This window comes from Brassica napus, chromosome A9 (assembly GCF_020379485.1).
Source record: "Brassica napus cultivar Da-Ae chromosome A9, Da-Ae, whole genome shotgun sequence".
Taxonomy (NCBI): domain Eukaryota; kingdom Viridiplantae; phylum Streptophyta; class Magnoliopsida; order Brassicales; family Brassicaceae; genus Brassica; species Brassica napus.
Window position 1 is genome coordinate 32306832 of NC_063442.1, and position 110015 is coordinate 32416846.

The 110015-nt window shown below is 34.7% G+C and overlaps 14 protein-coding genes, 2 long non-coding RNA genes and 3 pseudogenes across 17 annotated transcripts; 15 read left to right on the top strand and 4 right to left on the bottom strand.

Moving 5' to 3' along the window:
* Positions 1-1137: 1137 nt before the first annotated feature.
* Positions 1138-2792, bottom strand: LOC106390861. Its single transcript, XM_013831401.3, has one exon. The coding sequence runs from the start codon at positions 2529-2531 to the stop codon at positions 1326-1328; it is 1206 nt and encodes a 401-aa protein (XP_013686855.2). The 5' UTR covers positions 2532-2792; the 3' UTR covers positions 1138-1325.
* A 10716-nt stretch (positions 2793-13508) lies between these two features.
* Positions 13509-14327, top strand: LOC125578407. The gene is made up of 2 exons (XM_048741016.1): positions 13509-13986; positions 14070-14327. Exons 1-2 carry the CDS (start codon positions 13560-13562, stop codon positions 14153-14155), a joined length of 513 nt encoding a protein of 170 aa, XP_048596973.1. The 5' UTR covers positions 13509-13559; the 3' UTR covers positions 14156-14327.
* A 946-nt stretch (positions 14328-15273) lies between these two features.
* Positions 15274-22613, bottom strand: LOC111208072. The gene is made up of 8 exons (XM_048741015.1): positions 22373-22613; positions 18519-22264; positions 18242-18432; positions 18044-18158; positions 17282-17477; positions 16964-17182; positions 16237-16889; positions 15274-16154 (listed from the first exon to the last, which is right to left on the bottom strand). The coding sequence occupies exons 2-8, from the start codon at positions 22230-22232 to the stop codon at positions 15582-15584; spliced, it is 5661 nt and encodes a 1886-aa protein (XP_048596972.1). The 5' UTR covers positions 22233-22264; positions 22373-22613; the 3' UTR covers positions 15274-15581.
* Positions 22614-26527: 3914 nt separating this feature from the next.
* LOC125578175 lies at positions 26528-26887 on the bottom strand. The gene has a single exon (XM_048740513.1). It carries the CDS (start codon positions 26885-26887, stop codon positions 26528-26530), a length of 360 nt encoding a protein of 119 aa, XP_048596470.1.
* A 543-nt stretch (positions 26888-27430) lies between these two features.
* Positions 27431-28582, top strand: LOC111203305 (putative F-box protein At1g57580). Its single transcript, XM_048741017.1, has one exon. It carries the CDS (start codon positions 27452-27454, stop codon positions 28166-28168), a length of 717 nt encoding a protein of 238 aa, XP_048596974.1. The 5' UTR covers positions 27431-27451; the 3' UTR covers positions 28169-28582.
* Positions 28583-40595: 12013 nt separating this feature from the next.
* Positions 40596-44857, top strand: LOC111209577 (putative F-box protein At1g57580). The gene has a single exon (XM_022709556.2). The coding sequence runs from the start codon at positions 42177-42179 to the stop codon at positions 43311-43313; it is 1137 nt and encodes a 378-aa protein (XP_022565277.2). The 5' UTR covers positions 40596-42176; the 3' UTR covers positions 43314-44857.
* LOC125578176 lies at positions 44122-45212 on the top strand (annotated as a pseudogene).
* A 2565-nt stretch (positions 45213-47777) lies between these two features.
* LOC106444548 lies at positions 47778-49465 on the bottom strand. The gene is made up of 3 exons (XR_007316507.1): positions 48196-49465; positions 48065-48106; positions 47778-47983 (listed from the first exon to the last, which is right to left on the bottom strand). It is a non-coding gene; the product is annotated as an uncharacterized LOC106444548 (long non-coding RNA).
* Positions 49466-50213: 748 nt separating this feature from the next.
* LOC111209578 lies at positions 50214-53490 on the top strand (annotated as a pseudogene).
* Positions 53491-53681: 191 nt separating this feature from the next.
* Positions 53682-56472, top strand: LOC106378812 (protein JINGUBANG). The gene has a single exon (XM_013818879.3). It carries the CDS (start codon positions 53941-53943, stop codon positions 55327-55329), a length of 1389 nt encoding a protein of 462 aa, XP_013674333.3. The 5' UTR covers positions 53682-53940; the 3' UTR covers positions 55330-56472.
* A 2295-nt stretch (positions 56473-58767) lies between these two features.
* On the top strand, positions 58768-60365 carry LOC125578408. Its single transcript, XR_007316508.1, has 2 exons — positions 58768-59424; positions 60020-60365. It is a non-coding gene; the product is annotated as an uncharacterized LOC125578408 (long non-coding RNA).
* Positions 60366-62775: 2410 nt separating this feature from the next.
* LOC111209580 (major pollen allergen Ole e 10-like) lies at positions 62776-63675 on the top strand. 2 transcript variants are annotated; one of them, XM_022709564.2, is made up of 2 exons: positions 62776-62866; positions 63149-63675. In XM_022709564.2, exon 2 carries the CDS (start codon positions 63151-63153, stop codon positions 63508-63510), a length of 360 nt encoding a protein of 119 aa, XP_022565285.2. In that variant the 5' UTR covers positions 62776-62866; positions 63149-63150; the 3' UTR covers positions 63511-63675. The 2 variants fall into 2 exon arrangements, with proteins under 2 accessions (XP_022565285.2, XP_022565288.2); XM_022709567.2 differs by having other exon boundaries at positions 62788-62866; positions 63115-63675.
* A 1820-nt stretch (positions 63676-65495) lies between these two features.
* Positions 65496-68376, top strand: LOC106426017 (annotated as a pseudogene).
* Positions 68377-71220: 2844 nt separating this feature from the next.
* Positions 71221-72402, top strand: LOC106426026 (dof zinc finger protein DOF3.4-like). The gene has a single exon (XM_048741018.1). It carries the CDS (start codon positions 71418-71420, stop codon positions 72084-72086), a length of 669 nt encoding a protein of 222 aa, XP_048596975.1. The 5' UTR covers positions 71221-71417; the 3' UTR covers positions 72087-72402.
* A 3545-nt stretch (positions 72403-75947) lies between these two features.
* Positions 75948-77317, top strand: LOC106426035 (RPW8-like protein 3). The gene is made up of 2 exons (XM_013866751.3): positions 75948-76649; positions 76757-77317. The coding sequence occupies exons 1-2, from the start codon at positions 76354-76356 to the stop codon at positions 77097-77099; spliced, it is 639 nt and encodes a 212-aa protein (XP_013722205.1). The 5' UTR covers positions 75948-76353; the 3' UTR covers positions 77100-77317.
* Positions 77318-90740: 13423 nt separating this feature from the next.
* Positions 90741-93333, top strand: LOC125578409 (RPW8-like protein 3). The gene has a single exon (XM_048741019.1). The coding sequence runs from the start codon at positions 91352-91354 to the stop codon at positions 91751-91753; it is 402 nt and encodes a 133-aa protein (XP_048596976.1). The 5' UTR covers positions 90741-91351; the 3' UTR covers positions 91754-93333.
* Positions 90998-91303, top strand: LOC125578177 (RPW8-like protein 3). The gene has a single exon (XM_048740514.1). The coding sequence runs from the start codon at positions 90998-91000 to the stop codon at positions 91301-91303; it is 306 nt and encodes a 101-aa protein (XP_048596471.1).
* A 3782-nt stretch (positions 93334-97115) lies between the features above and the next one.
* On the top strand, positions 97116-100623 carry LOC125578410 (RPW8-like protein 3). The gene is made up of 2 exons (XM_048741020.1): positions 97116-99941; positions 100049-100623. Exons 1-2 carry the CDS (start codon positions 99646-99648, stop codon positions 100398-100400), a joined length of 648 nt encoding a protein of 215 aa, XP_048596977.1. The 5' UTR covers positions 97116-99645; the 3' UTR covers positions 100401-100623.
* Positions 100624-102300: 1677 nt separating this feature from the next.
* LOC106379937 (RPW8-like protein 3) lies at positions 102301-103502 on the top strand. The gene is made up of 2 exons (XM_013819783.3): positions 102301-102830; positions 102936-103502. The coding sequence occupies exons 1-2, from the start codon at positions 102535-102537 to the stop codon at positions 103285-103287; spliced, it is 648 nt and encodes a 215-aa protein (XP_013675237.2). The 5' UTR covers positions 102301-102534; the 3' UTR covers positions 103288-103502.
* Positions 103503-110015: the final 6513 nt, after the last annotated feature.

A 110015-nucleotide genomic window follows, 5' to 3' on the forward strand; every position in this document is an offset into this window, starting at 1 on the left:
AAAATAATGATTGCAGCAACAGTCCTTTTACTGGTAAAGGTTGGTTAGGATCACTGATCACAACGTACGTAAGCAAAGCATTTTAATTTCTCAGTGTACCTAGCTGTAGACTGTCTGATACATCTCATCTAACCTTTAATTATTTTTTCGATTATTATGTGTTTGGTATATTACACACTTTTTTATTTTGGCTTGAGTTCCTTAATAATATCCCCAATAATTTTTGTTTGGTAAAAATATCTCCAATAATTTTTTTCTTTTGAAAAAAGCTTACTATTAAATACTAGAAACATACAAAATAATTAAAGGGGATATTATTTACCAAACAAAAATTATTGGAAATATTTTTACCAAACAATATTATAACAATATTATTGTTCTCTATAACACGATCGTTTTACCAAAAATTATTGAACAAATAATAAGTATTGAACAATAATATCCCCAGACTCAAATAATGTTGGTATATTACACATTATTTTGTTCAATATTATTGTTCTCTATAACACGATCGTTTGTTTTTCTTTTCTTTTTCATTTTCTCATATAACCAAAAATAATTCAAAATTCAAGTGCAAAAACTTGAAACCAAATCCTCGAACTTCAAAGTGACAAAAATAATAATAATGGTACGTTGTATTTATCGTTCAGGGCTGAGTAATCATTTCATAGTTTTGGTTACGTCGTTCGATATCGTACAAGGGTAGTAGGGTTGTAAAAGACAGCGTTGCGTTAAGAAAACGACGTCGGCCGCTGCCTTTGCCTTTGTTCGCGGGACCCTATAACGTTATTTTGCATTTTTATTTGTGGAAAGTCGTCTCACGTGCGCGTTGGTGCTTCTTTTTAAAGATTTTAGAGATATTCCACAAATGAACCTCACCTAAAAAGAATTGATCTAAAAGCACCCCGCATAAGAAATTATCCATTTTTAGCCCCTACTTCCAAAGAAAATTGAAAATTAATTTGAGAATCCCTGTATTTTTAGGCTTCGAATGTTACGAACCGCCCCGCCCCGCACTAACAAAAATCTCTACATATACTATTATCTATTCGTTTTTATAACTGTGAAAACCGCACCGCAGTTAAACCGCTTGTCCCGCACCGCTCAAACCGCAGTTACCATTCGGAGCAGCTTTAATGTACAAATTCCAGATTTATTTATTACTATTCAGCGTATTTTGAGAACCATGATTTTTTTCTTTTTGCCTACTAACAAAATATAGGGTGGGGGGTAAAAGATTACAAATATCTAAAACCTTTTGAAAACTTTATAATCTATTACGGTATTTTTGATCTAAGAAAAATAAATTTCGACGGGGAGTATTATCATGACCGAGAAACCGAGTCGGCAAGTTTCCCGATTCTTTTAACGACTTCAGGAGACAGTTTCTTCACCGGTTTCCTCTCTTTCTCCAGTCGAAAATCAAAACCCAGTGCGTCCGACACTTCCTCGGAGCTCCATCCAGCTTTACGGAGCGATTCCGAGAACCGACCCGCTTTCAGAAGCAAAGCATCTAAAACCGCTTGATTATCTAAAATTACCATCTCATCCTCGAAGAAACCAGATGCCGACACGTGGACGATATCATCTACGTCGGATTCGCTCCACCCGCCTCCTCTTAAAACCGACCCGATCCGGTTCACGTACTCGTCCACCCATTTCGGCGTCTCGGATCTCGGTAAGTCTAAGTATCTCTCCGGCGATGAAGAGTGTGACGACGACATCGAAGAAGCCGAGTTTCTCCGGCGACGATCCACCGCCGCGTCACTCCAAAACTCCACCCATCTCGGTGTACCCGACCCGTGAACACGACCCGAATCTAAGCTCATTCTAGAGAAGTTCGACGAGGACGAGGACACGGCGGATATCTCGCTCACAGAACGCTGCTTAGTGAGAACAACCGGAGACAAACCAGATCCTCTGAAGACAGACTCACGCTCGAAGAAATCGGATAGATCCGACCCGCAACAGAAAATTCGGGTCTCGTCGATGTAGAAAACCGGGTTACCCGCTAAAGACGGTTTACAAGGAATAAAGCAGTGATCGAAGATGGGAATCATCAAAGGAGCTCTCTTGAGAGCGTTTCTCGCGACCCGTAAGGCCTTTTCCGGCTCAGACGGTCTCGGGCCCCAAGATTTGCTCCAGAGAGTGTTTCTCGCGATCTGAAAGGACACCGCGGCGACTGGAAGATCGATCATCGCTCGGAGGTGGAGACGGGCTCCGGGAGAACGCCAGTCTGGAAAACCAGCGCCGACGGGTAAGCCGGCGGCGAGAACGGCGCGGAGATCCGGCGGGAAGGAGAATGAGAACTCGGCTTCGGCTCTGGCGAACTCTGCGTCGGTTAGACCCGGTTGGACTTGGATCCTTGAAGTGTGTAAATGTGAGATTACTTGGTGGGCGAGAGATGAGAAAGATACGAGACTGTTCCTGACCCTTGGAGTCGTTGGTGCGGAGGCCCGAGCTGAGAGACGACGGAGGCCCGCCGCGTGTGATGGCCGGAGACCGGTCATTCTCCGATCAACGTCGACCATTTTTGTTTTTTTTCTTTGGAAAAAGGAAGTGAGAGTTATGGCAAAATGAGTAAGCTTTATGAGTTATGGGGTTTCAGATATGTCTGAAGGCAAACTGAAAAAAGATGATAGACGATAAAGAAAGAGAGAGAGAGAGGCTTCGTTGATCAAAGTAAGGAGCTTCGTGTATTTATAGCAAGTTTTATTGGTGGGTCCTACGAGTTGTCCTTTCTAGGAGTATTTATTTTTGGTTTGATTTAGTATTTTACGAAAAATATTAAAAATAATTCGAATCTCTAATGACTTCATCGACTAGTTCATTTGATGATTAAAATCTTCAAAAAAGAATTTCTTCGTTGAGATTCTTTAATTATCTAAATCAGCATCAGATACCTTTCTGATCGGTTTACACTTTTGTTGAGTTCTCTTTCACGGCTCTGATTTTCTTGGAAACACGTAGGACCCATGCGTAAATTATGGAAATAAACACCAAATTATAACATTAATCACACAGTATTTACTATATTTAGAATCTGTTCATAAATATTTACTTGTTTTCGAATAATCAACTGTTTTGAATCTTTTTTAAGAATAAATGTCAAGTGAACTGAATTGACATATGCTTAAAACGTCTTAGATAATTTTTTAATTTCTTTTAAAAAATCTATATAATACTAACTGATAGGCTAGAATTGACAACCAAAATTAAATATGGTGAAATTTTTGACATGGAAGTTTTAAATTATGCTATATTTACACTGGTAATACATCATAATGCTGCATTTATGGAGAAAATGCTATCAACTAATCTTAGAACCGAATAAGTTAAACCGTAGTATGTCAGGCTCCGAATGGTAACAGCGAATTGAGCGGTACGGAACAAGCGATTTGACTGCGGTACGGTTCTGACAGTTATAAAAATGTATAGATATATGGTATATGTAGAGATTTTTATTACTGTTGAATGCGGTGCGGTGCAGAACTAATGTTACTATTCGGAGCCTTAATATGAAATCTATTTATATATTAGGTATTATATAATAAATTATAAACTATTCGAGATTAGTTAGATCAACTTTTTTGTTTTTGTTATGGATCATTGGTTTTGTTAAGTATTGTCTGAACTTTAAGGAGTGTTTGAATTTTACAAAATTTTATTCGGTTCAAACCAAAAATGACAATCAGTCCGGTTTATAATCGATCTCGATGGGTTTGATTAGAGGTGTGTTTCGGATTTAGAAGCATGGATAACAAAGGTTGAAAAGTGATTAGACGTAAGCCAATATCATACCCACTCCGCCACGCTGCATCAAATCATGCTCCTCACTACATCAGGGACACCATCGATATTAATCACTATTAAGTTTTGATTTGGATTTATCCACATAATCATAATCTTTGCAGTGGACTTAACAGTAAACAGTTTGGGAAAAAGTAGCATATTAATCCCGTACCATATGAATCATACAAACACCATACCAATATAGTATCATTTATAATGAAGTAGACTAAAGTGTTCTGTTTCTTTCTATATTTTTCTATTTAAAAGTCCAAGAAAGAAACCAGTACACATGCAGCTTAAGCATGAATTGTAGTTGTAAAGTTGAGAGTCCACCGCTTGTATTTTTATATTTTTTGCTAGAACTTTTTACTTATCTACCTATAGAGTTGTGGTTCAATTTAATGCGATGTTGAATCAATAACCGCTGAGGCATAATCTTTGGGTGGTAAGCAATAAAAACGGTCACGCGACTCTAGGCCACACTACTCGGGAGTCTCACATGCCGACACCAATATGGCATGGATTCTTTACAAATGGTTCGTGTGGTGTATCACAAAAGCATAATTTTAAATGATAAAGTCTTTTTTTATAACGAGAAAATAAATTTTAAAATGATGTGTCTTTTTTTTTATAACGAGGAAATAAATTTTAAAATGATAGTCTTTAAAATGATAGTCTTTAAGTAGTACAATTTTCAATAGGTTTATTTAAAAAAGCAAAACTTAGATTTACCTCCTAAGATAAACCTTTAAATTCATTTCACTTCTAATAACCAATCATAATGTTACATAGCCTAATGAATAAAAAAATATTAAATATTTTTAAAAACACAAAATAACTAAAAAATAATAATAACACTATTTTAACGACGCTAATATCACCAACTAAACCATAAATCTAAACCGTAACCATAAATCAAAACTTTATATCCTAAACTCAAACTTTATACCCTAAAACCCAAATCTAAACTCCAAATCCGAACCCTATACCCTAAATTTAAACTTTATACTCTAAAACCTAAACCCTACACCTTAAACTTAAACTCTATACCCTAAACCCAAACTCTAAATTCTAGATTCTAAATTCTAAACTCTAAATTCTAGACACTAAATCCTAAACCTAAACCTTAGACTATGAACTCAAACTATAGACACTAAACCCAAACTCTAAACTTTAAATCATGAATCCAAACTGTAGATTATAAATCTAAAACTTAAATCCTAACTTTAAACTCTAAAAGAATAATATCAATATTAATCCAAACATTTAAAGTATAAGATTTGGATTTAAGATTTACGGTTTAGATTTAGGGTCTAGGATTTGAGTTTGGGGTCTAGAATTTGAGTTTAGGATTTAGAATTTGGATTTAGAGTCTAGGGTTAAGGTTTTAAGGTTTAGGGTTTGATTAAAGTACGGTTTGGATTTAGGGTCTAGGTTTGGATTTTAGAGTATAAGGTTTGGGTATAGAGTTTTTGTTTAGGGTTACAGTTTGGATTTAGGGTTTAGTTAGCGGTGTTAACATTGTTAAAATTGACGTTACATTTTTTACGTTTTTTTAATTTTTAAAATATTTTTTATTTCTTAATCTACGTGATAATATGATTGGTTATTAGAGAAATTTGAATCTAAATGTTCACCTAAGTTTTTTTTTCTTATTTGAATAAGAACAAAACTTAGGTGAACATTTTTTTTTTTTGACCAAAAAAAAAAATGTTCACCTAAGTTTTGTTCTTATTTAAATGCGTGGACATAATTTAAAATTACATCATGTATAAACACAGTAGTTTGTTTTTCCATTTTCTAACGTCATCGAAGCTGCCTAGTATTAAAAGCATTAATTTTCAAATAAACGGTCACTTTGTCAGCTTAACCACATGTTAGGTATCGGGGAAAACAAATTCACATGTTAGGTATTGTTTTTTTTTTGTTTTTTTTAAACTAGCTATGTTTTGAGTCTTAGATTTTTTTTTTTATGCGTTTTTTTCGAAATATAGTAAAATTACCATGGCTAGTGTTAAAAAAAAAAAGAAAGTAAAATTACCATGGCTTATTTGTTAAATTTAATATGTTAACGGGTCAACGGCATAGACTTCTACACAACGTACGTGACTGGCGCTTAAATAATGGAAAATTAAAGGAGTTTATTATGCTATTTAAAGATATTAACTTGTAAATTACATTTGTTTTGATGTTCACACTCGCAAAAAATCAGATGATACAAAATCTTAATAACAATTAAGCTACTTCAGGCCGATCAAGAAAGAAACTTTAATTATACTCACCTTGTTTGTAGTCCCATTTGAACAATAAAATAGCATACAACCAACACCACTTGCTTTGATAATTATCAGTGCATCTACACAAATCATACTTCCTAATTAACATATACAGTATTATAACCGTTGGTGAAAAGACGTAATGATTCTTTCAAGTGTGCACGTATTTACCAACTATACGATATTTCAAAGTCAGCAAATTTTGCTCCTTCATTAGGCAAAAAAAAATAAAATAAAATTCGCTCCTTCACTCAGCAAATTCAGTAACTGTAAAATATCAGTATATATTTTCCTCAAGATGATTTTCATTGGATTATTTTCTACCATTTCCGTATAGTGCTACCAACATCTAAAAAATTAAAAGATAAGAGCTCAAGCTAACAAGCTAAGTAACTTGTACACCATCCACTTGCACTATCTACTCTATTAAAATAGAATCCTATTTTTATCTATTGTAAAAAAGTTGTTAGACCAATTCACTAGAAACTTAATATATTATTTGATATTTTAAAAAATGAAAAGGATATTATTCTCCTACATCGTAGATATTATAAATGTGATCTTAACAATAGTTTGTTAAATAATATATATTTAAATAGTAAATACATTTATTTGAATGAAAAATATATCTGGTTTACATAATCTTAGATATATATATATATATATATATATATATATATATATATATATATATATTGTATACATATCTACATAATATTTTGAGATCCCAGTGTTTTGTTTGAAACATAAAATATTGTTATAAGAATATAAGAATAGTAGAACATATGAAATTTTTAAAAATAGACTATAAAAACTATATAGTGATGAATGTTTAAATTATTGTAACAAAAATTAAAAAAAAATCACCTATATTTTAGTTATATTATATATAATATAACTTTTTAAAATAAATTCAGTTACATTACTATTAGTTTAAATTTTGTAATAAAAATGAAAATAATATCCGCGCTTCCGCGCGGGTTAGAATCTAGTTTCAGTTATAATTGTGTCCGACCCGTTTCAAAAATTGTAGCTATTTATCTATTTTTATTATTTGTCAACGTTTGGTGGCGTCATACCATTCACGTATATGATCCTTCTAAAGTATTAAAATCTACAAATTCATTGAAACATTGTTAGGATTATCCTATTTACCGCTGAATCGCCAAGTTTTTGTTTTCATTTCCCATTCGTTTATTTGACGAAATCCACAAACCACAACCTTATTGGTTATCATAGTGATAGACTGATAGTAGTTGATCATCAACATATAATAACGAAAATATACCCGGCAATATGTATTTCAACCTTAGATCTCGTGGTCATTAAAAATTGGACCAGAAAAGAAGGTAGATCAGATCTAAGAGTAATATAACTTACTAGAGATTTTGGTATTATCATCGATGACAAAGGCAATATATTACATTTTATTTATTAATTTGACCATCTTTCGTTTATACATGAACTATATTATATAACGATGTGAAAGGTTGGACTTAGGTATGGGTAATAGTTAATGAAATGTTCTCATAAGGTGAAGAGTGTTCGTTGTCTGGGTGTGAAGCTTTTGGAACATTGACAAGTTAGATGTTTAATTGTAGCTGAAGCTGTGCGACATTTTGTAGGGCCCGTTTGTCCCAACCACATAATCTAACATCTCCTAATGATTTTGAAAGAGATATAAGGGAGGTGCCATTTTTTTGCAACTAGTTCATTGATTGTTTTATGAATATGTATGTGGTTGTGGATGATTGACTGAATTCATAACTCATAAGAGCCAGTTAGAAATATAGTATAATTTTTAACATTCCAGATCCAGTTTCATCCATTTTTTGTTTTCTTTTGCAGATGAATATATGGTTAAATATTTTATATCAATATACTTTTGATTGGTTATTATCCTTTCATATATAACATTTCTTCTGAAGACTTTTAGTTGTTTGTTTTCCTCTATCTATATAATTGATTTACTGTTGACAAAAAAATATAATTGATTTACTATGTAGAAGAGAAGCCTAGCTATATTTTATTGTTACTGGCATAATTGAAATGAGGCATAAGTATATCTGTTATTTTGCATGACAAATGAATTACAAATAATAAGGTTACTATTATAAATCAAGTTTTTATCAAACCTCTTATTTTGCATGCCAAATTATAAGGTCAAACATCTTCGACTATACGTGATGTTCCTTATATCGTTGACATATATGTCGAAGAAATTTATGGCAATATCCTTGAATTTCAAGTGTCGTTACAAACTGTCATTGTCGTTAGACAATATTGGTCTGTTTTGTGTGGCTTCGACTCTATCGACCGTTGATATGTCCCCACGCGATCACAACTTTCGATCAGTCAATTTGGTCCAACAAATTTGGTTTGGTTCAATGTCTTCGTACGAATTATGAATAATGTCAAATCTCTTGTTGTGATGGGTTGGTTTTCGTAATTGATTTTTTGTTGGTTGATGTTAGATGAGATAGATGATATGACGCCCCCTTAACTGATTCCAAAAGGACCCAATAATATCTATTAATGAAATAATAATTACATATTGTATATGGATAATATTAAATCTGTTAGCATTAGTAAAAGAAAATGACCAAACGTAATTATAACTAAATTTTCGAGATTGGTCGGACGACTGAGTCATTGTAGTTGTTTTTGTTGTGAACATTATATCTTATGTGGATCAAAAGAGAATGACTTGATCACTAACGAGCGAACTCTTCAGGCTTTCGAAAGCCGATTTTGTTGTAGCCTCTATAGAATTTTGAATATGAATCTCAATCAAACTTAATAAGAATTACCCTCTTATTAATTTTTCAATGCTTTAGAAAACCACTCAAAACTAAAGCTATCAAACTTCATAGAATTCATAAGTTATACCACACTTTGGTATCTCTTTATATATTGAAATATAAATCCTAAACACATTATCTAATGCTTAGATAACTCTTAAACATTATAGTATTTCCTAATCCATAACTCGGTAGGAATATCTTAGTCCAACAGCCTCTTTGAAGGAGATGTATGTGGTATCCATGAAGCACATTGCTCAATAACATGTACTTGTTCTTTTAAGTTTTATGTTTCTGTGTCAATTGGTGGGAAGGTGAATGTGGTCTTGACATAGTAGTAGGGTCTTGATAGCTTATGAATGAATAAACGGAACTTTTGAATGTTCGCACTTTATTTTAACACAAAAAATTTCATTCATAAACTTAACCAATTACAAAGATAAGCGCAACATCCAAAGCTCGATCTGCAGTCCTAATAGAAATTATTAATACAAGGCCATAGAGAGATATAGATATACACTTGTACAAGTTTGATAACAAACATAAGGAGTTTTTAAAGATACCACATACGAGTAAACTAAATGGGGAGATTACACCATCCTTCAAAGTCTTCAACTATAGAAATAGTCACCATATATCGTGATGTTGAATTCTCCAAATCTCGATTCTCATTGTGATGAGTCTTGTTGTACATTATGGTCCCAAAGGAACCATTACACAAAGCATCAAACAATAAGGAAAGCAACAATGTACTTTTGGTTTGAAGCCGAAAGAAGAGTACCTCACAAAAGAGAGATTTTGATGGAAATTTTCACTCCTACAAAAAGGAAGAAGATGGAAAAGGATCTTTCATGGCCATGACTTTTTTGGAAAGTAAAACGACTAAGAGATTACAATCTTCAAGCTTTGGTAGACTCCAAACTATAAAAGAAGTGGTTTGATGCTTGCACTTGTCGAAGCTGAATGTTAATGATAAACTTTACTTGAAAATTTTGTATTACCTCCAAAGATTGTGCCAAAGAAAAAGACTTTTGCTTATGAGTCTAACATTTGGAGATGTCTCGCATCATGTCGCCATGTTAAGCGTGGAACCCCACAAACACATGTCGGCCGATCAGTTCTTGATAGTTGATAGCACGATCTCAGAAAGTATTGTTGCCGGATACCTATGCCAGTGATATGTAAACATGAAAGTATCAAAACCAACAAACCAGAGCTTTTCACCTTTACACGGACAGAGAAATGAGTTTGCCGATAGATTCCGAATAAGCAAGCATTGAGTTTATGCAGAAACTTCCAACTCTAGCATTACCATGGTGGAGCCAGAGAGATTTGACAGAGCCAACGTCGAGCCACTGTCAGTGAAGTCTAACAAGCTTAGAAAGACTAAGCATTCATATGTATGTGCAGCTACGAGGGTGTTCTTGGTGAGATCCCAGACCGTTGAAGCTCAAACATATTGTATGCAGTGAACAAGAAGGGCCGTATGGCTGGAGAGGCAGGTCGGAAAAGAGATATAGTCTTCACCAGAGAAGAAGAGATGACCAGTAAGGTAAAAAATTGTCTAGATGGAGGACGAGAGAGAGCATCCTGATTCCATATCTAATCGCTGAAATAGAAGTGGAGCCCCACAAACATCATGAATCATATCTACAATTGAAAGCAGAACAACTGAGTAAGGCATAGAAGTACGACGAATGGGGACCAAGCAGAGCATTTAAGCATTTAAGTGCTACATATGATTACTTGTTTTTTTTATGCCATTTGCAACCTATATTTCTACTATTTGTTTCTATATGGTGATAACCATACCCTGAAAAATATGGTTCACTTTGTAAGTTTTTGGTTTATTCTTATTTTGCAGTTTACGATAAACTGCCAATATTACTTTGTTTCTAAATGAAAAAGAGAGATTCTGATAGATGACACATAAACCAACAATACAATTTATTTTGTAAATTTGTGTTGTTGTGGCTGTTTCGTCACAATTCACAATTTTTCTTGTTAAACAACATTTTAAATTATAAACTAGAACCACATGATTTTTTTTTTTGAAAATACTATTCTGTTTTTTCATAGTAATCGAAACCTATAATATTAAATAGAATATTTATATTTAAACTGGTAGAAACTTTATAGCTTGATTTGCTACCACTTTTCTTTAAACCAGTCACGCTTTGTTGTTGTTTTTTTTTTTGAAAAAAAAAACGATTTGTTGTTGTTTATTAATTTATATATCCATAGACTAATAAGCACTCGTGTGGTCTCGATATCTCATATCTATTCTTTATAGATCGATTCTTGGTTAGTTTATAGCCTATAGGAAGGCTATAAAGACTACCATTGTAGAAGCAAGCGTGCGTGCGTGCGGTGGCAAGGAATAAAGTGATCTTCTCATTGTTTTCTTTTTTTTTTTCTGTCAATATATTTTTAATATTAAAAGATACGGACCAAGCCCAAAAAAATTACAAAACAAGCCCAAAAGAAAAACCAGACTCAAACTCGATAACCAATTGGGCCCATAATCCTCCGGCCCAACTTGATAAACCCTAATCTCATAACAGGATAGAGAGCAGCCGCCTCACATATCCAACTTTTTCGATGCGAGGACACGTGTTGCCATCCTCGACGACGAGGGGACACGTGTCACAAAGACGTCTCATCTCCACCACATCTCATCCTCGCCGGAGATCCAGCCTTCGGATCTCTCGACCAAAACGGAGCTCCGCAGCTCCGCCAAACTTCACCGCAAACATCTTTGGGCCTCTAATACCGGAAAGAATCAATCGCCATGGCGAGATCTCATTGTTTTCTTTATTAGTTTGGAATTTTGATTCACTTTTAGAAACTTTTTTAATGTTGGAATGTGGTTTTGCCAAACTGATATTGCAAGTTCACGTTTTTCTTTAATTCTCTGTATACAGATTAAATCATTTATGCCATGTTTGTATAATCCTATCGTAGTATATGGCCGTAAACTTTTGGAGAGCTCGTTGTTGCCAAGACTAGTCTTTGAATTTTTTTTATTACTAACACAAGATTCTAGATATGACATTGTGTTATGCCTCCACTCGTTATCTGACTTTCATAAACTCTTTCTCAATTTATGAGTAGTTTCGTCCGCGAGAAAATAAAAAGAATCTTGAGAGGTGTATGACTTATATAGAGTACCTCAGTGCTCTTTTATCACATTATTGGCAGTTTTTATCTTCTTTCTACATCAGTCGGATCGGATCTTAATGCTGGAATAGTGTCTTTTTTTTTGTTGTAAGATAAATCAAAAGATCACTTGTTTGACATCTTAGGCAAGATACCTCACAGTCACAGCACATCTCCTCTCAAATCATAACTTTGGCAAGATCACTTTCTTCTGGTCCCTTTGACATTTCATGTGACAAAATATCATATCTAATGAGAAAGAATGAACGTCGTTACAAACATATCTATAAGCCAAATACGGTTCTCAGAATTAGAGGGAAACCCATAACCATAATTAAGGACTATATTTCCTTCATTACCACAACCATCCTCACTTTTCGAGACTTACCCAACAATGGTTTCGAGTTCAAAGTTTCAAGTAAACCAAAGTTTTCTAACATTTGGTCAAACTTCAGTTATATATTGTAGTTCTTTTATTTCCTTAGAATTTTTTTTTTCACTGATCAATAAATTTTACATTTTAGAGAAAGTTAATTGGTATTAGTTTAGCAATAATAATAATAAGTAAAGTAATATTGGTCAATAAAACTAATTCGTTACATATAAAAACATACATCAATAATATATTTATAATTTTCAGAGCATGCCCTATCCAATGCGGCTCATCAAACTCTTAACGGGTAAAGAAAGAACTCCCCACACCACCCCCACAATGAGTTTCACATAACTATAACTGGCTATGAACATAACGAGTCTGTTAAGTTTGGTTCACTGTCTATATTGGACCTTTTTCGTTTCAACAACTTATTCTGCTCCCGTTACTGTATTTACTTCAAGGACTAAAGTTTTATACTTTTATTTAAGCACCGTTAGATCGTCTATTAACTAATTTATACGGCACATTTGATTTAAGACATTAATGAATTACACGTTGTGAGATTCCTACTGTATTTTCAATTTTCAACATTTAAGCTGGATCTTGCGGATTCAAAGGTTGGAGGTTCTCTTATCAAAGATTGAAGCCAAGCAGCCCAAGATAGCTTGAATGAAATAAACCCATGGAGGCAAGATAGCTTCATCCATCGTTTAGTTACTGGGCCATAAGAGAAATCCTAAACTAAATAAATTCTCCTCAGTTGGTACTTGGTATTAAAACAATATTATTTTCCTTCGAAAGGACGTTATATAATGATGTTATTATTTAAGGTCGTTTATTGAAAAAGAACCAAGTAGTATTTCAAATACATTAAAGTAAAATACACTACAAAGATTTTCGATAAGACTTTTCAGTCGTGGAATGTCTTTATTCTATAATTAAAAAGTAGAATATCCAAATTTTGTAAGTATATATTATCCAAATGACAACTTGTTTTACGCTTTAATAATTCCAGGTAAAATCACACATATTATATTATAATAAAAATACAGTAAGAGCCAGGCCATCATGACTTGGGCCGGCCCAACTTCTCTGAGTCGGCAACACTCTCACTCCTTTATAACTAATCCTCAACTAACTTTTCTCTCTCACCATATGACTTTCCACTTATTTACCAAAAAACCAACCATTGAGCCTGACACTCGCCGTCCGCCGCCGCACACCCCCTCGTCGGGGGCAGTGCGTCGCCTCCACGTCCCACCGTCTACTTCTCTCTCCAAGCAACACTCATGGTCGCCTGATCTCATCCGCGAGGAAGCTTGGTCAAAGCGCCGAGACACCTCCCGCAACCGCCGCCGCGGAAAGAGCTTGACGGACGACGATCTTGACGAACTCAAAGCCAGTATCGAACTCGGGTTCGGGTTCGGATCCCCTGAAGTCACCGATCCGAGACTGTCCAACACGCTTCCCGCTTTGGAACTCTACTACGCCGTTCAAAAGAGCTACAACGACGCCGTTTCTAACAAGTCGTCGTCTTCGCTCTCCGACGGCGATACCAGCCCCTCCACGTTATACAGAACCAGTATGTATAAACCTATATATATATATATATATACACAACAGAGAATTTGTCGTTTAGTTGTACTAATAAGATTATTTGACTAGGCGATGATCCGCAGACGGTGAAGACGAAGCTGAAGCAGTGGGCGAGAGTGGTGGCGTGCACCGTTAACCAATCCCCACCGAGATGAAAACTAACGGCGTTAATACTTAACGGCTGTTTGAAACGGCCAAACAGACGTGGAGCCCATGCATCATTTGTAATATTACACATACTGTAGTAAATTACCAATTTATTTTGGACCCAACCTGTCTGTATATTACATTATTGCTCATTATACAATGACTTGATTGATTGCTTCATGTTCTGTTAGTATGTCTTATATGATTTTATATAGACACCCATTATACAATTTGCGAAAGTATATTCTTTGATTTTGTTGTGTTGACTTTTTGCAGTATAACTTTTTCTGAATAGCAAATGCATTATGCATGCTCGAATCCTACTAATAAATGAAATGAAAATTAGTCAAAAGGCATGAAGTGATGCAATTTACGAGTTTGAAAATTATAGAAAAGTGTGTGTATGGAAACGATCTTATGTGCTGAGCAAATGGTATCATAGCAAAAGACTGTTTTAAGTGAACTGTTTTCCTTCGAACATTTTTCAAAATTTTCAAATCAGTATATTATATTTGAGCTTTGGTATCAATTCAAAATCACCTCAGCAGGAGCATTGGTAAACAAGGTGACTTGGATCATCTATTTCTCACATAAGACATCTGATACAACATACAAATTCTTTAGTACCATATTTACTTTATAAGTTCTGAGCATGCATAATGCGTTTGCTATTCAGAAAAAGTTATACTACAAAAAGTTAATGCATTTGCTATTCAGAAAAAGTTCTAAATAAATGTTTTTCAAATAACTAATCATCGAATCGTGCTTACAACTTGTACAAGTCGACTTCAGATTGAACAGTATTAAAATTTATACATGTGAACATCAAGTTTTGGTTCTGTGTAAAAAATCTCTTCGGATTAAAAGTTTCTCATGTGTTAATGACTCTGAGTTGCTGAGTCTCCTTTAAAACCTAGCGTACCTTCCACTGAGACATTCGAACCTGTGTATGATTCACTTCAGAGTTAACATAGTCTGATATTGTGATATTGCAGGCTTAACAAATTTGAATTGGCATTTCGGCTTTATAAAAAGCTTGTAGTGAATGTAAAGTCACATTTTAAGTCAAAATCACTCTGGTAAATAGTCTTCAATTTAATACATTCAGTCAAACAAACAAAAGACATTATAAAAATAAAAAAGAGTTTACTGATTTGTAAAAATAATACAAGACAATGTTGACAAGAGATATATTATGGGGAAAACATTGGAACTATGAATAAGGTATTTCACCCAAAACATAAATTCAAAACTAATGATACCAAAGTTCCATATAGTGAAACCCCAAACGAGTAAATAAGACAAATCTATTTTTATCCAATGAGAAAATACAAAAAGAAGGATATCTCCTTATGAAGCCAACGCTGCTTATGTTATTTGACTTGTGTTCATATAATCTTAAACGGACACATGGATAATGATAATGACCACGAATCATATTGAAGGCGAAGCTGTTGTGGTGGAAGAGGCAGAGGCAGATGCGTTGTTGCTGTTACTACTAGTCTGCTTAGCCACATAAATCTGCTTCACCTTTGTGTTGTTGTTATGGTAGCCTCTCTCTCTAGTTACGGCCTGGTTTCTCCCATGGAAGCCCGATCTCCTGTTATGCTGGTGTTGATGTTGATTGTGGTGGCTGGACCCACCAACATGCTGAGACTGGGTGTTCTTCTCCTGGGAGGACTGTTGTTGTTGTTGTGGTTGTGGTGGCGGCTTGAAGGCAGGATTAGCTGGATTTTGAGTGTTGGGATCGGACAAGGTGGTGATGGGTTTTGGTTGTGAAGCGGTGGAACCGTAAGAGTTTGAGGAGTCCGCAGCATCTGCCACCGTGGGTGTTTGGATGTTTGGATATCTGTTGGAGGGAGGAGGAAGCATGTTGTTGTTGTTGTTAAACTGAGATGGTGAGCCATCTACTGCTTCCTGCTGATTCTGGATTTGCATTGCTGGAGGACCTGGAAATGGCATATAAGGCCACCGTGCTCGAACAGGCATCTCCTGAGAAGAAGAAGACTAACCACACAAATAAAAAACAAATAAGATTTCACTACTTAAGCATTGCTGAGATGGCTAAGAGAGAGATTGGATCAAGTACCTGGAAAGGGGATGGTTCAAACATGGCAAGAGGAGAAGGCATAGCAAGGTGTTGAAGAGAAGCAGGGACAACGTTACACTGCATGGGAGACACAGTTGGATTGTTCACATCACCATCTCCTCCAGCCTGAGAAGAAGACACCATAGGGTTGTGCTTCCAATCCGGTTGTTTCCCAGACGGGATGTAAGTTGTGCCCATGAAACTCAACCCTCCAAACTGTCCAACAGGTGCAAAGTGGTTATAAACAAACATGTGAGGAGGCCCCTGAACACCAGGAGGCATAGCACCAGGTGGTGTTAGGAAAGGACCAGTGAAACCGGCAGGAGCGTAGAAAGAATCTACTCCAGAATGACCCTGCTGCTGCTGCCACGTCGTAGGTGGACCGGAAGGACCTTTCTGGGACTGTGGTTGGTTTGCTCCCGAGTCATGGTGTGGGCCAAAGGCATAGATAGGTCCTCTCAACATGGGGTTCATATCATAGAAAGGGAAATGAGGAGGGGCTTGAGGAAAGTGAGTGATCATTTGGTTTGAGTTGTGTGGACTTGGCACTGGTGGCCACAGAGAGATTGGGGTCTCCACTGAAAGATCTGCTGGGAGAGAAACAGTGAGAGACTCTTCAGCTTTTGATAGACTAGGCTGCGCCACAGCAGTGCCTGCCAATGCGTAAGAGATTATGTCAGACAACAAATAACCATTTGGGAAAATGCACAAAGACAGTAAATATTACCACTTGTTCCTCCATAAATTTTGGTTTCAGTAGGTAATACAGAAGCAGTGTTCCCACTGGTTTCATCACTAGTTATGGCTGCAACGGCAATGGCTGACGCAGCAGCTTCTGCTTCACAAATCTCCATGCCAGAGGATGATGGGGTTCTATCCTTTTCAAAGTATAAAGAAGTATTGTTCTCACCACAAGGAGGAATAACAGAAGAAGATGTAACTGCCCCTGATAACAGAAGCAAAAGAGAAGCATATCATTATTTACATGTAAAGAAGAGCCATTCAAAAGGTGACAACCAGGGGTGTCTCTAAACCATCAGCTCACCAAATTGGATTTTGCCTTCTGCAAGCAATGAGTTTACTGGGCTTGGAAAAGTATTGTTCTTCGACGGCGCGACAGAGGAGGTTGATTTAGGATTTGGCTCGCTAATTCGGTTGACACCATTCTCAACAGAAACACATGAAAGAAGAGATGCAGGTTTCATGGCTTCATCAAGCTGACTCTGGGTTAGGGCCATTACCTACATACCAAAACAAAACACAAAATTTATTTGCATATATGCATGGAAATGGAACAGTCATTTGAGAAACTAAACTACATTATTAACAGGTACTGGTCCTTATAATTTCTCTGAGTCTATAGCTAAAATAAATAAAATTAGCAGAAGTTTATGATTATGGTGAAAATATGAAAATTCATCCATTTCCTTTTCAAGGGAGTAGTAGAGAAAGATCTGTTTTATGCTTCCGTGAATTAACTTAGTTAAAAATTATGCTAACTAAGGTACTTTGCGGAAGCATAAAACAGATATTCTCTGTTAAGCTAATGCGTTGCTCAAAAAAAAAAGTTAAGCTTATGCAAGATAACATTCTGACTTAGCTGCGTACATGCTAAATCAAAAAAACCTTTTAAGAGAGTGAAGCAGCTCACACAACTAAATACAGGACTAGCCTCGATTCACAAATCAGATTAATCAATACCAATTACTATATTATTTAAAAACATGGTCATCAAAACCATCAAAAACCCAGATACCGTTTTCTCAATCAACAATTCAGCACCCATCGAACAAAGTATGTAACTCACCGGCTGATCAGTGAGTTGGTTGCTCCAAGTCCCCACAGACGTTTGAACACTTTCCAGAACATTATTTTTGTTGCTGAATACAAAACTTGACGCTGGATTCTGATCAGGGATATCTCTGTGAACACAAACGCATTTGATCAGTGATATCTCTGTGAACACAAAACACGATCATACATTTGATCAAATAGAGGAAAGTACCTGCTGCTCCCAGTTTTTTCATCACCATGAGAATCTGTTTTAGGAGAAGGTGTGCCAATTGGGGCTAACAGCTGTCTGTTGGAGACAGGATTAATCTGCTTAGTGTTTACAACCCTGCCACCTGGTGGACTTCTGTAGGACCTGGCTGCAGCAGTACTGTTCTGCACAGTTGACCGAGGTTTCCTGGATGCCTGCAATAAAATAATTTCGATTTTATTGAGAATTACCTCAGACTAGAATAACAGCTTACAAGTACAGTTTTGGATTGCAACCGAACCTTTGAGGCCTGGGACTTTTCCTTGATTTCTTTCTCTCTCTGTTCACGACGATCATTAAGCATTTGTCTTTTTGATCTCACCTCAATAAAATCATCATCATTATCATCACTAGGACCCTCAACTTTCTGAACAGAATTCGAACCAGACACTGAGCTGTCTGAGGAATATTTCTGGGACTTGGACACGACATACTTTCTACTCCCACTTCTGTTGGAATTTTGAGACTTTCCATTGCCATTTCGATTCTCCTCAGAAGGCCAGTTCGATTCCCGAACCCTAAACTCAACCCTTTGACGTTGATATCTTCTATAACCACCAGACTCCCCCCGAGAAGCCTCACCAGCGCCGCCAGAATTTCTACTAACTACTTGGCCTCCTCCTGATTGTCTATCAGTAAAATTTGATCTTCCATGATTCATCTTTCTCGAGGCTGGTTCGGACTTACCAGAGAACTCTCCTTGCTTATGAGGTGGTGCCACAGCAGCCTCAACGCTCGCTGGAGAGATATTGGCATTCTTTAGTTTGTCCCCATCAGAAACATCCACTGGTCTCCTGAGAACACTGATCTGATGGTTTGAGGCAGGCGCTGCTGCATTTCTACCTTGACCAAGCTGGCCAGTGGCCATGGATCCAGGATTTTGAGGTGGTGGTGGTGGTGGAAGTACCCCTTGGGTTATTAGGGATGTATATCCTACCTGACCAAACTGAATGAATGGTGACTGAGGCTGTTGGATATGAGTAAGCGAGGAGCCGTACTGAGGATCAAGAGGAAGAGGCATTTGGATGGAACCAATCTGTATGGCAGGGTAAGGAGAAGGTATCAGTGATGGACCAGAAAACAATCCGAACTGAAACTGAACACGCTCCTCCATCTGCGCTGAAGCAGAAGGTACATTTGACTGGTGCAGACCAATGCTGTAAGGCGGTGCCACAAGATGAGTAGAAACTGTTGGGTAACTCGCTGAGTTGGTTTCAGTACCCTGAAAGCTCGTAGACGCATTATCAGAAACTTCAGCAGGTTTGGCGGTTTGTTCATCACAGCTAGAAGGTCTTTCACCGTCTAAGAAACTGTCTTTCTGTTGACATTTTTCTAAGTCATCGCTGGGTATCTCAACCTCCACTCCTTCGTTGAAGCCCAAGACTAGGTTAGAGTCTTTCTCCTGGAGATGCAACTCTTCCAGCTCTTGGGTGAGATCAATGTTCTCATCAACACCGTGTACTTTATCCTCCTCCTGGTACCCATCTTCATCTTCGTCGTACTCTTCTTGCTCCTGCAACCGTTCGTTGTTGTCAAGAGCCCACTCTTCGTTATCCCAACAAGACACAGGACACGCAGCATTCATCAAACTATCCTTCCCAGCATCTAGTAAACCACCACCACCGTCTCCCTTTCTAGAAGATACCAACACAGACGAGTTCCCCGATTCGTCCAAATCATCATGAGAGATATGAACGAGGGAGTCAGGCGTGCTGGTGATGGAAAGCGAAGACTGAGAGTCGCATCTTCCAGTCAGCTTGCTATCAAAGCGATGATCATCCATACCAGTCCCCGACATGACATGATGATGGTCTTGAAGATCCCCAATATAGCTGGCGAGAACGGAACTCGAGGGGCCAGGATGATGCTCAGCCTCGCTTCTGAAGGGAAGCTTCTGCCTAGACTCCTGCGGAGGAGGAGGGAGCACACGTGGCTGCCTGACTGAATACTTTGGTCTTCCAAAAGGGTAGTAATCATCCTCCTCATGATTCGGATACAGCTTCTCAGGATAAGAAGGGTATGCACCACCGCGGCGTCCACGGCTCTGGCTTTGTCCCCACCCGGGGTTATTACCATACTGCTGCTCTGGCTCTGGTTGTTCCATCCCGTAGTTTCTACCGTAGGATCTTCCGTCACCAGGAGTTCTCCAGCTCTGATCAACTGAATGCTCGGGGAATCCAGGTTTGAAGTAGGAGTTGGCATTACCGATGTATCCAGCTGTCCCAAAGAACTCCTTGGGGAAACCTTCACCTACATCTCTCTGCGGAACATTCTCAATAAACCTCGAGTTGCCACCACTCTCCACATCTTCCTTTCTCCAAAAGGGCTTGTGCCTATCCTGGAACCCAAAGGAGCCGTCTCTAGAAGCCGATGAAGTAGTGATCCTATCAACCATCCTTTCACTATCTTCCCAATCAACATCTGAAGACTCTTTCTCTTTAACAACGTCCTCTGAAGAGTTGTTGTTGCTGCATCCTTTGGCGGCTTCGGCTTGTCTCCTTGAGATCTTCTCTTCCAACTCGAGAAGCTTCTGCTTAGCAGCCTGCTTCCTCCTCTCTTCCTCCAAGATCAGCTTATGCTTCTCCTCTTCTTTCGACTTCCTCAGCTCCTCCGCTCTCCTCGCGGCTTCTAGCCTCTCCTGCTCGTTTCTAACGGCAGCTTCTCTGGCTTCCTCTTCTAACCTGCTCTGCTGCTCGTCTTGCTCCCGAGCCAGCCGCAGCCTCTCTTCTTCTTCAGTTCTAACTAGCTCGATCACCCTCTCCTGCTCCTCGATGATCCTCCTGCGCTCCTCCTCCTGCATCTTCTGAACTCGCTCAAGCTCAGCCTCGAATGATTCTCGGACAGGGTCGTGGAACTCTGTCTGCTTTAAAGCCTCTTTCTTCTTCTTAGCAACACCAAGGACCGGGAACGGATCATGTACATCGAATCCAGAGTCGCCGAAATGATCTTCCACATGAGGTTTGTCGTTCTTGAATAAGGGACGTTTGTCTCTATTCTGATGATCAATTCCATTATTATTACTCCATGGCTGCCTTCCTCCTCCATGAGCCTCTCTAGCGCCAGAGCTATTCCAAACATTATCTCTTTGTCCTGACAAGACGTAGTTACCTTTCTTAAGACCTTCTCTGCCTCTACTATTCGGCCTTGCCCCATAAATACCTCTACTGTTATTATTATTATTATTACTATTATTTGCAACTTCGTTTTGGAGAGGTGAGGAGACTCTCCAAGCATTGGCCTCCCTTACTACTACTGGTTCATTCTTCGAATATCCATAATCTCTATCTCTGAAGCCGTGACTAGTGTCACGCTCATCATCAGCCCAATCAGACCGTGGGGACATACGAACAATAGGCAATGGCCCTGGAAGAAGGTAATCCTTTTTCTTAACCCCATCTGAGAAACTAGGTCTCTCGCTCAACTCTTCATTACCCAAGAACCGGTTCTGAGGTCTCACATCTATCACAACTCTGTTCTCTTTGGGAAACTCTTCTCGCTTCTGTTTCTGATTCTGATTATGATTCAGACCATCTTTATGTTTCTGCGTCTCAGACACTGAAGAAGCTGAAGGTAGAGAGGCCTTGAGAGATGGAAAATCTTCACCCCTCAAGGTCGAAACTTTCTCTACAGACCGTATCAACGGTTCTTCGACACGTTCACCAGCAGGCTTGCTCCATCCCATCCCGGAGGAAGCTGGTCTAGCTCCACTCCCGGAGACTCCTCCTCCGGAGAGAAAGCCGGAACCGGATGAATCGACGCGCTCATGCTCCTTACGGAGTGAAGGAAGGTTCAAGGGAGGTGGAACAGAGAGCTTCTGCCCAGCATTTTGCGAGCTTCTCGGCCGAGAAAGAACCACCATACTTCCTCCTCCACCGCCGCCGCCGCCTCTGCCATAAGAAGGCTTGTATCCACCGTGATTGGTGGCCATATCCCGCTTCCGCCGATCACTGAACATCGCTCATAAAATCTGATTCTATCGCCTCAGATCTACAACAACAAACACAAATCGAAGAATCAAGAGAGAAACAGACAAGAATCAAGTTTATTTATCAGATTCGATTTCGAGAGAGAGGATTGAAGGAGGGAAGAACAAACCAGATCGATCATGCGATTCGATTTAATCGCTGGGCTTCGTTGCGAATAGATCAGAATTTGAGGCGAAGTTGTGATTCGCAGGCGACAGGGGTAGGTTTTTTTGGGGAGGTGAAAAGAAGAGACCCCCTCACGTTTATGTTTTTTGTTGACACACTGCTTGTTGTTTTTTCTACTTCCCAACCGGAACACGTTCTCTTTCTCTTTTAACTCTTTGTCCGAACGAATCTTAGCTCTAAGTCAAAAGCATCCACGTATCTACTAAGGGTCTGACTGGTTCAAACGCAGCGGTTGCGGTTGCGGTTGCGGGAGTTTGTGGATGCGGGCGGTTGCGGTTTCTAGCGGTTTTAAGAGATTTGTACGACTGGTACTGCGGTTAAAAATTGGTGCGTTTGCGGGTGACTTATGACTGGTTAACTACCAAATGCGGTAACAGTCAAATAATAAATTAACAATATTTATATTTAATATAATTATAAAAATATCAAAAATCATAAAATTATAATAAATATAAAATTTATATTTAGAAAGTTATAATTTTAATTTTTGAAAATTTATTGAAATTGTTTTTATTATAAAATTTTATAATATTAATTAAAATAAAATAGATATATTTTAATATTTTCATAATTTCAATTTTAAATTTTTTATTAAATATTTTTTCTTTGTATATATATTGTTTTAAAAAAAAAGAAAAAAATTTTACCCTCCCGCAACCGCCCGCAACCGCAAACGCTAGCTGGAGCCAGCTTTTGAATTTATGAGATTCGGAGCGGTTTGAAGCGGTTTAAGGCGATTTGAGTGATTGTTGCAAACCGCCGACAACCGCTACCGACCGCAAAAGCTGCGTTTGCGGGTGGTAGCGGGAAAACCAATCGCCACCTAAAATACTAGAGGGGAAAGCATACCATCTTACACTCCAGAGCAAAATAAGAATCAAATCATCATATTTTTGTTTTATAATCAATATTAAATTTTAAGAATTTTGATTCTATTTTTATAGCTAATTATATAATGTATTTATTTTAAAGTTTTAAGTTTCGTTAGTTGATTAATTTATTTGTAGAAGTCAGTGTCATTTGTGTTGATCTTAGTTAAAAGTGTATCTAATTAAAACTGAAAAGTTATTTATATTTTGTTTCAACTTGCTTATAAGTGTTATATTAGTTTTGCAGTGTTTATATGTTAAAATATAATATTTTATGATATATTCCCTTTTATTATATAATGTAAATATTATTGTTTTGTAAATTGTGTATATTGTTTCCAAGTGTTGATTTGTTTGTAGCTGCTTAACTAATCAGCATTATATTTTTGAAACTCCAATTATTAGTTAGAAGGTTGATAAATTAATGGGTTTCAGAAATTGAATCGGTTTACTCCATTCAGTTCGGGTAAAAATCCCTTGACTAAATATTAATATATTCAACAAATTGGAGGCCAAAAAAAAACTCAATGAAAGTGAAAATATTATTTGATCAAAGTTTCTCCTCCCGTCACCAATTTTGTAGAGATCTTGAAACAATATAGTTGCATCTCTGCTGAGTTGCATTTGATCGATTTTTAAGTGTTACGATTGCTATAAGATCTTCATTATCTTCTATTGATTTTAAAGTGGAGAAAGTTGTATGTATATATGTTCATGCCATTGTTATTTGTTTTGTTTTTTCTTTAATAAGTTCATGACATTGCTAGAGATCTGTTATCAAGTTGAGAACGAGGAGGTGGTTTGTTTTTGTCATCTTGGGTTATCTTTAAGATATACATTAAGAGTTAAGACTGGTGATTTGGTATATGTATCTTCATATTTGTAAACTTGATCCAGTGTTCTTTCTCACTTATGGGAAACATATTTTGAAGAGCATTAAAGAGACTGGTGTAAGTTTACAACAAAAAAAAATTAAAGAGACTGGTGTAGCGATGTTTCAACTGGATTATGTGGACTGTGGACATCAAAGGCAGGTTAGTAACTAGAACATTTCCTTTATCTGATTTAACATTATACTAGATGATAACCCGCGCATATGCGCGGAGTGAGTTTTTATAATAATGTTTGTTTATTAAATGGTTTTAACATTTTGCAACACTACAATCTTTATCGATTACAAAATAACGAATACAAATATTGGTCTCTTAAATATTTCATCATTGTTGAAAAGTTAACGTTTTACATCTCATTTTAATTATTTTTAAAATTTTATATGCACAAAAAAAATTAAGTTTTGCGTCTGACACAAATCACCAAAACCAATATGCAACATCGATTGTATAGTGACGAAAGGGGATTATGTTTTCTGTTCTCGATTTGTTTGCTATTGACTCTCCATAAGTGAGTTTATTTTCTACCTCTATAAAATTGTGTTTTCATTTTCGTCTTTGTTTCATTGATGTGAGTTAAGGTTCTTTTTTCAACTTCTTTTATGAATTCAGTGTCAATTTTAAAAAAATGGACATCTGTAAAAATTAGTTTCACTCTAGATACATATCTAAGAATCAAAATTTTGAAAAAATCACCGACAAACTATATTAGTAAATTAGTGTTCATATGTAATATATCAAGCTGTTATAGAATATATAAATACAAACTTGAAATATAAATGTCTGTCTAGTATATATTCACAAGTTCGGGCTAAAAATCATCTAATTTTAGAACAACAAAACAAATTACTTATTTCACCAGTTTGGGTCATATTTGAATCCAAACAGGTAATATTCAAACTCGAATGGATATTCGAAGATAACCAAACGTAAGTATACTTAACCCTATATTTCTAGTTTACTTCTCTCATTTTATTCAAAATATTTATATTAATGATGCTTATTGCTCAAAATTAGATAATATACATATAATTATGGACAAAATTATTTGGTACTCACTTAAATATATATATCAAACTCTTGTTTCTTACTTTAACAAAAGTTGCATCTAAAATTTCAAAACAACAACTAAATTAGTGTCTTTCTATTTTTAAAGTTTTATCTCCAAACCTATTAATAGTTTAATTTTTAAAAAATTAGAAAACCAGTTAAAATATATTTTAAATACAAAAAAACTTAGACAATGAATCTTTTATTTATTTTTTCTTCAAAATTTAAATATCCGAACCCCGCTCAAAATATCCAAACCCGAACATAAAATACCCGAACTCGGCTCGAAGTGTAGAAATATCCGAACGGATTTTATACCTACGATATATGATCATCATTTGTATCTTACTTTAACAAAAAAAAGTTAAACCATTGATCACAAAATTTTCAATTTGGGACATTTACCATTTTTAGTAATTTATAGTCGTTTTTAAAAATTCAAAATATAACATATTAAAAAATCTGATTTTTTTATTATATGCTTAATGAGATTGTTTAATTTCTTTTAATAGTATAAAATTAAACAAAAAAAGATAGAAGTTAGAAAAATTGTTATCAAATATGTATTATTCATCATCATTAATTGTCATATATATGTTAAGGAAATAAAAAATATTCTTTTGTACACTACTAATTAATTTGATAGTCAGTTTAAGGAAAAACATAGTATATGTTTATATGAACCAACTTATTTTTCTAACAATTCTAAGAATTATTTTCGTGATGACACGTGGCTACAAAAATATGTTGTAATGCTCCCGGATTAATATATAGGGGATTTTGCTATCGTGATTTCATTAATATCACAAAGAGATTATAATCTCCTTGTAGAAACTTGAAAGCAAATTATTACATAAACATAAATATGCACTATATATTCAAGATGATAAAGTAAAGAGTAAATATAACGATGCTTTCACTAAAACCTTATTCCACAGATTGTTTAATCCACTATTTTATTTCTACGTGATCAATCTTGTGTGGAAGTTGTGTGTGACTATCTTTTCTATATTGAAACTCAAATTTGCACATGACATTACAAAATTATAATGTTCTCGTGGATAACTGTAAATAGTAAACAATTTGATATCATATCAACGTTATAAAAAATAGTGGACTTGTGTATCCCCTCCAAATAAAAATTAATAATCTGTCATGTGATTAAAATCAAACATGATAATCTCTGAAATATAAAACAAAACAAAATACATGTGCAAATTTAGTTACAGATTTGTTAAAAACACTTTTCAGAATATAAACACTAATCTTTGAAATCTTTCGTTGGTCTCGTCACCATCTTCCCACGCAGAACCCTTTTGTGAATCCCTTCAAGTGAACCAAAACGGATCTCGACTCAGACCGGATTTTAGGGTTGCCGTTGGTGGCAAGGAACTGAAGAGCGCGCAAGGCGTTTGTTTTGGTGATAACTCGAGGAGTCAAAGTCAAGCTTCCCATCATTCTCAGAACTTGGACGCATCTTATTGCTTCGGGAGAGACGGTGTGGTGTCCTTTGTCGCTTGCCACATGAGCAGCTCGTGTGGCTATGCCGATGAGTGTTTCAAAGTCTTTGCTTCTCACGGTTCTTGTTTTTCTGTTTTGTCTCTTGACATCTTTTGTAAGTTGAGGAGGTAGATCATCGGAGAAATCCATCCGTTTTGAGAGAAAAGGAAACAAGAGATCGATAGAGCTAATGAGGAGAGTGCTGTGTGAGTAAGAGGAGACTTCGGTTCATTATATTGACGAAAAATTCAATATTATTGGGAGAAAAAGGAAATAACGAGAAATAGGTTTACTATTTTCCCTTTTTTCCTCTTGAACCAAAACCAAAACCAAAACCAATTTCCTTTTCTTCACGCATATATGCTTCTTGTTTCTTTCCACATAATAAGTAGAGTTATATTCTAGGGTGAACCTGTACCAATAGGAATTAATTTATTTCTTATTCACTATTTTTTTTTAAAAGAAACAAAATATTGTTAATTTATATCATGATTTTAAAAGAAAAAGTAAAAATAAATTAAAAAAGCTCGAGAACAATGATAAATATTGTCGAATTTCCCCATGAATTGAGCTCGAGAACGCTCTTTGCCTCCGGAGATAGTAGCCTGACTTTGGTATCAGCCAATGAGAAAGTCAATTTACGTTTATGCTCTCAAGAATATTCTCAGTGATCCCAAGTGGGTCCTCGTGAAGCAGATCCGAGTGACTCATATAATGGGAACAGACTATGAAAGTAGGCATAAGTTTGAGATCTACGGTGGAAACTCATGGAGACGTCCGAAAACGACGCTTACTTGTCTCTCAAGTTTTCCACTGAAAACACCTGTTTACTTGGACGGGTCTCTTCACTGGCTGAGAAACGACGGAAGCATCGTGTCTTTCAATCTCGAAACAGAGCATGCACGACTTATTCCCATCAGTTTTCCTCGGGGATTGAGTTTAAAAACGCTAATCACCTTAGGTAATAATGGACTAACTTTGATATCGGCAACGGAGGAATACATTTATGTTTATTCCCTTGAGAACATTCTCCGTGATCCTAAGTGGGTTTTTGTGAAGAAAATCCAAAACATAATGATGGACAAAAAGAAGCTTAGTTATTGGAACGTAGAGGCTTACGAAGGCAAGTGTTTAGTGTTGAGGGAGGATAGGGCGAAGGAAGAAGAACCACTTCTTTGCGACCATGTGGTTCATGTGTACGACTTGAGTACTAACACGTGGGTAGTCATGGGTTCGATTCCAGGGTGGTGTAGTGTAAATCACGATTTTTTTCAGTTCACACCGTCGACTTCGTATGTAGTGGGACTTGATGAGATTTTGCCTTGGGATGGCGGACGCATCTCCTCTCTAAGCACTATTATGGCACTGATTGATGGAAGCTCATCAGAAAATGTGGAAAAACAACTTAGGAAACGATCAGACAGGACATAGTTTTTTTTTTCTGAGCAAAGTGCTAACAAGAAAAGAAGAGTGGTGTGAACAAATCCGTATCATTTGAGGAACATGTTGCGTCTTAATTTGGCTAATGGATACTATTTTATGCTTTCTACTGTTATGATTGTGTGCTTGTTTAAAAATTGAAAGTATATATCAATCAGTTTGCTTAGAATCACTCAAACAACCAAAACCTTCAACATTACAATAGCCAACGGTTGTTCAAATTTCCCAACATATAAAATGGTTCAAATCGTGTTTTAGTTGTAATAGCCGGTAAACCGGACTGATGTAAACGATATAATAAAAGCGAAGTTAAGGAAATAGACGAATATAGAAAACGAATACGAGAACGATAAGAAACCGTATTCGCAACGAGACATGGAGGCGAGATATGATCTCTTTCCTTAACTCAAAATATTCGCTCCGTTAGTGAGACGGGACTGTACGAATATAGAGTCCCAGGATACAACCATGGCAGACGACTCACGCCTCACCCGTGATCGCCCTATCGAACAAAAAATCTACGAAACACTCTCGCAATAATAGACTTACGCAGAGGGAATTTTGCTGTTGGATTTCGATTCAGAAAAGGTTGAAGAAAATGAGAAGAGGAGAGTCTGTATTTAAAGAGAAGACTAGGAGCGGTTTTTCGAAACTGTTGCGAACGTTTTTCCGAAAATCTCGCAAAGATCTCGGAGTGGAACGTTGAGCAGCTTTCTCCGCAAGTTTCTCTCTTGTTGACTCGTTCTGATCCATTTCGAACAGATAAACTTCGTGTTGTTTTTAAACGAACTACATGTCGTTTATACACAAATGTCATGCTGTTTTTTAGAAATAAAATGGCAAAGCGTTGAGCTTAACTTGGTCCAAAAAGAATAATTCTTATCGGGCCAAGGGCCCTCCACCCAAGCCCAAGCCCAAGCCCAAGCCCAAGCCCAAGCCCAAGCCCAAGCCCAAGCCCAAGCCCACGCCCACGCCGAGCCGGACGGCGGCGGCGGCGCGCGCGTGGGGAACGCTCTCTTCCTCTGAGCTGTTTAATCCAAGGAGAGTGTGATACCATATATATACATCACAACTTCTCAAGTTTTAATCGATGTGGGACTCTCTTATTTCCTTTCATTAATGCCAACATGGCTTTTTACAAAGAGCTCGTAAGCCCATTTCCTTTTCACATTTGCCTTTTATTATTTGCGCTAATAAGCTTAATAATTAGGCCCAACAATCCCCCACATGAATAGAAATGACTCTAAACATATGCAGACTAGATGCAGACTCGATAGACTCTAAAAAACTATACTTATTCTAATCCTGACTAGACAGACTTATCGAGAGTGTTTGCAAAAAATTCACTGTGTTTGAGTTGGTGGCATTTTTAAGCCTTGAACCACTCATAGTTAATATCTGTCGGGTTTACTTTACCAGAAGGTGAACATGATGTCTTGAACCAACCGGTGTTTTATGTAGACCGAGACAACAGGCATAACGCAGCTTCATTTTCTCGTAGAACTTAGTTCTCTATTGTGTTCATTGTGGCCCTGAACTATTCCTGGTTTTCATGAGTGAACTTAGAGAATATAGCCTTGCATTTATTCTCCTAGAAACGGCCCCATTTCACACTCATTAAGTGATTGACCATGAAAAGTATTGAGTAATACTCCGCTTAGAAGTTATGGAATCATTAAAAGCTTATGTTATCCTTCACACATTCGTTAGCACTTTTATCATCTTAGGAGCTGGGAAGAGACTACTTTGTCTCAAGTGCTTTGGTTAGATTCTGTTTGATTTTGTTTTCCCTTTAAACCTACGTCTTGGGATCTCCAGTCATGATAGGTAGGGTTGCAGTCAAGCATCCTCATTCGTTATAGGCTTTAAACCCATTCCTTTTGATGATTTAGCAACAACATCTCGTGGCAAACCTTTAGTAAATGGATCCGCTAGGTTGTCAGCCGATTTGATGTAGTCTATTGTGATTACACCAGTTGAGATAAGTTGTCTAATGGTTTTATGTCGTCTTCTGATGTGACGAGATTTACCATTGTAGAGATTATTCTGAGCCCGAGCTATTGCTGATTGACTATCACGCCGACGTAGGCGTCACGCCCACGCCCACGCCCACGCCGAGCCGGCCGGACGGCGGCGGCGGCGCGCGTGAGAAGCTCTCTCTTCCTCTGAGCCGTTTAATCCAAGGAGAGTGTGATACCATATATATACATCACAACTTCTCAAGTTTTAATCGATGTGGGACTCTCTTATTTCTTTTCATTAATACCAACATGGCTTTTTACAAAGAGCTTGTAAGCCCATTTCCTTTTCACATTTGCCTTTCATTATTTGAGCTAATAAGCTTAATAATTAGGCCCAACATTAGTAATGTATGTTTCTTATGCTAGTCTTCACAGTGTATGATGATTCATTTCATCAAATTGAGTTGAAATTATAATGGGGAGGTTACAAATCAAATAGATTACAATGATGCAACCTTTTGCTATCACTGTTCTTTTTTGTTCTTTTTTTTTCCAAATATCTTGTTAGGAAAAGAATGCTACCACTGAAATGAGACCTGTAAAGTTCTCCCAGCAAACTATCAGCACATTGGTTACCAGACTGATTGATGTACGATAACCTAATGGACTTGAACATCTTTTCCCAACATTTAATCGTGTATATGCAGTGGTGTAACTTCAGATTGTACATTTTATCGTCTAGGACTCTATTGATGACAAAGAGCAACATGCATCGGTACTGGTCTAATTTTGAGTATCTCAAGTGCAAATTATAATTATTTTATCATGCTTCCAGTAATTAGTTGAATGTTAATTTTTGTAAAACATCAAGCCGCTTACAAGTAAACAGATGGCACACTGCACATGCTTGACAGTATCTCAAGAGCCTTGCATTGGGGTTGATCCAATTTATTTAAGACCATGAGATATATATTTGATAAACTTAAATAGAATAATGGGTTTATATAAAAAAATCTATGGAGGGTTCTCCTGAGATAAAAGGGTTGTAATTTTGAATAAACTATATATAGAACACACAACCATCCTTAAATTCTTGATAGGCACCTTCATCTCCAATTTTTTTTTGTTTCTTCTTGGTTTCTTGAAGCCTAATTTGTTCTGTATATCTTGAAATGCCTTGAAACTAGCAAAGACACCAACCGCCAGAAATTTACAAACTAATAAAAACAAGAAGAAACTGATCTAGATCCTGACCTTTACGACATAACATACGTCGATTTATCTCCCTCTGAAGGCTTCTCTTCTCCTTTGTCTAAATCACCGTGGTCCGTACAAGTCGATCGCAACGTCATAGAACCTAAGAACAACTCTGTAACGACCCAATTTCCAGCCCAGTCACTTCGGCCCGTCAGAGCCCGTTAGTGTTGCAGAAAGCCCTTGGTGAGTCCAATATATAAACCATTATTGCCATTATTTTATTCCCCAGAAACCCTAAACATTGTAACTCTACAGAGATTGAGCCGTCACTCACATCTGAGATCGTACCGCCGCCACCACCACGTCCAGAGCCGAGATCGACCAGTCCACCGCCGATCCCAGCCGAAGGTAACCGGAAATCGCCCTTTCCGATTTGTTTTTTAAACGGCCGTTCATTCAATCGATCATAACTCACTAACCGTTTGGAATCTCGTGATTTCAAGACAACCATCGTGATCGTGACGTCGAGACGAGTCCGGACAAGGAAGATCAACCGGAGAGTGGCTCAGACGCGCCGCCTTTGTCCCGCGACGTTCCGCGCGTGTAGCTCACGCGCCACCGCCGTCCGTCACACCCGCCGCTTCCCGTCGCCGCCGTTGATTCCGGTAAGCCGCCGTCCCTTTTCAGCCGCCGGTGACTCGGCCGTTGACTCGGTCGTGACTCGGTAAATCGGCCGAGTCGACTCAGCGAGTCAACACAGATCCGGTCAACCGGTTAGGTTAATTGATTTTGGTTTGGTTTAGGCTAACCGGTTATTTAATAAATCGATTTCTGATTTAAATTAATTGAATTGGTTAAGTTAAACCGGCGGTTAAAATTGATTTAAATTCGGCTATGGAAAACCGATTTGGTCTAATTGAAATCGATTTTGGTTTGGATAAACCGATTGGTTCAATTCGATTTCAATTTGGTCAAGGGTTGACCGGCTTGGGTCAGAGTTGACCGGGTTGACCTTTGACCAGCGGGCTGACTTTTAGACCAGATCGCCGGTTATCCGTTTTTAACCGTTCGAAGGGCGTTCTGACTTGATTTTTCGCCCCGATTTCAGATTTGGAGTCTGTTTGAGCAGTTGGAGTTCATAGCTACTACTTTTCCATATTGCTAAGGTGAGGGTCTTTTCCCGAGCTTCTCTTACACGGCTTAGGACCTCGAATAAGTATAATTTATTTCTAATGTGTTCCGTCTGTGTGAAATCGAGTCTGTCATTGCTTGTTTAGTTTTTAGGTTCTTTGCTTAAACCGGAACTAGGGTTGTTAGATGGTTCAACAGTGCTTGTTCATTTATAATTGATAATATATATGTATATAGTATATTGAGGTGATTTGGGTGTTAGCCGACCATGGAGACGTAATTCTGTGTGTCGGCTGGAGACCAGTACTTTGGGTGTGGTGTATGCTGCGGCACAGCTTAGTCGACCTGTTGTGCCAAGGCTTCAGAGGTCGATAAATCGTCTACGGGCGTGTGTTACCGAGCACATATTCGGTGGTGTTTTTGGCCTGTTAGTGGGCAGCGAGTGTGCACCTCGCTAGGACCATTGTTTGATATCTGGGTACTTTAGGTACCGTGTTTGCAACATGTTAGGATTAAATTATATTTATTCGGAGTGCTCTGTCCGGGTCCATGGACTTCGGGTTTAGTATCCCCATACCTCACTGGGTAACTCACATGTTACTCACCCCTCATTTGCTCCCATGCAGGTGAGACTGACGAGTATATGATATTTGGATGGATTGGTGCTACTGGGCTTTATTTTGGATTTTTATTTGGGCTTAGGGTGAGTGGAGTCGTGTATATGGGTTATTATGCTATGAGATATTGTTGGTGGCACGCTGTTCTCCAGATAGGAGGTGACGGGTGTCACAATTTGGTATCAGAGCGGGGTTCCGTCCCGGCCTCGACCCGGGATGGCGATTAGGGGATTCGGTTTTCTGCGTTTTCTTTTTAAAGTATAAAATACTTTTTATATATATATATAATAAAAAAAAAGTTTGCGAAGTTCTTTCAGCACCATTCGATCCAGTAATTACTAACTCAATTGTCTCTTTCTATGACGATGAGTAAAATCATCGTCATTCATCCTTCGGCTAACAGGGTTCTACACAGATGTTCAGCAGCAGATGTGTGATGTCTCAGTTCGTCAGTTGTCTCAGGAGTGATATCAGTTCCTTCGGTCATGATTCTGAGATTATCCAGGAGTGGATATGTGACGTTTCTGCTTCCACCCTCTTTCAAGCAATCGTTCCACGAGTTTTTGTTACTGGAGATTATGTGGTGTGACGTAAGAGCCATCGGTTGGCATGTGTTGTTTTTGTGTACGAGTATGTTGACTATTTTGGAGGTATGTTCAGTTTGTAAACTCGTGGGGATCGCTTTTGGATTGGGAGTGTGGCAACTTGTGTTGTATTGATATTGGAGTTACGCTTGGTTTTGTTGTTAGTTTTTAGCATTGTTGATCGTTTGAGAGATGTGTCAGTCAAACAACTGGCATGGGACGTGGGAGGTATTTATATTTATCGCAGTGTACCAGCTATGCTCGGAGGACTGATTTGTTCGGAGACTATTCAGTGATGGAGCTACGTTTTTACGATGTCATCCATGGGATGGTTTGGCTACCACGACATCGAGTAAAGTTGGATTGCCTGAGGACAAGAGTTGATATTGCTGGAGCAGATTAGAATTTTTATTGCATATATGCTGCATGCTGAGTAGTTATTGGATATAAGAGCATATAGATTTTCATCGAACATTTTGATAGTTAAAATGATGGACAACATGAGTTGCAGGATCTTCCAGTCATTGCAGATTATGAGGATGTAATTGTGGTCTTTGGAATGACCACCACCAGACACATGAGACGTTCTTACGATTGAGTTGGAACCAAGAACATCATTGGTTTCACGAGTTCTATACCAATTAGCAGCAGTAGAGATGACCGAGCTGAAAGAGCATAAGGAAGATTCATCAGACATAAGTTTTATCAGACCAAGTACTTCACCGTGGGAAGCATCATTATTTTTGTAAAGAAGAAAGTTGGATGTTTCAGTCTTTGTATCGACTACACGGACTTGAACATGGTATCCGCGTATTGATGAGTTGTTGGATTACCTACAAGAGGTTCATGGTTCTTGAAGATCGACTTGGCATCACGACACCACCAGATTGCGATAGATGACGAGGATGTGCGGAAGACAGCCTTCCGTATTATGGACATTATGAGTTTATGATGATGTCATTTGGGTCGACGAACACACCCATAGCATTTAGGAAACCTATCAATGACGTTTTTGTGAACACTTGGATAACTGCGTGATTGTATTCATCGATGACACCTTGATTTATTCTCAGAGTAGAGAGGAGCATGCTGAGCATTTATGGATTAGGTTAGGTAAGCTTGGAGAGAAGAAATTGTTTGCTAGCTGAGTGAGTTTAGTTTCTAGCAAAGAAAAAAAAGGGATTTTTGGGTCATGTGGTTTCAGAAGCAGGAGTTGCTGTCGATTAAAAAAATAAAATAAAATAAAAACTACTACAATTCCAGAGTGGCTGACACTTAAAAGATACAAAGATATGAAGTTTTTCTATCATTGGCTCACTATAAAAAAGATTGTAGCTACATTGTGTTGTGTTATCAGACATGTCGGATGGACAGTCAGAGAGGACTATTCAGACTTTGGAAGATATGCTTAGGGCTTGTGTTTTGGATTGGGAAGGAAACTGGGGAAAGTATCTACCTCTAGCGGAGTTTGCATACAACAACAGTTATCACTCGAGTATTGAAATGGCACCATATGAGGCACTTTATGGTAGACCTTGTCGTACACCACTTTGCTGGACAGAAGTGGGGGAGAGACGAGATTTAGAACCTGCAATGGTTCAGGAGACAGTAGAACAGGTGGAGATGCTCAAGACACGGCTTAAGGAAGCTCATGACCGACAGAAGAGTTATGCAGATAAGCGCCGTAAGGATTTAGAATTTCAGGTGGGCGACCTGGTATATCTAAAAATGAGAACATTTCAAGGAGGATCTAAGACTCGAAAGCTAAAGAAGCTTAAACCGAGATTCATGGGCCCGTATCCTATTTTGGAGCGGATAGGAGCAGTTGCTTACAGATTGGGACTATCAGCAGAGTTATCAGACTTTCATGATGTGTTTCATGTGTCAGTTTTGAGAAAAGTCGTGAGAGAACCAGAGCTCATTCTGCAACAACCACCAAGTGACCTTGGTAAAAATTTATCTGCACTTTGTCAGCCAGTACAGATTTTGGATCGGCAAGTGAAAGCGGTTCAGGGCATGATGACTAGTTTTGTCAGAGTTCGTTGGGAGAGAGATGGGATCCATGAGGAGACATGGGAGACCGAGACTCAGATGAGGATTGATTACCCAAGACTTTTTGAGGATGGTATTGGACAGTTGGTTCAGGAGCCGAATTCGGGGTCGAATTCTTTACTAGTGGGGGAGAATTGTAACGACCCAATTTCTAGCCCAGTCACTTCGGCCCGTCAGAGCCCGTTAGTGTTGCAGAAAGCCCTTGGTGAGTCCAATATATAAACCATTATTGCCATTATTTTATTCCCCAGAAACCCTAAACATTGTAACTCTACAGAGATTGAGCCGTCACTCACATCTGAGATCGTACCGCCGCCACCACCACGTCCAGAGCCGAGATCGACCAGTCCACCGCCGATCCCAGCCGAAGGTAACCGGAAATCGCCCTTTCCGATTTGTTTTTTAAACGGCCGTTCATTCAATCGATCATAACTCACTAACCGTTTGGAATCTCGTGATTTCAAGACAACCATCGTGATCATGACGTCGAGACGAGTCCGGACAAGGAAGATCAACCGGAGAGTGGCTCAGACGCGCCGTCACGCGCCGCCTTTGTCCCGCGACGTTCCGCGCGTGTAACTCACGCGCCACCGCCGTCCGTCACACCCGCCGCTTCCCGTCGCCGCCGTTGATTCCGGTAAGCCGCCGTCCCTTTTCAGCCGCCGGTGACTCGGCCGTTGACTCGGTCGTGACTCGGTAAATCGGCCGAGTCGACTCAGCGAGTCAACACAGATCCGGTCAACCGGTTAGGTTAATTGATTTTGGTTTGGTTTAGGCTAACCGGTTATTTAATAAATCGATTTCTGATTTAAATTAATTGAATTGGTTAAGTTAAACCGGCGGTTAAAATTGATTTAAATTCGGCTATGGAAAACCGATTTGGTCTAATTGAAATCGATTTTGGTTTGGATAAACCGATTGGTTCAATTCGATTTCAATTTGGTCAAGGGTTGACCGGCTTGGGTCAGAGTTGACCGGGTTGACCTTTGACCAGCGGGTTGACTTTTAGACCAGATCGCCGGTTATCCGTTTTTAACCGTTCGAAGGGCGTTCTGACTTGATTTTTCGCCCCGATTTCAGATTTGGAGTCTGTTTGAGCAGTTGGAGTTCATAGCTACTACTTTTCCATATTGCTAAGGTGAGGGTCTTTTCCCGAGCTTCTCTTACACGGCTTAGGACCTCGAATAAGTATAATTTATTTCTAATGTGTTCCGTCTGTGTGAAATCGAGTCTGTCATTGCTTGTTTAGTTTTTAGGTTCTTTGCTTAAACCGGAACTTGGGTTGTTAGATGGTTCAACAGTGCTTGTTCATTTATAATTGATAATATATATGTATATAGTATATTGAGGTGATTTGGGTGTTAGCCGACCATGGAGACGTAATTCTGTGTGTCGGCTGGAGACCAGTACTTTGGGTGTGGTGTATGCTGCGGCACAGCTTAGTCGACCTGTTGTGCCAAGGCTTCAGAGGTCGATAAATCGTCTACGGGCGTGTGTTACCGAGTACATATTCGGTGGTGTTTTTGGCATGTTAGTGGGCAGCGAGTGTGCACCTCGCTAGGACCATTGTTTGATCTCTGGGTACTTTAGGTACCGTGTTTGCAACATGTTAGGATTAAATTATATTTATTCGGAGTGCTCTGTCCGGGTCCATGGACTTCGGGTTTAGTATCCCCATACCTCACTGGGTAACTCACCTGTTACTCACCCCTCATTTGCTCCCATGCAGGTGAGACTGACGAGTATATGATATTTGGATGGATTGGTGCTACTGGGCTTTATTTTGGATTTTTATTTGGGCTTAGGGTGAGTGGAGTCGTGTATATGGGTTATTATGCTATGAGATATTGTTGGTGGCACGCTGTTCTCCAGATAGGAGGTGACGGGTGTCACAAACTCTCCCAACATTCTCATGGGATATTCTTTAGCTACCTCAGGGGATTTACTCTTTACAGGATCAGACTCCAAGAACATTAGGGTTTGGAAGATCCGTGTTTGGAAAATCTTGTCTAAAGACTCGAGCAGCAGAAAATCTTGTCTAAAGACTAAAGCGGTTTGGTTAAAGCTATGGTTCTTGCAGCAGACAAGATATTCACCGGACATCGAGACGGGAAGATCCGTGTTTGGAAAATCTTGTCTAAAGACTCGAGCGTTTTCCGTCTGGTATATTATTATCCAATTCAATGGCTTTTTTGGTAGAACCTAAAGGTAAGTCAGTTTCCAGTCCCCAAACCGAATAAATCCGCTAATATACCCAACGTCTCTACTGAAATTATGATGAGAGGCTATTCATCCCGGAACTAGAAACTAAACATTGATCTGCCATGTGGTTGACCCCAAAAGAAATTAATAAAATGTGAATATGTGATGTGGTCACGTGGGTCAAATCAGCCATGATAAACTCTGAAATACACAACAAACCCAAATCCATGTACAAATTTATAGTTACAGATTTTTCAGTCAAACAAAAAAAAATAGTTATAGATTTGTTAAATCTTCAATTATTTGCAAGAATGCCAGGCAAGTGAACCAAAACGGATCTCGACTCAGACAGGATTTTAGGGTTACCATTGGTGGAAAGGAACTGAAGAGCAAGCAAGGCCTTTATTTTGATGATAAACCGAGGAGTCAAAGTCAGGCTTCGCATCGTATTGCTTCAGGAGTGACGGTGTGGTACTCTTTTGTGGCTTGCCACATGAGCAGCTCGTGTGGCTATGCGAATGAGTGTCTCAAAGTCTTTGCTTCTTACAGTTCTTGTTTTTCTGTTTTGTCTCTTGACATCTTTTGTAAGTTGAAGGGGAAGATCATCGGATAAAGCCATTGCTTTTGAGAGAAAAGGAAACAAGAGATAGGTAGAGGCTGAGGAAGAGAGTGCTGTGTGAGTAAGAGGAGACTTCGGTTCATTATATTGACGAAAATTTTCAATATTATTGGGAGAAAAAAGGTTTACTATATTCCTTTTCTTCACGCATATATGCTTCTTATTTCTTTCTCAAAGATACATGTGTTTCTTTTTTTTTGGTAAAAATGTAAAGATTATTATTACCAATTTTTCAGTTTTTGACAAAAGTACAGTGACAACAAGAAGCGGAGAAAATAAAATAAAAATCTAAACAACGACTCGATCATGACAATACAGTGACAGACACAACAAGCAGAAGCCGCTCTTCGGAGGTCTCAACTAATCCGTACCAACGCTTGCCGCAAAAGGAAGAACCACGGTTAAAACGAGAGTCGAAACCCGGTAATTTTAGCCTCTCCGATGATCCGCTCTTTATGATGGTTCGACTAAGAACAGCTCGAGATAGACATCATAAGCATACACCAACACAAAACAGAAAACTACTGAAGAGGCCAGTACGCCCGCATTAACAAGACCAAACATTTATTCGGACGCAACACTTCCAAGGAGCCATGCGCCAAGAAACTGCACAAAACAGGGCGATAAGCAGCCGCAGCTCCACACTTTGCACTTCGGGCCACCACACGAGCCGGAAGAACACATCCACAAGAGCTAAGAGCGCCCGCGAGCTTGGCTCAAGTGCTGGGATGACGAGTTCAAGCACATGGAAAACACGAGACGCATCCTAACTGAATGACCCAGCGGTTAAGAGAATCTCGACATGGACAGTCTCTGAGAACCAGAGAAGCTGACCGACTCGAACGGAATCAGAAGTAAACGATGAAGAATAGCCGTTGAAAGGACACCGGAGGAGACTCGAAGAGTTCCTTTACGAGCGCAAAGGGGAACGCCAAGACCAGAGGGGGACAAGCAAGCAGCCCGTGAAGAGGTTCCGAACCCAAGCCATAGACGACTTCTTGTCGGAGACCCAATCGTCGGGGCACGCACCAAGATGAAGACCACCGGAGATGACACACGACGAATCTGAATAGTCTTACAAACACGCCGATGGAGAAGACCCACACCACACCTACTGAGCGTTGGACAACCTGAACCGCCCTACGACGAGACACCACGCGTAGGGAAAGCTCACGCGCCGCCGAACATCTCCACAGGGACAACGAGAAGAGACGGGAGACAGGTAGACGAGCAGATCCCGAGTGGAGAAGCCACCCCTCCAGAGCACGCGCTACGAATCATTGGGATTTGTTGTAGATCTAAGAATGAAAATCGACCACCAACAGATCCCAACCCCAAAATCCGACCCTTACCACCAGCCACCGCTACACCTACCTCGCATCTTCACCAGGAAATCAAGACGGCCGTCGGCTTCAGCCTAGGTTCCTCCACCGACGAAGCTCGAGACCCAGGGACATACACATATCGGAGGCAGCCAGAGGAAGTCATAAGAGCAAAAGAGAAAAGGGTGATAAGGGGAGAGGAGCCCTCCGGCAACGTCAAACGGACAGCCGTGCCGGAGGCAAACTGAGGTTACGACTTCTTTGAGAGCAAGGGTTAGAGAGATAAGGTTAGAGAGATCGAGCGGAGAAAATGATTTAAAATACAAACAGTTAAGAGAATTCAGGGATACATACTAAGACTATAGGAGAATATACCCGAGGATATCTAATCTAATAACAGAATACTAGACTCTGACTCACGCACCAGCGCGGTTATAAATTTTTGGTTTTTGGTTATTTATCTACCAAATGATGTATTTATAATATTTGATGTATTATATTCACCAAGTAAATAATTTTTTGGCATCTTAAACCATTTATTTATGACGAATATTCTATATCATATAAAAAATATAACAAACATACGTAATTAGAGAATTGTAAACAATATATAAAAATAATGGTTATTAATGTAAAATATGAAGAAATATTATATTATGACTTAGTATGACAGAAAAGATTATAAATTAGTTATACATGTTTAAAGAAAATACAATGATTTTTAAACTTCTATGAAAAATTTAACATATAAAAAAGGGCGATGAATTAGTCATGAAATTGTAAATAATTTCATAATTTTATTAATAATAAATTATTTATAGTCTTTGTTTTTCGTCAAGATAATTATTAAATGTCCATAACATTAATATGTTAAAAGACCATATTATGAAAGCCCATGTTGTAACCGTTTTTTTCCGGGAAGTGTAACAAAAAAAATTACATTTAACTCTTCAATTTGTTTAAGTTCTTTGTCGGTAAAAGATTTAAAAAATCTTTCTATATTTTTCAATGTTCAATTTCAAGATTATTATGCGAAAATCATACACAAATATAAGCAATTGGTTGGAATCTCTCCCTGTTCGAAACTACGCTAGGCGTTAGTCGGGGGTAACTCCGGACCTAGCGAGTTACCGAAAAATCGGGGATTAAACGAGATATACGCGGGGAGTAATTTTAATTATTATTTTAAATTTTAAATACATATATCTATATATATATATGAAGTTAGGGAAAGATACAAGTAAAAGTAAAGTAGCCCCGTGGTAAATAGGCAGGCGTTAGTGTATTTGCACCTGGGATCGAAGCCCATAAGGTGCTTTTTGGATATTTTTGTGCGTTTTTTAAGTGAATGGCATAATTGTAATAAAGTCATCTTCTTCCTTGCGTTTTATTTAGGTTTTCTGCAAAAATATTTCCGCCGCCTTCAACAAAGATTTGTCAAAAACCACAAATTTTATAAGCTTTTCTTGTTGTTTATGCATCAAACTCATAGATCTACCTTCCAGCATGCGATTTAAACACCTAAAACTTCAAAAAGAATGAACTTTTTGATCAATCCGATTTCTTGGCCGATGATGGTGAAATCGCCACGGTGGATCTCCGACGAGCGTATCGGCGCCGCGTAATCGGGCTCCGCGGACGCGTTTTCGAACAGAGGAATCTATATATCCTTATATTCTTATTTTAAATTTATTGTTTCCTATTCTGCAAGCAAATCAATTACCGAATTAATAGATCAATTAGTTGTAATCAAATCTATTCTTATAATTAGTATAATTATGGTTACAGTTTCTATATTTAATAAGTATATTAAATATACGATATTGAAGATATTATGTTTTGATTAATAGAAGATATTATATTTTGAGTTTGTATTTATTGATTTGTTTTTTTATAAAGCTTAAAAAATCAATAGGATGATTAGTTGGTTGATACATCCTATAAAAAAAAAGAAAAACTATAAGTGGTTTGAATATGTACGATGGATCGATGCATGATGTTTATCATCTAATACTTTCCACAAGGACTAAGAAATTAACAAATTCATGTACTAATCGCTTATACTCGAACGCGCACCAAGCGGTAACCGCATGTCGTAGCGTTCACTAAAATTTCCTTTTTGTTATAAATTTTATTTATCAATAAAACAAATATCAAATCTTTCTTTTTAATTACAAGAGATATTTTTACCCAAAAAAAAAAGAGATATTGCAAAATCAATTTCCTTGTTGGGATTTGCTTTGGTCCTATATAAATGCAAACACGGTTAGCAACTTAAAAAGATCATAACACAACCCTAATTAATTATCCTGTAATGGACGGCTTACCTGGACATCTCCTAAACGAGGTTCTCTTCAAGACAGATCTCAGAGCTCTGGCTATGTTGTGTTGCACAAATATATCACTCCAGTCCCATATACACGACCCTTCTTTTGTATCTGAATACCGTTCTCAGATCAGATCCAGTTTGCTTTATATCTCCTCTTATGGCTCAACTTATCTATGCTGCCACCACCCTCACGGCGGTTCTAGGTCACTCACAATCATAGATGCATGTCATATTTTGGGATATTGCTCAGGCCTTCTTCTACTTTTCATTAATGATCGTCTATGCGTGACCAACCCCCTTACCAAGAAGTTTCGGTTCTTGACTTCGTTTGATCCTTGTCCTCGAAGATTTGTTTGTCAAGACAGTAGAAACCAACTAGGGCTCGCGGTTAATCAGATTGATCGAACCACACAGAATTTCAAAGTTGTGTTCATATTCGAGTTGGCAAAAACCGATGTAACTAGGTATGGTTTCGATATTCACGCTAAAGACTCATGGACATGTTCAAAAACGACAATTACTTGCCACACAAGCAATCCTGATGACCGTATGAAGAACCCTGTTTACATGAACGGGTCTCTTCACTGGCTAAGAAACGACGGAAGCATCATAGCTTTCAACCCCGAAACAGAGCAAGCACGGCTGATCCAGGCTGACTTCCCCCGGGGATTGACTTCGAGAGCGCTCTTTGCACCCGGAGTTAATAGCTTGACTTTGGTATCAGCCAATGAGGAAGTCATTTACTTTTATGCACTCAAGAACATTCTCAGTGATCCCAAGTGGGTCCTCGAGAAGCAGATCCAGAACGGAGTGATTGACAAAAATGTAGTTACTTGGTACGTAGAAGCTTACAACGGAAAGTGTGTAGTGTTACGAACTTGTTATGATGGAGTAGTTCATGTGTACGACTTGAGTGCTAGCAAGTGGGCAGTCATGGGTTCGGTTCCAATTTGGTACGATGCAAATCTAAATTTTTTTCTGTTCACACCTTCACCTTATTCTGTGGTAGGACTTGATGATATATTGGCTCGTGGTGATAGACGCATCTCCTCTCTAAGATCGATTATTACACTGGTTGATAGAAGCTCACCAGAAAATCAACTTAAAGAAAATGTCGGTTGAAGAGAAGAAGAAGAGGTGAAATTACATCTGGGAATGTTATTTGAATGAGCAAAATACCAACAACAAAAGAAGAGTGGTGTAGACACATTCGTATTTTGTGAGGAACATGCGTCTTTTGGTGATTTGGTTAATGGAACATGGTACTGTTTTATGTTTTCTTCTCTCTTTTCTTTCACTATATATGTGATTTTGTTTTGTGTAGTTGTTTAAAATTTGAAAGTTTTTATTTCACTAGTTTTTGAATCATTCAACCAACCAAAAACTCCAGCATAATGATAGCCGACGGTTGTTCAATTTTTCAACACATAAAGTGGTCTAAATGGTATTTTCATAATCTGTGTTTCTCTTGCCATGGCAATGTATAATTCTTTTTAACATTAATAAACTGTGATCTGCCATTTGGTTGATCCCACAAATATAATTATAATCTGTCATGTAATTCAAATCAAACATGATAAACTCTGAATAGACAACAAAACAAAACATACATGTGCAAAAATAGTTGAAACATTTTTCGGAAATAAACTCTAATCTTTGATATCTTTCGTTCATCGTCTTCCAAGCAGTTCCATCTCTTCAATGATTTGCAGGAATACCCTTCAAGTGAACCATGTTGATAACCAGAGGAGTCAAAGTCAAGCTTCATCATTCTGAGAATTTGGACGCATCGAATTGCTTTGGGATAGACGGTGTAGTGTCGTTTGTTGCTTGCCACATGTGCAGTTCGTGTGGGTATGCGAATGAGTGTTTCAAATTCTTTGCTTCTAACAGTTCTTGTTTTTCTGTTTTGTCTCTTGACATCTTTTGAATGTTGAGTTTCAAAGTCATCCACATGATCGATATGGGAAGAACATATAAGTTTGAAATCAACGGTGGAAACTCATGGAGACGTTTGGAAACGACGCTTACGCTTACGTGCCACTCAAGTCTAATGAAACCCCCTGTTTACTTAGACGGGTCTCTTCTCTTCACTGGCTGAGAAAGGACGGTTGTGGCTTTCAATCTCAAGACGGAGCAAGCACGACTTATCCCGGTCAAATTCCCCCTGGAACTGAGTTCAAAAACGCTCTTTGCTGCTGGCGATAATAGCATAACTTTGATATCGGCAACGGAGAAAGTCGTTTACTTTTATGCCCTTACGAATATCCTCAGTGATCGTCGACCCAAGTGGATCCTCCTGAAGCAAATCCACAACGGAGTGATGGACAAAAAGAAGCTTTATTATTGGAACGTTCTGACTTACAACGGCAAGTGTTTAGTGTTGAGTGTGTGTAGTAGAGATTACAACCAGTACAGGTCCTGAGGTTTACAAGGTCCCGTACGAAATTAAAAAAATTAATATTTTTTTTGGTTAAAACAATTACATTTTTCTAAAAGAATTAGGGCAAATTTTATTTTGACTTTAATATATGTATTTTATGTTAATTTAATTGACTTACTTATGTAAAATTTATTAATTTGACATGTTCTGATATTTTCTAACTAAATGTGAAAAATATATAGTTTTATAAGTATAGAATTCAACTAAAAAAATTTGACCTGAAAATGAGGCCCCATCCCAATGTTTCATGGGTGTGTGCTCAAGCCCGTCACTGATTACAACCGACTGGTTAATGTGTACCACTTGAGTGCTAACAAGTGGGTAGCCATGGGTTTGGTTCCGGGATGGTGCGATGCAAATCAGGATTTTTTTTTTAGTTTACACGGTCTGTGTCTTCTGTAGTGAGACTTGATCAGATATTGGCTTGTGGTAATCGACGCATCTCCTCTCTAAGCTCGATTATAGCACTGATTGATGGAAGCTCATCAGAAGAAGTTGAAAATCAACTTAAGAAAAGATCGGCTGAACACAACTTTTTGTATGAGCAAAGTACCAACAGGAAAAAAAGACTGGTTTAAACAAATTCGTTCCAGAGTGAGCAACATGTTGTGTTTTTTTGGTGATTTGATTAATGAACATGGTACTGTTTAATGTTCTACTCTCTCTTTTTAGCAATGTTATAATGTTTGGTAATAAAATTTAAAACTTATCATTACTCAGTTTGCTTAAAATCACTCAAACAAAAACTTCAACATAAAATAGCAAACACATGTTCAACTTTTCAATATGTAAAAAGTAGTCCAAAACATCTTTTCATAATATATGTTTCTTATGCTAGTTATAATTTCTTTTATTACATTGACTTAAAAGGATGGGGAAGATAAAAATCAAGAAGATTTTTTTTTCTTTTTTTCCAGTTATGTTGTTAGAACAGAATGGAACATACACCACTAAATAGTGATTGTAAAGTTCTCCTAGCCAAAATATCAGCACAATATTGGTTACCAGACCGATTGATATCTACAAGAACCTAAGGGCAACATTATCGCGGGTTGATAGGCCCGTCCCTTACTGATATATGGTCCAAAAATAAATCAAAATCCAATATAAACTGAGAAAACGGGCCTTAACTAAGGGGCATTTGGGCTGGTCCGTAAGGCGACGTGGAGGAAGGTGATTGGACGATGATATCGAAGTCGCGAAACACATTTCTCTTCGCCTCTCGTCTGTTTCATTTTCTCTTCGCCTCTCGTCTGTTTCATTTTTACGTTGTAATTTGTTTCCACTTTGTAATTTTCTTTTCATATCTTATCAATATAAATGTTTAATGTTTGTTTCAACTCTTATCTTTTATGTGTTATTATTAATTTTAAAAAAAAAATACCTAAGAGACTTCTAAAAGTCCCTCCAATAATCTTATTTTTTTAATCCTTAACCAATGCCCCTTAAGCTAACTATATTAATATAATAACCTAAGGACTTAAATTTTGTCCTAGGGATAATGTTGCCCTAAGGGAGAACATATTTTTCCAACACTCGATCATGTATATGAAGTGGTAGAACTTGATCAGAGTGTATATTTTATCGTTACTCCATTCAACATAACAATAACCAACGCATTGTTCAATTTTTCAACATATAAAAGTGGTCCAAATCGTATTTTTCATAATGCGTTTCTTCTGCTAGCTATAAGAATGTATAATTATTCCTTTTATTAGTTTAAATTAATGTGAAATTACGTTACTTGGGTTGAAACTCATTCATCCGTTATATTATTGAGCATCTTTTTTTTTGAACAATGTGCATCTTTCTATTTAATTCACATCTCTACGAGAAAGCTTTTCACATAGGCATTCTATGAGTAAGAGCACTACTCACTAGAAGTAGAGCATCATTAGAACAACATCAACGCATGAATTCTTATAAGGAGGTTACTAACACCAAAATATTATTAGTTTAAAATATTATAAGTGAATTATTAAATTTTAATTAAAATTAAATAGTTAAACTAATTAAATTCTGCCACGTGGAGAAATGAGTTCTTATAAGTATGCTGCAAACACTTATTAATTAAGATTTTATGGGTATTTTCTCTCCTAATTTTAATTTTGTATTTTTCTTATTTTTCTAAATCATTAGATATTCATTACAACTCCCCGTTGGAGAAGAAGACCTTAGAGTATTTCCAATTCATCTCTATTTTTATCTCTCTTTTTTTGAACAATCTTTATTTTTACTTCTATAATAGCATTTAGAGGTTAAATCACTCCAAAATCTTTATTTTTGTCTCTAAAATATAAATTGTTATTTTTCTCTATTTATAGAGGAAGAAATAACATTCTTCTATATTTTGTTTTATATTTGTAGATCTTTATTTTTAAAGTAACATATTGGAACAAAACTCATCTCTATGATAAAGTTCTTTTATTTTATAGGTAAAAATAAGAAAATACATTGAAGATTGTCTGTGGTTAGGTACCCTCTTAAATCTTTCATCATTATATTTGTTACTATTTAGTTGTAGATTTTTAAAAATAAATGACAACAGCAAAAATGAACTAATAATACAGTGACACATTTAAAATAAGTCTTCAATTTTGTCAAAAGTCTATTTCTTCAAGGATCGTCTCTCTTTATCCTCTACATTTTCTCTTTTTCATTATTGTAATTGTTAGAAACTTGTTGAGAATTCCATGCCGCGGATGTTCTAAGAGCATCATTAGGACATCTGCAACGGCAATCTCTTGAGACGTTTCTGAACTAACAAAAATTAATTAAAAAAGGAAAGTGAAGAAAGAAAACGTACAGGTGGAGGCAAGAGACAAGAAACGATTCTTTAAGACCATACTCTTTCTGACATTTGAGAGATTACGTTAAATACTTGTCATGTATTCAGTGGTTTAGTTGGTTTTTTATACTTTCTAATTCAATTATTATTTTCTTTATTTTTCTAAGAAACTTTGATAGTCTTTAGCCAAGAGCATGATTATCCCTATAACCCCATAAGGGTTTCTTGATCACTTTTTTAGTATTAAATGTGGGTTAAGAATTTAGTTAAGAAACAACTAATTTTTTGTCCTCCATTCATAGTTTCTTAACTTAAGGGTTTTTAAAAAAAAAAAGAGTGTGTGATGACTAAAAAGAGAGAGAAAATGGATGACTTTAGTTTAGTGAATAAACATAAATATAACAGAACAACAACAACAAGAAGACACAACATAAACATAACAGAACATTAACTCCATTACAGAATCAATAGATAGAACAACCTAAACAGAGCTTACTTGCTTGCAACAACCGGAGGAACCACCCAAGTGTTTGCCCGGAAGCCATAAGGAAGGTTGCCAAACTGAAACAGAACAACAAATTATTATACTATGAAGCCTCCTTAATAACATAACACAACACAAGCAGAAATGGCTTTACGTACTTTATTATGCTCAATGAAAGCTTTCATAAGAGCGTCATAAGCCTGCAGACACAATCACAACCACACCAGAGATCACAAAACAGAACTGAAAAGATAAAAAGGTGAAACCTTTATCAACAACTGTAACTTACAGCATCAAAAGGCCTGCTTATATAGCTCAACTAAAGAATGACAAAGAAGCTGCTGTTTCTCAGCTGGGTAAGAAACTGTTCTTGATGCAACAACCGTGATAGGCTTCCCACTTGAAACTTTGATCTGCAAAATGGTATATCAAATCAGTCCTAAGTTTTTCTCGGAAGCAAACAACTAAGAAAGAGTCCTTACATCGATTTGAAAGAGATCATCTAATCCTTTATCTTCAATTGATGGACGAACAAACCTTCTGATATCTGCAAGATTCAAGAAACGTTAATCAGTACGCGAGATTAGACTCAGAACGCGACGAGGTAGCGAGAAGGAAACTCACATTGGATCGGAGGAGTAAGGTGGGAGAAGGAGAAGAATTCGTAAAACTGTCCGAGACGAGTCGGTGGGCACATGTTGATTCGCCCTTGTCTCCGCCTTCTGCAACCTGAGAAGCCTCACATCCGCCGCCACGGCCGTTGCCCACGACGAGTTTCTTCTCTGATTCCTTGAGCTTAGGGCTGAGAACGGAATCTGAATCGCCGGCTTCCTTATGTCCAGATTCCTTGGGAGACAAGCGAGACACCGGTGGTTTCGACGAACCGTTTCATCAGATCAGACGGAGAGAACCCTAACCTGAGTTCCCGGCGGCGGAGCTGACAGGACCTTCGACGGAAGGGTGTTGTTGATCCGGCTCGACTGAACCTCGCTGTAGATAGTAGACGGAGAAGACAAGAGAGGAGGAAAGAAAGAAAAGAAAGAGAAAAGAAAAAAAGAAAAAAAAATATCAAATTTCATAGTTGCTGACACGTGGTTTAAGGATCCTTGTTATTATCGGTCTCCAAAATCATGTATTAAGGATCGCTTATTAGCTTTTTATTTAGTTTTGATTTAAATAAATGACTTATTTTGTTTAAAACCCTTCTTTAGAAACTGCAATAATCATGCTCTAAAGATGCTCTTAGTGGTCAATTTCTCAATACTGAGTCTCTCATATAATTATATTAATAATTTGGTTGAATAATTAAATTTATAATGTAAAATAAAAGCATGTGAATTAGAAGAAGACACATGGCTCCATAGTTTCTTTAGAACAATAGAAAGTACCTTCATTTAGAGACGATTCTTTCTATCTAACGTCATTTTCTCTTACTGTTTAATTGTTCTATACTTTTTCTAGCTAGAGACTCTTCTATAGAAGCACCGATGCGGGTGCTCTAAGGGCCTGACTGGTTTAACCGCAGCGGTTGCGGTTGCGGTTGCGGGAGTTTGCGGATGCGGGTGGTTGCGGTTTCTAGCGGTTTTAAGAGATTTGTACGACTGGTTATGCGGTTAGAAATTTGTGCGTTTGCGGGATACTTATGACTGGTTAACTACCAAATGCAGCAGCAGTTAAATAATAAATTAACAATATTTACATTTTATACAATTATAAAAATATCAAAAATAATAATATTATAATAAATATAAAATTTATATTTAGAAAGTTATAGTTTAAATTTTTTAAAAATATAGAAAATATTTTTATTTTAAAGTTTTATAATATTAATTAAAATTTAATTGATATATTTTAGCATTTTTATAATTTCAGTTTAATTTTTTTATTGAATTTTTTTATTTTTGTATTTATATTGTTTTGGAAAAAAAATAATTTTTTTTATCCTCCCGCAAACGCCCGCAACCGCAAACGCTAGCTGGAACCAGCTTTTGAATTTATGAGGTTCAGAGCGATTTGGAGCGATTTGGAGCGGTTTAGAGCGGTTTGAGCGATTGTTGCAAAACGCCAGCAACCGCTACCAACCGCAAAAGCTGCGTTTGCGGGTGGTAGCGGGAAAACCAGTCATACCCTAAGTGTAATTCTCTAAAAATATCTTATTGATAAATAATAATTAAAAATTAAATGAATATCTCAGGATGTGAACTTTAACTCAATAGTATTTCATTTTTTCTAAATACTTATTTAGTTTTTAATTATTATTTATCGCTAAACTGTTTTTTTTTAACTTTACTTAAATTCTATGGATGGACATGCTTTAATATCTCAAAAGTAAATACATTAGTTAAACATTAGGCAAAGAATTGATGGAATTTTTGACGGACAATAAGAACTGACGAAAAATTAATATTATTCTACTAAAATATTCATCTGAAAATCATAATTTTCCATGGATGATATAAATTAGTTTTGCAAATGATTTTTCTTGTCTTCACAACTAACTCATTCGTAGAATAGACTGTTTGAAATGATCGTCTCCTGCCTTTCATGAACATTCAAGAATATTAAGAGGAAGCATGGAGGTTTAAAACAATACACAACCAGAAGCAAATCAACAAGCCACTAGCACAAATATGACACTGGTTGTTAGATACCAAAGAATATTATTCTTGGTATCTAACAATGGTAATAAGATATACGATATCAGAACAATCTTAATTAGGATTGATCATCTTACCAAAACTTGTAAGATACAAAGTAGTTGAGTATGTCCTCTATCAACAACCACCTAATCAAATCATCGTGATGGTATATGAGTATGAGTCTGAGAAAAAGCAACTACAATCATAAACAGATAACTACATCACTCGGATTCAAAGGAACATAATGGCAATCTTAACATCGGAGAATATATTTAGAACTTTTTTTGAAGAAAATATAAAGAAAACCAGTGGAGAATATGTTACTTTATTTTCTAAGAAAGTCAAATTTGGAGAAAAAAAAGTTCAACATTAGAAATGCTCTAAATAAATTTATGGTCAGATCAAATCTATCAAAATTTAATTAAATCTGTCAAAATTAAGTAAATTGGTGGTCAAAGAATCTAACAAAACCCAATTATCTCTATCAAAACTAAATAAATCAGTGGTCAAAGAAAAATAAACCTAGAAATCTTGTATAAGCCTGTAAAAATTAAGTAAGTATGTGGCCGAAGAAACTAAATATAACAAATTTCTATTAAATCTATGGAAGTTAAATAAATTTGGTCAAAGTGAAAATTTTCTTACAAAAATCTATTGAGCTTATAATTAATTAAGTATATAAATAATTAAATAAATATGTTACCAAAGAGAAATAAATTTATTTTTATGGATATATAAAACATGTACTAAATAAGTTTGTCTGAAGGCAAAATAATTATTATTTTTATTTTTTCCTGCTCAGTTGAAAAATATAGTAATGACATTTTCATAAGTACTGTTTTTGATAATAAATGACTTAAATGAAAATAAGTATGAAATTTAAACTAGTTTTAAAACAAAATTAGAGTTAAATTTATAAATAAGAGTCAAATTAACTTTTTCTTTTTTAATAAACAGACTATTAGATCTTTTCCTTTTTATACTTAAATTATAAATTTGCAAATCAAATTTCTTCTTGGAATTTGCGTAGGTACTATATATAAATACAAACACAAACACTCAAAAACCAAAAAAAACGAACACACCTAGCATAATATAACAAAACGCCAATTAATTTCTCCGATAATGGACAGCTTGCCTGGCCATCTCTTCAACAAGGTTCTTTTCAAGACTGATCTCAGAGCGCTGGCTATGTTGTGTTGCGCAAATACATCACTCCAATCGCATATACAAAACCCTTCTTTTGTATCTGAAATCCAGTTTGCTTCATATCTCCACTTATGGCTCACCTTACCTAGTCTACCACCACCCACACGGCGGTTCTAGGTCACATAAAAACAAAAACAGCTTAATGGAGTGTCATATTTTTGGATGCTGCTCAGGCCTTCTTCTTCTTTTCATTGATGATCGTCTATGCGTGACAAATCCCATTAGGAAGAAGTTTCGATTCTTGACTCGTCGGGACAAGAGAAAGCAGCTAGGGCTCGCGGTTAATCAGCTTGATCGAACCACACAGAATTTCAAAGTTGTGTACATATTCGAGATGGCAAAAACCGATGAAACGATGTATGGTTTCGAGATTAATGCCGGAGACTCATGGACATGTTCAAAAACGACACTTACTTGCCACACAAGCAATCTTGATGACCGTATGAAGAACCCTGTTTACTTGGAGGGTTTCTTCACTGACTAAGAAATGACGGAAGCATCATATCTTTCAACCCCGAAACAGAGAAAGCACGGCTGATCAAGATTGACTTCCCACAGGGATTGACTTCGAGAACCCTCTTTGCACCCGGAGTTAATAGCTTGACTTTGGTATCAGCCAATGAGGAAGTCATTTACTTTTATGCACTCAAGAACATTCTCAGTGATTCCAAGTGGGTCCTCGAGAAGCAGATCCAGAACGGAGTGATTGACAAAAATATAGTTAGCTGGTACGTAGAAGCTTATAACGGCAAGTGTTTAGTGTTACGAACTTGGTATGATGGAGTAGTTCATGTGTACGACTTGAGTGGGTAGTCATGGGTTCGGTTCCAACGTGGTGCGATGCAAATCGAGATTTTTTTCTATTCACGCCGTCGTCGTTTTCTGTGGTAGGACTTGATGAGATATTGGCTTGTGGTGACTCTCTAAGATTGATTATGGGACTTGTTGATGGAAGCTCATCAGAAAAAGGTGGAGAAGCAACTTGTTGATGGAAGCTCGTCAGAAGAGATGAGATTACTTTTGAGGATGTTATTTGTATGAGCAAAATACCAACAACAAACGAAGAGTGTAGTGGACACATTCGTATTAAGCGAGGAACATGCATGTGTCTTTTGGTTGATGAACATGGCTGTTTTATGTTTTCTTCTCTCTTTTTTCATTAACCGAATTATGTTTGTGTGCTTGTTTAAATTGAAAGCTGAATGACTGAAAATCTCAAAAAGTTTTACAAAAATAATTAACTAATATAAATTGATATAATCTACTTACTTATCATCAATTGATTTTATATTGAGTTAAAATTTCACTAATTCTAATTAAATTTCACTTAGTATAGAATCAATGAATGAAAATCTTATATTGGTAATTGAAAAACAATTAACTAATATATACAGAAATAATGTCATTCCACTTATTACCATTTAGTTTTAGATTAGAAATCTATTATAAATCCGAATTTAATATTAATAAGGTGCTCATAGTCACCAAAACAATGAAAAAACTTAACTAAAAATAATTTTTAACAATATTCTTCTAACTATAAAACTATCAATATTATTTAACTATATACATTAATAGGAAAATAAACTAAAAATGACATGTCTTAATCAATATTCTTCTAACTATAAAACTATCAATATTATTTAACTATATACATTAATAGGAAAATAAACTAAAAATGCCATGTCTTAATCAACAGTTTAGGTGGTTTATATTCTGGGCTGACCCCAACCAAAAAACTTCAACATAACAATACACAACAGTTGTTCAAATTTTCAACATATAAAAGTTGTCCTAATGTGTTTTCATAATGAATGCTTCTTATGCTAGTTAGTTATAACAGTGTATAAAATTCCTTTGATTAGTTTTATTAAAATGATAATGGAGAATATAAAAATCAAGAAGATCGCAATGATGATGCAATTCCTTTTGCTATGAGATATATTTAACAAATTTAGATAGAAGATAGATATATAAACTATTCTTCTTATTCTTCTTCTCTTCCTGACAACAATTATTTGTATTCATCTCTAAAAAAAATCTATGGAGGGTTCTTCCGATTTAAACGGTTGTGATTTTGTATGAACTATATATAGAACACACAACTATCCATAAATTCAAGATAGGCACCATCATCTCCAATCTTTTGTTTCTTCTTTCTTCAAGCCTGATAATTTGTTCTTGAAATGCCTTCAAGCAAAGACCCCAACAGCCAGAAATTTACAAAACTAAAGAAAGTAGAAACTGATCCAGACCCCGACCTTTACGACATAACATACGTCGATGTAACTCCCTCTGAAAGCTGCTCTTCTCCATTGGCCAAATCACCATGGTCCGTACAAGTCGATCCCAACCTCATAGAACCGCCACGTTCTTCTGCGTCAAAATCCACGGCGTCGCACGCCAAAGAACCAAAGAAATATTCTCCCAACATTCTCATGGGATCCCTGGTCCGCGAAGAAGGCCATATCTATTCTTTAGCCACCTCTGGCGATTTACTCTTCACAGGATCCGACTCCAAGAACATTAGGGTTTGGAAAAACCACATCGAGTTCTCCACGTTCAAATCCAACAGCGGGTTGGTTAAAGCTATTGTTCTTGCAGCGGACAAGATATTCACCGGACATCAAGACGGGAAGATCCGCGTTTGGAAAGTCTCGTCTAAAGACTCGAGCGTGTTCCGTCGCGTTGGCACCATGCCGCTTATCCGAGACTACATCAAAAACTCCATAGCCTCTTCCTCTTACTTAGGTTTCATGAGACGGAACCGAACCAGCACAAGCGCGCAAGGGTTCCGACATCTTGACGCCATCTCGTGTCTAGCGTTGAGCGAAGACAGGAGGCTGTTGTACTCGGGGTCGTGGGATAAAACGTTTAAAGTGTGGAGAGTCTCTGACCTGAGATGCTTGGAGTCGGTGAACGCGCATGATGACGCGGTGAACGCGGTCGTGGCCGGTTTTGACGGTTTGGTTTTCTCCGGTTCAGCGGATGGTTCGGTTAAGGTGTGGAGGAGAGAGGACCAAGCCAAGGAGACGAGACATTTCTTCTCCGAGACGTTATTGAAACAAGACTGCGCAGTGACGGCGATAGCGGTTGATCAGAGCGGGATGTTAATTTACTGCGGTTCATCTGACGGAACCGTTAACTTTTGGGAACGGGATACTAATATGAAAAACGGCGGCGTTTTGAAAGGGCATAAACTCGCCGTTCTTTGTCTCTTCGCGGCGGGGAATTTGTTGTTCAGTGGTTCTGCTGATCTCGGGATTCGCGTTTGGAGGAGACCTGAACGCGGTGGTGGTGGCGGCGGCAGAGGTGGAGAGCACGCGTGTGTTTCGGTTTTGACAGGACATGCAGGTCCGGTGAAGTGTTTGGCGGTGGAGAGAGATCAAGAGTCTGTTTCGGGTGAGAGACGGTGGATTGTGTACAGTGGGAGTTTAGATAGGTCGGTGAAGATGTGGCGTGTTTCGGAGAATTCTCCGCCGTTGGAATTTATGACAGATTCGTCTGGTGGTTCTTCTAGGTTAACGGTGGCTCCTAGCTTCTCGGCTCAAGGGAGAATTAGCCACAATAAATAGTTATATAATTTTGTACGCAAGCGAAAAAACACTAACTTATTTAAATGTTTATTATGTAAAAGAGATTGATCCAAGAAAAAAAAAGATTGATCCAAACAGTTTATAAGACCATGATCAACGAAAGTATACGGTTTCATAATTTTTAACTAAAAAAAATATTTCATAAATAAAAGATATAAAAAACGCATTTTAATAGAAAAATGCCAAATCATGATCTAAGAATCTCAAATAGATCTCTTTCATTAATCATGTTCTAACACTGTTCTATAATATGTTTTATAAGGTCATATATTCGGCGGATATACTCTGTTCAGACAAAAAATTACTGAAATTATAATATTCAGTTAACTATACGGTTATTCTCAATTTTAAATCAACTTTGGTTTAGCTCAGACAAATTAAAAAGATGACAGAGAAACTCTTTTTTATATAGGTCTTCGAGTATGATTAATTGGGATTCTTAAAGTGGATTCTTAGCGAAATATAAGATACCGTCTCTAAATTTTTAACTAAAAAAAGCTAAAACTAATTCTTAGTTTTTTTAATTAAAAGTTAAAAGACGCTTTCTTATATTCCGCTAAGAACCCTACCTTAAAAACGCCCTCCCCCCCCCCTTTCTATTAATCATTATCTTTTACCCACGATCTTGATAGGTCTTTAACCACTAAAATAATCTGAAACGACGAAAAAGAGGAAGAGAAATAGAAAGTCTGTCTCTCGTTAGAAACTCATATACAAACTTAATATTCAATGATTCAATTTTTTTTTTGAAGATTGTCGTGAGAAACTTATTTAAAGGCTCTAAAACGGTGCGGGACAAACGGGTTGGATATTGCAGTATGGTTTAACTGTGGTTTGTATAAGAAAAACACATACCGCGGAACAACTACGGATCGTCTCAAATAAATGGTTCAAAACGAAGTATGAATGGTGATATATAAAATGAATAGTATAACTGCGGGATATATTTATATTTTCAAACTAAAAATTTAGTGGTACTAATATAATTTTTAAAAATATATTTTATATATTTGAAATGTAAAATTTATCATGCTATTGCGAAATTTTATATCTAATATCTTGTTTTATTTTTAAAATTATAATTGTGTTAGATGTTGTTTAAGCAAAACTAAATAAATTATAATTTTTATTATATTTTTATAGTAAAAATAATTTTTTATAATATTATACACTTTTTTCTTCTTTTTCTGTTCAGCAATAGTATACAACTTCGAATGGCCTCGGATGTTAGTTGCGGAATGAATAGAACGCACGGCGGTAGAGAATATGTGTTACTATTCACTTGTGTTTTTATTAATTTTATAAATAAAATAAATAATAAGAGAGTAGTGCGGGACAGAGTGCGGAAAATTTTTTGTCTCCAACCACACCCATGTTTAACAAGAGATAAATATGGTGTGGTTCAAAGTGAATACTGGTTTTGAAAATATAAATACTTCCCTGAGTTGCACTACTCATTATACTTGTCACTATTCATACTTTGTTTAGAACCATTTATTTTGGACGATCCGCAGTTGTTCCGCAGTATGCGTTTCTCTTATACAAACCGCAGTTAAGCAGTACCGCACTATCCAATCCGTTTGTCTCATACCGCTCAAACCGCTGTTACCATTTGAAGCCTACACTTCTAACCACACCATATTCATCTCTTGTTAAACACAGGTGTGGTTGAAGACCAAAACTTTCCCACACTCTGTCCCGCACTACTCTTTTATTATTTATTTATTTATAAAACTAATAGAAACACAAGTGAATGGTAAAACACATTCTCTATCATCGTGTGTTCTTCTCATCCCGCAACTAACATTCGAGGCCAAAGTCTCTAACTAGTAATGATGCTCATTTTGATGTAGTCATGGTTCGTATTTAACCGGAATTTTGTAAAATATATACTTGTTGGCACGATTTTGACTTAAATCAATCACTGTGTTCTTGCATTTCTCACGTTCGAATTTTTTTCTTCCATATACATATTTTTTTATCTTTTTTTATTTTTAACATCATTTCATTAGTTGGGCAACTATTGGGTATAAATCATAAAGCTCAATGGGGAAAACAAGTTATAAGAACATCTATGTTGATAGATTTCAAGATAACCACTTAGGGCCTGTCCAATGGTTGCTATCAAATTTTTAAAATTTTCCTGATGTAAATTAAAATTAGTTTGAATTTTATTCCAATGGTTCCATCCTTTTTCCCACAAAATAGAACATTTCAAGTATATTCTATTATTAATAGTTGTTATTAATTCTAATAATGCTATGTATTTTAAAAACTTATAAATTTCACTCATTATAATTTATATTTCATCAAAATATTTATTTTGTACATATTTAGTTTCTAAAAGAATAGACATTGATTTATATGAACATGTAATTGTATTAATGAAAATATTATTAATTTTAATAAAGTAAATAAATATGTAATCTTTAAATATAAAATAAAATTATATAAAATTTTAAGGGCAACCTATAAATAAAAAGTTCAATAGTAAAAATGAGGTTGTGAATAGTATTCTTTCAAATTTGAAGAGAAACTATTCATATTCTGATTTTTTTGTTTTCTCAAAATGATGTATTATTGGAGAAATTCACAACAACGTTTTATTTGAAAAAATCTCAAAAATGGTGAGACTCATATATCATGTATTTTCTAATGATTTCTTAAAAAAAAAATTAATATTTAAATATTGAAAAACTCATTTAGAGAAACTATCTTAATAGATTTCTAAGGGATAAAACAAATTAAAATATTAAAAGTGAAGAAAGAAAAAAGAGGTAAGTCTGTCCTAGTAGAGATTTTAATTTTCGTTAAGATATTGGTTTTACTTTTCAATTTACTACTTGGTAATGTTTATTTATAAAATGAATTGTCAATTTACTTTTCTTTTCTATTCAATAACACTTTTACTAATTTTCTTCACGAAGATCATGTACTTCGATTGCATAGTAATAGAAGTGTTGTTATAATTAAAAAAAAACACTTTTAAGCTATTAAAGTATATATCTGAAAAACGTTTTTTTTTTAAACTAGTATCTGAGAAACTTAAGTGAGTTTGTATAAGCTAAATGATGCTCTAAGGTCTTTCCTTTGCAGCACGATCCGTGCAACTGATCCATTGCCATTCCTTAAAATATCGATTTAGAAATTATTTGGTTTTCTACATCACATAAGATAAAACATTTGTATGAAATGTATGAAAGTATTATCAGTTAAATAAAGCAAAAAGTATATAATAGACTGCATCAAACGCTTTTAGAAGAAAATCAACATGGAACTATGGAAGTTTTAGTCAAAGAATATTAAATATACGCTTACGGTATTTTTGACGAGTATGTGTAAATTTTCCTATGTTTAGAACTTATCTCGATATAAACAATTTGTCTTTATAAGTTCTCAAAAAAAAAAAAAAACCTGGCTTTATATGGACCATTGAAATACGCATACATTGTTCTAAAAATTTTATATTTGAGATAACATGATTTTTATGTTAAAAATAGAGAGGTAACATAATTTCTAAATATTATTGAATATTGAGAAAATTGCCAAAACGGAACAAAAATTTAGCACTGTTGTCCCTTTGGTATAAAATCACCATTAAATTGTCCCTATGGTATAATATTTTTCATAATCCCAAAATTAACCCTGAGTTAATAAAATTAAACACAATTTAAAAATTAAAATGAATTTTAAAAAGTTTAATAAAAAATAAACAAACGTTTTAGAAAGGCAAAATAAATTAAAATAAAAATAAAAGAAAAAGGTTCAAAAACCAGTAACCTAACTGTTTGTTTCTCTGCCTCTCTCTCTCTCTATCTAGACGAACAAGAAGGAGATTCTGTGTCTTCTCCAGTGAAATCAACGACGAGTCTACCAACCGATGAAATCGAACTTTCCACCGTGGGTTTGATCGAATCTCTCCCCTTCGTCTTACTCCACTTCTCTCGCTCCACGAACAAGAAAGCGATTTCAGAGCTTCTCTAGATGATTGGTGAAATAGACTCTCTCTTCCGGCGGAAGCCCTTCATCTTGTTCTCTCCGCCTCTCTCTTTATCCGACATCGCTAGCCGTGAGGTAAAGTTAAAACTTTCTTCTTCCTATTTCTCTTTCGTTATTTGAGTCGGGCCTGCTGCTTATCTCGCATCTGGTTTTAGCAACCAGTCCTTTAGTTATCGGCTTATTGCAGACAACATAGTTTTTAGTATTTTGTGTACTTGAAGCTTGAACTAAGTACTGTCCTTTAATGGATTATTGGTTTGGCTATGGTATTTCTTTCAGTTTATTCAAGTTTCTGCACGTTTTGTGAAGAAGTGATGTTGATTCCTAATTATTTTTGTTTGTGCTCTTTGTTTAATATGTTGTTCTTTTTTTCTTCACGTAGTAATATCGCAATATTTTAAAGATGATGTCTGCATAAATTATACAGTATATAGGTGTTAGAAAACATAGGATACTGGGTACGTATGGCTTTGATTATGCTTGTACTAAATATTGAATGGAAGAAACTCATTATTTTGGTTTCTCAAAACGTGAAAATTTTCTCTTGATCTCAGTTACACACATAACACTGGAAAAATAGAAGCTTATCTCGTACAATCAAGTGCTTCCCTCATAACCTTTTAATGTTTTATGCCAAAGGAATTGAGTTGGTTCTTGTTATGGTTAGCAGGGAGATGATTTTTGAACAGATGCTTTGTCTTTGGAAGTGATGTGGGCTGATCAAGATGCTATTAGAGCTGGAGTTGGGAAGTAGCCGTGGAGAAGAATCAGGCAGCTAGCACTTCCCACGGATGATCTGTTGCTCTGTACGATCGCGGCGTTGGTATAGGAAACTGATCATACAAAAATACAGTAGTATGAAGAATATTGCGGAAGAGAATAATAGCATGGCTGGTCAGCTTGATGTCTGGACGCTTCTTGATGATGCGCATCACTTTGTCGTGAGACTGTTTTTTTTCCCACAATTGTATTATGGATAATATAAGTTCAATTGTAGCTATTCCATTTCTCGCTTCCACATTTTAGCACCAACGAAAAAGGCTCTTTTATTTGATCATCAAAGTTGAAAACATCTCAATCAACACCTAAAAAGAAACTAGCAAACACATTGATTATTGGTAGAACAAGAGTTTGTGATTTAAAAAAAAAAACTATGAAAAAAACATGGTTTAATGAAGACAAAAAGTTAGAATCGATGTTTTGATATTTTTAACAAGGTAAATCGAGTTTCTCATGTTTTAGGGAGTTAGAATATTTTCTTAACTGAAATTTCCATAATTTTCGCCAAAATCAGATTTTCTTATCCGTAGAAGGCGCTCTCTACAAGCGTAGAACCAAGACAAAAAACTCATAAGAGATTCTACTTTATATAGCCGTTTGAGTAGTTTTTAGATTTCGCATTCCTACTATTAATTACAGAATACCTTGTAAAAGTAGAAATTGCATTCAACAAAAAAGTAGCTAACTTTACAATTAGTAGAATTCGCATTTTACATATTTAGAGGTTTAAGAAAAAGTAGATTGTTCATTCTAAAAAAAGTAGATGTACTTGTTTAATCTGGAATTCAATTTCTACTATCCCATTTTCCGTAGAAGTCGAAATCTACTTTAGTAGAACGTAATTTAATATTTTAATTTATCAAGTTTTTCAACAAAAAAAATATACCAAATTGTGAATATGGATGTTTTATCAATTGTTTCTATTTTTTATAATTTTTTTGATTCATAAAACTATTTATTTCATTAAGTTTAAGAAATGAAAAGGGTAAAAAGGACAAAAAATGGACAAAAATGGATTTATACCATAGGGACAACCATACTATTTTTTTGTTCCGTTTTAGCAATTTTCCCTTGAATATTTCGCTATATGAAATGCAAAGTACAAACAATGATGATGTATTCTTACAAGTATATATTTTCTAAACCTTTTAATTTTGGGAATTTACCGCATTTCTTAATTATACCATATTTGACATGGATATTTAATCATTCATCAGCATGGGGTAATGTTGATAGAATGGTCGCATATATTGGTTTCAACGAGAAGGAAAGGTCTATATACACCAACAATATTTCTTAAATCAAAATTATTTGCAGAAGCATTGTCAAGTGCATTTTGGAGTTTCATACAAGAGATGATAGCCATAAAAAGTATGTCAAAGAGGGACATAACAGATTTCATCTGTTAGCCTACAAGACTTTCTTATGGAAAGCATGGTTACTCTCTACTCTTTCATCGAAATTATTTCCAACTTCCTGTATTTGGATCAATGGTTGTATTGAATTGTGTTTGTATCTTGTAAAATGCTTATGATATCAATATATTATTATTTTGTTGAAAAACAAAACTGTGGGATACCCAATTCCCCTATAATACAATGTTATAGGCTGAATCAATGTGGAAAGCATGTATTTAAAGACTGAAGCACATATTATATCATCTCAAGGTATGTACTTGGACATGCAAGAAACATATAGTTTGGAAATTAAATAATAAAACCCCTTTTGTAAAATACCCATTTATGATATAATTGAGTTAACTATAAATGTTAAAATATAATTGCTACATAGGTTAATAAATTTTATGTTAATAAAAATAGTTTAGTTTCAATTTATATCTGATTACATTTTGACATTAATATGTTATAGTTAAGCATAGTACTATTATAATTTTAACGTAGATATTCATTTAGTTCTGTTTATAATCATACAATAGGTTTAAGCCTGTTAAGAAAGTTAAATTTATAATTTTCAGAATAAGTTTTAATGGATCATGATTAAAATGAATTGAATTAGTAGTTACATAAGCTTAGGTCTAAAAACTAAAAAAATAATATGCCACTAATAAAAACTAAATTTCTTTCGAGAAGTATGGACATTTTAGGTCAATTGAGTTTTTCATTAAAATAAAAAAAATAAGAATGATGGTGTTTTAATAGTGCAGATTTTGGAACTAAATAGTGCAGATTTTGGAACTAACTTTACAAGCATAACCGGATGAGTAAAACTAAGTGTGTGCTAGAGTTTTCACAAGCCTAATGGATTGGGTAAAAATCTAATCTGACGTGAAGTGAAGTAAATATTATATTTTATATGGAGAAAAGTCACCATATTTTGCAAGTCCATAAGCCTAAATAAAATGAAAGAGTTGTCTTTAAACAAGGAAAAATCATTAAGATTAATTTACGACTAAATTTAATCTATTTGGTAACAAATAGTTTAAGCTAAGAAAACTTAATGACTAAGTTATCTTAGTGGTTAAGATAAATTAATTTGGTGACACATGGTAAAGCTAAGTACACTTGGTTAATTAACCAAAGTAAACTTAGTGACAAATGGCTAAAGCTTATTAAACTTTTTGACAAATGTCCAAGTTACTTTATAAGTAGCTTTCAGCTTTGTGAAATTTTCATATATATATATATATACATATTTTATTTTCTATTAAAGATATAACAATCTATACTCATACATAATAATCTTACAAAAGTTTCATCAATACCTCAAGTTTTTTAAAGTAAGTCTCAAAAATATAGTGTGAATAATAAGTTCAGATGTTCGGTTTTTGGTGTAACAAAACAATTTCATGTGGTTTTTTCCTGAAACTCAAAAATCATACGAAAACCTTCTCACCTACGGACGATTTATTAAATTAAGAAAATAATCAAATATTGACTCCATGTGTTCGTCTATTTTCTTATTTTTTTCAAAAATGCTACCGCATAATACTTTTTCATCCCATTTTGTTTTTTGATTTCATTCAAGATTCTCGCGTCTAACATATATCATCTACAAGCAGACATGGTGGCAACAACAATGTCTTTATCATTGACAGTGCTCTTCTTCTTCCTCCTCATATCAACAGTATCCATGGCCCAAAGAAATGTATGGTGTGTGGCGAATTCTGATGCGACAGCTGAACAACTACAAGATACTATAGATTGGTGTTGCAGCGACTCAGGAGGTTTTCGCGATTGTACACCGATCCAACCAGGTGGAGTCTGCTACGAACCAAACACTCTCAGAGATCATGCGTCGTTTGTGATGAACTTGTATTACCAGAACGAAGGTTCCACCAAGGCGCAATGCGATTTCAGTGGTACTGGCACTGAAGTTCATGACGACCCAAGCCATGGCCCGTGTATTTATGTGCATTATTAACAACATATATATATATGTATGTATGCCGTGTCATGCTTACTATTTCGGGAGTTCAAGCTAATATTCTGATGATATGATATTTTACTAGTTGATGTCCCGCACCTTGTGCGGATTATTATATCTATACATCTAACAATTTTTAATTCTAAAATTTATTTTTATAAAGTAATAATAATTAAATTAGATATAAATTTTAAATTATTATAAATTATAAAATTTTAATCATATTGGTAATCAATGTATTAAATTGTATTATTTTGTTTCATATTTTTATTTATGTGATGTAGATTTTGGATCAAAATCTTTTTTATAGTAATAACTAAATTAAGAAATTTTGTATGTGAAATTAACACATATTGTATTTGGACTGAAAACCAAATCATGTGGTACTAAAAGGATTATAAAAAATCACAAATATAAAACAGTAACAAATAGAAATAGTTTAGGATCGTTCAATCTGGTAAAACCAAACCATTAAAAATCAAACCAAACCGAAATAGTGAAGATAGTTTAGATTAGGAAGTACCGAGGATGTTATTTTAAAAAACAGCAGTATATGAATATTGATCAGTATATTAAGGGATCAAACCAAATAAACAAAAGAAAATGATTAATTTGGATATATCAGTATACTTATAAATAAATTTTATAATAATCTGTATTTGATCAATATTTTCAGTAAACATCAGAGAAATTGACTATAATATTAGTCATTAAAATTATAAAATAAAAAAAAAGTAATGATGATATTATCGGTAGATATTGTTAATATATCTTTATTAATTCCTAAATATCATAAAAATTATATATTAAAATATATTAAAAAAAAATATTAGTATATATATATTGGTAACATAGGTTACTGTTTATTAATTATTTTAAATATCATGATAAATATATAGATATAAAAATAAAAAAATAAATAATAATATTAATTAAACAGATGATTTATCCTAAAATTATGGAAAAGATGAAAAATAAGAAAATTAACTAGAAACTGATTAATTTATATATATTAGTATACTAATATATAAATGTTATAATAATCTGTATTTGATCAATATATTTAATAAAAATCAGAGAAATTAGCAATAATATTTGTCACTTAAATTATAAAATGAGAGAAAAGTAATGATGATATTATCAGTATATATTATTAATAGCTATTTATTAATTAAATTTCCTAAATATCATGTTTATCATATATTAAAATATATTTTTAAAAAATATTAGTATATATATATATATATCGGTAAAATAGGTTCATGTTTATCATGATTTTAAATATCATGATAAATATATAGATATCAAAAAAAATATTAATTAAACTAATAATTTATACTAAAATCATGGAAAAGATGATAAGTAAGCAAATTAACTAAAATCATGGAGAAGATGACAAATAAGCCAAATCACTTCATAAATAATATTATAGATTTTATTTAAATTAATATATAAAATATAGTTTTATAAATGTCAAAATTATTTAATAAAATTATAATTAACATAAAAGTAAAATATATTATGTATTATTTTCATGAGGAGATACAACTGTATGTTATACCAAAACAATATTCTTAAACTGAATTTTTGTGATATTGAAGTTGCTTATTACTAATATGTAGTTATAATGGGAAATAGCTCGTGACCCAACCACAAAGTTTTGTGTCCTAACTCTCTCTGTTTTTGTAGTGCTAACATCGGAAACATGTTAACCATGAAAAGAGCTTTTTGTTTGTTAAACAACGTAATCCAGTTTAAAATCGAACAAATGAGGTTGCTTTCCATAGCTTCTTAACCAGTCAAAAGAGTTTATATGAGTTATGAGTTTATATTTATATAAACACTAATTTGTCAAAGAACACCCGTAACACAATCAATATTAGAAACCAGTTCATGACAATGAACAAAGCTATTTATTTCGTCCCTTTCTTCATATTTTCCTTGGATCAAGATCTTCATGAATAGCCTACGCAGCAGACTAAAACGGCTTAGCTGCATCATTCATTTTTGGTGATTCGCTAGTGGATGCGGGAAATAACAATTACTTGCAAACGTTGTCTATAGTCAATAGTCCTCCTAATGGCATCAATTTCAAACCACCCCGTGGGAATCCAACCGGCCGATTTACTAACGGCCGTACCATAGCTGACATCGTTGGTAATTTAGTTAAAACATTCATACAATATAAAGGGTAATTCTCTCAAATATTCATTTTAAGTTTTTGTCACAAAAATAGCATTCAAGAAAAAATGACCAAAATAGTCCATTTTTATTTTGAAAATTTTAATATTTATTTTTTATTTTAAAAAAATTAAAATTTAATTTTTAATGACAAAAACTTAAATATGTCTATTTTAGGAAATTTCTCAAATATAAATCAATATCGATTTTATTGTAATGGTTATGCTAATGTTTAGTTTTAATCTATCTTGTTGTCTACAAGAGAAAAGCTAGGGCAGCCAAATTATGCAGTTCCATATCTAGTACAAATGCAAATGGTGAAGCACTAGTAAAATGGTGGCAATTACGCATCTGGTGGTGGCGGAATTTTCAATCCTGCTGGAAGTGTATTTGTTAGTGTTTTGTGCTTTCCTGCACATTTTATGTGACGTATATTTCGTATAGCATTCGTTTGGTCGGCTTAAAAGGTTCACGTTAAAAAAAAAATTAAAATATTTTTTTATAGATTTGTTAAATAGTTGTTTTTACCTTAATTGCTTGATCATGTACCCAAATGTGCATTAGACTGTTTTATATAATTAACGTTTCAAAATGACGATTGTATAGGTGAATCGGCTAGGAATGGATGTACAAGTTGATTACTTTAACAATACAAGAAAGCAGTTCGATAAACTTTTAGGTGAAGAAAAGGCCAGAGATCACATCAAAAATTAATCAATATTCTCCCTAGTTATTGGCTCAAATAATTTTCTCATAGACTATCTAGTCCCATTTGTTGCGGTACAAGCAAGATTAACACAAACTCCTGAAATTTTTGTTGAGGACATGTTAGTCATCTCCGTGACCAACTCAAGGTATGCTGGAAAAATTATGAACACTATGTTCTACTGATCGCTGTTAATTAAAATAGTTTTGTGGGATGAAACGTTAGAGATTATATGGTCGTAAATTTGTGGTGGGTAATGTGGCTCGAATCGGGTGTTTACCGTACCAAAGATCAACCAATCACCTTAAGGATAAGCAGTGTGTTGATTTGACAAACAAGCTGACTCTCCAGTACAATGCTCGTCTCAAAGATCTCTTGCTGGTGGAATTGAAAGATAAGTCTAAAAGACGCACACTTCGTTTACGCCAGCGTCTATTATGGACCTCATTGTCAACTACAAAAAATATGGTAAAGAATATATAATATCGGCCCATTGGTTTTAAAAAACATCTAATGAGCACTTACATGTTTGGGTTTATATTAGGGTCATGAATTTTAGCCTGTGAGTAGGTTGAGCTTTGACTAGGGAATTTTAGTTTAAAAGTTTTTACACTGTGGAAGCACCGTAGCCTATTGGTTAAGGTTTAAAGGCTTTTACACCCAGGTCTGGGGTTCGAATCCCAGACTATGCAATTTATTGCAGATTACAGGAAATCCAGGTTTCAAGTCCCGGAGAGAGCGGTTTATTAAAACAATTATGCAGACTACAGAGGAAAGGCTTGCAAGGGATCTTCAACATGGTGCAAGTAAATCTGGCCAGACGTGGATCTTCATAGGACGGCTCAGGTGATGCAGTTAGGCGTAGGTCTTCATAAGGCAGGTAGTATTGTCGGTTGTCGAATCGTCTATGTAATCTTTCCTATATCATAATTGTAAGATCGTAATAAATCAGCGTTAAAAAAAAAAAAAGTTTTTACACTAGTAAGGAAAATGTTCTCGAAAAAATTGTGATTTTGTGCGAGTTTCATTGATCAATGTGAAAATGATGTATAGGGTTTAGGACGGCGAGAGAGGCGTGCTGTGGGACGGAAGGGAGATTGGCGGGGATATTGCCATGTGGACCAACGTCGTGTCTTTGCAAGGACCGGTCAAAGCTTGTAGTTTTGGGACCCGTACCAGCCTCGTGAAGCTGTTAAATCACTGGTGACACTCCAAATTCGTCTCCCTTTAATCTCATCCACCTTCGTAACCTTTGAGAAAAAAAAAAAATTAATGTAATTTTTTTTCCAACATCGTGATATTCATCTTTCTTTTTGTTCCTTTTTGGTTATATATTTATGGGGTTATATTACATTTAATATTACAATACATTTGTTCATGTTTTGCTGTTTAATTTTTAAGCCGTTTTTCAAATAAAAATGTTTTGCTGTTTTTAAAACAAATAGCTATTGTAGATATGGAGTATAACTCATGTGGTTTAGTTTAATTTTTTTTTTTAGTTTAATTTTATGTACCAATATCTGCTATGATGGACACTACTATTACACTTGTCGAAATGATATATTTGAACTTTAGCCCTTGCGTATAGCGGATGTAATCTTGTTCCAGTTTTTAATAATGAATCTATATTGAGTAACTCTGAGTTTCTATGTAATCTTGTCTAAATGATAAATCTGTGTTTCTTTCTTTTTTTTCAGTCAAGAAAAAAAAAGAAACTCCGATTATTAAAGAAAGAAAGAACAAAGGGAATAGTCAATTGTAGACGTGTTTATAGTTTGGTAACTGGGGTAAAAAAACAGTGGGTGGGCTGTCAAGCGATCGTAGATAAAACTAAATTTCGATGCACATACGAAAAATATTAAAACATACTCAGATCAAAGGTTGTTGAGAATCGGAATCAGAAAACAGAGAGGAACATGGAGGAAAAAGACAAGAAGAAGAGAGATGGAATAAGGGAGAGTGTGTCAGAAGTATGATCTGAAAGGACCGGTCCGAACCAGGATACGGACAACGAAAGGACGGCTGCAATAAAAATAAGACACATCGTCTGCCCATATGGCACACCACACCACAACACACAAACCACACCTCTCTGCTCTCTCTTCTCTCTTCTCTCTTCTCTCTCTCTTCATTGTTTAGGGTGTGAAAGCGACTAGAGAGAGAGAGAAATAAGTCGTTGATTTGGATGGTGGTTCATGTGTGGGTCATATCATCTTCCTCCGGCTGCGCGTGCTTATCCACCCCTTTCGACCCGACCCGACCCGACAGCTTCACTCTTGTCTCTTTGACCGTTTTCTTTTGACGTTTTTCTATACGTATTTCTGTAAGATTGTTTTGTAACTCTATTTCCCTTTTATATACACATACACGGACCAGACCAGTATTAAAACTTTACTTTAAAGAAAACGTCGGATTTGTCAGTTGTCTTTATCACATTTTATGTTTTGTAGGGTATTTTTTGACGTTAACCTGCAAAGTTCGTTATTTTCATGGAAAGTTACAAATAATTAACGAGTATTATGATGATAATAATTTAATAGAGAAGGAAAAAAGAAGATGAGAAGTGGACGAGAAATGCGGAGAGAGACAGAATGATGGGAAGGGTTGGGACAAGGCGTGAAGATTTATCATCACACATTTTCCTCTGATTGCGGTCTCCCGAATCCGATTCCTTCTATAATATTTTATTTATGTTATTTTGTGGTTGGCATATAAATGGTGAAAATCTTATTTACCTATATACTCAATTCAATTTGAGTGATAGGCTTTTTAATTTAGAAGAAAATGCAATACTAATTTGTCACACTTCCAAGAGATATTTGTCGTAGTCTTGTTTTCTTTAGAAAAGGTTATGTTTGTTTACGCACCATGTATTAACTTTAGATCTCATACTCATGTCTTCTGCATAGATTTGGTCACGATGTAGGAGGATTTTAATGTGGTCCTCTTGAACAATCAAACCCCAATACAAAACGGTTAGTCGAGTAACATAGATTCTGATTCGCTGTCAAATCAAGAAACAATTTTTTTTTTTTGTAAACTAAGAAACATCATAAGTTTACAGCGTGATTTACATTAAACAATTTTAAACCAAAAACTGTTTCAAAATTTATATAATTGATAATTTTGTTAGACTTATGATACGACATTACTGAAAAAACACTAAAGCAGGGTCCACTGCCATTGCCTATGTTGATTGGAAATCCCGCAAACGTTTGTGATAAACTTCGAATAAATAAGCGAGTTTCACCTGTCTAATTAATTCGAATAACAGTTTTAGTAAAAAAAAAGTTCAATAAAGAATAATCTCCATATAAACAAACAAAATGTTTTGGGTACATGACTACTACAATATTGTTTTTTCGTAGACAGCGAACAATGAAACAGGATCAAACTTTTGGACTTTAATCTCGAAAGCTGCGTGATACAACAAAAAATAATAATTTAATTCGTCTTATATTAAAGTATACAATAAATCCAGTTAGCCATTTTTCAAGTTAAAATCCAACGAAAATTATAGAAAACGTGTCACTTGTTTCCAACTTTCTGGAACATGAATTCAGCTCTTTTTATATTGTCGAATAAATAACATTAGTGAAGATGACATTCGCTTATATGTTTCAAACGTTTACCGAAATTGTTACTATTTGTAATACGGAAAAATCAAATATCGAAAAATTAGATTGCTTGGTGTATTATTATTTTTCTAATAATCGAGAGCATAATACAAATTGTAGAATAATTACTGAGAACTGGCCGTACATTGATAAGCTCAATAGTCTTCCTACCTATGTGTTGCCTACTGCGACCTAACACCACCTCTCTCTATGCATTATCTCCGTATCATTGTTTTCTCTTGTTTTTATTCCACATGCATTTGTTTTTCACAAGAGGTAAATTGTGTCATTATTATTTAGTTTTCTGTTGATTTTAAAACTTGAAAACATAAAGGCAGCGCCATGAATCCGTGGCTAAACATTCGCATTATTAGACAAACAAGTACAATAATTGTTTCTCTCTGTGTGTTAAAAATGATTTATAAGATTGGTAAGAACATCTACAATCCCCACTTTATTTTTTACTCTAAAATTGACTAAAAATGAGTATAAAATAAAAGATATTCTAATTATACTTTGTTTTTTACTTCACAATAAAATTTACTCTATAAATAGAATTATTCATTTTTTGTTTATTTATTATTTCATATGGAGTAAGAGATGAAATAGGGTTAGAGTATTTAATTTATTTTTGGAAAAAAAAAAAATATTACATTGGAAATACTGTAAGAAATAAGAATACTATAAAAAATAAAATATTATATTAAAATATATCATAGAACGAGAACTGTGAATGAATAATGATCACTTCGTTGAATATAAAACTAATCTGATTTCATATACTGCAACCTCAGATATGTCAATGAAAACGTTTAGTGTGCCACACTATTCACTTAATCAATACTACTGTTCCCAATAGTCAAATATTGCGACGATATTTTCATGGCGGCAGTTTAGGTGCAATGTTTTCGTACGTGTTTTCGAATTTACCTTAAAAAGTTTTATAACTAAACTGTAACTCAAATGTTAAACTAAGCTATTAAATTTCAAAACCTCTAGTAAGCTAATACTATCACTAGAAACATTTTAAGGTTTTAGAAATTAGAATGTAAAGATGTGAGATTTTTTGTTTTTTTATTTATGTCATTGTTTGAAAGAAGAGCCACCTATGTAATGAAGTGAGCCGACTCCTAGTGAGGAAACAGAGCCATCACTGTTCATAACAATCAATAGCCGACTCAACTATTCCAAGAAAACCCCATAAAAAGACAAATTTTAAAGACAAGAGAGAGAGAGAGAGAGAGAGCGTGGCCTCAAATCAACCCAACACCCTCTGTCAAAAAAAGCCCGACTTTCTTCTCCATACCCCATTCTCTATCTGCGCATGTTTCCTCCATATAAAGTTCCAACCTTTGAGCCCAAAACACACAAACAAGAAAAGCTTCTTCCTTCCACACACCATGATGATGTCTGACTCCGGCGAACCACGACAGACAGCGATGAGACCTCACGGCGTGATAACAGGGCTTCCTCCGACCGCCAACGAGCAGCAAGAGCAGCTCCCTTGTCCTCGCTGCAACTCCACCAACACTAAGTTCTGTTACTACAACAACTACAACTTCTCTCAGCCTCGTCACTTCTGCAAATCCTGTCGCCGTTACTGGACTCACGGCGGAACTCTCCGCGACATTCCCGTCGGCGGCGGTACTCGCAAATCCGCGAAACGCTCCCGCACTTGCTCCTCCTCCTCCTCCGGAACCAGAACCACCAGCGTTCCGTTGCCAGCGACACCTGTTCTCTTCCCTCACTCGTCGACCTCTAACGGCGTCAGCCACACCGTAACGGCTCCGCTCGAGAACGACGGAAAGGGAAACGCTTTGTCTCTCTCCGGCAACTTCACCTCTCTGCTGAACCAGAACAACGCCGGGTCGAGTTTTGATGACGTCAGCTTCGCACTCGGAAGAGCGGTGTGGCCGTTTCCGACCGTGGGGGATTCCGCGACGACCAATGTCCCAGGGGTTGCGGTGCCGTACACGTGGCAGTTCGAGGGTTTAGAGAGCAGCAACGCCGGTGAGTACTTTGCGTGGCCGGATCTCTCCATCACAACACCTGGGAACTCCCTCAAATGAAGAGAAAGTCTTTTTCATAAAGCTTCCGTCTTTACCAGAGGGTTTCCATTTTCTATTGGCTTTGTCAGTCTTCTAGTGTGTCTGGTCTTTTTAGAATTTGTGTCATGAAACTAGAAAAGCGAGAAAGTTTGTGGCTTTTTTTTTAAGGATCTTTTACCTTGTTACTTTCTACCCTGTTATTACAGTTCTTGCACATGTGGTTTAGAATTAAAATGAGGTTAGAACAAGTCTTGTTCTAATCATATAAGGATTAGGTCTTGTTTCACGAATGACCACGATCTGAACAATATATTACTAATATATTACTTCTGGACTAGACTGGTCTCCAAGGGAGAACTTGTGTGTTGTTCACTTGGGAGAATTTGTTTTATAGTGTCTGTTGGATCAAGACTCAGGATCTGCTCAGCAGAGTATAGTCCCATCTATAATCTGGTTACTGTGGAGGCATGTGACATATAAAGCGTTAGCAGTTAAAGCAAATATTCTACACCGGATAATCAATGTAGATCCCATGTCGACTTTGTGTGGAAACTATTTGGAATATGCTGCTGCTCTACAAGATTTTCATATCTTTTAGTTTCCTTGAAGGACAAGTTTCGAACTGTTTTTTTTTTCAGTGCATCACAACAGTAATGGATCAATCTTAATAGACTTCTACCAATCTGGCTACTGTGGTCTCTGGAGGCTATAAATAATCGAAAATGACTTATTTTTTTCAGAGCAAACAGATCAGTGAGGAGAAATTATTCGGACAACTATCAGAAGAGGTTCATGAATAGCTAAGAATTTGTATTGGCGATCAAGCTTAACGTGTCACAGCGACTAGTAATCATATACGCCAAGTTAGATGGCAACGACTACAAACCGGATGGTTAATCCTTGCTGAGGTTAATCATTTTGTCTTATGTTACTAGCATATCTACTTGAGTGCAAATTATTTGTTATTTTTGTTTCTGTGAGATCAGCCATTTTAGCTTGTACTCTAGTCTTTCAGTGGATTCTCTAGTTTTCTAATCACCTAACGCATTTCCTAAACAAATACTACATGATATAGGTTTGATTCCTACTTAACGTAGTCTGTGATTCTTTGGACGCTATTTGTCGAATTTCCATCTCAAAGAAATGTATATGCTTCTTCTTCTTCTTCTTCTTCTTCAAAGAGAAGAAAGACTTCACTCAGAGACTTGGAGACAAAAAACTGGAAGCTAAGTTCCCAAGCTTGTGAAGATGCTAAAGATTGTCTTCATTGCATAATTCAGTTGTTAAGCTACATCTGAAGAAACTTTTTCCATACAAGTATACAACCCATAAGCTCTTCTACGATGGTTAGTCTAACTGTACTACTATAAAACTCAGCAACATATATAATCACATCACTGAACTTCTCTTATATTGAATAATAAACGTCTAGGATCAAGCCCCTCAACAGACCAATCAGAAAATACTCATGAAAATGTGGCTCGGCAAACTTCGCAATTCATAGTCGCCTGATCAAAATAAATTTAGTGATCTTCCGACCGTTGTTGAAGCTTGAAGACACTTGAACACTTCAAAACTTAGGATTGATTGATTTCCAAGTATTATCCCTCTTAATCTATATGGGCCTTAAAGCCCACATAGTAACCCCAACAAGAATGTTCACACATACTATTTGTTTTTAAAGCGCGGGTATGAATTTTCGATTTTTGGTTATTTATTTAACTAAATAATGTATTTGTAATATTTGATGTATTATATTCACCAACTAAATATTTTTTTGGCATACGCAAATATAGGCAATTAGTTGGAATCTCTATATCTTTATATTCTTACAAATTTTAAATTTATTGTTTCTCTTCTGCAAGCAAATAAATTACCAAAGCAATAAATCAGTTGGTTGGAATCAAATCTATTCTTATAACTAGTTTAATTATGGTTACAATTTTTTTATTTAATAGGTACATTAAAGATACGACATTGAAGATATTCTGTTTTGATTAATAAAAGATATTAGATTTTGAGTTTGTATTTATTGATTTGTTTTTTTATAAAGCTTAGAAAATCAATAGGATGATTGGTTGGTTGATACATCCTATAAAGAAAACGAAAACTATAAGTGGTTTGAATATTATACATTGATAGATGCATGATGTAAGTTGACTATATATTACTTGAGCATGCTCATTTCAAACTAAAGTATAGTTAAGTTATATGCATTTGTTATATTGTAGGTATAATATGTCAAGTGATTCACGTTTTCGTAAAAATAAAATTCAAGTTCATTATTGGACTGTACTCGTCCGTAATAAGCTACGTTAAATCTGATGTATTTTTAGGTTCATTTAATGACATTAAGTTTAAATTTGATTAAGGAAAACTCATTAATTTAACTGGAAAAGACAAACATTAAAATATGTAGATTTATTTAATGACATTAAGTTTATACTTGAATAAGAAAAATACATTAATCTAACTGAAAAAGACAAGCATTAAAATAGAAAATTCAATTTAATTCTTAGTGGCATAGAAATGTAATTAACTTTAAAAACTAAAGGTATTTTATAATGGGTACTTCTTTTTTAATAATAGAGATACGTGCATTACGAACGCGTAAACAATATAAAATGATGTAGATAGTAGGATACATGTGTATAGCTGCTAACAAGAGAAGAATCAAAGAGTTAAAACGCGAACAATGCTTAGGTTCACCCCTATCGTGAATGTTTAGATTTATCCCACCTTTAATAACCAATCAAATTGTCATGTAAGATTAGTTAAAAAGGCAAGAAAATTAAAAAAATAGCTGCAAAAAATAATAAGATTAAACCGTCCGCAAAACTCTAAAAAACCTAAAATTTAAAACTATAAATCTTAAATCATAAACTCTAAATCCAAAACTCTAAACCATAAACCCTAAATCCTAAAATTTAAACCCCAAATCCTAAATCCAAAACTCCAAACCATAAACCCTAAATCCTGATCTCCAAGCCCTAAATCTTAAACCCTAAACCCAAAACTCTAAATTATAAATCCTAAACTCTAAATTCTAAACCCTGAACCTAAAACTCTAAACCCCATAATCCTATACTCCAAATCCTAACTCTAAACCATAAATTCTAATTCTCTAAACCATAAACCCTAAACCTATCACTTGTTTAGGGTTCTAGGGCTTAAAGTTTTAGGTTTAGGGTTTAGGATTTTAGGGTTCTGGGGTTTAGAATTTTAGATTTTGGGTTTAGGATTTAGAGTTTAGGGTTTATGATTTAGATTTTTGGGTTTAGGTTTAGATTTCAGGATTTAGGGTTTATGGTTTATAGTTTTGGGTTAGGGTTTAAATTTTAAGACTTAGAGTTTATAGTTTAGAGTTTTGGATTTAGGGTTTATGATTTTAAACTTTAGGTTTTTAAGAGTTTTGCAGACGGGTTTAATCTTATTATTTTTTGCAGCAATTTCTTTTAATTTTCTTGCCTTTTTTAACTAATCATACATGGTAATTTAGTTTGTTATGAAAAGTGGAGTGAATTTAAGCATTCACCATATGGGTGAATGCTTAAAACGCAGCTTCATTGAGATGGATGGTCATTGGTCGATGCGGATATTCAAGTCAATCAATCAATGGGCTGATATCAAAAAACTCATGACCAATGTATCCGAAATGGACTCTTAACTTGACTAAATCATGCCAATCAACATATGTTTTCAAAAAAACATAATGTTCTTGTTTCAAGAAGAATCGTAGCATATCAAAAAGTACTGATCGAAATATAGTGAAAAACGACAAGCAAATAAAATGAATGATCAAATGTAATTCAATGAAAAAGATTTAATTTAAAATGTAGATTTGAAATGGATCATGTACACAAATAACTTGTAAATTTCCTCTTTTCTTTCCTCAAATCCAATGTCATCTAATTCGTATAATTTGTGGCAATAGGGATTAACCAAAGAGAATGGGAACTAATTTTTAAAGTACTAGCCCTTTGTATGTTTGTTAGTGCAGGTCAACTAGTTATTCTATATACAAATTCAATCATTGAGATTGATTCTCTTCCCTTCTGCCGAGTTAAATGATCACAACTTGCATGTAGATCCAATTAACTCCTTTCACCTAGAAAAGAAGGAGTCTCGACCAAGTACTAAGTCTAAGTCAATGTTGTGACTTATCCTCATATACTTCTTCTTCCATCACAACTCATTTTATCTATAAAAGAAAAGTCTTCTATTGTTCTATGTACATACATTCACCTCAAGAACTAGTTCTTCTCTCCTCCTCATCATTCACAAGAAAATGCCGATTGGTGAGGTTCTTGTAGGGGCTGCTCTTGGAATTACACTCCAAGTGCTTCATGAAGCCATCATAAAAGCAAAACATAGATCTTTAACCACAAAATGTATCTTGGACCGCCTCGATGCTACAATCTCCAGGATCACTCCGTTGGTGGTTCATGTCGATAAGATCAGCAAAGGGGTAGAAGATTCTCAGAGGAAAGTCATTGAAGACCTCAAGCGTCTTCTTGAAAAGGCTGTTTTTCTTGTTGAGGCTTATGCAGAACTCAGACGCAGAAACCTACTCAAGAAGTTTAGGTATGTATAGTTTATATAGTACATGAAATGCTTGAAAAGTCTTTGGGATTCTTAAAATGTTTTTGTTTTGTTTATATAATATATATGTGTGTGTTGTTGATATCTAGGTACAAGAGTAGAATCAAAGAGTTGGAAGCTTCTTTAAGATGGATGGTAGAGGTGGATGTTCAAGTCAACCAATGGTTGGATATCAAACAACTCCTGGCCAAGATGTCTGAAATGAACACTAAACTCGAGAGGATCACGTGCCCACCAACTGATTGTAATTGTTTCAAGAGAAATGATAGCACATCACCAGTGATATCACAAAGTAGTAATCAAAATATACTCGAAGCAACAGACGGATCGTCAGAGGAAGACGAAGAAGAAAGCCCAAGGATTGATATCCACCTTCGATGGAGTTCAAGAAAAGGAGCTAAAGATCGTGAGATCCGATTCATGGTCAAGTGAGATCTTAAGGAACAAGTAAAATGAATGCTCAAATGTGAAATGTGATTATCTTTTTTTTTTCTTGTTGTTGTTGTGTGGAATGGAAATGGAATCAAATACACAAATAATGTGTAGAAATGTAGAGTTCATTTTTTTTCTCAATTCTAAATGTCAATTGTATTACAAAATTTACCAATAAGGAATTTTATAAAAGAAGGACGTGAGAGGGATCTTATATATATAATACACACATTCATATATGTGAATCAAAAAATACAAGATGTGAAAGGAGATAAGAAAAAACTCCAGTGTGGTGTCTGAACAGTACGGACAAAACAGAGTTTGTCCTCCTTAGCTCTCAAAGAGCATAACCTATTTCTCCGCTACTATCAACATCAACTCAGATTCAGCAAGAAACCATAAAGGCTACGAACAGCTTTAAAGACAAAAGTATTCTTGCCTTTCACTTTTGTCCTAAAACTCCACAACAAAATTCTGTAGTGGAGAGGAAACACCGACACATTTTAAAGTTGCTAGGGTTCTCATGCTTCATTTTCATATACCTTCAGTCTACTGGGATGAATGCATCATGTCAGCTGTGTTTCTTATTAACCGCTTACCTTCACATGTTCTTGAGAACAAATCTCCCTTTCAAATTCTTATGAACAAAATACCCGATTATCATTCTCTTAGAAGTTTTGGTTGTCTTTGTTACAAGAGTGCATCTCTTAAGGGTAGAACTAAGTTTGATCCTAGGGAAAAAGCTTGCATATTTTTAGGATATCGAATAGGTTACAAGGGTTATATATTACTTGATCTTGAAACTAATAGCATTTCCACTTCTCAGCATGTCATATTTCGTGAAACAATACTTTTGCTGGTTCTTCTCTTTATGATACATCAAAAGCGTCCGTTCCTCGTCTTGCACTCCCTGATGACAGTGTACATTCTGTACCATCATCTTCCGGTGAAATGTCGGCCCCTGCCCCTTCACCATCTGATGTAAGCTTGCCTTCTGCAACTACATCTCGTTTAAAGAAAAGACCATGCCTGTTCATTCTGTTCATTCTCTTTATCCTTTTTATCTAATTACTTTCCTATGATAAACTCTCTTCTTCTTATTTTTCCTTTATCAACTCTTCTATCTGTATGACCGCACCTTCCACTTTCAATGAGGCGAAGAAGCCCAAAGAATGGTGTAAAGCTGTGGATGACGAGTTTGAGTCTTTACTTTGATACTTGGTCAATTTGTTCTCTCCCTAAAGGCAAGAAGACCATTGAAAGTAGATGGCTTTTAAACTCAAACTGAATGCAGATATATCAGTTGAGCGTCCTAAAGGTCGTTTAGTGGCCAAAAGGTATATACAGCAAGAAGGAGTAGATTTTGTTGATACATTCTCTCCGGTTGCCAAGATGGTAATTGTCAAAATGCTGCTTGCCTTTGTTGCTAAGAAAAAATGGTTTCTTCATCAGTTAGACGTTTCTAACGCCTTTCTTAATGGCGATATGTCTAAAGATATATATATATATATTCCTCCGGGTTATGCATAAATAAAGGGGGTCAATCTTCCACATAATGCAGTCTTAAAACTCAAAAAGTCTATCTACGGACTTAAACAAGCATCTCGTCAGTGGTTCTTAAAATTTTCTTCAACTCTTCTACGTATGGGTTTTGAAAAGATCAACGGTGATCATACTCTATTCTGGTCTCATTCAGCTGACAAGTTCCTCATGGTTCTGGTAACGTAGACGACATTCTCATTGCCAACAATTCAGAGAATTTTGTTTCTTTGTTGATCATTCAACGTTCTTCTTGTTTCAGCTCCGGGATATTGGAAACCAAGATACCTTGGAATTGAAATTGCTGGCTCTACTTCTGGGATTTCTATATGTCAACACAAGTATACACTTGACATTTTTACTGATGCTGGATTGCTTGATTGTCGTCATTCATCTGTTCAAATGGATCTCAACGTCAAGCTTTCCTCCAAAGATGGTGAAGCTTATAGACATTTGATTGGGAAATTGCTATATCTTACCATTACGCGTCCATACATATGCTTTGCTGTTCATAAACTGTGTCAATATTCCTCAGCTCCACGAATTCCTCATATTAAAGCTGCACACAAGGTTATTTATTATCTCAAAGGAACCATAGGACAAGCTCTCTTTTACCCTGTTGATGATGATTTTCAGGTCAAGGCATTATGTGATTCAGATTGGTCACACTGTCCAGATTCTCGACGTTCTATCTCATGGTTTTGCATCTTCAATGGAAACTCTTTGGTTTCATGGAAATCAAATAAACAAGTTTTCGTTTCTCAGTCATCCACTGAGGCTGAATACAGATCTATGGCCTTCACTACTAAAGAAGTTATATGGCTTTCTCGAATGGTGAATGATTTGCAGATTTCTTCTCCAACGGTCCGGTTCTTTATTGTGACAGTACCGCTGCCCTTCATATTGTCAAGAACCCTGTTTTCACGAGAGAACCAAATATATAGAGAGGGATTGCCACTCCATTCGAAAGAAGATTGTAGCTGGTCATATCAAAACACTTCATGTGAGATCAGAGAATCAGCTTGCGGATTCGTTCACTAAACCGCTCTATTCTACTCTTTTCCATAAGTTCATGTCCATGATGGATTTTCGTAATCTTCTAAAGCTATTTTGAAGGGGACTATTAGGTGTTATAATCCCCTATATATTAAAGGTGAAGGATTACAACATTTGAGGTAATAATATATAGAGAAATTAGGAAGCATACCAAAGAACTTATGCATTATTAGCTATCTACCAAACTCTACTATTTTGACACTGTTGGCTTTTTTCTTGGACTCTGATGCCTTTGTGTAGATGTAAACAGCTCAACGATTGCTTTTGACGATTATCTTACAAAAGATTTGATGAAATCTTATTCTCTGCATTCATATCTTTTTTAACAAATCATATGTATTCATATCTCTTACTTGTTCTTACATCTAAATAATTTCTTCTCTTTTCTATTACTCCAAATTTTCGAATTTCAAAAATTTTCTTTCCATGTTTTCTCTCACATACTCCAACTTGTATTTAAGAAGTTAGATGCTGTCAAAAAAAAGTAATGTTTTCTTTTTTCAGTTTTATATTGCGATTTTTAGATTTTGATGAAGATTTCACTATGCCACTTGAAGAAAATGAATTGAACAATGGTAGAGAGAACCAAAATTAGTTTATGTGATTTGGTGTTGGTTTATTTTCGTTATTGACAATTTATTACAATGATCTTTAACTTCTAGTTTATTTTGAATTTGAAGTTTAGTTTATTATTTACATTAGACATTTAAATATTTATTATTTTTATATCTTGATTTTTTCAGATGTCATAACTCTTACTTTGTTACATAAAATTTTAAATAGTATAAACAAATTTTTTTTATATTTTGTATGTCAAATGAAAATAAAAATATAAAAACTAAAGTTAAGTGTTTTCTAAATACTTTTTAAACATAAATATATACATATCCAAACTATTATTTTATGCTTTAAAAAACATTTAGAAAATTAAACTTTAGTTTTTATGTATTTATTTTCATAGATAATATATTATTATATAAAAATAATAATTCATTTTTTAACCCGCGGTTCACCCACAGTCGACATGGACGAATCTACGTAGCTTGGAAAGGGGGCAGCTGCCCCCACTAAAAATTACAAAAATATTTATTTGCATTATAACAAACATATATCTTGCACCTTAACTGGCTAAATTTCATTCTTTGCCTCCAATAAACCCGTGTTCCAAGCACACCTACCCCTTTTAGACTGTTTTTTTTTTAAATTGTTTCCTTCGTTTACTTTTCTGATTTACTTTTTTTGTTTTTGTTTTATCCATGTATTACATTTCCTTTTTCTCCTCGGTTCTTTTTCTTTGAGTCTTTTTTGGGTTATCAGATCTGTTTATTCATTAAAATTTCTTTCTAACAAATAGTATCAGTATTTTATTTTAATTTGTTAGTGGATTCATTCTTTTTCTTCTTTAACTTAAAAAAAAAGTCATTTAGCCGTATGATTTAGTTTAATTTTTCTTCTATATGTTATTTTTTTCAAAAGATATAAAACATATTTATGTAAAGTATTAAAAAAAAAAATTTGCCCCCACTTAAAATATTTTCTAGATCCGCCACTGGCGGTCGACCCAATGACCCAACGACCCGGTAAGTCGTTCGGTTCAGTGTCCGGGTCGGGTTTAAAAACATTGCGTATAAGTGAAAATCTTGTTTATTAAGTATGTAAATATTTTATTAGCGGTATAACAATCAGAAATTACCAACAAATCCAATTTTAATCTGAGGTAACTCATTTTCTAAAGATGTAAATATTATATTAGCTGTCTAATAATTTGACATGTATTAAAGGTGAAGCCCCCCACCACTGGTGAACCTATCCGCCGTCTCCATTGAGGCTCCCTGCCTCTGCATCTCCGGTGAAGCCCTCCACCACTGCGTCTCCATCTGATATAAATGATATATATATACAGTACCTTTATGTTACGCAACAATCTTGTTATTCTCTGGTTTGACATATAAACAAAGATCTTGTTTATTTACCGTATAAATATTATGTTAAAGATATAACAACTTGACATTACCAACAAATTTTTTTTAATCTCAAGTAACTCATTTTTAAAGATGCATGTACCTAAACATTATTCATATTTTCATTTCATGTCATTAGCTATGAATTTGATTATTATGATATCAAAGAATGTGATATACATTCAAGCAAGTTGTATCTCAAATAACTTATTGTTAACTGTATAAATATTATGTTAATTGTCTAACAAATTGACACTACCAACAAATCAGTTTTTATTTTATTACTCAGTCTTAACTTATTTTTAATTACCAAATAGGCCAATCATACATATAGCTGGCTAAAGATATAATTATGCAGTGTATATTTTTATCAATACGACCATATCATAATTTGGATGGTTACAAAAGAGTATACACTCGTGTACATCAAAAATCCATAACCATGCTATTTGATGTTTAACTATAGCTAACTATAACCAGTGCCAGTCCGGAGTTTCTGGACGCCTTAAGCGCATTACAAAAATGATGCTCTTTAATAAAAAAAAATTTTATTTACATTTTTCTAAACTAAACAAAAACCAAAATTATTCTTTGTACGATGCTGAAATTTCGTTAAAAACCTAATAGATTGATCTATCATATTGATAAAATAGTAATTTTAAAAGTGTTTCTTTATTTTACAAGTTACCAGAATCCAGAGAGAATATCTTTGGTTCATACTACATCAATTTGTTTCTTATCTAGTAAATTTCATAGGCTTTAAAAAAAAAATTCATATCTGTTCGTAGGTTTACAAAAGAGAAAAAGACTAGGATAGCACCAAACCTATTTATTGTTCCCAAAATAGCACTCAAGGCTCAAAGTCACAAAAATAGGTTTCATTAAAGAGGTAAATATACACTTATACCCATTGGGTTAATTAATCCAAACCTTAGGATTTAGAGTTAAAGGGTAGGGTTTTGGAATTAGGGTTTAAAATTTTATAAAAAATAAATACTAAAATAAAAAATAAAAAATAAAAATTTTAAAAACAGTTTCAAAAAGTATTTTTAAATTATAAAAAGAAAATTTGAAAATAAAATAAAAAAAATTCGAAAAAAAAATTTTCAAATTTTTTTTTTTTCAAAATTTCGAATCTGAAAACACATAATCTGAAACTATAAAAAAATTTATTTTTTTTCATTTTCTTTTTATTTTTATTTTATTTTATTTATTTTTATTTATTTTTGTTTGTTTATTTAATTTTAAACCAAGCGTATTAGAGATATTTTACCCTTTAATGAATGTCATTTTTGTGACTTTCTCCTTCTAGTGTCATTTTTGAGACATAAACTTCAAAAAGTGCTATTATTGACAATTGCCCTTTACAAAATACAGACAAAATAATTGGGAGGAAAAAAAGATAAATTAAAGAGGAAACATGAAGTATGTAGTAAACGACACTGGCTAAAAAAGGAAACTATCATTGAAACATACAACGTACACTAAAATTTTCACTAAATGAATCAGATTCTTTCATTTATTGTAAGAAAAGAAAGGAAAATAAAAAGATAAACTCAAGTTCGAACCTGCGTCCTTGAAATATAAGTAGAAAATTTCAAACCACCCGACCTAAGATAACTGACTGGCATTATTTGGCGCCCCTAGATATTATACATATTTTGGCGCCTAAAGCCATAGCTTTATGGGCTTTAGTCCATGGCCGGCCCTGACTATAACTTTACATGGCTAATAAATTTGACTTTAATATTTTTTTGATCTTTGCTCACCAAATGATTAAGTAGCCATCTAATATGCAATTGCACACGTGCCCAAATATATATATACAGGCTATGATATAGTTCTGTAGTCTATATATTTATCTTTAAACCATAACTAGATTTTGACCCGCGCAGGCGCGCGGGTGTATATTTTGAAAAATATGTTGATATTTGTTTTTCATGTAATTATTAGGATTTGGAAAAATGAATCCGAGGAACATAACCGATACCGATCCAAAGATATAGTACCAAACCCAAACATAAATTGATTAAATATTCTAATTATTCAAAATTTTGTTATTTAGAGAACCGAATCTGATCCGAACCGAAGTATTTGGGTATCCGAATTTATCTAAAAATAGATTTATATACTTACATATATTAATTATTTTTAGATTTAACGTATATAAAACATCAAAAATGATACTTTTAAATTGGTTTAAATACTTGAAAATATATATAGATAGTCAAAGTAAATATCTGAAATAGTTAAAGTATACTCAAATCACCAAAAATACTTAAAATAATTATTGATTTCGTATCCAAAATTTTAAATCAAGCCAATTGATATGTTAAGCTTAAGTATTATGACATATGTTATTCAAATTTATACGTAATATATTATTTTATTTATACATTTTGAGAAATTTAAAATATATAATGATTTAAGACTTTAAAAATAATTTAAATTAGTTATCCAAACCCAAACCAAACCCGCAAAGATCCAAATCGAACTCAAACCAAAATTTAGAAACATTCTAATAAGGCTGAAATCTTTGACCCCGAAAACCCAAAATACAAACCGATCAGAACTAAACCCGTATGGGTATCCAAAAGCCCATCCCTAGTCATTATTATATATTGTATTTTATCATCATATAATTAATCGTATTTTATATGTACCATCATATAAGTAATCATATAATTAATAGTATTTTATACATACCATCATATAAATAATTACATATATTATATTTTTAAAACTTAATATGAAATATGAAAACCATAATTTGAGTTGGTATTTCAAATTGGGCTTTGTATTATATTTTTCTTATATATATTGACAATATTTTTTTATAATGGTTATTGAAAAATAGTTTAGTAAAAATCCATTTTTGAATATATGTATATTTTTGAATCAATTTTTGATATAAATCAAATTTGAATTATTATTTTGATTTGAAATATGTATATAAAGTTTAAATTTTGTTTTATGGTTAGTTTAGAAAAAAAATTTTTAGGGAATTAGATTGACCCATTTTGGTATATTTTAAAAGTGGCCTAAATAACTTTCAATTTTTTAAAAAAAAACATAAGCCCATTACTTTTTTTCTTAATACTACTATCCTTGTTTTCAAACAAAAATATTTTTTTTTAAAAGACTGCAATCCATGTTTCCAAACACTCCAAATTTTTAAAAGTCCTATTCAAGTCTCCAAACACTCCAATTTTGTACTTGAGTTTTAATAAGATAGATATAGCTTGTCTGGCTAAAAATGATTGTACACTTGCGTACTTTTTTTCTATTAGAACAACTAGGTCCTTGTCCGCGCTACGCGCGGATAGTATTTTAATTTTTTTTTTATATTTTTATACTATTATGTCAATTGTTTAGTTTTATAAAATGTTATGTTTTTACTGTAAATTTGGAATTAAAAATCTAATTTTTCCTTACTGTAAAGTAAGTTAATTTTTTTGAATCTTACCACAACACATTATACATGAAGAGAATATAGTTGGTCTTTATATTCTTATTTGCTGTAATATTGAAAATTTTGATGATTTGTTTAAATGGTTTTTTTTTAATTATATATTTTAAGATTGATTTTTCGTGACTACATTCTATAATTGTCTAAAAAAAATTGTTTGTCCCATATAGACATCCACATAAATATGAACTTCTTATAAATTTGTTCATTGGAATATTTAGTTTCACTTTCAACTTTATTCTCTTTTTTGGCACCCTCATGCTAACTTGTGGGGCTAGCCAACTTGGTGCAAAAGGGTTTACAAAAGCTGATCGAGATGCGCGTGATCGGACACCTTTTGCTAGGCTATTCGTACAGAATTTTAAAGATCTAAGAATATAAGCAATAGAAAGTTCAGAAAATTATTTAGATACAGCATGTATTTCGTCTAGCTCCGAGTCCAAAGCAGGCCAGTCTTCCTCCTTTTGAATGAGTATAACCAGTTGTTCACAGTTGATTGAAAGACCATCTCTTTGTGTCCAAACTTCAGTATCACTTGCATTGCCCATAGCAAACCTTCAGCTTCCGCTTGCAGTGGTGATTTGGTGCGTGTATATTGGCCCTTGCTCAAAACAGCATTGGAAAGTCACCATCCATTAACACAAAGCCAAGTTCATATATATCTCTTTCATTTTATTCAGGATGTCTAGCAAGAGCGTTTCTTTGCGGAGGAACAGTTGTGTCCGTTACTTCAACTCCCATATCAATCTCCATAATCTCGTCTATACGTTGAGATATCCTTCAACAATCTACTTCAATTTTATTCGCTAATGGAAAATACATAATTCCTACGACACTATTAATTATTGTTTTTTTTTGTAACACCGATACGACAAACTTATGTTTGATTTAACAAAACTCTTACTTTAATTTTGTATTAAAGAATCAATCATATTTCATATTATCCATAATTTTAGTAAATTTGATTATTTGTCATGTTTTTATTAGGTTTTAGCTAAGTCATTGATTTATTATTTATTTTTAGCTAAGTCACTAATTTATTAATTAAAAAAATACTCTTAATTAATATTATATATATATTAAAAAATAAATTTTATTTTAGTAATATTAAATTTCTATTTTATATTAAAATTTAGTTAGTTTTTCTTATTTTTCATATTTTATTAGGTTTTAGACTTTTAGATAGGTTATTGATTTATTATTAATTTCTAAGTGATTCGCTAATGTGTTAATTAAAACAATACCCTTAATGAATTTTATATATAATTAAAAAAGAATTTTATTTTAATCATATAAAATTTATATGTTATATTAATATTAAATAATTGATTCTAAAATAATATAATAAAATTATCAAAAATTGAAAAATAAGATAATTTTTATATATATTTTGTTGCTATCTGAAAACAATATTTTTATTATAAAAGTTAAGAAGATACAAAAAATTATAGTTAAATATTATTCAAGAAAAAAACATTTATATAAAGATATTTTCTAAACTATTTCTAAGATATGAGTGTTTTAAAAAATTTAACACAGGATGTTTAGAACACGGGATTATGCTTATGAGAGAGTGGCTCGGGAATAGGCTTCGAAATGGGTCGAATGGGCTCCGAAAATAGCTTATTTTTTTTTAACTCAAACTCAAGTCCGGATGACATGGCATCTTGATTGGTTCACAATATTTTGCCTATGTGGCAAGGCTTAGAAAGTAGGGATTTAGTCCCTTTTATATAGTAGGATAACGAGCGTAAAAGAAGTTAAAATAACTTATTGGCGTAATAAAAACTGAAACAAGAGTAAAGAAGTTTTCCATTCATATTATCTAGCTAACTGTGACATCCAGCGCTAACTAACATGCAATCGTATACATGTACAATGTCAATATCTCACACTCAGTCTAGAGTTTCTTTAGTACCAAAATTGTCCAATATACTTATAGCTGGCTAAGATATTGTTCTGTAGTGTATATTTGAAATCAATACGACCATATCATAATTTGGATAGCTAAAAAAGATTATACACATGCGTAGCTTAGTTCCATAATCATGCCACTTGATTACTAAACTATAACTAACTACAAATTTACATGGCTAATAAATTTGTCTTTAATACTTCTTTATCGTTGCTCAGCAAACGTGTAAGTAGCCAGCTAATAAAAAAAACATACAATGTTAATATCTCACCCTCAGCCTTGGGTTATTCCTAATCACAACATAGTCCAAATATAAAAATACCTGGCTAATATATGCTCTCTCGAGTGTAGTATAATTGCAGCACCATCGTATTATTATTTGGATAGCTAATAAACATTATGCACATGTGTAAATTACTTCCATAACTTTGCCACTTGGTCCACTTGGGCTAGGTGATTAGGTAGGTTCTTCCTGCAACATCGAAGTGAACATAAGCGGAAGGAGACAACAAAGGCAGTGAAGTGGGAGATATGAAAATGTGCTTCCTTTCTAGAGAACTTTGAGTCTTGTTCATAGTAAAGCTTGTATTTTTTTTTCTCGCCGGAAAGCCGTACGATCTGCATCGTCGGAGACGTTCGCCGATTCGTACATCTTCACTAGTCGACGATTAAATCTCTGGCTCCGGCAATCAACGAAGCGGATAATTTTCGGTCAAGACACTGGTCTTTCCTTTTGGAAAATGCACTGTACATCTTCGTACAGAGGAAAATATAAGAGAATCTATACTAAATCTTTACAAAATATCGGCAAAATAAAATTCTCTCTCCCCAGCTATTAGGTGTACTTCCCTATAGCCTATAAGGTTTATCCACAACTTGAGGTCAATTTCGTCTTTACATTTCAGCCATAATGCCAATGAAACCATAAGTTTTACTGTTCTTGGTATTAACCTAATATCATAAATTTCCTTGGTTTTTAAGCAAATTATCCATAATATATATCACCACAATAAATCTTAGAATCCTTAGAAAATATGTTGATATATAATAAAGTTTTTATTAAACTAACCATAAATCTATCTGTATTATTAAAAAAAAAAGGGTACATATTTAGACTTATCCTTAAACTTGCAAAATATTTACAACCCAATACCACTGAGAATAAAATAAATCTATTATTAAGCAATGCTTGTCTTTTTTCGAAGCATTAAATAATTTCCTAAAATAATTATAATTACAAAAGATTACATTAACAAATGATGTGCGTATAATATAACTTTCGCACCAAACTAATTCACGTACCATATCGACACCGTAACATTGCTTATAATATGAATCCCATGCTTAGCTTATTTAACCTGCATGAACATCAAATTATATAAGCTTTATAAGTAATTAAACTCATAGAAAAAGAAAAACTAACAACCATTCTTCATACCAGTTGAACAATTTCAATTCAAACTTTATTTCACGGTGTCCTTAGCTTATTTGTAACCAACTTAATTATTATATTCCACTGGACTATTATATTCAATCCTTAGCTTATTTATACAAATTCCATATGTTCAAATAACTAATAATCATTATTATTGATTAAAATCTAATATTTTGAATTGAAAATCTTTTTTCCCCGCCCCAACAATCTTCTACTTAGGCTTTGGAGAAAATCAATTAGATATCCCCTTCAATTTTGGAACAAATAAGATATATATGAAATTTAAAGGGTAGCTACTAAACAATAAATGCAATATTCAAACTTTCAACGATACAGTCGTAGACTTACTATTTTGTTGGTTTCATAATAACACACAGTAAATAGAATATTCCACATATTAATGCAATTGTGACATGCCTTACACGGGTGGTTAAGATATTTCCTCAGCTCTAGAGTTTTGTATCTCCATTATATATTGTTCCTCAGCTCTAAGGAAATTTTATCATACATTATCATAAAATTTTGATTCATAAGAAAATAAAAATATATTTATGCGGATATCCGGATCATATTCTAAAAATATAGATGATACAATATATTGATGGTTTACAAGATAAAATAAAATTACTCAATATAAACTATAAAATTAGTCTGTTCAGAAATGTTAAAATAAACAAGTATTAAAACGGATAAATTTTAAAATATATATTATCACCTATACAAATAATATTTATTTATACAGAAATAAAAGCACACATCTGTGCGGGTGCCCAAGTCAAGCTCTAGTTCATTATTAATGTTCTTCATTCTTACCTTAAATAAAAGTTACAAAATTGCTTAATATGGCAAAAATATAAATGAAAATTAATAATTTTGAATAAGAAATATTTGATAAAAATTAGTAGAACATCTATCATATTTGTTTAATTTTAAATTAATAAAATAAATTAAAACAACCAAATTAACCATATAATATAATTTCAGATTTTTCTGCATATATTTTGATTTTTTTTAAAGACTATAAATTGCTAAAATTGTTAAAGTCTCACATTCAAATTTTGTGTTACATGATTTAAATTTTTATTATTATGATAAGATACAAATGATTACAAAATCATATAAGTAGGAAGTATCGTTTAATAAACATTAAGATTAAAGTATGTATATATTAATTTTGTTTAAATTAAACAATAAGCCATATAAAATACATAAATATTTTAATTTCAAAATCTGCTTTGAACCACAAAAAGTTATGATAAAAGCTTTGAACAAATATAGACAACTTAATATTAAATTTTAAACTTTGCATTGAATTTTTTAAAAAGTTATAAATTACTAAAACTATTAATCCCACAATAAAAAATTTGTTATCAATGATTTAAAATTTTGTTATAAGAATATAGAAATGATCAAAAAACCATATGATTAGAAATCATCACTTAATATATATTAATATTAAAAATACACTATATACACATTAATATCATTTAAATTTAATTATATACCATATAAAATAGAAAAGGTAATTGTTTAGATTAATAAAAAAAATTGGGTGTTCACACCAATTTAATTATATACGTAAAAGTTACTGATTTCTTAAGTAATTAATATATATTAGTTATTTCATAATATGTAAAAAACATATAGTCCATAAAAATTATATATATATATATATATATATAAATGAAATATTCATTTCTGCGCAAGGCGCGGATCCAAAACCTAATACTTATATGTAATACTTGTAAATGGGTAGTTAGATCACCCAATTTGGTTTAAAGAATCAATATGAATTTATATTGTTGATGACAAAAAAAAGAGTAGTTAATTAAACACTTATATATATAGTGAACATTGTACACACATTATCTTTAATGAAGATATTTTCATTTTACTCTCTATGCTAATAAATTCCCTTTTCTTTCGTCAAATCCAATGTAATCTAATTTGTATAATATGTGGCAATAGGGATTAAACAAAGAGAACTACAATGAAACCTCTATAAATGAATAATGTTAGGATTACACCAAAACTATATTTTTTTTATTAATTTATAGAGATATTAATTTATCGATATACTAATTGAACCAAAAACTCAATTTGAGACTATAAAATTATATTATTTTATAGAGATTTTTAGTGTATATTAATTTATAGATTATTAATTTAAAAAGGTTATACTGTAGTGTGGTTTTGAATAAATTTTCTAAACTATAAGCTTTTTGTATGTTTGTTTGTGGAAGTCTAAGAACATACTCTACATACAAAGTCAATCATTAATATTGATTATCTTCTCTTCTGCAGAATTAAGTGATCACAACTTACATATAGATCCAATTAACTCCTTTCACATAGTAACGAAAAATCTTGACCAATACCAAGTCAAAGTCAATGTTGTCTCTTATCCTTATATACATCTTCCAACACAACTCATTTTATCAATAAAAGCATAGTCTTCCATTGTTCTATGTACATACATTCACCTCAGGAGCTAGTTCTTTTCTCCTTAATATTCTCAAGAAAATGCCTATTGGTGAAGTTATTGTAGGGGCTGCACTTGAAATTACTCTGCAAGTGCTTCATGAAGCTATCAGAAAAGCAAAAGATAGATCTTCAACCAAAAAATGTATCTTGGACCGCCTCGATGCTACAATCTCCAGGATCACTCCGTTGGTGGTTCATGTCGATAAGATCAGCAAAAGAGTAGAAGATTCTGAGAGGAAAGTCATTGAAGAACTCAAGCGTCTTCTTGAAAAGGCTGTTTCTCTTGTTGAGGCTTATGCAGAACTCAGACGCAGAAACCTACACAAGAAGCATAGGTTTGTATAGTTTATATAATACATGAAATACTTGAAAAAGTCTTTGTGATTTCCTAAAATGTTTTTATTTGGTTTACATAATATTTATGTGTTGTTGATATATAGGTGCAAGAGTAGAATCAAAGAGTTAGAAGCTTCATTAAGATGGATGGTAGATGTGGATGTTCAAGTCAACCAATGGCTAGATATCAAAAAACTCGTGGCTAAGATGTCTGAAATGAACACAAAACTCGACAAGATCACGTGCCAACCAACTGATGGTAGTTGTTTCAAGAGCAATGATAGCACATCAACAGTGTTTTCACAAAGTAGTAGTAGTCTCGAAGCAACAGACGGATCTTTAGAGGAAGATGAAGAAGAAAGCCCAAGTAATGGATCCGAACCAAGGATCGATATCCACCTGCGATGGAGTTCAAGAAAAGGAAGAAAAGATCGTGAGATCCGATTCATGGCCAAGTGATTGCTTAAGCAACAAGTAAAATGACTGCTCAGTTGTGAAATATGATGATTATCTTTTTTTTTTGTGGTTGTGTGGTATGGAAATGGAATCATGTACACAAATAAAAATGTAGTTTACCAAAAAGAATGTGTAGAAATGTAGAATTCCTTTTTTTCTCAAATCTAAATGTCAAGTACAAAATACCAATATAAAGAATTTTACAAATGAAGGATGTGAGCAGAATCTTATATATACAATACACATATATATGTATGTGAATCAAAAAATACAAGATGTGAAAGGAGATAAGAAAAAACTCCAATGTGGTGTCTGAACAGTACGGACAAACTCTATCTCTCAAAGAGCATAATCTATTTCTCCGTTACTATCAACATCAATCTCAGATTCAGCAAGAAACCATAAAGGCTACGAACAACTTTAAAACAAAGGTATTCTTGCCCTAAAACCTAACAACAAAATTCTGTAGTGGAGAGGAAACACCAACACATTTTAAAGTCGCTAGGGCTCTCATGTTTCATTCTCATATACCTTTAGTCTTGATCTGATCTTGAAACTAATAGCATTTCTACTTCTCGATATGTCATATTTCATGAAACAATATTTTATTTTGCTGGTTCCTCTCTTAATGATACATCAAAAGTTTTATTTCCTAGACTTGCATGCCCTGATGACAGTGTACCTTATGTACCATCATTTTCCGGTGAATTCTTCGGCCCCTGCCCCTTCACCATCTGATGTAGGCTTGCCTTCTGCAACTACATCTCGTTTACAGAAAAGACCATATCTGTGCAATTCTGTTAATTCTCTTTATCCTTTATCTGATTTTCTTTCCTATGATAAACTCTCTTCTTCTTATTTTCTTTTATCAACAACTTCTATCTGTATGACCACACCTTCTACTTTCAATGAGGCGAAGAAGTCTAAAGAATGATGTAAAGCTGTGGATGACGAGTTTGAGTCTTTACCTTGATACTTGGTCAATTTGTTCTCTCTCTGACGGCAAGAAGACCATTGGAAGCAGATGGCTTTTAAACTCAAACTGAATGCAGATGGATCAGTTGAGTGTCCTAAAGGTCGTTTAGTGGCCAAAGGGTACACACAGCAAGAAGGAGTAGATTTTGTTGATACCTTCTCTTCGGTTGCCAACATGGTAACTATCAAAATGCTGCTTGCCCTTGTTGCTAAGAAGAAATGGTTTCTTCATCAGTTAGACATTTCTAACGCCTTTGTAATGGCGATCTGTCTAAATAGATATATCCTCCGGGTTATGCAGAAATAAAGGGGGCTAATCTTCCACATAACACAGTCTTAGAACTCAAAAAGTCTGTCTACGGGTTTAAGCAAGCATCCATACAGTGGTTCTTAAAATTTTCTTCAACTCTTCTACGTATGGGTTTTGAAAATATCAACGGTGATCATACTCTATTATGGTCTCATTCAGCTGATAAGTTTCTCATGGTTCTGGTATACGTAGACGACATTCTCATTGCCAACAATTCAGAAACTTATGTTTCTTCATTTATCACTCAACGTTCTTCTTGTTTCAAGCTCCGAGATATTGGACACCAAGATACCTTGGAATTGAAATTACACACTCTACTTCTGGGATTTCTATATGTCAACACAAGTACACACTTGACCTTCTTACAGATGCTGGATTGCTTGATTGTCATCCTTCATCTGTTCTAGTAGATCTCAGCATCAAGCTTTCCTCTGAAGATGGTGAGCTCATTTCTAACTCTGAAGTTTATAGACATTTGATTGGAAAATTGATGTATCTTACCATTACGTGTTCAGACATATGCTTTGTTGTTCATAAGCTTTGTCAATATTCCTCAGCTTCATGAATTCCTCATACTAAAGCTGCACACAAGGTTCTGCATTATCTCAAAGAAACCATAGGACAAGCTCTCTTTTACCATGTTGATGATGATTTTCAGGTCAATGCATTATGTGATTCAGATTGGTCACAGTGCCAGATTCTTGACGTTCTATCTCATGGTTTTGCATCTTCAATGGAAACTCTTTGGTTTCATGGAAATCAAGTAAACAAGATTTCGTTTCTCATTCATCCGCTGAGGCTGAATACATATCTATGGCCTTTAATACTAAAGAAGTTATATGGCTTTCTCGTCATATTTCGTGAAACAATACTTTTGCTGGTTCTTCTCTTTATGATACATCAAAAGCGTTCGTTCCTCGTCTTGCACTCCCTGATGACAGTGTACATTCTGTACCATCATCTTCCGGTGAAATGTCGGCCCCTGCCCCTTCACCATCTGATGTAAGCTTGCCTTCTGCAACTACATCTCGTTTAAAGAAAAGACCATACCTGTTCATTCTGTTCATTCTCTTTATCCTTTTTATCTAATTTCTTTCCTATGATAAACTCTCTTCTTCTTATTTTTCCTTTATCAACTCTTCTATCTGTATGACCGCACCTTCCACTTTCAATGAGGCGAAGAAGCCCAAAGAATGGTGTAAAGCTGTGGATGACGAGTTTGAGTCTTTACTTTGATACTTGGTCAATTTTTTCTCTCCCTAAAGGCAAGAAGACCATTGAAAGTAGATGGCTTTTAAACTCAAACTGAATGCAGATATATCAGTTGAGCGTCCTAAAGGTCGTTTAGTGGCCAAAAGGTACACACAGCAAGAAGGAGTAGATTTTGTTGATACATTCTCTCCGGTTGCCAAGATGGTAACTGTCAAAATGCTGCTTGCCTTTGTTGCTAAGAAAAAATGGTTTCTTCATCAGTTAGACGTTTCTAACGCCTTTCTTAATGGTGATATGTCTAAAGATATATATATATATATATATATATATATATTCCTCCGGGTTATGCATAAATAAAGGGGGGTCAATCTTCCACATAATGCAGTCTTAAAACTCAAAACGTCTATCTACGGACTTAAACAAGCATCTCGTCAGTGGTTCTTAAAATTTTCTTCAACTCTTCTACGTATGGGTTTTGAAAAGATCAACGGTGATCATACTCTATTCTGGTCTCATTCAGCTGACAAGTTCCTCATGGTTCTGGAACGTAGACGGCATTCTCATTGCCAACAATTCAGAGACTTTTGTTTCTTTGTTGATCATTCAACGTTCTTCTTGTTTCAGCTCCGGGATATTGGAAACCAAGATACCTTGGAATTGAAATTGCTGGCTCTACTTCTGGGATTTCTATATGTCAACACAAGTATACACTTGACATTTTTACTGATGCTGGATTGCTTGATTGTCGTCATTCATCTGTTCAAATGAATCTCAACGTCAAGCTTTCCTCCAAAGATGGTGAACTCATTTCTAACACATAATACAGTCTTAGAACTCAAAAAGTCTGTCTACGGGTTTAAGCAAGCATCCATACAGTGGTTCTTAAAATTTTCTTCAACTCTTCTACGTATGGGTTTTGAAAATATCAACGGTGATCATACTCTATTATGGTCTCATTCAGCTGATAAGTTTCTCATGGTTCTGGTATACGTAGACGACATTCTCATTGCCAACAATTCAGAAACTTATGTTTCTTCATTTATCACTCAACGTTCTTCTTGTTTCAAGCTCCGAGATATTGGACACCAAGATACCTTGGAATTGAAATTGCTCACTCTACTTCTGGGATTTCTATATGTCAACACAAGTACACACTTGACCTTCTTACAGATGCTGGATTGCTTGATTGTCATCCTTCATCTGTTCTAGTAGATCTCAGCATCAAGCTTTCCTCTGAAGATGATGAGCTCATTTCTAACGCTGAAGTTTATAGACATTTGATTGGAAAATTGATGTATCTTACCATTACGTGTTCAGACATATGCTTTGTTGTTCATAAGCTTTGTCAATATTCCTCAGCTTCATGAATTCCTCATATTAAAGCTGCACACAAGGTTCTGCATTATCTCAAAGAAACCATAGGACAAGCTCTCTTTTACCCTGTTGATGATGATTTTCAGGTCAATGCATTATGTGATTCAGATTGGTCACAGTGCCAGATTCTTGACGTTCTATCTCATGGTTTTGCATCTTCAATGGAAACTCTTTGGTTTCATGGAAATCAAGTAAACAAGATTTCGTTTCTCATTCATCCGCTGAGGCTGAATACATATCTATGGCCTTTAATACTAAAGAAGTTATATGGCTTTGTCAAATGGTGAATGATTTGCAGGTTTTTTCTCCAACGGTACCGATTCTTTATTGTGACAGTACTGCTGCCCTTCATATTTTCAAGAACCCTGTTTTCACGAGAGAGCCAAACACATAGAGAGGGATTGCCACTCCATTCGAGAGAAGACTGTAGCTGGTCAGATCAAAGCACTTCATGTGAGATCGGAGAATCAGCTTGCGGATCCGTTCACTAAGCCAGTCTATCCTACTATGTTCCATAAGTTCATGTCCAAGATGGATTTTCATAATCTTCTAAGACATCTTGAGGGAGACTATTAGGTGTTATCATCCCCTATATATTAAAGGAGAAACATTACAAAATTTGAGGTAGTCATGTGTCATCACCACAATGAGTCATAAAAATTTTAGAGAAATAGGTTGGTCCATCTAAATATATAATCAACTTTTTTATCATTGTTAATGTTCTTCATTCTTACCTTAAATAAAAATTATGAAATTGCCTAATGTGGCAAAAATATATATGAAATTAATGATTTTGAATCCCCTATATTTTAAAGGAGAAACATTACAAAATTTGAGGTAGCCATGTGTCATCACCACAATGAATTTTAAAATCTTTAGAGAAATAGGTTGGTCCATCTAAATATATAATCAACTTTTTATCATTATTAATGTTCTTCATTCTTACCTTAAATAAAAATTACAAAATTTCTTAATGTGGCAAAAATATATATGAAATTCATGATTTTGAATAAAATATATTTGATAAAATTTAGTGTTACCTCTATCATATTTGTTTAATTTAAAAATAATAAAATAAATAAACAACCAAATTAACCATATAATAAACTTTCAGATTTTTCTGCATATGTTATATTTTTTTTTTTAAACGACTATAAATTACTAAAACTATTAAAAGTTTCACATTCAATTTTTTTGTGATTCATTATTTAAATTTTTTGTTATGATAAGATACAAATGATTACAAAATCATATAAGTAGAAAATATCATTTAATAAGTATTAAGATTAAAGTATGTATATTTTAATATCGTTTAAATTAAACTATAAACCATATAAAATTCAGAAATATTTTAATTTCAAAATTGCTTTGAACCAAAAAAATTATGATAAAAGCTTTGAACACATATTGACAAGTTAATATTATATTTTAAACTTTGCATTAATTTTTTAAAAAAATTACTAAAACTATTTATCACATAATGAAATTTTTGTTATCAGTGATTTAAAGTTTTTGTTATACAAATATAAAATGATCAAAATACCATATGATTAGAAATGATCACTTAATATATATATCAATATTAAAAATACATTATATGTAAGTTAATATCATTAAAATTTACTTATATACCATATAAAATAGAAAAGGTGATTGTTTGGATTAGCGAAATTTATTTGTGTGTTCACACCAATTTAATTATGTACTAGCTTTTGACCCGCGCGTCCGCGCGGGTGTTTGTTCTACATATCATATGTTTCTAACTTTTGAAAATTTGATAAATTTAATTGTTTATACTCATTATTAATTAGATTCATATGTTTTTTAGGTATGAGATTGATGTATCTTGTTCAATGTGAATATTTGAGATTTACGTATACTTGCGGGTTTTTCTAAATTATATTATAAACTATTATGTTTTAAAGTTGAATATAAACTCCAAATTTTTATTGAGTTTTGTAAAACAAATACAGAATTTAGACAAACCAAAAAAAATAATGAAACCAAGTTACAAAAAAAAAACATTCAAAAATAAGAAGAACAGTCATGACCAGTTACTTAGTTTAGATTATGTTTAAAAAAAAAGAATGTAAAAAAAACAGATTTTAAAAAATTGTATTTAGCAAACCTAATTAATGTAATTAAATAGGGCTATTTTGTTTATGAAAAAAGTTGGTACATCGTAATGGACATTTTCTAATAATCCAAACCCATATGTGTATATTTAATAAATCTATTTTATTAAAGCAAGAGTGGGATTTTATTTGACATAAAATATTTTATTTTGAAAAGATATATTTATTTTTATAGATAAACATACTAATTGTTTTTTAGTTTATAAATAAACACATCAAAAATAAATAATATAATTAAAAATTTACTAATTGACGAATATATTATATAACATATTATTTTTATAGTTTAGTATCTAACTACAATATGAGTAACCAACAAATTATAAAAAATAAAAAATATTGGTCTACCATAAATGTTGTATACTACAAATCGAAAACAAACACCCATATAGATATAGGTGATGTAGTGTTTTTAATGACTTTTAACATCTAATTTTATCTCATTTTAGTAATTTATATTGCATATTAGGAGTATATATTGCAATTTTTTTGCATAATTGTATATAAAAGGATTAAAGTGCACACTTGAAAAGTTTGGGGCAAAATTATGAGGTTATTCCTGTGAATTTAGAAGTATTGGGGCAAATGTGAACAACAGTAAATGCAGGTACCAAGGTTACAAAATCGGAATATTTGCTGGGTTTAGATATCACTATTAAAATATTCGGGGTTGATTTGGAAGGATATTTCTGCAATTTACAAAGCCTTTGGTCGATTTAAAAATAATCAGAAATATGAGGGACCTAAGTGAAAATACAGAGAAGCCAGCCATTGGAATGGATCGAGCTTTATCTTTGCCAGATCTGGAGTTTGAAGACGCCGGCGGCCATGACGACGAAGCCCACAACGGAGCAGAGTCAGGGAATGGAGACGTCATGGACTTTAGACACGTTAAGCATTAAGCAGCAGAGATGGAGATTGGAGGCCATAGAGGAAGAAGAGCCACAGCGGCTAGGTGCACAGCGGCAAGCACAGTGAGTCGACGACGAGAAGCCATCTCGGAAAGCCTTCATGATCAGCGGAGTTAAGATTTGAAGAAGATACGTGAACTCTCAATTCAAGATTTCGTGTGTTTTAAAAAAATTTGGTTGAGTAATTAAATAAAACGACAGTGTTTTAATTTCAGTGGCATACCATTGTAATTATTGAGGAAAACTCAGGGCTAAGTACAAAATGTACTCCTGTTTTAATAGTTTAGATGTAATAATTGCTGATTTCTTAATTATTTAATATATATATATATATTATTTTTATAATATGTAAAAACATATAATGCATAAATTATATATATGCGCGGGTCTTAATCAAGTACTTGTATATAATACTTGTAAATGAGTACTTAGAGTAATTAATTAAACACATGTATATATAGTGAACATTGTACACACATTATCTTTAATGAAGATATTTTCACTTTATTCTCTATGTAAACAAATTCCATTTTCTTTCGTCAAATCCAATGTTATCCTCTTTTTTTTAGTGCAACATCCAATGTAATCTAATTTGTATAATATGTGGCAATAGGGATTAAACAAAGAGAACTAGTGTGGTTTTGAATAAATTTTCTAAACTATAAGCTTTTTGTATGTTTGTTTGTGGAAGTCAAGAACATATTCTACATACAAAGTCAATCATTAATATTGATTAACTTCACTTCTGCAGAATTAAGTGATCACAACGTACGTATAGATCCAATTAACTCCTTTCACATAGCAACGAAAGAATCTTCACCAATACCAAGTCAAAGTCAATGTTGTCTCTTATCCTTAATCCTTATATACATCTTCCAACACAACTCATTTTATCAATAAAAGCATAGTCTTCCATTGTTCTATGTACATACATTCACCGCAGGAGCTAGTTCTTCTCTCCTTATTATTCTCAAGAAAATGCCTATTGGTGAGGTTATTGTAGGGGCTGCTCTTGGAATTACTCTGCAAGTGCTTCATCAAGCTATCATAAAAGCAAAAGATAAATCTTCAACCACAAAATGTATCTTGGTTCGCCTCGATGCTACAATCTCCAGGATCACTCCGTTGGTGGTTCATGTCGATAAGATCAGCAAAAGAGTAGAAGATTCTGAGAGGAAAGTCATTGAAGAACTCAAGCGTCTTCTTGAAAAGGCTGTTTCTCTTGTTGAGGCTTATGCAGAACTCAGACGCAGAAACCTACACAAGAAGCATAGGTTTGTATAGTTTATATATAATACATGAAATACTTGAAAAAGTCTTTGTGATTTCTTAAAATTTTTTTATTTGGTCTACATAATATTTATGTGTTGTTGATATATAGGTACAAGAGTAGAATCAAAGAGTTAGAAGCTTCATTAAGATGGATGGTAGATGTGGATGTTCAAGTCAACCAATGGCTAGATATCAAAGAACTCGTGGCTAAGATGTCTGAAATGAACACAAAACTCGACAAGATCACGTGCCAACCAACTGATGGTAGTTGTTTCAAGAGCAATGATAGCACATCACCAGTGTTATCACAAAGTAGTAGGCTCGAAGCAACAGACGGATCTTCAGAGGAAGATGAAGAAGAAAGCTCAAGTAATGGATCCGAACCAAGGATCGATATCCACCTGCGATGGAGTTCAAGAAAAGGAAGAAAAGATCGTGAGATCCGATTCACGGCCAAGTGATGGCTTAAGCAACAAGTAAAATGAATGCTCATTTTGTGAAATATGATTATCCTTTTTTTTTTGTTGTGGTTGTGTGGAATGGAAATGGAATCATGTACACAAATAAAAATGTAGTTTACCAAAACAAATGTGTAGAAATGTAGAATTCTTTTTTTCTCAAATCTAAATGTCAAGTACAAAATACCAATATAACGAATTTTATAAATGAAGGATGTGAGAGGAATCTTATTTATATAATACACATATATATGTATGTGAATCAAAAATTACAAGATGGGAAAGGAGATAAGAAAAAACCCCAATGTGGTGTCTGAACAGTACGGACAAAACCGAGTTTGTCCTCAGCTCTCAAAGAGCATAATCTATTTCTCCGCTACTATCAACATCAATCTCAGATTCAGCAAGAAACCATAAAGGCTACGAACATCTGGAATCGTGGCCTCTGAGATGATTTGCATTATATTGTCAAGGCTCTGCATCGGCTGCTCTGGCTCTTGGAACTGACTACACATTCATTATGTTATCTGGCACAGTTGGATATCTCATCATTGTCCATACAGAACCGTAAGACTTACAGTTGCAGGATCAGCCACAAGAATCCTCGATATTAGATGGCGACATTCGGGTGAAAGGTTTAAGTCCTAAGGGATTGTGTAAGTGACACTAAGGATTCTCTGCGTTTAAGCAGTTTCGAGAATAATAAGTAAAAGATGTTTTGAGATATCAAGAAAACTGTTTCTTAAGAAAACGTTACATGTATACGCATCAACCAACATTACATAAAGGGTTACGCCACATGAGAGCGCTAGCGACTTTAAAATATGAGAATATTTTAAGCTTTATATATTACTTGGTCTTATTCTCCACATGAGAGCCCTAGTGGAGAGGAAACACCAACATAAGCTTGTTTAGCACTAGACAAAGGAATTGGTCTCACTGCCACATACTTTGCCATCATATTCCTGTCGAAGAAGAATCCCTGGTGCAATGTATGCAGGAGTACCAACAGTTGACTTGGGTTGCGAATGAAGAATAGAAGACTGAAGAAAAAGAAATGCATATTTGAGATTTACGCAGAAACAATTCATTTCAATATTAATAAGCAGGAAATGTAGCGATAAGAAGCAGCAGAAGGAACTGAAACACATATAATAAACAAGGAACTGAGAGAACAAACCTAGAGAGAAATAGTAGTACCTTGAGGGGCATAATTTCCAAAATCACATAATTTTAAACGAGGGGCATGACTTCCATCCAACAATGTATTTGTAGAAATATGCGGTAAGTAATAAGAAAATAGAAAAAGTATGTATATTCTTAGAATGATTTGTACAAAAGATACAAGATATATATAGAGCAATAAACTAGCTTGTGACCTTGCAGATCATTCTGAAAATGCTGTGACCTTACAGATCATTCTTTCGACTTTGCTGATTCCGTCTGCTGATAGTAGTGGAGATACTTACTTATGGAGAAATCACTCTGGGGGTTTTGGTCCGTCGTTCTCGACCCGTGTAACATGGGAAAGGAGTCGAACTCGCAGCCCCTAGAGATTTTTAGTGTATATAATTTCTTATTAATTTATAGAGATATTAATTTATCAATATACTAATTGAACCAAAAACTCAATTTCTTATTAATTTATAGAGATATTAATTTAAACTATAGAGATATTAATTTATCGATATACTAATTGAACCAAAAACTCAATTTGAGACTATAAAAATTATACTATTTTATAGAGATTTTTAGTGTATATTAATTTATAGAGTATTAATTTAAAAAGGTTATACTGTAGTGTGGTTTTGGATAAATTTTCTAAACTATAAGCTTTTTGTATGTTTGTTTGTGGAAGTCAAGAACATATTCTACATACAAAGTCAATCATTAATATTGATTATCTTCTCTTCTGCAGAATTAAGTTATCACAACTTACATATAGATCCAATTAACTCCTTTCACATAGTAACGAAAAATCTTGACCAATACCAAGTCAAAGTCAATGTTGTCTCTTATCCTTATATACATCTTCCAACACAACTCATTTTATCAATAAAAGCATAGTCTTCCATTGTTCTATGTACATACATTAACCTCAGGAGCTAGTTCTTCTCTCCTTAATATTCTCAAGAAAATGCCTATTGGTGAAGTTATTGTAGGGGCTGCACTTGGAATTACTCTGCAAGTGCTTCATGAAGCTATCATAAAAGCAAAAGATAGATCTTCAACCAAAAAATGTATCTTGGACCGCCTCGATGCTATAATCTCCAGGATCACTCCGTTGGTGGTTCATGTCGATAAGATCAGCAAAAGAGTAGAAGATTCTGAGAGGAAAGTCATTGAAGAACTCAAGCGTCTTCTTGAAAAGGCTGTTTCTCTTGTTGAGGCTTATGCAGAACTCAGACGCAGAAACCTACATAAGAAGCATAGGTTTGTATAGTTTATATAATACATGAAATACTTGAAAAAGTCTTTGTGATTTCTTAAAATGTTTTTATTTGGTTTACATAATATTTATGTGTTGTTGATATATAGGTGCAAGAGTAGAATCAAAGAGTTAGAAGCTTCATTAAGATGGATGGTAGATGTGGATGTTCAAGTCAACCAATGGCTAGATATCAAAAAACTCGTGGCTAAGATGTCTGAAATGAACACAAAACTCGACAAGATCACGTGCCAACCAACTGATGGTAGTTGTTTCAAGAGCAATGATAGCACATCACCAGTGTTTTCACAAAGTAGTAGGCTCGAAGCAACAGACGGATCTTCAGAGGAAGATGAAGAAGAAAGCCCAAGTAATGGATCCGAACCAAGGATCGATATCCACCTGCGATGGATTTCAAGAAAAGGAAGAAAAGATCATGGGATCCGATTCACGGCCAAGTGATGGCTTAAGCAACAAGTAAAATGAATGAATGCTCATTTGTGAAATATGATTATCTTTTTTTTTTTTTTTGTGGTTGTGTGGAATGGAAATGGAATCATGTACACAAATAAAAATGTAGTTTACCAAAAACAAATGTGTAGAAATGTAGAATTCTTTTTTTTTCTCAAATCTAAATGTCAAGTACAAAATACCAATATAAAGAATTTTATAAATGAAGGATGTGAGAGGAATCTTATATTATATAATACACATACATATATGTATGTGAATCAAAAATTACAAGATGGGAAAGGAGATAAGAAAAATCTCCAATGTGGTGTCTGAACAGTACGGACAAAACAGAGTTTGTCCTCCTTAGCTCTCAAAGAGCATAATCTATTTCTCCGCTACTATCGACATCAATCTCAGATTCAGCAAGAAACCATAAAGGCTACGAACATCTGGAATCGTGGCCTCTGAGATGATTTGCATTATATTGTCAAGGCTCTGAATCGGCTGCTCTGGCTCTTGGAACTGACTACCCATTCATTATGTTCTCGTCCATCAAGTCACGGGGATGATTCTTCAAGAACCATTCATGGAATTTGATATCCGGAATACAGAACCCACAAATGCTTTATAGAACCGTAAGACTTACAGTTGCAGGATCAGCCACGAAAATCCTCGATAGATGGCGACATTCTGGTGAAAGGTTTAAGTCCTAAGGGATTTATGTGACACTAAGGATTCTCTGCGTTTAAGTAAAAGATGTTTTGAGATATCAAGAAAACTGTTTCTTAAGAAAACGTTATATGTATGATCTTTCGATAATCTCTTGGCTGGTCTGGATTCTCAAATGGATATGCATCAACCAACATTACATAAAGGGTTACGCCACATGACCATACACCTGCAATTTGACAAAAGAATTGGTCTCACTGCCACATAATTTGCCATCATCATATTCCTGTCGAAGAAGAATCCCTGGTACAATGTATGCAGGAGTACCAACAGTTGACTTGGGTTGCGAATGAAGAATAGAAGACTGAAGAAAAAGAAATGCATATTTGAGATTTACGCAGAAACAATTCATTTCAATATTAATAAGCAGGAAATGTAGCGATAAGAAGCAGCAGAAGGAACTGAAACACATATAATAAACAAGGAACTGAGAGAACAAACCTAGAGAGAAATAGTAGTACCTTGGAATTTCCAAAATCACATAATTTTAAACGAGGGGCATGACTTCCATCCAACAATGTATTTGTAGAAATATGCGGTAAGTAATAAGAAAATAGAAAAAGTATGTATATTCTTAGAATGATTTGTACAAAAGATACAAGATATATATAGAGCAATAAACTAGCTTGTGACCTTGCAGATCATTCTGAAAATGCTGTGACCTTGCAGATCATTCTTTCGACTTTGCTGATTCGGTCTGCTGATAGTGGTGGAGATACATACTTATGGAGAAATCACTCTGGGGGTTTTGGTCCGTCGTTCTCGACCCGTGTAACATGGGAAAGGAGTCGAACTCGCAGCCCCTTGGTAAATTGGCATTCGATTGTATGGTTCAAAGAGGAAATCCCTCGTTGTTCGTTTATAGCTTGGACTGCTTTTCTAGGAAGGTTACCGACAAGAGACCGGTTGATCTCATGGCGTCTCTCTGTCCCGCCAGGTTGTGCTCTCTGTTCCACAGCTGATGAGACTATAAGTCATATTTTCTTTCAATGTTCCTTTGCAGTTGCTACTTGGTCTCGTTTTTGTGGCAGGTACATGGCGTCTCCCCCATCCTCTTTATCGTCTATGATCGAGTTGTGCCAGCATCTTCAAGGCCCTCATGCTTCCCGGGCGACAGTGGTGCTCAAGCTACTGAATCAAGTCATCATTTACTCTCTCTGGCGTGAGAGGAATGCTCGTATCTTCACAAGCGTATCAGCAACTCCAGAAGCTTTCTTCCGTGTGGTGGACCGTGCAATGCGTGATCTGTCTGCTTTCCCTTTCGAGACCACCAGCTGCTGTTTCTGTTCCTTCTCTTCTTGAGTTGTACTTTTGGTTTCTTTCACCTTTTAGTTAAGATTTTTTGCTTCTTTCCTTTTTTCCTATTTCGTGTTTCTTTTCCTTTTGCTAGTTCCTTCTCTTCTCTTTTGCTCCCTCTCCTCTGTCTTCTTGAATAAGTTGTGTTTACACAACATTGTAAAACTCTACAAAATGATATAAATTTTAATATTTTACCAAAAAAATAATAAAAATAAAAATAAACTAGCTTGTTAATTTTTTTTTTTTTTGCATAAAAGAGAAAGAAGGAGTATTTATATTTTCGTCCATAAAGTCAAACATACACTAAAAAAACAGTTTAATTTCTGACATTCATTTATGTTGGAAAATGGTCAGAAACACGCTGTTTTGACCACATTTTGAGCAAATAAAATCGTCAGAAAAATTCAGAAATATCGTCAATTTTGTTTGACCATATTGAAAGATCAGAAATGTCGTCAAAAAACAAACGTCAGAGAATTATCAAAAATAATTATCCATTTTTGATGAATCTGCGACCACTATTTTATGTTAATTTCTGAATATTATTTAGTAATATATCAGATTATTAATTTAAATAAATAGTAATGATAATAATAACATAAAATTGAAATATATAATGAAATTTGAATAAATCTGAATTAAATGTTATTTGAAACAAAACAATTGAAGTTTAACAACATAAAAATACATTCATTAAAAAAAAACTAAAAGCGAAATAGAGCTCATTCATCATGTCCGCCTTGCCATTACTTAATTCATTTGTTCTTCTTAGTCTTCTCTTTCTTCATGCTCTCAACGGATATGTCCTAGTTGTGTGTTTGACAACAAATGATAAGATAAATGAAAATCATATTAGAAAGTCACACTTAAAAATATCATGCTCGAACCACTCCAAATAAAAATCTAAATCAATACAAGTAAGGTTAGAATATTGATCAAGTTTGGATCTGTTTGACCCAAAAAGGGTGTGTTTTTGGATTCATACAATAAATAATCTAAGAATTAGATTCATGAAATTTAGGAGAAATTATCAATAAAATCAAGTGAGAGAAAGAACATCCAAATTATTTTATTGATCAAAAATTAAATTACAAATGATTTAAATAGTAAAGTGAATCCAAAAATCTATAAAATTCTTATAGGATGTGTTTTAGGTCTAAGAATAGAAAGAAAATCCTTTCATAAAGAGAAGTGTCTCCTTATTTATACAAAGAAGAGTCTACGGGAAAGATAGAAACTAGACCAGATAAAATTGTAGCTGAGTTAGCTTTCTCTATCCGAAGGTTCAGTCTCTCGAAAGTGAAATCTCATAAGAGAAAAAAGGTCCACGGAAGGTTGGGAAGGCGTTGTTCAATGAGCCTAGTTGAAGGGAAAAGTCCACCTCCAACAGTAAGCCCCCCAAATTCGTAGAGAAAGATAAGATTGGTCTCTCCGAATTTTACAAATAGGGTTTATGAGAAAATGAACTAGGCACATTCATGCCTATGACGATTTAGGCGAATTTACTTTGAACTTGTGCTTAGTAAAAGGCGAGTTTACTTTAAACTCATGCTTAGTGAAAGACGAGTTTGCTGGAATCATGCCGAGACAAAAGCGAGTTTAGTGAACTCATGCCTAGTAAAAGGAGAGTTTTTGTAAACTCGTGCCTAGTCAAGGGCGAGTTTTTGTATACTCATGTCTAACAATAAGCGAGTCGTGTCTAATAAAAGTAAGTTCAATTTAAACTCGTGCCTAAAATACAAGTTTACTGACGGATCCGAAGTCTCGTGCCGAGATCGTGTGTGCCGAGCCAACAAATTGAGAAATGTTCTGGCTTGTGCGGCTTGTACCGTTTCTGACAATCTCGTAGCTGAGAGCCGTTTTTCGAAGCATGAGGACATGATGGTGGCAACCACTTGTTTTTGGCTCAACGATCGCTGGCTCACAAAAAGTACGATCATGATTAGATCAATATAAACCAAAAGACATAACCAACTTTGGCATAATCAATAAGCAGATTGTAGAACTCGTTATTACTTAATGCTCGTGAGTGAGTTGTGCATGATGATATGATAGTTGTTAATAACTAATATCATAGGCTACAAACAATAAAGTAATAACATGAGTCATCTCATAAAGATTATATGAGAATGAGAAGCTTAGAAATGTTTAATAATTTAAACCATATAACGATGTCTGCTGTGACACATATATGTAATTTAAAAGTGATTAAAGCATGTAATGGAAAAGAAACGGGAAGCTGAAGTGCTCATCTTCATGTTTCGTTTATGACGAGATGGCCTGCGACGACGGCGAAGAGATTGCCTATCTTCCACAAAAAGCTAAACCCGGAACACATCTTCCGTTCATCAAGCCTCTTCCATTACTGGGCAGAAGCTTCCTCTAGAGCATCAACTCCATCAATCATCGACTTCACTTAACTCTGTGCTGATCAACCGTTTTTATAGCTCCTCTCAACTCTCTCTCGCTCTGTCTTTCTTGGGAAGATACTAAAACTTGTTTTCGAGCCGGATAAGGTCACGCTTGGGTCTCTTGTCAACAGGTTCTGTCTGAAGAACAGTTTTCCCTTTGTGCTGACATGTTGGTTGTGGTGAACTCGTTGTCGGGAAGAGAGGCTTGTGCCAATTACGGCAAGCTTGTCTCGAGAGTTTGAGTGAAGAAACCAGTCCTCGCCACCACTGAGCTCGTCTTGAACACAACTCGCAGAGTGTCAAGTCGACAACTAGCCACCATTGAAGAAACTTGATCCAAGCGAAAGGATGAGATGACCTTTGTTGCAGAGATCAACTCTAGCTTTGTCGGGAGTAAGTCTTGAGCTTTGTTGCAATCCTTACAAGCAAAAGGATGAGGCGATCAGACGCGTTGTTGCCACAATCGGAGATTTTAAATAGATGTTGAACGAGAAGAATCGCTGTCCGATGCTACTCTGTTGCTGAAGGAAACAGGTACCGCTTCTTTGCGTCTCTCTCTGTCCTCGTCTTCTTCGCAAGTTTGGGCTCGTTGGTGGGCCTTTGGTGACATCAACGGCTTCATGAAAAGAGACCATAGTTTGCCCAGATCTTGTGGTTGTTGCACTTAGCTTGAGGTGAAGTTAGATCTAGAATTCTGATGCGGTCACCACATCAGCAACTGAGAGCGGTACATACTTATATTTTAATATCTGCTTTGAACATATAATGAAAAGTTAAATTTTTAATTTTCAAATCTTTATTTTTTAAATAATTATAAATTATTGAAACCATTAAACATTCCACAATAAAAACAATCGTTGGTGTGACATTTTATTACACAAATATACAAATAATCATAAAATCATAAGAGCAGAAACCTCATTTAATAAATATTCATATTAAAAGTATAATATATATATATATATATATATATCTATTTTAATATCATTTAAATCAAAATTATATATCATATACGATACATAAGATTGATTGTTTTGATTTATTTACCTTAAAATAATTATGAATAAACAAGAGCGGTCATTTGATTTATATGTATACACCAATTTATTACATAATAGTAACTCATTTCTTAGTTATTTAATATATAATTATTATTTTATTATTCCTAAGTATGTATCCCTTAAATATTTTTAAATCTCAGGCCAAAACAAAATAACGAAATGAGAATAAACTCAAAAATCAATATTTATATTGAGAAATAACCAAAATGAAAAAAACGACACAAAAATGAGAAACATATTGAAAATAGATAAGATTGGCACGTGAACGTAAACTTCTCATAACCAGAATTAACTTTCAAATTGCTAAATAATGATATAAAATCAAGCTGACATAGTTTCATTGTAACCAAATAGTAGGCCTAAGATTCTTCGGCCTAAATGTTAGGTTCTATAAGTGATTTTTTTACCTAAAATATTTTTAAAAATGGGATCAGTTCATCAGTAAACAAATTATGTAATTAACAAAAAAGTTTTTAAAAAATTGTTTAAAAGCCAAAAATATTAATTCGATCAAGAATATAAATATTATTTTTCCATACGATATTTCTTAAATAATTTCATATAAATTTATCATGCGCAAGGCACATGTCTTATCTTAGTTATAACAATTAATTGGAAAGTAGCGACACGTCATCATAAATCATCAAAATGACTCCTCGATTAATATATATGATGATGTAGAACCAAGGTTTAGTAAACCGGATGATCAAGAGAGTTTAATTAAATATTGTATATTTTATTTTCTTGCATAAAATTCTTAAACCGGACTAAGCCTGGGTCAGGATTCACTTACCCTAACTTCAGCCAAAACCCTAGGAAACTCCCACACGCCACGAGGAAAAACACTATGCGAGGGAGCGAATCTCGAGGCATCCTTAATGGCACCTCTCCTCTTGTCGGATATAGGAACCCAAAGAGATTAAAAGGTTCCCGAGAGCTCACCCTTTCCTCAGGGCCCTGCACCTAGTCCGGGAACTTCAAACGAACAAATGTTCAAATGCCCATTAAAGCGTCCAGAGTTCCTCGACAAGTCCTGCATCCTCTCTGAAGCACAAGTTCAGAACACTGTTCCGGCCTCGTTCTCCGAAGAAATCACCAAGGCTTCAAGATTCATCATCTTCAACAGAATCAAGAACTCGGGAGACGCTGCTAGGCCCTGGACTTCCTCAGGGAGACTGGTCCTCCTCCGGGTTCAGAACACGGTTCCGGCCTAAGAAGAACCAGGGAAAGCGGAATT

Coding starts and splice junctions, on each gene's coding strand:
- LOC106390861 (XM_013831401.3), bottom strand. CDS start 2,531: ATGGTCGACGTTGATCGGAGAATGACCGGTCTCCGGCCATCACACGCG.
- LOC125578407 (XM_048741016.1), top strand. CDS start 13,560: ATGACTTTCCACTTATTTACCAAAAAACCAACCATTGAGCCTGACACT. Junction 13,987..14,069: donor CTCCACGTTATACAGAACCA/GTATGTATAAAC, acceptor TTATTTGACTAG/GCGATGATCCGCAGACGGTG.
- LOC111208072 (XM_048741015.1), bottom strand. CDS start 22,232: ATGTTCAGTGATCGGCGGAAGCGGGATATGGCCACCAATCACGGTGGA. Junction 18,159..18,241: donor GAAAAAACTGGGAGCAGCAG/GTACTTTCCTCT, acceptor TTGTGTTCACAG/AGATATCCCTGATCAGAATC. Junction 16,155..16,236: donor TTGAACCATCCCCTTTCCAG/GTACTTGATCCA, acceptor TTGTGTGGTTAG/TCTTCTTCTTCTCAGGAGAT.
- LOC125578175 (XM_048740513.1), bottom strand. CDS start 26,887: ATGGATTTCTCCGATGATCTACCTCCTCAACTTACAAAAGATGTCAAG.
- LOC111203305 (XM_048741017.1), top strand. CDS start 27,452: ATGGGAACAGACTATGAAAGTAGGCATAAGTTTGAGATCTACGGTGGA.
- LOC111209577 (XM_022709556.2), top strand. CDS start 42,177: ATGGACGGCTTACCTGGACATCTCCTAAACGAGGTTCTCTTCAAGACA.
- LOC106378812 (XM_013818879.3), top strand. CDS start 53,941: ATGCCTTCAAGCAAAGACCCCAACAGCCAGAAATTTACAAAACTAAAG.
- LOC111209580 (XM_022709564.2), top strand. CDS start 63,151: ATGGTGGCAACAACAATGTCTTTATCATTGACAGTGCTCTTCTTCTTC.
- LOC106426026 (XM_048741018.1), top strand. CDS start 71,418: ATGATGATGTCTGACTCCGGCGAACCACGACAGACAGCGATGAGACCT.
- LOC106426035 (XM_013866751.3), top strand. CDS start 76,354: ATGCCGATTGGTGAGGTTCTTGTAGGGGCTGCTCTTGGAATTACACTC. Junction 76,650..76,756: donor AACCTACTCAAGAAGTTTAG/GTATGTATAGTT, acceptor GTTGATATCTAG/GTACAAGAGTAGAATCAAAG.
- LOC125578177 (XM_048740514.1), top strand. CDS start 90,998: ATGCCTATTGGTGAAGTTATTGTAGGGGCTGCACTTGAAATTACTCTG.
- LOC125578409 (XM_048741019.1), top strand. CDS start 91,352: ATGTTTTTATTTGGTTTACATAATATTTATGTGTTGTTGATATATAGG.
- LOC125578410 (XM_048741020.1), top strand. CDS start 99,646: ATGCCTATTGGTGAGGTTATTGTAGGGGCTGCTCTTGGAATTACTCTG. Junction 99,942..100,048: donor AACCTACACAAGAAGCATAG/GTTTGTATAGTT, acceptor GTTGATATATAG/GTACAAGAGTAGAATCAAAG.
- LOC106379937 (XM_013819783.3), top strand. CDS start 102,535: ATGCCTATTGGTGAAGTTATTGTAGGGGCTGCACTTGGAATTACTCTG. Junction 102,831..102,935: donor AACCTACATAAGAAGCATAG/GTTTGTATAGTT, acceptor GTTGATATATAG/GTGCAAGAGTAGAATCAAAG.